Source organism: Haemorhous mexicanus, chromosome 23 (genome assembly GCF_027477595.1).
Source record: "Haemorhous mexicanus isolate bHaeMex1 chromosome 23, bHaeMex1.pri, whole genome shotgun sequence".
NCBI lineage: Eukaryota > Metazoa > Chordata > Aves > Passeriformes > Fringillidae > Haemorhous > Haemorhous mexicanus.
Genome location: NC_082363.1, coordinates 6,098,190 through 6,223,721, shown reverse-complemented (window position 1 = coordinate 6,223,721; position 125,532 = coordinate 6,098,190). Strand labels below are relative to the sequence as shown.

Genomic DNA, 125,532 nt, shown 5'->3' with positions numbered 1-125,532 from the left:
AGGAGGGAAGGAGGGAGAGAGAAGAGCTCCTAAGGATCCTTTTTTAATTCCACCACCACGTTCCAGAGCTGCCACTGACAGACACCAGCCTGGCCAATGAACCTCATTCCTTCCTCTCCATGCTGTTCTTGGCTCTCTGGATTTCCTCAAGAGCTCACTCAGAGCTCATTCCCTGGGCAACTCTTCCACCTGGCCAAGATTTCAGCTTGCAGTGGGTTAACCACACGTCTGATGCAAGAGGCAGATGAAATATAGAATTGTTCAATGAAGTGATGCAGTCATGCTTGGCAAAGCTCCCAGATCTCTCATTAGTGCAAACTGGTGTCCATCACTCCCAGAGCTGTCACTCCCTGAACTCTCATTGCTCATTCAAGGCTCAGATGCCCAGCAGGCAAAGAGCAGCAGCTCTAGGAGCAGTCCAAGCTCCTGGGCTCTGCAAAAACCTGCAGGGGCCAGGGGGAGGTGGAACTGGTGCTCTGGAGAGCTCAGTGTCTCACTACTCCTCTCCTCACCTGCTTTTTGTTGCTTTCAGGGTGGAAGGAATTGTTAAATTCCTAAACATGTGAAAAACACAGATCAGGGTGAGGCTGAATTTTCAGTCATTCCAGGAGGGGGATGCCTTCAGCTCCAGCTAAAACCATCCACTGTCATTTTTATTTTCCTTTTGGCAGAAGGGGGAGATGAACTTTGGCTCCGCAAAGTCCCTCAGGTACTAACAGGGAATTCTGAGCACCTTGTGTGTGGAAGAGAACACAGAACAAAATAACTCAAGAGTTACAAACCTGGAGTAATTTTAAATGTCAGATGTTGTCTCCCATTCACTCCAAATCCTGTCTGCCTCTTCCCATTGGACTGAGCAGCAGCTCCAGGGAGCCAAGCACCACACATGATTATTCCCTTTGGACCTTCTTTCAGTTTTGCTTAGAATACCCCAGGAAGTAAATCAATAAAGCAAAGATAAGGAACTCTGGTGAAAAATCAATGGAAGTTGAGATAAATATATGCAGTTACGTGTTTTCCAGGATGACTCACCCTGCCAAGCACACCCAGGGTAGGAAAGGAGCTGCTGCTGCTGCTGCCTACTGCTCCTCACTCAACAGCAACCCTGGCTGTGCAAAAGAGAGAAAAACCCCTGAATATTAGAATTCTACACATCTTAAAATAGGTGTGGTTTTATACACAAGGGTTTGGGATGTATGTGATGGTTCTCTCAGGTGCAACAGGAGTGTGTGTGACAGCAAAATCCAAATTTCCACTGCAGAGGGACTTCCCTGCCACAGCCCAGGGCACCAGATCAGCAACAGCTCCCTGCCCATCAAAATATCTTCATTAGCACCTCCAGCTCCTCATTCCTTCCTAAGGCAGAGGAGGGAGGCTGAAAAGAGCAGGGATTCTCATCAGGGGCAAAAAATGTCAGAGGGAGCTCAGGAATAGTGGGGAGAGGGGCTGGAGAGAAATGCAGGGAATCCTTTCTAAGTAAGACTTGGTTTAGAGCTGTCCAAGAGCCCCTGCTCCAGTTAACTCTGGCTCGTTTTTAACCTCTCCATCTTCACCAGCTGAGGTTCTTTACATAAAACACTGGGAAAGAAAATCCCTCCAAAAGTAAACATTGGGAGAATGTTTGGTTTGTAAGGCCTCATGGAAAAATCTGCACACGTTCAGTGGACCCTGGAGACAGAGGAAGGAGGGGTTCCATGAGCAGGAACACGAACTGCAGCCAAATCCAGCACGGGCTGCTCTGTCACACGTTTCTCCCTGCACTGACCATTCCACGGGCTCTGCACCAGCAGATGGAGCTGCTCTGTTTGTGCTTCCAGACAACCTTCCTGGGAACTCAACATTTTCCCATCTTCACTGCCTTTTTTCCCCCTCCCCCCCCCCCCCTTTAAACAGACTTTCCCCTCCCTTATCTCTTTGCCATTTAAAATCTGTTACATCAAATAAACTTTTCATTTTGCACTTCCAGCTCCCCAGACAATTCCCTCTCAGGGTCAATCACATCTCACTGCACTCAGCCAGAGCAAATGGCTTATGAATAATTAAAGCAGGAAGATTCTCTTTGTTCTATTTTATGACAAAATTGTCTTGGGTTAAGGCAGGAATTACTTGAATGAGTATTGAGCAGGGCGAGTTTGGAGCAGCCAGCTCTCTAAACAATGAGAAGTTCATTCAGTTTTTATTCACATTTCTAGGGTTTGATTTTCCCAGCTAAGTGAAATACTGGATAATTTTACCAATGCAGTTACTGTTCCTCATTTAAAAATACTCCTTGTACATTGTATTGTAATACTTTTTAGTATTGATATGAGAAGCAAAAGCTCGGCAGTATCAGAATTATTCAGTTTGGTTTTCCTTTAATGATCTTCGAATAGGCTCAGGTTACCAAAAATAAACAGCAACTCCCGATCTGGGACCTGAAACCTGATCAATATTTGAAGCTTTCCTGCTTCCACTGAATTGATTTAACCCACAGAGTGAGGGCTACAGGAAGAAATTCTTCCTTTGCACCACCAGGTCACAGAATGAGCAGGCAGAGCCCAGCTCCAACTGTGGCCCTGTGGCCAGGCCAGGAATGTGTCACCACGTCCCATCTCCTGCCAGGAAATGGCACCTGGAGGTTGTCCCAGCAGCATTTCCTGCAGAGAGGGTTTAACCTGGGCAGTTTGGGCTGGAGCAGCAGCCAGGCAGGCTGGGCTCAAAGCCCTCCCTGTCCCAGCTCCAGGGGGGATGAGGAATTCCCAGCTCAGGCTCAGGAGAGCACTGAGGACAGCACAGGAGTGCTCAGGCAAAGAGAGGAGACAGAGCAGGAATTCTTGAAGCCATCAGGTAAAATGGAGCAGAGCAATGATGTTGAAATCACTGAGCACATGTGAGCACAGCAGATGGCTGCTGCCACCTCTGGGAGCTGCCATGTGCCAGGGCCATTCCCAGCAGGAGGGACAGGGAATGCACCAGGCATCAACTGAAATCTGGGGCTTCATTTTTGCTCACAGAGCCCTGAAACAGAACAAACTCAACTTTCCACTTTTCCATTGCATTCCAGCTTTCATTGGAATGCAATGGGAAAAGACCAACTCATCACTGATGGTTAAAGCAGAGGCAGATTCAGAAATTACATGAAGAGAAGAAAAAAAGAACAGCAGCATGCAAAAATAGCCAGCTGCTGTTAGCACTCGTTCATCAGCCACTTCTTTTCTTCTTTCCCCTCCAATGTGAATTCATGCTTACACCTACACTAAAAAGTGTTAATCATAAAGCACCCAGGATCTGCCTTGCTGCAGAGCCAGGCACAGAGCTCAGCACGGGTGACAGGTTTCATTATTCTTTATTTACTCTGCCACTTCCCAGAAACCAGATTATCCTATTTTTAGCTCCTATAGGGCATGATTCAATCAGTCATTTTAAGTGTGTTTCACAGCTGATTTAAAACACTCCAGGGGACTTCATGGTCAAAAGGTAGAATGCCCAACTCAAATTTTTTTTTTCCTGCTGGTAGTAGAACCTCAGATCTTTTGTTTAATTCATGAAGAAATTAAAGACCTTGAGGGGCACAGAATATACTAAAGGTCTTAACTGAAGTTCCTGGGACTGAGAAATCTCTTCTGTCTTCCTTCAACCCTTCCCTGAAACTCCATGAGAGGATTCCAACCCCATTCTCACAGATTTTGTGGTCTCAGGTCATGGAATCTGAAGCAGAAATAGGAAATTAGCACCAGAAATCCAGCAGCAGCTGGGGGAAGCTGCTCTTTGGAGCCACATCCCACAACTATCTCCAACTCAAGACTCTTCAAAGCCCACAGGAGCAGCTTGTAGGTAAGATGACATAAATAATTTTGATTTGGGTATATCCTAAAATTAAAGGCATTCAAAAGTCAGTTTTGGCCCAGGAGTTCAGAGCTGCTCCCTTTGCCCACCCATTTTTCTGCAGTAGCAGCTCCCTGAATAACCAAAACACACAAGGACAGGTGTTTAAATCAAATCAAATTTCATATTTAACATGAAAATAAGAATAGTGAGAGGCAACTGCAGCTGTCTGCATTTCAAATAAATCCCAAAGGGCTGTACATCAGCCTCCTGACACAGGTCACTGTCCTGGCAGTGTTTTACTGCCAGCACAGGCAGGGCACAGATTGAACACATGGATTGAGATTAAGGAAGGTAAGACAGATCATTGATTTTATTACAGACCAGACAGAGTCACATATGACACATCCTTTGGAATAAAAATATTCCACATGAGTGGAAACCCCACAGCTCCAGCACTTGGAATTGGAAACCACTAAATCTGAGTTGCCAAAATTCAGCATTTCTAGCCATGAGCTACTTACCAGTCTCAGGCAGCCCCAAAGCCCAGTGCTCACAGCTGGGTAATGCCACCATCACATTTTCCACACTCCCAGCTTTTAAAAACCTCCACTGAGGCTGAGACTTTCCATGTTTGGTGTGAGACCAAGCCACGGCTTTGGAATTTCTCTTGGTTGATGTGAAATGAGGGAAAATCAATTTTTGTTAAGGTCAGAACAAGAGATGCTTTTACCCACCAAAACCACAAAACCCTCAAGTCAACCAATACCAAACTGTTGAACCAACTGCTTTTTAACACCTCATTCCACAAATCTGCTTCTCTGGGTATAAAATATTAAAAAAAAAAATGTTTAAAGATAAAATTCTGCCTCTTGGAGACTTTGTTCTTACTGAGCATGAAAAGGACTTCTTACCCTGTCAATCTAAGAGTGCCAAGAGAGCTGCTGTGGCCAGATCCTCACGTGGCAGGAACCACTCAATCCTCTCCCTATTAAAGGACACAAAAGTTTTAAAAGAAGTTACTCAGCATTTTGCTTTGATTTCCTACTTCAGGTGCTCCACTCCTACAGCACAAAGCATTTCTGTGCTCTGCACCTCCTGAACCATTCTGGCTCCCTGAATTTGGAGTCAAGTGCCATTAACCATTTAAAAACCACCAAACCATTTCTCTGGGGGCAGCATTCCCTCCTGCTGTGTGTTTATTCCACAATTCAGATGATGTTCTGCATGTTGAACAAGAAGCTGCAAAAGAGATCAGTCCAAACTCATGTCAAACTGCTTTATTACATCTTAAATAACATTACATTTTAATATAGTATCTATCTTGCATCCAGCTTTCTTGAAGTACACTGACTTTAAAATTAAATACAAAAGGTGAAGAGGGATACAGGGCGTGGAGAAAGCTCTACAGAGTAGTTTCATGAAAGAGAGTAAGAGGGAACTCATCTTTTATGCCAAATCCAGGCCTAACGCACAATTACAGCACATTTTTGTACAGAATGTTGCAGAAAAAACAAAATGGAGAAAAGCTACTACTGCTGCTAGGAAGGAGCATTTCTGGATACAGTGAGAAGATAGGAAAGAACAATCTGCTGTCCAAACACTGCTGCTTTTAACATTTTATTTGAAAAGAAAGCCAGGAAAACCTGCTCATTACAAAAATGACTCTGATCAGATGCAAAGGACTCATCCTGCAAGAGGAACTGGCTGTGAGGAACTGATTTATAAAGAAGATGGTCTAGGTTCCCTCCTCCCACACCCCAGAATCTTTGACAGCGATTGTTTGAACAGGCTGTTTCTTTTTTTTTTTTTTCTTTAAAAAAAAAGTGACTTATCACGCTACTCCAAAACGTGCATAGCTTTGTACTGGAGTTCTTCATAGATTTATGCACAGAGTAGCAACAATAAATGAATACAGCGACAATGGTTACAGTTTTTAAACAGGTTATTTCTTCAAAGAAAAAACATCTAAGGACTTAGTCCAATATGCACTTTTTAGCATTTCTACAGCATGCGATTCTAAGAGTAAACCCACCCAATATGGCAAACAATCAAAAAAGGTTTTTTTTTTTCTGTTTAACTTAGAAAGTTCAAGATCATTATTTTCAAAACATTGATTTGTACATCATTTCATACACAAAGAATTGACTCGATACCCAAGTGTAGGATAGGTCTCTTTTGAAAACAGAGATTCCTGGTTGTTGAGACTTATAGGATAGTGTTAGGATATATAAACTGCCCTTCCAAGTGGACAAACCAAAACAGATTAAAAAAATCAGTGTGGTGAAAAAGGGGGGGCAGGAGGGACCAAGGATTGCATTTGTAATCCATAAAAGGTGAAAGGATTCTTTAAACAAGCATTCATTACCTTTTACAGCATGTGCTTGGTTACCTTACTGCTTAACATTATCCTATATATGCCAAGTTTTGTGCAACAATTATCTGTGATACTAGAAAATAAAAATAAAAAAAATTAGGGACTAAATTTACAGCGTTAACAACCCCCAGTGCTCTGGGCTAGGACTCCCTTGTTTTGCTCAATTAAATACATAAGGAAATGTATTTAAAAAGGAAACTTGAAAAAAATCCTGCTACAAACATGACTTTAAAATTTGCAAGTGTGTGAGATAAAGTCCTTAACTTCAACTTGGAAACTACAGTGAAAGCTAACTGTTTCACAATTATGCTCAAGTTTATTTTCTGGTCATGCTTTTTATGATAGTGTTTCATTTGTTTTTAAATTCTCAAGACAAAAAAAATGGTCCCAAAAGGAATGCACAATTTCATTTTGCTTACAACACAGAAATTCTTCTTGGAAAGGTAATTGTGCTCTTCATTTCAGCAACAGGAGACGGAAAAGATCTTGCCCTTTGAAGTTGGGAGGATGGGGGTCCAAGTTAGTATGGTTGGATTGGATATGCTATCGTTTTTAATTTTCAACCGTTGGAAACTTCTTCCAGTCCTGGAGTCCGCTGCTCTTCTGGCACACAGAAACATCTGGTGAGAGTGGCACTTTGAGAAACTGCAAACAAGTGGCAAGCTCTGCTGTCCCCACCGCTGGCACATGCAGGCATTATCATCCCCCCCTTCCCCAAGGATATTTATTTATTCAAAAACCCACAGAGGAAAGTTCAGTAATTAAAAACAGGCCTCCAGAAAAATGTCAGTGCATCCATTAAAGTAATGGTCATCTAAACCTCCAACTGCTCAGGTTTGCTCCTCACTGAATTCACAGAATCACAGAATGACCAGGTTGGAAGAGACCTTGAAGATCATTGAGTCCAACCCAGCCCCAACCCCTCAACTCAACCCTGGCACCCAGTGCCACACCCAGGGATGGAGACTGCACCACCTCCCTGGGCAGCCAGTCCAGAACTTTCTCACCTTTCTCTAAAAACCTTTATCCCCTTTCTGTAAAAACCTTCGTCCCAATATCCAACCTGAATTTCCCTGGGTGCAGCTGAGGCTGTGTGCTCTGGTTCTGTCAGCTCCTGGAGGAAGAGCCCAGCCCCAGCTGAGCACAGGCACCTTTCAGGGAGTGTAGAGAGTCACCCCTGAGTCTCCTTTTCTCCTTTTTCTGGAGGGGACTGGCACTCTGCAGGGCTGGAAGGGTGGTTCTAAGAGCCTGATTTCCCCTGGAATTCTTGTGGATCTCAAAGATCTTTTTCACAGAATTCACAGAATCCCCAGCTTGGAAGAGACCTTCAAGACCATCGAGTCCAACCCAGCCCCAACACCCCAACTCAACCCTGGCCCCCAGTGTCACACCCAGGCTTTGTTAAACACACCCAGGGATGGTGACTGCACCACCTCCCTGGGCAGCCAGTCCAGAACTTTCTCACCTTTCTGTAAAAACTTCTTCCCAATATCCAACCAGAATTTCCCTTGGTGCAGCTTGAGACTGCCCTGAATGACCAGCACCAAGTAACAGCACTGCTGGCAAAAAGCATTCTGGACCCAAAGCTGCCTTAATGAGTTGGGTACTCACCTTCTTCAGTTCCAGATCTTGAGGAAGCTGTCCCATGACCCTGTTGCCACTGCCATGCCATCATCAGTCACACCTAAGCAACTGACACGGTTATCGTGACCAGCAAGGACACCTGGACATGAGAAATCAACAAATAAATTGTTTGTTTGGGTGATCTCCTGTCTGTTCAAGTTCCACCACAGCACGTTTGGATTAGCCAAGATCTAGAGTCAAAAATACAGAACCAACAGGGCTGGAATTTTAAAATTTTTTTGGTTTTACAAGCACAGACTCAGGACAGAGCTGGTGGGTTCTCAAGGGGATAATTCAGTAAATGCACTATTCCAAAATTTTCCTTCTATTTTCCCCACATTATGACCTTTGCTGGTCTCCCATGAGTTGTGAAGTGACAGCCCTGAAGATTGTGACAATGTCACTACAGCCATGCCCTGCACAGCTTTTGCTCCTCACCACAGTGCTAAAGATCAGGTAAATTTTACAAAATTTTCCTATTTGTAAAACATTTTCTTTTAAAACCAGACGTAAAACTGAATTATGTTATGAACTCTAAAGCATTTTTCATCCAATTTTCTCTTACTACATTCACAAGACAGACTCCTCCACACAATCTATTTGTCAATATGGAGATCTACTACAATCCAATTATAGCACCATTAAAAGAGAGAATTGAGACACTAAACAGAAAAATTAAGGGAGACAACATTTTCCTCTATCTCTTTAATTTAACAGTTTCAAGGAGGTAAAAAGAAAACCTAATTATGTTCAAGCTTTCCAGTCCACAGCACTGAGCCAAGATATTCCTGATAAACTTGAAATTAATCTTTCTACAGGAATTAGGAGTGCTCACAGGACTCTCCTCATTCTCCCACCAGCAACAGGAAGTGCTGCAATTTGGTAAAACAAAACCAGCACCAAAAAGTCTTAAATACTTGTACTGAACACACAACCACAAAGGTGTTTAATACAGAAGTGCCAATATCAGAAGATACAGAAGTGTTTAATACCAGAACTGCCAAATCTACCTGGCAATCTGAAGCCTTGGAACATTTCAATATGCTGAGTATTGTTCTCATCTCCTATTCTGATCAGAGTAATGAAACATTTATAGCCTAATTTATACATTTTTTCCTGACAAAAGTTCTCATTTTGAAGACCTGAAGTCAAATTCTCTTCACCTCTGGACCATGAATTTCATGTTTGTTTCCTCAAAAGATAAACTCCACAGTCTCTGTTGTTTTGCTGGTTGTCTCTACAACCACTGCTACAAATACCAGGAAAAAAATTCTTGTGTATAAATAGCAACATTAATGTTGAATTGCTTTGAATAGTTAATGCATAAACAAAGCCATAAAGTCTAAAAAAGAACATCCCTCCATCCCAAGCCCTTGTTTTTAATGGCAATCATCCTGTTCTCAAGCACCCATCCTTGAGCAGGATTCCAGTGGATCTGCACCATCACTGGGCAGCCTAAAGAAGTTTTCAGAGTTCTGAAGGTGAGACAGTGAGTGCTGAGATCTGTGCAGGAGACTCAAGTCACACATTCAGAGGTTGGCAAAGGCCACCAATGTCATAGAGATATTTTATGAAAAATCTTTTTGCTAGGTTTTTTCTCCTGAGAAGCTGAGAGGCCTCAGAAATGAAATGTAAACAATGCTTATCTGCTGCTGTGGGATGCACCAGGTGCATCTGTGATTGGTCCATGTGGTTGTTTTTAATTAATGGCCAATCCCAGTCCAGCTGTCTCAGACTCCCTGGTCAGTCACAAGATTTTATTCTCATTCCTTTCTATTCCTTTCAAGCCTTCTGATGAAATCCTCTTCTATTCTTTTAGTATAGTTTTAGTAGCTCATTTTCTTTTAATATAATATGTATCATCAAATAATAAATCAGCCTTCTGAAACATGGAGTCAGGATTCTCACCTCTTCCCTCCTCCTGGGACCCCTGAGAACACCACCAAGGCCACTGAGTCCAACGTGTGGCACTGAGTGCCACATCCAGGCATCCCTTGGACACCCCCAGGGGAGGGGACTCCACTAAAATCCCAGCACCCAAAGCCATTTACCTGCTCTGTCAGCTTTCAGCGTGTCCCACACGTTGCAGTTGAAGTCATCATACCCAGCTAGGAGCAGGCGGCCACTCTTGGAAAATGCTACAGAGGTGATGCCACAGATGATGTTGTCATGGGAATAAACCATCAGCTCCTGGTCAGCCCGCAGGTCGAAGAGCCGGCACGTGGCGTCGTCCGAGCCCGTGGCAAAGGCGTTGCCGTTGGGGAAGAACTTCATGGGGGAGGAAAAAACCATAAATGGTTTCAGATTTAACCCCAAGAGGCTGCACTGTCACAGTCATGTTTTCTGAAAAATCCCCTTGCCCAGGATTGTTCTCCTGGGAAGCTGAGAAGCCTCAGAGAAAAATGAAAACAATAATTATCCCATTGCTTCTCCTGTGTTTTGCTGCTTTGGAATGTGTCTGGATATTGTTTCATTGGCTTCATGTGAATTGTTTTTGACTTAATGACCAATCACAGCCAGGCTGTGTCAGGACTCTGGAAGGAGTCACAAGTTTTCATTATTATCTTTTTAGCCTTCTGTCTGTACCCTGTATTCTTTAGTATAGTTTATTTTAGTATTCTTTAATATAATATAGTATCATAAAATAATAAATTAGCCTTTTAAGAACATGGAGTCAGATTCATCATTCCTGCCTTTGTCTGGGAACTCTGCAAATACAGTACTGCACCTCCCCACACTGGGAAACTCATAAACCAACACCCAGTTTCCATGTTTTCCCAGTCTCTTGGTGTCTCCTGAAACACCAAGTTTCAGGTGATTCTCTCAGCTCATTTTACAAATGTCTTTTAAAAACCCCTGAAAATACTTCATCAAGCTGTGTGGGATTCACATTGTGTGAACCTGAGAGACACAGAGAAAAGAATGACCAAAACAATTCTTATCTCACTGTGCTGAAGAAGAATGCAATATGGAGATTGTTTACCCACGGTAATGGAGTTTTGTTTCCTTGGCCTATCAGGGCCAGGTGTGTGTGTGTCTGTGTGTGTGTATATGTGTGTGTGTGTTGGGACTGTTGGCTGACAGTCACAAGATTCTGGGCAGTTGAGTGCCTGGCAGGTTCAGTTTAGATGTAGTGTAATATAACAGACAATAATATAGAATAATGAAGTAATTAATTAGCCTTCTGATAGCCATGGAGTCCTCCTCATCATTCCTCCCAGAAGGGCCAAGTGTGTGTGTGTGTGTGTGTGTGTGTGTGTGTGTGTGTGTGTGTTGGGACTGTTGGCTGACAGTCACCAGATTTTGTGCAGTGGAGTGCTTGGCAGGTTCAGTTTACATGTAGTGTAATATAAAATAATATAGAATAATGCAGTAATTAATTAGTCTTCTGATAGCCATGGAGTCCTCCTCATCATTCCTCCCAGAAGGGCCAAGTGTGTGTGTGTGTGTGTGTGTGTGTGTGTGTTGGGACTGTTGGCTGACAGAAACCAGATTTCGTGCAGTGGAGTGCTTGGCAGATTCAGTTTACATGTAGTGTAATATAAAATAATATAGAATAATGCAGTAATTAATTAGCCTTCTGATAACCCATGAAGTCCCTCTCCTCCTCATTCCTCCCAGAAGGGCCAAGTGTGTGTGTGTGTTGGGACTGCTGGCTGACAGTCACCAGATTTTGTGCAGTGGAGTGCTTGGCAGGTTCAGTTTACATTCAGTTTACATGTAGTGTAATATAAAATAATATAGAATAATGAAGTAATTAATTAGCCTTCTGATAGCCATGGAGTCCTCCTCATCATTCCTCCCAGAAGGGCCAAGTGTGTGTGTGTGTGTGTGTGTGTGTGTGTTGGGACTGTTGGCTGACAGTCACCAGATTTGGTGCAGTGGAGTGCTTGGCAGGTTCAGTTTCGATGTAGTGTAATATAAAATAATATAGAATAATGAAGTAATTAATTAGCCTTCTGATAGCCATGGAGTCCTCCTCATCATTCCACCCAGAAGAGCCAAGTGTGTGTGTGTGTGTGTGTGTGTGTGTTGGGACTGTTGGCTGACAGTCACAAGATTCTGGGCAGTTGAGTGCCTGGCAGGTTCAGTTTAGATGTAGTGTAATATAAAATAATATAGAATAATAAAGTAATTAATTAGCCTTCTGATAACCCATGGAGTCCCTCTCCTCATCATTCCTCCCAGAAGGGCCAAGTGTGTGTGTGTGTTGGGACTGCTGGCTGACAGTCACCAGATTTGGTGCAGTGGAGTGCCTGGCAGATTCAGTTTCGATGTAGTGTAATATAAAATAATATAGAATAATGCAGTAATTAATTAGCCTTCTGATAACCCATGAAGTCCCTCTCCTCCTCATTCCTCCCAGAAGGGCCAAGTGTGTGTGTGTGTTGGGACTGCTGGCTGACAGTCACCAGATTTTGTGCAGTGGAGTGCTTGGCAGGTTCAGTTTACATGTAGTGTAATATAAAATAATACAGAATAATGCAGTAATTAATTAGCCTTCTGATAGCCATGGAGTCCTCCTCATCCTCCCCCCCAGACACTGGTCCCAGATCTCCCAGACAGTGCAGAAGAGCTGAGCAGCAGGGAGGCTCAGGGCAGCAGGCACATACACAGATGGCGTTGATGTCGGACTCGTGGCCGGTGAAGGTTTGCCGGCACATTCCTTCTCTGACATCCCACAGCTTGGCAGAGGCATCGCAGGCACCAGAGACAAAACACCGGGCATCGGGGGCAAGGGACAAACTCATCACGTCTCCAGTGTGCCCAGTAAATGTGGTTGTCTGCTGACCAGTTTCTATGTCCCAGAGAGCACTGCAAAGAATCATTAAAGAGGAAAAAATTAACACACCTGTGCTCCTTCGAGAGGTTTTTTATCATTGCTGAGGTACAACTCCCAAGTATTAACAACACTGGATCCTGATAATGGAAAGAAACATTTCTGGTTGAATTATTTGGCTGTTGCAGATTAATTGTGCAAAACCTAACTGTGCAAAAATCATCATGTCTGTGCTACTTTGTCAGGTCTTTTTATCACTGCTGAAGTAAAACTCCCAAGTATTAACAACACTGATCCTGATAATGGAAAGAAACATTTCTGGTTGAATTATTTGGCTGTTTTAGATTATTTGTGCAAAAATCAACATGTCTGCTCCTTTGTGAGGTCTTTCATCCCTGCTGAGGTCAAACTCCAAGTATTAACAACATTGATCCTGACAATAGAAATAAATATTTTTGGTTTGGCTGTTGCAGATTAATTGTGTATAGAAGACCTTAAATTTTAAAACACTGGGGGATTTTAAATTGAAAAGCAGTGGAAAAAACTGATGACTGACACTGAGGGCAGTTCATCCCAAAGTTCTCTGCCATGGCTTTTATCCAGTACTACCACAGCTCCAATTAAAGCAGCAGTGGTGAGGCCACAGCAAAAGCTGAGCCAGCATTTCTCCTTTTATAAACTCACAGAGGATGAGTAACTTTGTGAATTATGTCTGATCTTAAAGCTGCAAGTCAGCCAAATCACTACAACAGTGATAATTAAGAGTTTAAAAAGAAGAAAGAACACTATCACTCCTTAAGAAGCCTAAACACTTTAGGAAGTTGGGATTTTTAATTTCTGTAATTTCTCAGCAAACCAGAGCCATCAGCAGCAGGTTCAAACCAGGTAAACAAGAGATGCCTGTACTTTGATAAAGCCTTTTGATGAACTGAGGTGATGTCAAGGACAGCTGCAGAATTACTACACAACTCCTAAAGCAGCTGTGTTCTCTTACAAAGAGCATAATTTCTACAAACCCTCTCATTTTGTTAGGGTTTTTTGGGTTCTCCAAACACCAACACACATTCAGAAACATTTTTTGGTTTTAATCCCATATATATATTCCACAGCTACTGAGAATCAGGCATTCAGAGGGACTGGCATTGTGTAGGACAGGTATTTATTAGACAGCCTCTGCTCTTAATGCTGCTGCTTGAGAGAACTGCAAGGCTTTTAAGGAATAGATATAACAGAAAAATCTATGAAAAAAAGATGGAGGCCTTTTTTAGTTCAGAAGCCAGGATTTATGAAGATCTACACCTACATTCTCCTCAAAAAACCCAGCTATTATCACTGGAGAATATTTTCTAGGAGCTCTTCTGAATAACAACATTAGCTACATTCTGTATTAGAAATATCCAAACATGACTGTTTAAGTAATAAATACTGAATACAAAAAGAGTTTTGAGGAAAATCATTAGTCTAATACAGTTATTTCTGAAAGCCAAATAGTTATAGGAAGAAAAAAATGCCCAGAACATCTTAGCACAAAATTAGGTCAGGCTCTTCAGAACATGGGCACAAGGAAAGAGCCAAAGCTCACAGGGTTGGAATTACCACACAAAGTGACACAGGAGCAGTATCACCAGAGTCTTGTGGTGATGATGAAGTTTGTGAAGGACAAAGTTTCCTTCAGGCACAGAAAATGGATGAGAAAAGCCCTTCCTGGCAGTGCTGTCCCCATGTCCCAGCTTACCAAGTGGTGTCGCCAGAGCTGGTGACGATCTGATTATCATCCAGGAAACGACAGCAGGACAAGTAGCCTGGAAACAGAGCAAAAGGAGCACAAATAAGGCCAGAGATCACCCTTCAAAGGCAAACTGGTTTGCTAATAAGCTGCTTCCTCCTCTCCTGAAGCTGCAGCAAAATACACTGAAAGCCTAAAATGCAACAGCTGATTTTGGTATAGGAATCAGCAATGTTTTGGATAAAATGTGGATTTTTAGAGACCACCCTGACCCAACCACAGGGAGGGGGACAGAAGTGTGGAATCCACTGGCCAAGGTGGGCAGGATCCCAGTGAGCCTGCACTGCACACACCCAACTTTTTAAGTGCATCTCAGTCTCACAGCAACAAATGCTGATGACCCCAACTGTATCAAACCACTGAGAAAAATAGACTGCATTCCTGGTCAGCACAAAGACCTGAGCATGGACATTGGATGCTTCCCAACAGCAGCATCAAAGAAGTTCATCTGAATGCTCTGAAGCATCTTTTTTCCTGAAATCCCATCTGCCAAACCATCAGTGGAACCACTCTGATTACAGAATCAGCCTGCCTGCCAACCACCTCCATTTCACAAAGCACAGAATTCAAACTACAGCAAAAAATATGAAAACCTGCAAACATCAACTTCCAGCTACAAGATTTGTTCAATTTTACAGCTGAAAAACTGTTTAAAAGCATTTAAAACCAAGCAGTCTGCAGCTAAGCTCCTGCCTGAGAAAAGAAGTAGATTGTTATTAGGAAATGATATTGAAAGGTTTTTTTTTTTTTTTATTTTCACTGTGCTGAGGTAACTCTGAGCAGCACCCACCTGTGTGCCCAGCGAGCTCACGGCTGACACGGACATTCCCTTCACGAGTTTTCAAGTTATAAATGGAGCAGATGTTGTCAAGCCCACCACAAGCCACGTAATTCCCAGAGGGAGCATATGCACAAGTCATGACCCAGGAGGAGCGCAGGGGAATCGCATGCACCTGGAACACACACAGGTATGGCCTTCAGCTGCAGAAACTGCATTCAAAAGGAAGTTTTTCACCTGTCTCTCAAGACAGGCACCATGTTTTTGGCAGAGAAGCAAGAATAAAACAGCTGTTTGAGTACTGAACTATTCTGAGGGTAACTTGCATATGGGGCTCGTCAGAACAAGCAGTGACGTAATAAAACCTCAGATTCGCTTTTCCTGAAGCCAGTTTCATCAGCAATTTTGGTCCAAAGTGAATTATTTCATTGCAGTGCTCTGATTACTATTGGTTTATTATAGGTTCAGGAAAATATTGACTTCCAAGCACAGTCAGCAAAACTGCCAATTCCAGGCTTAGATGCTGTGAATGAACAAGTAAGGAAATCGTTGCTTCCACTGCCACTTAAATCCTTCTTTGGAAACCCACTGCAAGCAATCAAGCTTCACATTTAAATAACTACCCCATGCTTCCTTGTCATTCTCTGCTCAAAGAACTTTTTTTAGATAATTATAGAAGCTAAACCTGTTCTGTCTTGTTAACTCGTTGTGTTCATCCCTTCAGTTTGTTCACAGTCTTTAGGAAGGGCTGGTGCCCTTGGACATATGGTGAATTTCATGTAACATTAACAACATGTCTGAATTTCTTAAAGAAAAATTTCATTAGAAGCAAAGGAACAGCCAGGAATCAGTGGTCCTGCAGCAAAGAGCAGTTAAAAAAACTCCAACCCTGTCCTAAACCCACAACCAGTTCATTTTTGGAAGTCTTCTACCAAGAAGTCTAGAATATTCCAATAGTCTCTACTATTTGGAATATTCACTTTGAGCTGTTTTATTTTATCATTAGGCAAAGATCAAATTGATGACAACACTGTTACTTCCAGTGTGCTCTGGAACTGCCAAAGGAATATTGCACGGATTAATTAGCACTGATGTAAGAACTGAAGGTATCAATACAGAAATCATGGATGCAGTGATGATTTTACCATCCTGCAGTAGTCACAGTAATTCAGATGACATTTACCTGCAGGCTGGGGTCAAAGGATGAGGATGAAGGTAAAAATGAGAGGGTTTAATTTTAATTTGCAAACCACATTAGATTAACTTTTTAGTAAAGTGATGCCATTTGCTCCAATGCACTGTAACATTGATTTTAGTGCTACAAAGAGCTAAATTAGGAAAATTTATTCAGAATAAAATCAGTTCCATGCACTAGACCAGATTCAAGCAGCTCTGGTCAACTTAACCACAAGGAGCTACGTGGGAATTGCTGCCAGCCCTGGAATAGTGGCCATGATCAGTAAATACCAATCACTGTCAAATGAAAGTAAAAGTAGTCCTGAACTGCCTCATGTGACTGCAGGCACGAAGTGATGACTCATTAGAACATGTCAGGTCTTTCAGGATTCACTGCAGACAACAAATTAACCTGGCTATGCCAAAATCTCTGCCCCTTCTGGTGCAAGATGCTCATCACTGCCTGCTCTCTACTAATCACTTTTCTGCAGTATCAGAACAAATCAGAACATTCTTTAGAAGGAAGCCTTTCCTTGTTCTCCATTTGTGGTGCACATTTTCCCACATTGAAGACACTGCTGTGTTCTTTACATACAACTTGGTTATTTTAGAGAATTCCAAATTTGGATTTAGGACTAGAAAAGCAATAAAGCCAAACTGATGATGGGCAAGTTCCTCCTGATGCTTTCACAACTGAATTACACAGCAATGGATCAGCTGGCCTTACCTTGTTTGTAGTATAGCTGTCCCAAATTATAAGTTTGCCATCCTGGGAGGCACTAACTAGAAGCCTAGGGAGGAAACAGCAGGGAAACACAATCATTGTGGGCAGCCAAGGAACACCTTGGTGATGAACATTGTAAAGAGAAGAGAATGAAAGCAGCTGTTACCAGTGGCATTTAGTTTCTCTTTAAATTAATCAGTAATTAACAGGAAAGGGAAAAAAGACAACTGATAATGGCATCTACTTTATTTCCACAGTTCCTCAGAATTCATGTGGTACCACTACTTTATTTTTCAGTAGACAAGGACTGGGATTTTGGCATCAAATGTAAACTTGAATTACAACAGCACGGAGGAAAATTGTGGCGTTCAGTGTTTCTGACTCCTCCCAGGTGTCCAAGTTCTCTCAGAATTATTAATTCCATGTGGTCCCAAGGCCTGTGCACCCAGCTTTCTAGAGAGCAGTGGAGCCACTGAGCCAGCTCTGTACCCACCTGGAATCAGTCCCCCAGTGCATTGCATAAATTTTGGCCAGGTGTCCCCGGAGTGTTCTCCTGGTGCGCATCTGGATTCTCCCCACGGGGTCGATATTGGCTGTGATCTGAAACAGGAAAGGGTCACACACTGAGTTCTTCCCTTCACTCTTCTCAAGTAACACCTCACACACAGCTCCCACAGTCCCACATTCACAATTCTGATTTGTTTTCAACTGCCCATTCACAAGTTATGTCACTTTAGGTACCAAGTCTTTATCACACCACACAAGCAGCCTATTGCATTTATAAACACTCCCAGAAATTGTTTTCTTTAGGTCATATCTTCTTAGACTTCTAGGATTTCAGACCTTTGATCTGGGTTTTCTCCTCCTGCACAGATAAATGTGGCAGACACTGAAGAAGTCTAACCTCAGCAGGCCTTATGGTTCTGATTAGCAGGGTACCAACAGTATTGCTCCCAGCTCCAGGGCAGAGCATTATTTTCCATTAAGCAGCAGAAATGTGCCCTGAGTCACTCCAAGAAATCTCTGCTCAAGGCCACTGCTCTCAGGAACTGGACAAACATGTACTTATTTCTGGAAGAAAACACCCAAAGGCAAAAAAAAAAAAAAAAAAAAAAAATTCCTGCAGGAGGCAAAACCAGATTCACTTGGAGTCACCTTTTTACACTGCATTTTCTTTTTGTAAAGGAGGCACTTTCTTAATTCCTGTTACACTCTGAAATTCTTACCTGAGCCAGGGTGGCATCTGCACATGCTTTCCTAGCATCCTGCAAGAGAAGGAAATTAGAGAAATTGGATGGAGCTCTGTACATTTCTTTCTCTGTTTTTAAGTTGATTAAGCCCCCAAGGTTCAGAGAACATTTCTGCTTGTCACCTAGAGAGGACCCATCCTAACAGCAGCATTACCATAAGACACTGCCTGCTGTCAACACACATTGTGCATTTAACTTTGAAATTTCTTCTTCTTCTGGAAGAAAGGCAACACGAATTTCACCACAAAGACACTCAAGCAGTGGAACTGCTTGTTCAGAGAGGCTGTGCAGCCTCCAACCTCAGAGGTTTTGAAGAACTTACTGACAAACTTTATCACTGACCTTATTTCCAGCAGTTTTTTTAACTTTAGTTATGCCCTAGCTCAGACAAACATCAGTAAACATTCATTTTCATCAGCAATTTTCTGCATTGCTTCTATAACTATTATTTCCTAGGCAATAGAAAAGACCAAAAAAGTAATTTTCTAAAGCATATGTGCTTGCCCTTTCTTCATTAACTCTGACATTGGGGGAACACTTAAGGCATCATTTCTGTCCTGCTCAGGACCCATTCATTTGTGCTGAGGCACAATACATACTCTGATTTGGTTTTTCAGCTGCTCGGCCTCCTGGCGTAACTGGTCAAGCTCGCTCATTTTCCTCTGCTAAAGGTGTGCTCCACTGCCACCTCTGAAACAACCAGAAATCTGAAAAACAGGTCACAAGCAGGACAATTAGAAGGCAGAATTTGAAATTACAAATCCTTTCAACCACTTCAAACTTGAAAAAAATGGCATTGATTTATAAACACAGGAGCACAGGTGGAAACGTGGGTCAGAAATCTCCTCAGGTGAGGTGTTGGCACAGATGGATGTGCTTTGCTTCCAGCCACAGGAACTAAAACACAATTTGGACTTATTTCTCTCCCCCTTTTTTCATTCCTTTTTTCATGTTCTGATTCATTTTTGTATAAATTCAAGTTGTCCAAGACTGAGTAAGCAGGTAACACCAATTTTAGCCATGGAAGTCACAACTTCCCTGCAGCTCTTCAGGCCAGAGCAAGGAATCCTCCCAGAAAAGAAAAAGGATTTACACTGACACAAGCACCTGCAAAATGCTCTAAGAACTGTCTGCAACATCACAGTTATGAGAAATTTTGTTCTGCTATTGGAGGAAAGGAGATCACTCCCAAATGTTCCAGGTTTTATTTGGTAACTGCTAGAATGTCTGAGATCCCAGAGCAGACTGCAACAGGAACGTGCTGTCAGAGTAAAACCAGGGATTTTCTGCTGGGTTGAGGGCAGAGTTTGAGAAACCACATCCATCAGACACCTCTCCCCTCTAAGCCTCTGTTTCCCCAGTACCCATAGGCACCAAATTACAGATATTTTATAGAGCCAGCTAGCCAGAGGCTCTAGGAAACACCACAGCCACTGAAACCACCTCAGCTTTCCCCAATATCAACCATATGGATATTTCCTGTTCAATGTACAACTTATCTTTGAAATCTCTGCTCCAGAAAGAGGCTGTTGGCATTTTCTCCAGCATTCCACATCCCCAACTCAGCTGTTCTTTAACTTTTTGTTTTAAAATCTCTGCAGCTTGATAGCAATGGAAGATGCTGAAGAAACATGCTGATGAATTTTATCTTTTATTGCAGAACAAGATTAATTGGTTCCAATTTCAAATACTACACAGAACACCTGGAGTTTATACACTGACACTGCTAATGTGTGATTTTAGAACATTTTCTTAGCCAGAATTGACCCTTTACCATTAAATAAAGGAAATGCTTTGCTAGCAGCTTTACATATTATTCTGTTAAGATTTAATCAGCTTATTCATCTTTGCAAGCATGTGGGGTTTGTTTTCCTCTTAAAGCCCTTCCCAAGGAGAAAGATGAGGTTAACTTCCAAATTTTTATGCAGCCACAATAACATAGAACAAACTGTCAAGGTAAGTTAGAGTGGTAGAACAAACATCACTGTTCAAAGAAGCTTCAAAATAGTTTAGACTTCAACATTCCCTAAATATTTCTATCCCCCATAACCAGACTTAGGCTGCAGCTCTCTCCATAGTAGTTATTCCAAACTGGAAACCTCTAGGAACAGATGCCAGATCTTGTCACAGCATCATTTACCATTTTTTTCCTCTTTTCTGAAACCCACAGTATCTTAGAAAAGGAATTTTAGTTGGCTTCTCTCCCAAAACCTCCACTCACACAGTGAAAGGCCCGTTCACTTCACTGTGAAACTGGGTCCCTTCCTTCTCTCTTCTGGCTCCAGGGTCATCTCTAAGCCCTTTAAGATTGCTTGGTCAGCTCAGCCCAAAATCCAGCTCAGACAAAACCCATCCTGAGTGTTTCATTATCCTGCTTTTCTTTGGAGTGCTCTTTTGTTTTCTCAGGATGTTTTGTTCATTCCACATCTCAGACAAACACTCTGGGCTGGACCTCTGTCAGCATTTTCAGCATGTCTGCAGCTCCTGGGCAGCTCACACACCTGGTGAAACACTACTGCACTGCTTTTGTCACAGAGGAGTTAATTTAAGAATCAACTGTGATTTTTCAGATCTTTCAGCCTCTTCATTTCTAGTTCTGCCATCCTCTGAGTTAATATATAAGACCATTTCCTACTAAGCAAACACTGACCACTCCAGACAAAGAATTCAGAGATGCTATCATTCCTATTTCAGAGCAAGAAATTCCAAAACTTTGGTGTTCTGCCCAAGGTCACAGCAACTCTCTGATGAGACTGCAATAAAGACTCAGGACACCAAGAATTCCAGCTGCAGGTACAAGGAACTACACTGAAGATTTCACATGCAGTTTTATTTAAAACTACAATAGGAGGAATAATCTCACGTCAGTCAGAGCAGATATGCTCTCCTTAAAATAGCTCCCATTTATTGCAGCAGAATTTGTGCACTATGAGAGAGAATTCTCCTGCATTTAAATGAAACAAAGCTTGGCATGGAACAGGGAGAGGCCTAAGGAGATGAACCCTTATCCTAGGAAGAAAGTCACATTAAGAAAGTTCATTTTCCCATCTTGTATCCATCTAAATTCCCACCTTGAAGACAGATCCACTTGGAGAATTCCAACTTAGCCCCTATGCATTCCAAGCAACTCCAAACTCTGAACTGCCTTTCTGTCAGCATCCATAGGAATTGTTTAAAGCACATTTCCACATTCTCTTTGTAGTCTTTGTTGATTCAACATCAACAGGAAGTGCTAATTCCTGCCAACAGGACTGAACTCACTCAGGAAATGACAACCCTACAGCAGCCAAGGGCTTTAAAATATAGGAGATCTCTGAAGCAAACTGTAAAATTTATGGGACAAACAGCAAACCAGCTTGGCTGTTCCACTATTTCTTTTATACTGAGTTTTAGACAGTTGAATTTATGGTAGAAATATGAGATCTGTGGGAGGAAAGAAGGGTTCCAGCCTCCCATGTCCTTTTTAGCTATACTGTAAATCAGAGTTTACTGGTATTGTATTTATAAAAGTATCTTTTAAAGACTAAGGAGATCAGGTAAGGTCAGAAGGATGTATGGGGAAAAATGCTTTTATCCATTCTCACTCTTGATAGATGGGAAATTTTATACAGATTTATTTATATTACAGAGATGGGCCATACATTGAACAGTCTCTGCTCATCACAAACAAGCACAACTGAGCATCATGAAATAGATTTTTATTTCTTGGCATGTTCTAAAGGCATTTAACCCTGTTTTACAAGAGGGTTTCTAGCAGAATCTGTAAGCTTGATGTGGATGGTGATGCTATTTCTGGAATGTTCAAAGAAGTCACTCCATTTCCAAATCAAGAAAAAAAGTCACTCCTCAAGTTCCACACTCCTTTTTCCCAAATTCCCCCAAGAGCTGTGCAGAATTAGGTAGGAGCCAAACTCCTGCTTACCTCACTTTCTCTGGACTGTGTCAGAGTGTTCCTGCAGGCAGCTTCTCAGGAATAAACACATTCACTTTCTTCAACCCCCTCAAGACCTTCCCAGGGGCTGAAGTGCTTAAGTGTCTCTGGTCTAAGCTTATTTCCCCTAATCCTGTTGACCAGTCCACCTTGTGGGTAATTCTCCCCTTGCTGGATAACAAACTGGGCACCTCAGGGCACTCCCTGTTCCCCCTGCTCTCCAGATGACCCCAGCCCCTCATTTCTCACAAGGTACCCATGCAGGAGTCACTTTGCTCCTCTGCTTCCATGAAGGAAAATAATCTGACTTTACCTGGTTTGTTACTTTCCATACACAACAAACCTTCACAATTCAGCTGTGTCAAAGGACTGATCACATCACTTATGTCACAGGAACAGCTCAGGGGTTGCTTCTCTCTAACTCTACCATGAGCTGTATTCCTGTGTAAGAGGAGAGTTAGGTGGGTCCAGTCAGCTTTGCACTGAATTTTTCAACTGCAGGAAGCCTCACAGAACTTCCATGTGCCTCCTGGCAAATGGAGATATACTCAGGATCCCAGTGGACTAATCCTTATTTAAAGAACAAGAATTATTCACTCAGTGCTCAGAAAATAGTGACAGAAGAATTTAAAGGCTGAGGAAGAACTCAGATTCACTCATTTCATTGCAACAGCTCCAGTGTCCTTTCCACAGCTCAAAGTGCAACTCCAATTAAATGCAGTTCCTGAAACCAAGGTATCATTAACACCCTCACATTTATTTGTAGCCTGATGCTTAAGAGCTGGATACAACTCATCCAAACACTGTTAAATATTATTCCTCTCTGAAATTCCTCTGCTGGTAACAGCAATGAAGCAATACTTACTAAGAATTTCTTTATTTAATTTTCTTACACCATTCCTATTAAAAAAGAAAGGATGGAGTTTTCCACCCTGTGTCCTGACAATAATCTCTACAGATTAAAAGAAAAATACCCCACATTTGAAATCACAGCTATCATTAAGTCAAATATTTTGGATTTCTATGCCTTGCTGGTCAAACTTTGCTTGCCACAAGGTATTTTTAGCACAGCCTAACACAATCCCACCAAGCCACTGTGGATGCAAAGTCTGGTAACACAGAGTTTAAACTAAACTGTTCATATTTTACTCAAGCACAGTAACTTTCCTAAGGAGGTTCAGCAAATCCCTTTCCTGCCATGAACAGCCTGGCTGACATTTGTTCCCCCAACCTCTTTCTTGCCAATACCCATCACTCCAACACGGATGAAAAGCAAAATATTTTCAAAAGCAGAGCCCAAACCTTGCAGCCTTAACAAGGAGCTGCCAGCATGGCCAGCAGACAGTCCCAGAGCAGGACAGCTGATTAAATGAAGCTGTGCTAATCTAGCAGATACCACAAATCCTATTAGCAACATGCACAGCAGCTTGGACATTTTCACAATGACAAAGGAATTATCCACAACTCCCTGTTAGTTACAGGGAGCTGACGTCACGCTGCCTTTGAGAAGCTGAGGGTTCTTTTTGTTTTCAGGAGCAGAGATGGATTCCTTGTTTCTCTTTTATTCTGTGGGAAATGCAGTGAGATCAGAATTGCTGGTGCAACAAATTTGAGGTGTTCTCTCTCTTGTTTACATGAACTACAACAGGAGATAAAATTCAGGGTCCCCTTGGATCCAGAGGGAGATATGGGCAGAGGAATAAAGCCTGCTGCCTGCCTTTGGAAAACCAGTAAATATCCAGTAAACCAGTAAATATGTAGTAATTGAGAATATCAGATTTAACTCAGCAAATACTTGGCCAATTAGCAATGTTCCTCACAGACATTCAAGCTAAAGCCTGGAAGGTAATGAAGATTTTACTGCTCCAAGAACAATAGTAATAATTACAATTACACAGAATATAAACTCTGGAACTGTTAGGTTCTGTTTAAATAACAGTGACACATTGAAAAGAACATTCTGACAAGAGCCACTTTGCTCCAAAGAAATTTGGCCTTCTTTTGTCAAACATGGTGGAGAAGTAATTTTTCATTCATGAGAGAATGACTATTCTCATCATTTTATTTATTACAGTTCCCTGCCCCACTGAGATGAAACAGTTTCATCTGTGGTCTCCCTCTGCTCTGCCAGCTCTCTCTCTGACAGAGGCAGGCACTAACATCTATTATTTAGCAGGTTTCCTGGCCATTTTAAAATCCTTCCTGGTGACACAAGAATACACATGCTAAAGGAGAAAACACGGATTTTAGTTTGCACAGATGAGCAGCCAAAAATCTGAATTAACCACTTCTTTTTAGAAAGAGGATGTTTCTCAAGGACTAGAAAAAAAAAAAAATCTTTTTTCTCTACTTACATTTTCTCTCACTACAGTAGAAAGCCAACTTCTGCTGTCAAACATGTAAATTCTGGAAAAAAAAAAGACACCAAAACCACAATTAATGTAATTACCACAAAAGAGCACCGATTTCCCTACAAATCTAACAGAAATTAAACAACTAGAGTGCAGAGTATTTCTGTTAGCTAACTTGAGCAGCTGGCCTGCCTTCACGAAGGAAATGGGCACAGTTTTATTTACTGTAACACAACCAAAAGATGAGTTTGTGTCAAGAAGCTCATCTTGACCTTTTCAAAAAAACTTCTTGCAATCCTGAGATCCTTCTCCTGCCCTAGTGATAGAGAAGTCCACGTTAGAGAATTTAGGATTAGAAGAAGATACAGTCTCACTCATACCATTTTCACTGTACTCCAAAGTGCCCCCTCCCCAAACCAGCATTTTCAACACCCTGGAATTATTTCTGCTCAATCCTGTCCCTGAGCTCCATTTGCCTTCTAAGCACAGTTAAATATCATGATATCTATTTTATCAGAAGAAGTTACATAAACCTCCTACTAATGAGCTCAAGGGAGAGCACACTGCTCTTCTGGAAGAGTTACAACTTGAAATCACTAATGGTATCAGAAAGTACAGAAAGAATTGACACATTCAGCAACTCTCACACAGCCTGGGCTGCACTGCTTTAACAAACTGGCTTTGCAGCAAGGGCAGAAATGTAAGAGATTTTGGAACAGTTTTTTCCCCAGGCAGCACAAAGCAATAATTCAGTTTACCCCAAGATGTGAAACACTGACAACCACTTCTACATCCCAAACACCTGGATCTGGATCTGTCACACACCAAGCAAGGGCTGGGGGTGATGCCAGGGGACCCCTCAGCGCTCAAAGCTGCTGCATGAGGACAACTGAGATTGTTCTGAGCACAAAGCAAGAAGATACTGAAGCAAAATGACCTTAAATCAGAAAACCAGCCTAAAACTGCACACACTTCCAACTGAAATCTCACATAAAATCCATGTTTCTGATTTTACAACTCACTACTAGCTGGAGAATTTACAAACCACTTCAGTGTCTGGTAGGGAGGGTAAGCTACTTAGGATATGGATCATCCTCACCCAAGCTCATTTGTAGATAAACATTTTAATACTGTGATTATGAAACCATCACAGAGTAAGCAGTTTTGTTTGTTACTGCCAGAACAACACACTTTGGGACATGAACAGTAACTCACACTTAGAGGCCAAACTCCACTCCCCAGACACAAAACCATGACATGACCATTTGAAGTTCTGAAAACAGAGCAACTCCAGTCAACTTTCAGAAGTCTTGACAGGAAAAAAAACTGGCCCCCACTAGAGAGATAATGAAATCTAATGAAATTCTGAAAGAATTCCCTGAAATGTAAACAAGTAAATTTATGCTGGTGCACTAAGAGCACAGAGGATACACAACAGCAAAGGCTAAAGCACACACCATTACTGTCCTGTGCTGCACCCTCATTAATGCAGGAGAGGTGTTGCAGATTTCATATGCCTTCTGCAAAAAAGAAAAACAAAAACAAAACAACAAAAAAAAGCCACTTAAGAGGAAGGAAGCGTAACAGCAAACTTTTCCACAAAAGTTGAGTTTATTTTTCAAAGGGTTAAAGCTTCTACTTGAGGATGCTGAATGCACCCTGAGATGCTCGCAGAACGCAGTCCTGGCAACGGAGATATTTTCAATTCTACCTTAAAGATGGAGCTCATTTAAGGACAAAAGCAGACAAGCTACTCATGAAAAAAAGATCTGCATTGCCACAAGCTTCCATTTTTAGCTAAAATGTAGCCTGGTAAAAGCAACATGAAAATTAGAGGCCAGTTCATTCCCTGCACTGCAGCAGCAGCTCAGTGAAGAGTTCTTGAGAGGAGCTCCACACGCTGCCCTGCCAGCCCTGCTGAGCCCAGAGCTGCAGGTCCTTGACACCAAAAACTGGGGTTTCAAAAACAGCAGAGAACAAAAAGTTCCACAGAACACTGGGAGCATGGTTCAAGTGGTTAAACCATCACACCAAAGCACCTGGAGGAGAGCCAGCCCCACACAGGGCTGGTGTTCCCAGTGTCCCCACATGCCCACAGCCTCCTGCTGCAAGTGAACAACCAGCACAGCCATTTGGGCTAAAAGAGAGTAAAATAACTCCACAAGCCAAAACTGCTGCTAGCCCAATATCCTTTTTTCTTTACAGACACTGAAGCAGTTACTCTGAACTGACAACCCCACCTAAAATTTCAGAGAATTCACAGAATCCCCAGCTTGGAAGAGACCTTCAAGACCACTGAGTCCAACCCAGCCCCAACATCCCAACTCAACCCTGGCACCCAGTGCCACACCCAGGCTTTGTTAAACACACCAGGGATGGGGACTGCACCACTTCCCTGGGCAGCCATTCCAGAACTTTCTCATCTTTCTGTAAAAACCTTTTTCCCAATATCCAACCTGTATTTCCCTTGGTGCAGCTCGAGGCTGTGTGCTCTGGTTCTGTCAGCTCCTGGAGGAAGAGCCCAACCTCAGCTGAGCACAGACACCTTTCAGGAGCTGTAAGATTAATAAAGTCACCTCTAAGTCTCCTTTTCTCCAGGATAAACAACCCCAGCTGCCTCAGTTGTTCCTCACAGGGCTTGTGTTCCAAGCCCCTCATCAACCCAGGTTCATCTCAACTCCAGCACAGTCCAGGTACAAATCTACATATGAAGAAGATTTCTGCAGAATACACCAACTTTTTTCATGAGGCTGGGGAAAGCAGGGAAGGAAAAAAAAGGACTTGGAAGAGTATGGAAAGCATTCTGAAATATTTTAAAATCACAGGCAATCTGAATAACCCTCCAAAATGGAGCAACTTCCCAAGCAGATTAAACACACTCACTGTAGTCTCTCCAAAGCCATTAACCAGATAAACACATTTTTCTCTTGACCTATGGATCCAATGAGAGACTTAAAACCCAAATATTCTGGATGTGATTCCAACCTTCTCAAGACTGCTTTACACACACATTGACTAAATGCCAAGGCTAAATATCTGAGGGGCTGCAAAGGCATCCTTGTGTTTAAAACACAGCAGCAAGCCACACACCATGATGTGGGGCCAGGCATCAGAGAGGATGCTGAGGATCTGGCTCAAACCCTGGGATGAGCTTTGCTCAGGACTCCCAGCAGTTGTCCCTGCTGTAAATGTGGGAATCTGGCAGATGTGTTCAGTGGGGGATCCAATCAATGAGTACACAGGTATTTGAGTGGCTTTATCAACACAGTTTAACATGGATCTCAACCAACACCAGTAAAAACTGATTTTCATGACCATTACACCACGTGAATCTTAAAAATGTCTTGCAGAACACATCCTCCTGCAAGAGTGGCACAAAGGGTTGCTTTAATCAAGGCACTCAAACAAAAATAACTGTATTGGAGGGGAAGAAAAAAACAAAAATCCCTTTAAACCATCCAAAAACCAACTAGCAAACCTCACCAGCCATTTCAAGTGAAGTTGCTCTGCTGCTCTGCACCCCAGAGCCAGCAGGGATGGCTGGATGGAGCCAGGCAGTTCCTAATTTAGCCTGCTCTTGCACAGGTACCCAGCATCATCACCACTGCAATATATCACCTACGAGGCAGAGATAATGGCTGTGAAACAGCAACTGCAAGTTGGTTTATTAAAATCATTTCTTACAGTCTACATAGCTGATTATTATCACAGAACAGTAGCTGGATGCCCAAGAGATTACAGCACCTTGCCAAAGCACTGCCAGCATCATGAAATTCCAATGTGCCACCAGGCAACAGTAATTAAGTCTCAAATTTAAACTTTCAAGATTGTTCTGGATACAAAAAAATCCCCCAAAAATTCCCATCTTCAGTTTAATGACTGACTAAAACCATTAAGTGCTCTAGCAGACAGCTGGAAGCCCAAAGGATGTTTCAGGATCTGCATGTGCCCCTCCAAGAGTTACTTAATTCCAGCTCAGAATTTCCTTGGGGAGTGCAGAGCTGGAGTCCAGAAATCCAAGCCTTTGCTGTCCCCTCCTTTGAAGTACAACCTAGAGAAGTATAAATTAATAATTCCAAATTCATAAATCTAAATACGCTGCAGCAGAAGGATACAACACCTCCTTTATTTGAAGTCTCCTTTCTGGGAACCATCTGCCACGTCTGTAATTTCCCAGCACACAACCTTTGAAAAGCAAGCAGCACCTTCCTAACAGGTTTGCCAAAGAGCTCACCCTGCTAGGGACAACAGGAGATTGTACAAGTCCTTCGAAAACTTCCTGAAAGCACTTGTGTCGTGCAAGGCCAGCACAGCTGAATGTTTCTGTGGGAGGTATTGGCTGCTTCTTGTGCTGAAGAATTGCCAAGTTCCCAGCTGAAGCAGTTGCTGTGCTCAGTAGACATTTTTCCATATATTAGTGGGAAGTACACACAAAACAAGCATCAGGTCGATCAGTGTTAATGCTCATCTTGCAGCAGCCACGTTGGCTGGCTGGAGTGCTCACAAATTTCCATTTTCTATGTAGTGTGTGACTAAAATGATAATTACACAAGCTAAAAATAGCTGCAACTCAACAACCTGATTTCATCAGTGCTTCACTATTACCTATAGCTCAATAGGGAGTGACAGGTTCCATTTCTAGAGTCACTGATGCTGAGTTTCAGAGTTTTTGTGTTTTGTTTCAAGTAGAAGAACTCCAGAAATGCTTTCCTCCTGAAGAAACTTGTGCACTTTTTCTACTCAGCTCGATGGATCTAAGATCACATTAGGAATAAAATAAATTCTCCTCGCTGCAACAGAACACAGGAAAATTGTTGGCTAAAGAAAAAAGGTCAGTTCTGGGGTCCTGGCAAAGTTCTGGCCACATTCCTTCATCCTGTAACCTCATTCACACAAACCAGCACATGTAACAGGAAAAACCAGGCAGAACAGACTGACATGGAACAGCCTCCAACCCACCAAACTGCCTCCAGTGAGGCACTGAGGCAATCCACAAGTGCCTCACTGCTTCAGTTTGGCACTTCACAATCCAAACTCCCACAAAAATAACAAAAAACCCAGAACAAACCCATCCATCATAAATAGTGCTGCTAATCAGAAAAAAAAAAAAGCTTTTATTTCAGAAAATTAAGGGAAGAAGCAAAATATGAACAAATCTGGGAACCTTCAAAGACCTTGCAAAACCCAAATTCAGCAAGGCACTTTCACATTCCAAGTCCCAAACTGGAAGCACTGTCTCAGAGGAACAGGGCATTTCTGTCTCCTCCAAAACTGCTACAGAATATGAATAATTCACCATAAAAGTTCAACTTCAGTGTTCAAATTCCCCAATATGCCAGAGGTTGTTACCACACAGTGACACAACCCAACACCTACTGAAAGCACCAAAATGCTAATCATGCATAATCCATCAGCTCCTGCTTGCATGCCTCCATTTTCCAAGGACTCATCCCTCCCTCTGTTTAAGAAGTACTTGAAAATCAACCTTTTGGAGAGTTTACCACTTTCTCAAAATAGCAGCCTGCCAAGCAGACAACAATGCAAAGATCATGGCAGGACACATGACTGCAATAAACAGCTCTGATGGGAAGTGCTCAGTGTCTCCTCCTCCACCACCACTGCACAAACTCCAGCTGTCTTCATGGCAGACACAATCCCATGCTGCCAAAATACTCACAACATTTCCTGATGCTAATCCCATGACCTACATTTAAAAAAAGAATCATACTGATGTAATATTTAAGCATAAAAATCTGGACTCTAACAGGTCACTTCATTAATCCTTTCTAAATGCATCTGGAAGCCATGTGCATTATAAAAAAAATCATTTTAATATTCTAGGTACAGCAGAGAATTTCTGTAAAAACTAAAAGAACTGATATTACAAGTTTAACAGATGCCTAAAGCCAAATGCTTAAAATAACATTTTTTAAAAAGAAGGGTCTTCAGAGAGCTTTGAAGTAGCTCACTAATATTAATAACTCTTGGTACTTTGGTGACCCAAGCCCAAACATTTCCTAACTACATCTCTTCTGTCTTCCTCTCAAAGAAATTCCCATTTAAGAGCATTTTTACACTTCCTGAGAAGAAGCAGGCATGGAAAGTTAACTTACTTTAAGAACAAAAATTATTGGTATTTAGTGCAAGCTTTCAACAAAGTTGTATTTATTAAATCCCAATAAGCCAATATTCTGGATTTATTCCAATTTATCTCTATGCAGTTAGGCCTTCTGAGGAGCAACACATGTATAGATAACCTCACCACTTTTATCCAACTAGCCAGTGATCTTCTTTCCTGACCTTACCATTTAAAAAGAATGTAAAAACCCCAAACCAGAATAAAAATTTAGAATCTGCTTATGCATCAATTTCTAGCTACATTTATCAAAAAAGTCACTGAAAATTGTCACTTCCTAAAGTATCCCCTTACCCAAACCCAAGCAATTTTGCTGTCACACACTCCCAGACATCTCCCTTCAGACTGACAAACAAAACACATGCAGCACTGAAGGAGAATAAATTACTATTAATTAACCAGCAGAGAAATGACTAAGCATTTATTACTAGATGCTTCTATCTGCAGAGCCTTACAGTAACTGAGCAGTTGTTTCTTACTTCAACTGTCATTTTGCATTGCTTCCTTCAACTCTTTTAGCATGAACCTCCACTTTTTACTGCTATTTTCCTTCATTTGCAAACACAGAATCTGTGTTTACCTAAGCAGGGCAGAGCACATGCACCACAGGAATATTGCAGTCCTGCTTTAATAATTAATAACTAAAGTAAGACTGCAATATTCCTGTGATATTACAAAGTCATGCCATGGGATCAGGATATTATCTTTTGATATAATGTGTGATCTCTCATGTCTATCAGCTGAATCTATAGGTTTGGGGTGGGTCACAAAGCAAGCTTTACAGAGAACATTTTCTCCTAGGAGCCAGAAATGGAAGCACACAGCTGGAGGGAAGTTCACAGTGTCCCAGGGTGACAGAATCATTACACACCAAATGAAAACACTTTACATGCCTAAATTCATATACTTGTTTCTTTTTAATGGAAGTCAACATTGAAACCATGTTTATTCAGGTATCAAACCAAGTTTTTAATCCACACTTTAAGAACATGCTTACAGTAAACTGCAATCCTATTAAGAAATGTAATTCTTGAGAATTCCCATTAAGTATCCAAATATTGTCTTTTAAAAGTCACTTCTGGGTAAGCCAATTTTCAAGCAGTCTTCAGGTCATTTTCTGTGATTTAAAAATGCTCACAAGTCCTCACAAAGATTGATGGATTTCTCTAGCAGGATGATGTTCTGCTCAAACTCTCCCCAAATATTTCCCAGGAGGTGCTGAGGAGAGCCCAGTGTGTGTCTGGATCACTCTGCACTGAATTCCCAGGCAGATAAACGAATGGGGAGATGCAAAACCTGGCAGAGGCACCTCCTGTCACCAAAATCCTGAAGATTACAATGAAATCCATCAAGTGGATCAGCTGCCCTGTCAGGGATTAAAGTGTAAGGGAACAAGTGGGTTCCAAAAGCCTGGATGGGATTTCTCTCAGCTCTGCTTGCCAACACATCTGTCTTGGAATGATCTTCACCTTGTTAAAAATCATGGGCTGGTTCAGATATTACCATCACAGTGACATCAGCAGGTACATTAAGATCTTCACTGCAATATTTATTACATTAGAGGAGGAAATGGGTTATGTGATCACTTATTTACAACACCAAAAAAACCCCAGAAACAAATATTGTGGAACAGACATGAAAAATACTAACACAAAAAATAAATCAGTAAGACTCTATGTCTGCATAAGCACAGGAAATCAGCAGAAATCCCCATTATTGTATTTTGTATTTCCATACATTTTAGCTCTGCTATTTTATCAACAGGAGCTGAATCATCCATTTTGTTCTACATATGCCAGCTAATAAAGAGTCAACTGAGTCAAAGGAGAATCAACTGCTTCCTGTCTACACCCTTTTAAAAAATACAACCAACTTCCAGAAAGCTACACTTAGCTACCCTACTTTTTACATCCTTGCAAGTAAATCCATTTAAAAACAAGGATGAAGAGCCAAGCAAATTGACATATCTCTGCTCTTGATCTGAGGGAGACATTTACAGATCTGAAGTGATCTCTTATGGCCAACTCTGCTTCTGAGAAGCATTTCCCTGATCGGAGCAGCAGGCAAGGCTGAGCAGCTCCCATGCTGCCATGTCTCAGTGCCCCAAGGCCCTCAGAACACCAATGAGAAACACTAATGAGAACCACGTTGTGTTTCCAGGAGCAGCAAGACAGTCCATGTTCCACCAAACCTCAATTGTGCTTCTCCATAAGGATCAAGACTTGCACCCAAAATGCCTTTTGCTGTCAGCATCAAATCCTGAGAGAGCACTTCAGAAACCAGGGCTGCTTCTTCCTGCTCTGCTTTAGAACCACTCAGAGAAAGCAAGCAAGCTTTCACTGTATTAAGCTTTTATGAAGTCAAAATAATGAGAAAAATCCAACAGAAGCAACAAAAGTAAACCCATCTTGGAGGCAGGCTGGACGTGAGTTGATAACTACCTTCTCACCACAGCTGCTGTCACATCTGCCCCAACAAAAATAGGGGAGTTAAGACATTGGAACAAACCATCTGCTCCTTTGTGCCTCTGCTACACAGACTGTACAAAGCCTCAGAGATCAGCTAAAAGCAAAATGTTCATTCTTTACAACCATGTAAAAGATCTTTATCCAAGCCCCAGCTAAAAAACAGAATACAGTCAATTCACTGAAATAAGAATTTCGTGTTCAAACAGCACAGTGATCTTCAGTAAGAGATTAACAGAGCACTGTTAGAATAGGTTTAGCTATACCATGAAAAACAGCTGCTTTCCAGTACCAGTCTGAAGATAAGAAGCATTTCAGTGGACCTTAAAAATCAACAAAATATATTATATGCATATAGCAGATAAAAGATATTCAGCAGAGATTAAAACATGGCATTTCTCAAATCTTTTCACCCAAAACAGACTGAGCAATACTTCATTCTCCAGGTCCAAAATCAACATGCCCCATCTTTAATCAATGTGCAAGCAGCTCCATTAGTTTTGAGAGCAATGATTTATGCCCTGAGTAGCTCATTGATTTCTCTCAATTGCTGTATTTTGATACGAACTGTTTGTACAAAATAAGGTACAGGAGAACAAGAAAAGCAAGGCTGAGCCTGAAAAGTCGAGTAACACAGGAGACCTTGAATCCATGAGACTGAGAAGTGGAGTTTGGGAACACACAAGGCAACAATGCTCAGTGCTGATAGGAGAGCACAGCCCGAGGCCAGTGTCACAGCAGAGAGCACAAAGGTACAGCAGGAAATACTGCCTTTCACCCTTGGACATTCCTCTTCCCAAGGGATCTGCATTAACTCTCTGCAAACTTCTGGTGTTAATCTTTAAGTAGCAGTTGCATTCCTGGAGATGGTATCTATCTTGTTAGGTGGTCAAAATATAGAGGAAAAGATGATAAATAGGAAAAAAGTATTAAGTAACATTAGGGAATTAACTGAGAAAAACAAAACTGAAAACATCAGAAGAAAATCCCATCTATTTAATGGGAAAAAAACACCTACAAAGTGGTGCCAAAGCAGCAGCCAGGTAGGCTGGTTGAGCCCTGGAGCTGCTGAGGTTCTGCCTGACCCTGGAGCCTCAGCTCAGCCCCTCTGGATGAGCACTGGGTGCTTGTCTGGAGCTGCTGAGTGCTCCCACCCATAACTGCTGTGCCCTGAGCAAGTTCTGCACAAGCTCCCCACCCTAGAGCAGCAGAGAGGGACTCAGGAGGATAAAGCACAGCACTTCCTGAAATGCTGAACTTCAGTACTTCCTGAAACTTCATCTGCTGCCCATGGTCAGAAGAAAAAAAGAAGAATTTAAGTCAAACCAACCCATTTGACCTCACTGTCCAAAGTGTCTCTGATAGAAACCCACTTCCCCAACACCTCAGGCACCTTCTGAAGACCTCACTACTTTGTCAAGATTTAAATTCATTAATAAATGGTTCCTGTTCAGCCCTGTTTTCTGTGAGTACTACCCAGCATTTTCAGCAAGGAACTTGCACAGTGAGTCTTCAGGCAGTGGCCAGATAATATCTGACAGCTGCAGTGAAATGCAGGACTTGGTAACCTGCAGCACAATTAAACTGCCATGAGCATCAAGCAGCCTGCTCCTGATCTTTGTACAGCCACCACCTTTGTTACACAGACAGCAGCCTATCTCCAGAGCCCTGCCACTTCCCAGGGAATGTGCAACAGGAATATCAAACATATGTTCCAAAGACAGCTCCTCAATTAGTACAGCATCAGCTTCTTTCAAGCACCAAAGATTTCAGCAGACTATCACATCTACTTTGTTCTTCTAGACAAAGAGAGAAAATTACCACACCAACCTCCCAACACACTTCTTAAAAAACAGAACCCCTCAGAGTTTTGGGTAGCAGAATGCTAAAATGCAAGAGGACCATGAACAGATTTCTTCTCAGCCTTTGAGGCAGGTGTAGGCCTGCTCTGTTGTGTCATTTACTGGAAACAAAATGTAGTAAGTTTTGTATTATGCAGTTATAACTATTTTTTTTTTAGATTTTAGATATTGAAACCTAAGTTTACTTTTTTATTTTGAGGTTCAAGCATTGCTACATTTAACACATACCTTCAGCCACTTGGTGTTAACCAACATGTATCAGCTCAACTATAATTTAAATAAAGTTAAACACGACAGAACTTCACACATATGACTAAACCAGACATTCTGCACTGGGTTTCACCACGAAGATCTTACTAGAAAATATCAGTTTTGCACATATTTCAAACTAAGAAGTAAGTTCAAGGACCTGTGATCATTGCTGTTGACAGAGTGAACATTTCTGCCTGGCCTTACAAATTTTACTACTGAAGATAACCAAGCACTGACTTTTAAGATCTCTGCATCAACAAAAAAAGGGGCATTTCTACCATCTTCTGTATGGTTTTAACCTTGGAGCTTTGACCCACCTCCTACCCCTCATTTGTTTTGGTGAATCTCTCAAATACCTACAAAACTCCAAACAGCTGCACTGAATACAAAGTGTTTTGTGTGACTGAAGAGATTTCATTTCTCCAGTTCCAGAAGAAAGCCACCACCCCCCCAGAGCACAGAAGGGCAGCAACACCCCAAGCTTGGCAAGGCACATCTGGACAGGACATGGGATCTCCAACAACATCTGTAAGCTCAACATCCTGCCCAGCCACCCTCAGGAAAAGAAATCTGGGAAGATGTCCCATGTGCCAGTGAGAAAGTCCTTACAGTAAAGAACAACCCAGTAATACTGGGCATGTGTATTTCTGTATCCATGCAAGTTAAACTCCAATTCTGAGGCTCACAATTAAAGAGTCTCCTGTCAGATCAGTGCTGGAAATTTTAACGTTTCACAAAAATAAAACAAAACCCACTCAGCTTGTCAAATAATTCATGGTTTTGCAAGTAATTTTAGATAACCTCTATTTATTGACAGATTTTAGTAAATCCTGAAATGGCAGGATAAACACAGAGCACATGTGCCTGAGAAAGAAAGATTTTTAAGATGGTTCCCTATACCTAACCCAAGCCAGGCAAAAAAAGCCAGAAAGGCAGTAAGAAAATGGAGAGGTACAGAAGGAACAGCTCACCTGTAACAGCTCAGCAGAAACTCTTTTTCTTTAAGAAAGAAAATAACTGCCATCAGCTGCTGTAATTAAGGTTACTGTAACAGAAGACAAGGCATCCCTTCCTGTCAGTGAAGGCCAACACCCACAGCTGCCTGTCTCAAAGTCACACAGAAAGCCTTGAAATTCCTCCTTTATTCCCTCATCCCCAAAACAGTTTGATTTTCTAATGAGGATGAGCCAAATCAGCACTGATATCTGAACGGATAAAATATTCCCTAAACCTACTTTCATACACAGCATGCAGGAGTTTGGATGGAACTCTGAGTTTCCAGAGAGAAGTATTTTGGTTTTTACTTCTTTTTTTTTCCCCTTTGCTGGGGGAAAAAAAGGAACAAGCTTAAAATAGTGACAAAAATCTATACATAGCTTTGAATATAGGACCACGTTACATAAAGCTACAAAAAATTATCTAATCTATCTAATTACAGATAATTAATATTTTCTTTTTTTGGGGAGTGCTGGCAGGCATTACTGCAGTTTTCAAGAAGACATCAAAAATATTCTCATCTGAAAAAAACACGATAAACATAACTGGCATGAAATTGGAGGCAAACCTTTTTCAGATCAAGGTAGGAACACAGAGAAAAAATATTTAAGTATAGACAATTCAATTAATCCTTATAACATCTACAATGTATTTCTCTTCTAAACAGACCTTTAGAAATTGCAGTGATTTGACAAGCTGATATTCTACCTCCTCAAATTAATATACTTATTTTTAATGAAGCAGTTTCAGGCAAACTGCTTGCAGAAATGAATTACATTTCCCATTAAAATGGCAACTAGGTTTTTAATCAGCCTCTTTGCCTTCACTGTATTCATATGCTACTAATTTTTCCCTCATCAAGTTCTAAATATGATCTATGAAAATAACTCCAAGATTTAGCTTGCCTTTAGCACCCTCAATGACAGAGCTACCTTCCAGCTTGTCTCCTTTAAGCTCCCTCAGATCACCTTCCTCAGGTCTTCAGCCTCCTTTTCATTTATCCATCATTAGGATTCCAAAACAGACACAGCACAGGAAGATCAAATTTTAACCCTTCAGTCCCATCAAATGCAGAAATAACTGTAGGTCTTTCCTCCAAGACAAAACCACCTTGTTTTCAACAATTCTTAATTACCATGGAATATTTGACAAAGGAAACATATTCATAAATCCAGGTCTTCAAAATGTCTGCAACACCTTCCCAAAGGAATCTAATTTTAAACCTGCTGGAGTTACTTTCTTGGATTTTAACAAGACTTAAATCCAGCCATATCTCAACATTTGCTTTTTAACTGCTTTATCCAGCCCTTCTTGCTGTGTCCACCCCCAAATACCAATTCCCAGGTCAACGTGGAACACCTGGATGTATCCCTATTTTCTGCTACTTTAGGCCAGCCTTAAAAATCCCACAGAGAATTTACAAGTTATTATTTCCATGGCTCCTTACAAATTACACTTCCATAACGTCCCCAAAAAAAGTATTTTTTTGGCTAACACATCAAAAAAAATTCCCATGTAGGCATATAATTCCAGCACCCCCACTAAAAGTGAGAGTAAGATATTCATAGCAAGAGACACCACATCTTGGCTGCTTCCAGATGGCACCCATGAATATTGTCAGTACTCCCTAGCTGGGTTCAAGACAGAAAATTCCTGCTTTTCTAAGAATACACCGGGCAAGGGAAACATCACCCCCTGACACCAGTACACTCAAACCCTCCAGACAGCCAGAAATATTCCATTTTATTTCAAGAGACTAACAAATCATAACATATTCTACATCACTCCAATAAATGCAGTGGACAAGTGTTAACACATTCATACATTAATTCATTTGTAGTTAATACAAATGAATACTCTTCCAAGATATTAATTGCAAAGAACTCATTTTAGAAGGTCAGCTGTTAAAAAAAGAGGCCAAGAAGATCTGATTTTTATGTTCACAACATTATTTTTAAGTGTGTATTTCTATTCCAAGGCTAACCATCTCCTTTCTCTCTACTCAGAAATCATCTACTATTTTAATAAAAATGCAGTATTCTGCCTAAAAACCTATCTTGGAGTGTCCATATTTGGTACTAGGAAGCCTTGCACAGTAATTTACGTTGATTATTTTGGCATCTCAAGTAAAGGTACTGCTCATAGCCAGCTCAAAGCTTTTAAAAACCTCTTAATGTTCTGCTCAACTACCAGTTGGCTCAAGTATCTATGGATTCTGCATATATTTCTGTTTGGTGAAAAACAAATCCACACTCACAAAATCCCCAGCACACTGGACACCCTGTGAAGAAATAATAAATTGAGACACTATGTTAAATAGAAACATAGGGGCTTGGGGGTATTTTTGTTTTTTATCATGACCTTGGCTAATGCTAGTTCCAACTTTATCAGTGGGGAGAAAAAAACCATTTTGAATGGAATATGTATTCTTTTCATTTTCAGTCTGCACATGAAGCAACCAAGAGACTCCCTTCAAAAAATGTCCACTTTATCTTCAGTCACATGCTTAAGAAACATTTCATTTATGCAAGCAAGCTGCTTTCAAGGTTATCTTTTTTTTTTCCTCACCACATAACCAGTAAAATTCTGTATAAAAAAAGACCCCATCAAAAATTCTGCCATGACCACAGGCATTAGAGACTCCAGGGACAACTCACCTAAGGGTAATTCAACAACTGGAATGCCCAATTTCCCATTTCAACCTGCTCGTAACAAAGCAGCGCTAAATGCAATTGCTGAGACAATACGGTGTGCCATATGGCTAAAACTGGATATGAAAATTGAGAATATCAATTACCAATCCACTAATGCTGAGAGCCAAAATCCATGGACAGTAAGAATTTAATCCAATTCAGTGCCTAGAACAAGAGCTGAGCCCGGCGTGGAGGAGACAAATCTACTGCTGGTTTCACAGAGCGCTAACAACTCCAATTTTTTATTGCTGCAACTACAAAACCAGCTGAACCCAACACTTGCTTAACATCCCCAACCACAGCTCCAGGCCTGGTAGGAATCTACAAAAACAACAAAAGTTTCAGATGAATTGGCATCTGGTTTCACAGGGATTGAGAAATCATAACTAAGTTACTATTTAAGAAGAAGCAGTTGAGTTGTTTTCCACATGACCAAATCGAAGCCTCCAAAGCACCAGGAAGTTACACAGTGCAGCCAACATCTTGCTTCATTCCAGGAAAAGGATCCTACAAGCACAATATATATTTCCACTATAATTAAAGGGCCTTGCAATTGCATTAGTTGAAGGGTTTTCTTATTCTAAGTAAACTAGTTTAATGGTTTGAGTTTTAAAATTTTTAATAGCTGTGGAGGGTTTCTTGTGGGATGATATTAAGAATAATGCTACACAAAATTCTATGCACTCCCTGACTATACAGAACTTTATTCATTACTTACACAAGAATTCTCATGAAGTCCAAACACAGCATCTCCACATTTCCATGAGGCACGGAGGTGATTTAAAAAACTGTTCTGCTAAGATTTCCTGTGGAATTTTAATTTACCACGTTGTCAAAGATTTCATGCTAGGATGCCTGCTACGTACTGACTTAGCAGCTGCAAGGACTCAACAAGGATAAATGTAATTTATCTTACCCAAAACAGAATCTCACTTCACTCTGCTCCTTTCTGATCCTGTACTAAAGGGCCAAAGTAGTAGTAACAAAAAAATTGCACAATTTAAGGTTTAACAGGACATTAACTAGCAGTTTATTGGACAGGATTCTTAATTTTAAAAAAATGTTCTTGAAACACCAGAGGAATAAAATGTACTCAGCTAATTTCACCTTTTTTTTTTTTTTTTAATTAAGAAAAACACCAGCACAAAATCAGCTCTGCTGTTCCCAGCTTCCTTCTGCATGAACTACAGCTGGGTTACTACAATAAACTAACAAACAACTGATTATACATTAAGGAATAGATAAACAGTAGTAAAATGTTTGATAATATCAAAGGTTTGGAGGTCACTTGAATACAGGAGACATAACAAGCATTTCTTATTTTTCTTGCTGGGAAGTGTATTGTTTTAAGCCTGAGTCCAGTATATCAAATATTAACCAAGCTATTTTATTTAGGCTACCAAAGTTAAGGTGTTTGGCACTATAGTGAAATATCACAGGAGCTACAAATCAAAAGTCCATTTTTCTCAAAAGATACTAAAAACCACAGGTAAAAGGCTTTAGAAATTTGCAGTGTTATTTTGAAACCGACTACTCAGACACAGAGCTGTTTGATCACCCCCCCAGCCTTTCTTATTCTTGCCCATTAAAAGAACAGTTATCCAGAGGATGGCAGTAATTCTGGGTCAGCAGCAGCCTCAAACCCTCCACAAATTGAGAGTGTTCTGAAGCAGACAGGAGACTCTTGTGTCACAGAAAGACACCTGTCTGCACAGGCTCTGAGCTGAGATTAGCTGGCCAGCAGAGACCCACGGCCCAGCAGCCTTTGTGTACCTGTGCTCTACGATTAAAAACTGGTTTTTAGCAACAGGCTTCACAAAAGCCAGGGACATTTTGGTGGTGTTAAGCAGGCACTGCAAGGTAAAAACGAAAATTGTGTCACCCCTTTATTCAGTTAAGAGCCTATGTGAACATTTCAATAAAACTATTTACTCCTCCCACCTAGTTCCTATCTGGAGGAGCTCACAAAAATTAAGAAAAAAAAAAACCAAAAACCCCACAGATTTCTCACAGCAATCTTCCAAACGCTCCTCCTACCCCCACCCCAGAACAGAAGAAAGCAAAGAGAATGAGAAAGTAAATCTAAAACACAATTACGAAATAAGATCTAGTTTGGCAAAGCTGGGGTGAGGAGGAGTTGAAAAATGAGAGCTGCCTTGCTGCAAACGCCATCTTGTTGCAGCTACTGGGCCCAGGCACAGAGAGATCCATTCATTCACAGCAAAAAGAAAATCAAACAGACACCCTGGCTAATCTGCAGCCACCAAAACAACTACACTATTATCACCCTTTCTCCTTCTCCTCTCCTCAAGCACAAGGCAGAGAAATAAACTCTGATCTATCACATTTAGGGACGGATTTAGGTATTAACATTATCTTCATTTCCTCACACGTATTTCACATACACATCGACAGCATTTCGTCTTGATTCACATCCTCGTGTCCAGATCAGCTTAAAATATGGGATAAATGTCTCACGATTAGGTGCAGATATCCTACAGCAGCAAAACGTTTAATTTTTCAGTCTTAAATCGCCTCCCCAAGTTGAGCCAACTATTCTCAAAAGCTGTTTCAATAATCACTTAAGCCTTACATTTACAGTGCTTTCCTCCTATTTCCTCCTGTGGAGACAATACATAATAACGTGGCAGTCGGCACATCCTAGAGAGGATGCCTGGTTTAAAACGAGTCCCAGCCATGACTTTGTTAGAGAATAATGAAATATCACATTCGTTAAAATTTCAGCTCATCTTCAGGAATGATAAATTGACATCTTACAACAACCTCTACATCATTCTGATTTTCTTCTGGACAAGATTTTTTGGTTAATAAAATGCCTCACCTCTTTCATATTTACATGCAAGGCTTTACACATCTTCGTTCCCTACAAAGCTGTAGGATTAAAAACCCTACACGTTCAATACTTCTTGCATGGATTAAAAAAAAAAAAAGCTGAAATCCTTTCGATAAAAAGCTCAGAATTGAAGCAACATTTTAAACAACATTTCCAAGGAGAAAACTCCATCTTTCTATTGTAGCAAACACCCTCCATGATCTTCGTTATCGCTGCTACGGGCACAAAAAAATATGCAGCACCGTAATACATGGGGGAACAAATATGCGGTTTGAATCCATCCTCGGTTCCGGTTCTAACGAGAACAAAACCTTCCCTACCCCTCCCTCGCCCAGCACACCCAGCGTGAGCCCCATCTGCGAGCCCTCGGCTGGCTGGGGGTGCTGGAAGCAGCCTTACCCTGTTTGTCTCACCCCCGGCTCCTCTTAATCAGTTTTCCACCATTACAGCAGCCACTCCATTGCCTTTTTTTTTTTTTTTCCCCTTTCCCCTTGAATCTCTCTCCAAATATTCCCTCTGCCGGCTGGATGGCTCAGGAACTCGCCTTTTGTGGCTTAACACAAGACCCCAAAACCGTCTAGCAGGGACCACTACAGCGTAATTATAATTAAAAATGGAACCCCGCAAGATCCGAGGTCTCCTCCCTTTTCGCCTGGAAGCCTTCGAGAGGCAATCAGTCCCACCCCCACCTTTTTCCCCTCCTCCTCCAGCTACAAACACACTTCTTTTTTAGGGGAAGCTGGAGCCCCGAGGAGGTGGGAAGCGCGGGGGAGGGGGGCTATTTCCAACCCCGCCATACCGGGGGTCGCCGAGAACGGGGGCGATGAGGAGGCGGCGGCCCGGGGGGCCCCCGGTGCGGCGGCGGAAGGGGAGGACAAGGGAGGAAAGGAGAGGGAAAGGAGAAGTGCGGCAGGAGGAGGAAGCGCGGGGGAGGGGAAGGAGCGGGGCTGAGGGGGAGCCGAGGGAAGATGGCCCCGGGGTGGGGCCGGCCGGGGCTCGGCGGGCGGGAAACGCGTTCTGAGGGACCCCCCCTCCCTCCCTTCACCCCTCACACGGTTACCTGCCCTCCCGGCCGCTGCTCATGAACCGGGCCGGTCCGTCCGCCGCCCGCGGTCCTGCCCGCGTCCCGCCGGCCTGGGGAGGGAAGGGGGGCGGAGGAGGAGGAGGAGGCGGCGGAGGAGGAGCGGGGGAGCCGCCCGCGATGCGCCCGGCGGGTCCCGGGGAAGGCGGCAGAGCCGAGCGGGAAGGAGGGATCCGCGGGGGAGGGGGTGTCGCTGGGTCTCGACTCCTCCTCAGCCCGCTCAGCTCCCCGCAGCCATCGGGCAGCGGCAGCCTGGGCGCGGCGAACCTCCCTCCTTCTCCTCCTCCCTCCGCCCCGCCCGTGCTGCCCGCCCGGGAAACCCCGGCTCGGCTCCCACCCCGCCCCGGCCCGCCGCCCCCCGCAGCCCCGCCGCTCCCCTCCGACCCTCACCGGAGGCTCCGCCGCCCCGGCCGCCGCGAGCCTCACCGGAGGCTCCGCCGCCTCCACCGGGCACCCGCCCAGCGCGGCCGGGAGGGAGGGCGGGCGGTGCGCGCTCCCGGAGCCTCGCGGTGCGCGCTCCCGCGCGGGCAACGCCCTTCGGCCCCTTACGCTGGCGGCGGCCGCGCGCTTCCCGCCTCCCGCCCGCGCTCCCGCGCGCTCCCTCCCCTCAGCGAACAAAGGGCGAGGGCGGGTGGCGTGCGGGGAGATCGCGGCCGCCCCGCCGGCCATGCAGGCCGAAAACAAGTCTGAAAGAGCCGCATGGGAACAAAAAGACACGCAGCTGAACGCGCAAATGGTGTTTGAGCTCAGGGCTGGGAGAGGCAGAGCCTCCACACCACGTTAAATGGGAGTGCTCCGGGCTGCCGAGCGGGAAAGGGTGGGAGAGGCCACAGGCCTTAAAATGCTGCTCACAAGAGGCTGGCAACCATAAATATCTTCATATCATCGTGTGAGGAGAGACTGCGGGAGCTGGGCCTGGTTCGTCTGGGAAGACTGAGGAGGGATCTCATTAATGAATAAAAATATCTCTGAGGGGTGTCAGGGGATGGTGCCAGGCTCCTCAGCGGAGCCCAGCAACAGGATGGGGAGCAATGACTGTAAACTAAACCAGAAGTTCCTCCTCAGCATGAGGAAGAGCTTTCCTTGAAGGTGCCAGGGAGCAGCTGTGTGTGGAGTCTCCCTTTCTGGGGCCATCCCAAACCCACCTTGGCATTATTTCTGTTTCATCTGCTCCAGGTGACCCTGCCTCATCCAGGGTGATCTCCAGAGAGCCCTTCCAACCCTCACAAATCTGGGATTCAGTGATCTTTCCCTCAGGAACTTGACAAATAGCAATTCTGTAGCTTAGAAGTTCTTTTCTCCAGCTTTGCTTATAAAGGTTCTCACACAGCCAAAGTTTCCAGAGCATTCTTTTCATGTTCTCCTCACAGCATCCATCACTGCTCTGGAAGGGTTTGCATGAAAGAGAAAGTAGGAAAAAAATAATAAGGAAGCACAAAATTTGCAATTTCTGTCTTGCAGATGGGACCTCACATAAACCAGGCAGGAGACATGTCACCAACATGGAATCATTTCCCACCAGAACTCATACTGAAACCCTAATTCATATTGAAAAGTAAGTAGAGATACACTACTGTGTCACTTTTCCTCCTATCACATGTGTGAATCTGGGGTTTTTTTCCAAATATTTGTTAATACCTTGCTAAAAGGTGAGGCTACTTGGCAAACAAAATAGGTTTATAGTAAAACAACCCACAGCATTATAGCCAATTTTCAATTAAAACCTACCCAGCATGAATACACAGTCATGAAATAAACAAAAGACCCCACAACACACAAAACCCCACAAACACAACAGAAAACAACCAAAAAAGGGTAATGAGGCCATACTTCTTCTGCAAACTCTTCCCTCAGTAGATTCTTGCTTCCCTAGAATTTAAACCAGTGTTCCTTCTGTCATGCCTTCTGAAGGGAGGTGTGGTTACCTTTAATTAGTAAAAGAAAGAGCAGTTTGCCATTTTGACTGTAGGAAAGTGGAGTGGCTATTATTCAGGTTGTCTGTTATGAGAAATTATTAGGTCCTGGTGTGGTTAAGCCTTTGATTTATAATGAGCAAATGTTTGTTTTTAAATAACTTGTATGATGCACTAAAGCTTTAATTCATCACCTTGAGATTTACAAATAACAAAATAAGAAATTTACTGAAATTAAAATAAATGACTCTTGAATTACTGTCCCAAATTGCTGATATTCTTGCCAGTAACCATTTCTGAAACATGCACAGGAGTTATCCTGTTAAAATCTGTGGAACCACATTGGAGGCAGATGGGGATGTCAGTGTTCTTGAGGCTAGAGATTCATCCAGCATCCCCATCTGGAAAATACTGATTAAATCTAAGTGCTTAAGAAACACCACAAGTTTATTAGATATTTGCAAAGTTGCCTACAGATTTCAAAAGCAGTAAAACACAATATTTTAGTCATTAAATCTAAGTGAGATTTATAGTAGGCAAGTTGCATGTTTTTTTTAGTTAGAGATTGCATTTAGGTTTAGCAGAGATTAAAATATGGGAATACTCCATTTATGTGGAAAAGAATGACCTCTTAATACATTAAGCAAAAAAAGGTACCAAACATAAAAGGTTAAAAAAAAAAATCCTTGTTTTACAGAGGAAAAATTCTCAGTCTTATGAGATTTGGTGGAAATTTTTCAGCTAGCACTGGATCATGCAGAGAAAAATCTGTGGAATGAACAGAAATAACGTTCTGAGATTGATAGCAAATAGTAAATCACATTTTGCTTCTTTGAGAAAATAGCTGCATTGAGATTTTGTTCTTGGACTAGAACAGTTGCACTGTGAATTAATTATATCATAAATTACATAATTATGACTGATATCATTTTAAACGAATGCGTGCTTTTATCCCATTGCACATTCTTATCATACAGACACTGCTTTTCCTCCTCAGAGTTCTCTTACATGCTTTTACCAGTAGTGCAATTCTACTAATTAAACATGGTTTAGATTTTTTTTTAAATAAAATACACATTCAGATCTTATCCTCTCCTAAGAATCTCTATTTTTTTTCCCAGCATTCTAATTTTTATGCATTCTCTGTTTCATGAGAGCTAAAAGGAATTTCTGTCCACAGGTCTGTGCTCTGCCATGACTTCAAATCCATGGGATTTGGGTAAGGAAGAAGAGTTTATAGCACATTTACACACAGCCAATGCTTTCACCACACCTCTTCTGTAAAAATACAAATGGTGCAATAGTTCCTGTTTCTGATCCAGTGGCTTTAATTACATCTCTACACTCTGCAGTGAGAAGTTTGATTGATGGACAGTCACACTGCTGTTAGGGGAGGGATCCTGAGGGTTGGAAATTGTTTACAGAGGGGAGGCTGTTCCAGCCTTGGGTGGGCTTTGGCTAATTTGTAAATCTCACTGCACCAATCAGTTTTACTGCATTTAACACCTGGCAGAGGAATCCCACATTGCTGTGTGCAACAAGGTGGTTTATTCTGCTCTCCTCATATGATCCTGTGCTGGAGGCTGCTGCACAGGCTTTATTTTTATTTTTTAAATTTCTTTTTCATTTTTAATCCTATTTTTTTCACACAGATCCATGAACTGCCATAGTTTGCACTGTTCAGAGGACAAATCACCAGAATTAAGTAGAATTAGCAGATATAAGTTTATCTCTTTCTATACACTGCAAAAATATTGTTTAAAACTCAAAGTTTAGCTGAAAACACCTGTGAATACTTGAAGAACTGGTATGGATAATTAATAAAACAAATTTTAATGGGTTTTGATTAGTCCACTTTGAAGTTACAGTTTTGGTCCTGGGTTAGAGCTACAGAAAACCTCTCTGTAGAAAGGTTGCTCCACAGTTCTCCATTGCAAAATTTCTTGCACCTTTTTCTCAATCAGCTGACATTAACCCCTTTGTAGGGAGCATCCTGACTTAGGTGAAGCTTTGCCCAGTTTCACTTCTTAAAGTAATTAATTTTTGCATGCAAATACCATTGTTATAATCCAAATTTACAGGTTGTTATTGTGTGTTTCTTATGGTAAATCAAGATGCCCCTGGGCTCTGAAAGAATAACTGTCACCAAAGAGGTGTAAATTATGCTTTCTACAAAAGGCTGAAAATCAACACTTACCAAAATTGCAAAGCTCCTCAGATGGGATAAGGATACTGCTGACATAATAAATAATTGTGTTTTGCCTCCTTTCTTTGCTACCTCAGATGAGTGTTTTTAATAGACTGGCTCAAAACTCCACCTCGTGTTCCAGAGGCACACCATTCCCCATTCCATACCATTTTGTATCCTCTGGTGGCTGCAGAGTGCATTCTGTGAACCCTGGAGAGAGCCAAGGAGACACTCACGTGATTTTCAATTAGTTTGATGTTCTCCATTTGGTTCCTAAAGAAAAACAGAACTCTCATTTCTCCTGACATTGCACCAAAATTAAAGGAAGCTTATACAATGTCTAAACTTCAGCTGTGCTTCAATCCTGAGTTTATTCAGAACTCTTTTTTTTTTACTATTGTTTTATTTTTTAAAACCTAATTCAGAGCTGTTCCTACCTGCTGTTATTTGCCACTTCTTTAACAATTGGATGACAATCATCACTGCTGCCTTCTGAGGAAGGACCCAGGTAGCAGAATATCAAGATCATTCATTAGAGAAAATAAATAAGTAAAAGCAAACTGAATAGAAATCCTCAGTGGGGCCAGGCAGAGCAAAAAGTAGGAGTAGCTCAGTCTCCTTAGTTACATTCTGCATTCTCACAGTTTCTTTCAGTTTCCCTATTATTATGGAACAAAAGAGTTATTTTAAACACTTCTGAGAACATGGCATAAAATTAGCAAAAGTGTGTTAGTCTGCAGAGACTATAACTGACAAGGTTTTAAGGTAAGGAGAGCTGGTTCTGAGAGTCTCTGTCAAATAGCAAAGTCCATACCCCTGAGTTTATAAATGACACAGCCATGGAATTCCTGAATTCCAGTCTTTGGTGAGGGTCAGGATGGGTTATGTGTGAGATGGGTTCAAGGAGAGTTAATTCAGAATTGTTGAGAGACTTTGGAAGTCACTTCAAAATGCTTTGGAAAAATCCATTGCTGTGTGAGGGAAGTAGCAGAGTTGTGAAGGCCCAGAGCTTTCCTGGATGTGTTCCTGGGAATGTTATAATCATGTCTCTTATATGATTATCTGGGAATATTTTGTCCTCAACAGAGGCAGAATTGGAGCAGGACACACAGGGCTCCATGTCCTTAAAAAGGCATTATCTCTAGTCCTGTTTTCTCACAAATTCTAATCTGGTTTTCTCACAAATTATGGCTGGAGGTGCTTTCATTTCCAGGGAAAAACCTTGCTCCTCTTCCTTTGTGACCCATTTAAAAAAGTCACTGCCACAGGTATCTCTCACTTCAACAATAACACCAATTTATTCCTAGTTCCTGTGTTTGGCAGAACTTGTAGCATTTTCCAAAGCCAAAAAAATACAAATACTGTTGTCTTAGACATAGGAAGCTGATGCAGAGTGATGTGAGATTCTTCAGCCACCAGCACCCAGCACTTTATGGAAAGAAGGGAGATGAAGTGTTGGTGTTGCTTGGACCTGGATCTACTGATCCTCACAGTCAACACCTGATTTTATACTCTGATACAATCCTACAGTGGCACAAAACCAGAATTTTGTAATCCAAGTGGATACTTGTTCAAGAGAACACAAAACTTCTCTGCTGGGAGAGCTCTCTTCTGACCTTTTTTTAATATTCCAACTTAAAAGCATAAACAGGTGTCTCAGGGTTGGTCTGAGCATGCTTATGCATTTACCAAACACCAATTCTCCTTTTTTTTCATTCTATTTAAACAAATCCATCTTGAGAAAGACAAAAGAATAGCTTTGATTGTTTTGTTCCTAGAATCAGAAATCAGAGCTCTTTTCCATGTGCTGGGGATTATTCTGGTTTTCCTTTGTACTCAGGTATTTATTATGAGTTTCCATTTTTGCTGTACCTTTAAACTTGCAAGCTGTAGCTTGGCTTTTAAAAGTCCTTCATTGCTCTTGGAAAATAATATAATAGCAACAAAGGGAATTGTTATAATCATCTTAGAGATCAGATTCTGCATTGTGTGTTTACACACACCTATAAACACACCCAACTAATTGCACACATGCAGCTCTTCCTTTGAGTAGGTAACATTGGGGTTGCATGAGGGCTGATCAAGCAGTTTGAGTAAAAGCTTAAAGCCTCAGATTTCCACATTTAAAGCCTCAGATTTCCCCATTTAAAGCCTCACATTTCCCCATTTAAAGGGACTTTCCTCAAGGGGTTCATTGAGCAATGAACAGAAAAACAACTGGGACCCAGGAGATGCTGAGAGTTTAGAATCCACATTGAGAATTCAGCCTAGCTGCTGAACTTTCCATGATGTCAGACACACCAGATTTGTGGTGAAGTTTGAAATACCTTCAAAGACAAGAAGGAATTTGCTCACCTTGCTGTGTGTCAGATTTCCATGCAGCTTCCATCCCATTCTTCCATCCTTGAAGGAGCTCTGTGGGAAAGTGGGCACAGCTGTGTGTCCTAAGGAAGTGTGTCCTGCTGCCAACCATTTCTGTTCTCTCAAAGAGTCTGACCTGCAGCTGAAGGAGAACTGCAACATTCCAGAATCCAGAAAACAAAACTGGAGCTGTAGAACAAAAATATTCACAGTCAGGGGACTTTACTGTCCTTGGAGAATCCCTGTGAAGTCAAACAAAGCCTAATTGCCACAGAGAAGGTTGGAGAGTTCATTAGGCATTCATGGAATTGCAGGAGGTAATAAAATGAATAGATTCAGTGATGGTTGCATCCCATACTCCAAAAAAAGGAATTTATTTGGGAAAAAAGCACAACACAGTTCAGTTGCTGCTCAGAATGAAAGAACTTCCAGCCAAGTTCTTCTCATGTTCTTCAAGCAAGGGGCTGGGCTGGATTCTCAATGTACAAAAAAGAGAATTTTCCTGTGGCCTCTGGGATGTGTCACAGTAAATATCCCAAATCTCAAACCATTTGCCAGCAATTCTTGAAACCCTTCCTTGTGAAGCCCTGTTACAGAGAACATGTTCATAAAATCCATTTTTCCAAACAGCAAAACAAAACTTTCTGTATAAAGTGTGACATCTCTCTCGCCACTGCTCAAGAGAACTGACAAAGTACAAACAGCCAACACAGTTGGATTTTCAGAGGCTGAATGAATGGATGTTTTAGTAAATAAACAGCACGTGAAATGTAGTTTTTATACAATTACATATAGAGGGAAAAAATAAGCCCCTCTACATGTATAGTTTTGCTTAGTCAAGCCAAAATATTTATTGAAGAAATAGTTTTGATGGGAAATATTTTTATAAACCTTAAAACACAAACAAGTCTGGACTAAGAAGTTGCAAAGAGTCAAGAAATACATTAAAAAATAGATACTCAAAGTAAAATAAACCACCCCCTTTCCCCAATGACAGCATTATCATGAACAGGGAAGAAAACCCATAAAAACCCAGTGTTCTCTAAAAATCTTTAACTTTTTACTCACTGAACAATCCAGTTTCAGACCTGAGAATAAAACCTACTTGTAGGTGATTATTGTGTGTTGAGAGGTGATGCTTGATTAAAGACATTTTTACTCAAGAACTGTCACAGCTGGAAATCAGCTCTTCCATTTCTGGTGGTGTTGTGCCAATCCCATAAAACAGAAAGGCCATTGGGCTTTTGTCTGTCACTGTGCTGCCAGTAGGGATTTGCATCAGAATTTTTTTTTTTTTCATTTTGTAAATTTTGCATTTGCAGCAGAAAAATCTGGATTTCAGTTGCAAGGAACTTAAATTCCCCACTTAGCCCAGCTTGGGAACATCCTAGAAAAGATCCAGCATTATCCAAGTACCATTCAGCATTAACTAACATAGACGAAAAGACAACTTTGAGTAAATGGACTTACAGCAGGATTTCCAATCTCTTAGATTACTGGGTAGTACTTAAAAAAATAGTTTGGATTCCTTTGAATTTAATATTTTAAAGTAGTAATTGAATGGTTTTAATTCTTCACATTTCCACCTTTTATTTATTTTTCCCCTATGGATTATGGGCTACCATCATATCATATCTACAAATAATTTAGTTTATAAGGGGTTCAGAAAGAACCCCTTGGAGAAAAAACAAACCATGAAAAACAGTTCATATCAGTACCACCTTCCAGTATTAGAAATATAATACCCAAATGCACTTCTTACTATTTAAAACATGTTTAGAGTTCCATTTATTTTTATGATCAGATGAGTCAATCTCAATTTTTTCTTCTCCCTATAGTTCCATATTGGGGTTTAAATCCTTGTAACAAATGTAATACGAATAAAGATGAATGACATTTTCAGTACTTTTAATAAAACCTCTTTCCACTGCCAAAATTAATGTTGGAGTCACAGCTAAAAGCACTCTGTGGTTTCCCAATATGCACCAGTCAGCAGAAATGCATCCAGAGACATCATCCCCCTTTGGCATTTGTAACTGATGCTACTCCTATTTATTATTTATTAATCTCTCCCTTGGAGCATCTGGATGGGACTGAAACTCAAGGACCCTTTTCTGTTCTCTTGTATGAAGTAGCAGCTGAGTCGTGGGTTTGAACCCCTTCCTGCTGCCCAGCCAGCCCACTGCCATGGCACTGAGGTGCCTGTCCTGTCTGTGGTGGCACTGAGGTGACTGTCCTGTCTGTGTGATGGCACTGAGGTGACTGTGCTGTCTGTGTGATGGCACTGAGGTGACTGTCCTGTCCGTGATGGCACTGAGGTGACTCCCCTGTCCGTGGTGACACTGAGGTGCCTGTGCTGTCCGTGGTGGCACTGAGGTGACTGTCCTGTCCGTGATGGCACTGAGGTGACTCCCCTGTCCGTGGTGGCACTGAGGTGACTGTGCTGTCTGTGGTGGCACTTAGGTGACTGTGCTGTCTGTGACGGCACTGAGGTGCCTGTCCTGTCTGTGTGACGGCACTGAGGTGCCTGTCCTGTCTGTGTGATGGCACTGAGGTGACTCCCCTGTCTGTGTGACGGCACTGAGGTGCCTGTCCTGTCTGTGTGACGGCACTGAGGTGCCTGTCCTGTCTGTGTGATGGCACTGAGGTGCCTGTCCTGTCTGTGTGATGGCACTGAGGTGCCTGTCCTGTCTGTGTGACGGCACTGGGGTGCCTGTCCTGTCTGTGTGATGGCACTGAGGTGCCTGTCCTGTCTGTGTGATGGCACTCAGGTGCCTGTCCTGTCCGTGGTGACACTGAGGTGACTCCCCTGTCCGTGGTGACACTGAGGTGCCTGTCCTGTCTGTGATGGCACTGAGGTGCCTGTCCTGTCCGTGGTGACACTGAGGTGCCTGTCCTGTCCATGGTGACACTGAGGTGACTGTCCTGTCTGTGATGGCACTGAGGTGACTCCCCTGTCCGTGGTGGCACTGAGGTGCCTGTCCTGTCTGTGTGACGGCACTGAGGTGCCTGTCCTGTCTGTGTGATGGCACTGAGGTGACTCCCCTGTCCGTGGTGGCACTGAGGTGCCTGTCCTGTCCATGGTGACACTGAGGTGACTGTCCTGTCCGTGATGGCACTGAGGTGACTCCCCTGTCCGTGGTGGCACTGAGGTGCCTGTCCTGTCCATGGTGGCACTGAGGTGCCTGTCCTGTCTGTGTGATGGCACTGAGGTGACTCTCCTGTCTGTGGTGACACTGAGGTGCCTGTCCTGTCTGTGATGGCACTGAGGTGCCTGTCCTGTCCATGGTGGCACTGAGGTGACCTGTCTGTGTGATGGCACTGAGGTGACTCCCCTGTCCGTGGTGGCACTGAGGTGCCTGTCCTGTCTGTGCTTTCAGATGGTGGCATTTTTGCAGCCCAGCTGGACGTTGGCAGCACGTGTCTCCTGGGAGAGCTGGCAGACAGGAGCCAAGGGCAGCGTTCTGCTCTGTCTGCACGGGCTGCCCGAGGTTATTTCTGCACTTGCTAAAGCCAGGTCTGTATTTCTGTCTGGCAGTCAGAGCTGAGGGGGGTCTTGGGAGCAGAGACTCCATGCAGGGGTGGCAGAACTCCCTGTCCTGTTCCTGTCCCCCTGCCCAGAACAGTCCTGGGCTGTCCTGGAGGGGCAGGGCCCTGCAGGTGCTCTCCCCTGTCGCTGCCCTCTCTGGGTGGCTGCCCCAGCTGTGCTGTGAAGGCTCTGGGGCAGGTGCTGCCTCTGTTCCTGCCCCAGTCTGGCAGGTTCTGCTCAGGAGAGGGGCTGGGGATGGAGTAACCTCTGCCTGGTGGAGCTTGGTCACACTCTGCAGGCACAGAGTGTGCTGCTGGGTTTGGTGCACCTGGAGAGAATTCCTGTAGGGAATATGTGCACTTGCACTGCCAGCAGAGCCACACATCCCAGAGAGAGCCCCACAGGCAGATTCCAGAACTGGAAGCATCATGAGCTGCATCAGTGCCTTGCCATGCTTCAGCTCAGCCCTGGTGAGTGCCCCACGCCATGGCATTTTGCCTCTGGGATGCTGCTGAGCTCTCTGCACACAGATCACAGCTGCTGCTCCTGCAGACGTAGCTCAGAGCTCTCTAATGTTGTGCCATGCTCAGGCTTTGCCATTCTTCCAGCAAACTTCACATCAGCTTCCAGCTGTAATGCTGTTCACATTTTTCCTGTTTTAGTTTGAGGCTGAAACTGGGCAGTTGAACTGCCTGACCCTTGGCCTGAAGTCTAGCAGGCTGTTTTTAAAGGACACCAAAGCCTAGCTAAAAATCTAGAAAGTGAAATTAGCCTGTTATAATTTGTGATAATTTAGGCATTGGCTGGATCCAAACCTGCTTTTCCACAGATTTTCTTTGTAATTGTAGCAAAGCTACATGATGGCTGAATTTCTGCCTTTGATTGATGCTCAGTGTCATCAGTTAGAGTCTGACTGTGGAAATGCTTTGGATGTCACTGAGAGTGTCACCCTTGATCGTGTTTGCTGAGGGGCTGGCTGCAGCTTCACGTGCAGGTACCAAACTCAGCTCAGCAGCTGAGATATTTTGGGATTAAATGTTGTCACCTAGAGTCCCTGGGCTGTGCTGCCTCCCTTGGACCCTTGAGCTGGAGGTGTTGGCCATAAACTCAAAGTGCTCTGCTGTCCTGAGAGTTTGCACTTGCACTGGCCAGGCCAAAGTGAGTTCCCTGCTGTTCTGCATATAAGGAGGTGGAGGAAGGAAATCTGGAGAGGAAGCTGAACTTCCTGTGCCAGAGATTTTATACTGGAGCCTTCCCTGAATTCAGAAGTATGCAGCCACAGCTTTAGACGTGAATCACTAGAACTCAGACGTGCAGATTTGAAGAAAGATCTTTCTACATCCACACCTGTGGTTTGGGGCTCATGTCATAAAGAACAATCTGACTGAACAATCTGATTTTTGGACCTAGCAGTTGCCTCTTCCATCCCCCACCCCATCTCCAGATGGATGAGAAACTCCTTTGATTTTAGTTTCATTTCTCTGAACGCTGTTTCAGGCTCAGAGGAGGCAGTTTGGGTATCAGGATTAACCACAGGTCCATGGGTAAATGACTGCACAGAGGTACAGAGGGAAGAGGCACCAAGGAGCCTGAAAGGAGCAGGCCTGATCACAAAAATGGGAGGGGACAGGAAGAAGGGCTCTGTGTGACAGCCATCAGTTGATTAGACACGTGTACACACTTGCACTTTCATGATTTACAATTATAAATGGATGAAGAAGTCACCAAACTAATTCCATAGATGCTCTAATTATCCTGATTTTGTTATGCTGTCTAATTAACATGTGTTACCTGGTATCTCAAACATTGATTAAATCTTGGAGATTTTGGGGTGTAGGTTTTGTACCTAAAATAGTGGGATATGTTGGGAAATCAAGAGCTAGGAAGCAATGAGAAACTTTGAATTTTCATTACAATTATTCTGGCATAGCACTGAGCAGTGAGTTTGCAGCATCTCTAGCTACAATTCCCTTAAGATTTTTCATCAATAACCATTTTGATTAAAACCTGGGGGAGCAAGGCCAAGCTCTGCTGAAACATGGTTTGAAACAATGTGATAAACTAGAGAAAGGAAGGGAAATCTCTCTTCCTTCTCTAGCCTGGAAAAGCATTATTCCTTGTGTTCCTTTTTTAAATCCAGGCAATTTCCTGTGCTTCTAAAGCGTGGTCTCCCAAAGGAGGGGCATTTCTGTAGCACCTTCCACCCCACAGCCCTGTGCAAAGCAGGAGCAAGGTTGCATTTATTTTTCCTGTTCCAGCAGCTCATCCACTTCTGATTAAACAGTCGGTGCAGAGCAGAGGAGAGAGGGGAGATTCATCTTCCTCTGATTTCACCTTGGCTCTCCCCTCCCCGTGGGGCCACGCCGAGGTGGCCCTGTCCCAGCTGTGGTGTCACACACTCCTGGCTGTGGGAGGTGATGCAATGGCAGTGCCAGCCCTGCAGTCACCCTGTGCCAGGTGGCACCGCCGCCAGCCGGGGCAGAGGCACAGGGACAGCATCCACGGGGGACTTCACGCTCTGCTTTCTGCAGCTCCTTATTGCACAGGCAGGAGAAACCCATTAAACAGCACGCTGGGATTCAGGGGAAATTCCTGGGTGATTTGGACAGGTTGGAGAAAAGATGGAGTTAAATATTTGGATGATTAAGGCATCCAAGCGTCTGACGTGTGAGGGAAGGATGAGCAAGCTGGGAGTCTGGCCTCAGGGTGAGGTGGTGCAGGAGGGATCTATAAATGTCTATAAACACCTGGGGGAAAGGATAAAGGAGACAGAGGCAGACTTTTCTCACTGGGCAGCAGCTTGCACGGCAAGAAGCAGTAGGAACAACCCCAAATCCAGGAAATTCCACCCCAACAGTCCAAAATGTCCAATTTTCTCTGTGAGGGGGGTCAGACAGTAGAACAGGCTGCCCAGAGGGGCAGTGAGTTCTGCATCCTTGCAGAATTCAGAGCCACAGTGGGCAGGGCCAGCTGCTCTGGCTGGCCCCAGGGAGCAGCTGGACTTGGGGATGTCCAAAGGTCCTTTCCAACCTCTGGATCCGAGAATTGTTTACCCCTGGAAAATAGAGGCAGAGACATTGAAACCTATCTAGATGCCCAGGATATCTGTGTCCCACTCCAGGATGTTTCTTGATTGAGACATAACCCTACTCATTATCACCGATTTTTTCCTCATTATTACAGTGGAAAATAACCCAACATTCTCTTTTTTATTTCCCAGATAGCCATTTGAATTTCCGTGTTTTACGGCAGGTTCTGTGGGCCTTTTATCAAGAGGGGAAAGTCTACATGCGAAATAGGAAAGGAATAAAAGCATACCACGGCTTTTTCCTCCAAATAATCGCACTGAGTGTCATTGCCGCTGTGTGGCTGGCCTTGCAGTCTGCCCAGCCGACCTTCACCGGGGCCACTCCGGCTCACTTCCCCCATCTGCTGGGAGCAGGCAGCTCAGCCAAGGGCGGAGGAAACCTGCACACACACACGGAGGGTTTGTTTTTATGGCCGTCTGCTTTGCCGGCTAATCACAGCTCGATTGCCTTCAAACGCAGCAGGAGTGACCTTATGTGCGGGGCAGAGCAGCTTCTCCCACCTTGGGCACAGCGGCCGGGCTGTGACAGCTGCCTGCCAGGGGTTTTGGGCAGAGAAACCCTTCCAGCCCCCTGGGGCTGAGCAAAGGTTGCCCCTCTCCCCCTAATTAGGAATGTCGTGATGAGGCACCTGAAGTCCAGGGGTATTGACTGCACTGTGCTGGAGGTGACTGCTGGGGATATTTCTCCTCAGAGACACCTTTAGCTCGCAGGCAGTTGCAGCCAGGCACTCTGAATGAGTCCATGCAAAATAGAAACTCAGTTTACCTCTGGTGGAGAAGGTTCAGGCGATGGTGAAGAGAAAGGGAGCGGGTTCTGCCGGAGAGTTAAATCCAGAGTTTATTCCAAGGTGACACAGATCTGAATCTCAGTACAGCTCCAACAGACCCGGACCACATGGCCTCAACGCCTTTAAAACTCACAGGGAGGTGGGAGGGAGAGGATAGGTGAGCCACCAGCCAGGTGGGAGGGGGAGGGTCTCAGGGGACAATGACACCTGGACAGGCCAATGACCCCAGGTCTGAAAAGCATCTGTTGAACTCCTGCCAATCACACGATGCCCTTGCTGGAATGTGGAACTTGACAGACAGCAGTTAGGAAGAGGGCAGGGGGAAAGCAAGGAGGAAGTAGAGCTTCACACCACAACACAGGGGCTCTTTCTAAATCTCACACTTTGCCCGAGTTTCTTCTCCAGATTCGCCCCTTAAGAGGGGGAGGGAGTGGGGAGGATTTTTCCTGCACTTCATGTCCCACACAAAGTTCATCATGCTCTGACTGTACCTGTATTTCACTGTGACAGCACAGCCCACGCTCACTGTGTTCATCCTCCAAATTCTGTGCAAGAAAAGGCAGAGCGAGGTCCCTGTTCTGCAGACCGGTGTCGTGTGGGAAGTCTGTGCCAAAAAGTCACCAAAGTGGGTTGCCAGGTCAGTGCTTGGACCTTGGGACTGCACTTGCTCACTTGTTGGAGGAAGTAGTTATGCCATAAACTCCTAGCATGGAAAGAAAAAACCAACGCACAAATAAGAGCCCGACATCAGGCTCTTCTCTTTTGTTTCATTTTTGAGCTACTTGAAAAAGCTCAAAAGGGAGGGGGGAAAGAGTAAAATTTAAGCACTTTAATACAGATTCAGGTTTGCAGATTCATTGCTAGGTTTGAAATAGAAATTGATTTTCTCCTTTCTCTGAGTGCCCAAGGTAAGCTTTGTTATTTTTAAAAAAATGGAAATATCTTTGAAAGTCTGCATTCTTTTCTACAGGCCCATTTTCCTTCCAGTAAGATAAAAAGAGAGCAACTCTGGCATTCTGTATTCTAAATTTTGACTGACCAGAACAAAATGTTTTCCCAGCAACGTGGGTTTGCACCTAAGCCTTTTTTGTGCATTGAGTTTGACCTTAGGATGTAGAATTTCATAAAACATTTATTGTCTTCTCCAGTTTTTAGAGCACAATTCCCCTGTGATGCTTTGTTTTCATCGTCTGCTCTGAGAAGGATTCCAAGGCTTCTCTCACAGTTGGAATTTTAATTGTGGGTGAAGGAAAGAACCTCTGCTACTTGCAGAAAATTAGTCAGTGTCTCCCTCAGCAAAAAGATTTCTAACAGGTAAAGAGGATTAGGATCAGAACCAGGAGACAGCCAAGAGTGTGAAGAGTGGTTGTGGCAGAGATGTTTTGTTCCATAAATGAGCAGGTTTTGCCTGTGTCCCAGTGTCCCACTGATCCGTGCTGGCAGCAGCAGTGATCCTTTTCCCTCAAAAAACTGCAGCTGATAAAGACAAAATGAGTTAGGAAACAAAGCAACCAAACCTGAGCTGTTTGAGGCAGACAAAGGCAACAGCAAGGCAAACAAAGAAATGGTTTTTTCTCTGACTTTTCCTCTATCCAGACCCCAGTGATGGCTCAGTCTGGATGCTGCAGGTTTACCACTAAATACTCTCCAAAGATTATAATGCATCAATTATCAAAGCCAGTCTAGAGGTACCACTTTACTTCTGTTGTTAACGAGCTTGGCTATAAAGGGATTTGCAGCCTGAGCTTCATGGCAGAGCCAAGGTATAATTTGCTCTGGGCTATAAAGCCCATGAATTATTGAGAAAATTTACTTCCATGGCTGCATTTTCTTTCTGAGCACAAGTGCTCGTGCTGAGTGCATGTGTGAGAGCAGAGACAGTGATGGAGGCTCCAGCCTCAGCAGTCCATCTCCCCAGCACAGGCTCTTTCACACAGCCAGCAAAGAACAGCAGAAAATAACTGATAAAATGATCATTTTGAACAAATGAGAGAAGAAAAATTGCATGCTGAACAGTGCCAAACTGAGGACCAAATAGAAATCACAATTAAAAATGCACTTTGGGTAATTACAGAGAGGGGCTTTTCCCTTAGAGATGTCACAAAGCCTGTGTGGATATAATCAGGCTTGAATAGATCTAGTGATGGTGAAAACCACCAGCCTGACAGATCAGAATTCTGAGATCCTGCATCAGGCCAAGCCTGTACCCTGCTGTGGGACCAGCCTCCCCCCTGTGTCCTTTTTAAAACTGCTTTCTTCTGGAAGTGAGGCTTTGCAATCACAAATTCCAAATCCATGTTCTCCTTCCCCTCCTTCCCCTCTGCACACCCAGCTGATTACTTCTGGATCCACTGACCAATTTCAAGCAAAGCAATAGAGAACTGTAGATTTCAAAAATGTGAAGTTCTGCCTGTTCCATGAACCAGAGGCTGTGCAGAGATGAGGGATCTCTTCAACCCTCCATTGCAAGAAGGACTCCAGCATGGCCCCACCCTGGAGAAGGCCAGTCACAAAAGAGACCTTAACAATTTCCTGACTTTGAAGGTGACACAGCAAACTGAGCAGCTTTGGTGTGCAGAGGGAGGTCTGTGTTCCCGAGGGCTGATGGGGCAGGAGCTGCTGTTAACAATTTCTGAATTAGTGACCTCTGTCACAGGGCAAGGGCCCGGGCAAAACACAAGATTTTTCCTTAGGTGCTAGAAAGGAAACACCAGCTCATGCCCTTAATCCTAGGAACTCACAGGCATTTGGGGTTTTCTTGGGGTTTTGCATCTCCTGTGACCAAGCAGAAGGGAGTGGGCATCGGGCAGGTGCCGGGGCAGGGCAGGGCATTGGAGCCGTGGCGATTCCCCGGCTGCAGCCAGCCCCGCTCCCTGCCCCGGGCACGGCACAGCCAGCAGGCCGGGACTGCCCTCTTGTGTCTGTCACGGCTCTCTCGCTCTCCCGGCTTTGAATTCCCGTCTCTGCTTGGGAGTGAGCGCTCAGCCATTTCCCTCCAGCACTAATTCCTTCTTCGGAAGGGCAGAGGCTTCGTTCTGAGCACGATGGAAAAGTGTTAATAAATAAAAATACATCTGCTGCCTTTGTGACTTGGAGACATCCAGAACTGGGCGTATATTGCCCTTCCAGGCAGAGACATCCAAACAGTTCCCCTGGCTTGTGCCCAGCCTCCATCTTGACACAGATAAGGAAAGCAAAGGAAAGAATAAAACAGCAGAAATATAATGAAGGATGACAGAGAGGAGACACAAGAGAAGCAGATTTGTTGCACCAGTCAACCCTCGTAGTAAGTTACATGCAAGTTAAATATAGAAGCAACTCTTCCCTGGGGAGCCAGACTCATGGACAGCTCACACATGACTCTGCAGCAGCATCTCAGGTCTGTGGCTGGCAGAGATCTTCATTTCTAAATCATTAGTGCTCATTTCCAGGGCAGTTCTTGCAGTAATGGTTGTCAGAAAATAGCAGTCCTCTAAAAGCTGTGCAGGCTTTTGTGCCCACCACTTCCACTGCCTGTTAATGACACACCTGAATTTATGCTGCACTCACTAACAGCACTGGGTGCCCAGGCTTTGCTTGCTGCTCTTACCCAGAGCAACGAGCCACCCTGGCAATTGCTCATGTTCTTAAAGCAGCCAGATTAGCACCTTGCTAAAGTGGATTCAGAGAAAATCACTGCTCAGGAGTGGACAAAATTTGGACCATTTGGAATATAGAAGAGCAAGGGGGAAAGCTGGCATTAAAACCCTGCCTCTGGAGCCCATATTTTCCTCTGGGCTGCTACTGCTGTGATCAGCTCCAAGCTCCCAGTTCTAAGATGATGCTCAGCAGTTATCCCTCTATCAGTACTTCACGAAGAACCATCCCTCAGAGTATTTTCTTTGAACTTTTGCCCAGCCTGTACTGTGGTATTTGTATCTCTGACTTATTCTGGATAGCTCAGCACAAGCATGTTTTGTGTCACCCTGCTCATTCCTGAGCTTGTGCTGAGCTGGTAAAAGCTGCCAGGAACTTGTGATTTCTCTTTCCTGTGCTGCCTGAGACCCAGACACCTGAACAGATGACAAAATATAAAGGTACCTTTGAAATATTTGATGCACATCAATAATACCGAACCATGTGTGCAGGTGTCTCTTTGGAATTAGTGTGTACTTTATCTGGAAAAATTAAATAGCAAAGGGAACCCACCCACAAGGCAACACATCTTGAAAATAGAAATGGAAAGATTTATAGAAGCTCAAAAACAATTCCTTGGGGTCTCATGACCACCAGCAGCACAGAAGTGTCGTGTCTCATCTGCCTCACTCCCTTTGTGCAGGTGTGAAACAACACAAAGCATTTCCCTCCAGCCTCTCCTGTCCTGGCATCTTCCTGCTCCTGGAGGAACAGGAGCCACTGTGCAGCACTTTGTCCTCAGCAGCTTCCCGGGCAGTTGGTGCTCTCAAAGGAAGAGAAACCACAGAGGCTGTTCAGTGTCACTTGCTGGGATTCCCCCTTCAACTCCAGCTTGGGAAACTTCTGTTCTAGTACAACAGCTTCCTGTTTGTGCTGTTCTCAGTGTATTCCCAAGGTGGCAGAATTCTCCCAACCTTTTTTATTGCTGGACACAAGGAACAATTTTTTTATCAGAAGATGAACACTCATTCACGTCCCACTTTTACAGGCATTTTTAAACTGCTGCCCTTTTACCTCATTTCATATCCTTGAAGAAGTTTTACCAGGGGATTACAGCAGTCACAGAAAACATTTCTTCTGACAGATCATTACAAGGGCATGAGAAGAAATATCTTTCCATCATAACCTACTTAGAAACCCAAACTCTTCATGTCTTCTTTAACTCTTACAGTCCTTCCCTTACTTTTATCCCCATCTGAACTGAGTCAGACCTGTGGCTGTTCTTTTGTGGCATCTTCTGAGTCTTCTGAATTTGCCTGTGTTGCTGGATCTCTGTTGATTGTGTCAGGTGGGGACTGGCTGGGATTCAGCCCACGTGGTGTCACCTGTTCAGGGATGTCATCAAGTTTCTGGTTTGTCCGTGCCACTTGCTTTCCCATTTGAACAGCTTCATCATAGGAAGGTGGCAGGTCCATGGCATAGAGGCTGTAAGCTGGAGGGGACACAGTGTTCTTATCCATATCCACAAATACCAAGGGAATCTGGACACTTGGGGGGTACTGCCATGAGCTGTATGCTGGGAAGAAAAAGAATTAAAAATAAAAATTAAACACCTGCACACATATATGAAGGGCTAATTCTGCTTTTTTCCAGGAAATTACAGACTTTGTGTTTTCAGAGTGAATGCACTGTACACTAAAGCTGTCCATATGGAGTCACTCCTGATCTTCAGGGTCACTCACTGTCACCCTGATCCCTCCCTTCACCTCCTGTGCCCACCCTGAGGGGCTGGAAGCTGTTCTGGGAGCTCACTGGGAATTGCTGTTCCTGAGGGGCTGCGGGCACAGGCTCAGGAGCAGGTGAGTCCCAGGATACTCACAGGTCACTGTGCTGTGGGCAGTGCTGTCACTGTCCATGCCAATCACTGTCAGGTCGCAGGGGTGCCGGGGGAAGGTCTCCACTGGAAGCCTTTTCTTCCGGCAGCAGAACTTGACACAGCTCGCTGAGACCCCGCAGAGCAGGAGCAGGAACACCATCAGCAAGATCAGCCTGAAAGAGGGGGAGCACCTCCATTCCACTGCTAGTGTTTTACTGCTTCTAAACCAGAATAGCATTCCACTCTGGTCAGAGGACAGGCCAAGCCTCCTTGCTTTAGTTCTGAGTGGGGGCTGGATCCTGGGTTAGAAAGTTGGATCACAAACACTCAGTCATGAGTTCAAGAATTACTGCCCAGCAGTACAACCTGTTCTGGCTCACAGGTGCTGAAATACTTCACTATTTTGGGTTATTTTCTGCTTCTGTGCAGGGAGAATGGCTCTGCTTTCCACAGCAAGAGAGGGTTAGTACTTGGAGGGAAATACAAGCACGAACTTCCACAAGTCTGGGGCCTCTCTTTATAAATGAGCATGGAAATGATATTCTATTAAATTATATTTATGCCTTGAAAACACAATTCTATCTCTAGCTATTGCTTAAGGAAGTTTATAATTTAACAATTTACAATGTACCTAGACTGATATACCTGTGTTTCAGGTTCTCCTTTCCACTGAAACTCCACCTTCCCACCTCAGATTCTCAATCCAACTCCCTCTTCTCGTGGAGGCTTTTAGAGCCTTCTCAATCTATTTTTGGTCACTGTGTCTTTTTAAACAGCTCTGTGTATCAACCAAAACTGCTCCACACTGAAGGAGGGGATGTAATCAACTCCCTCTGTGTGCTGCCACCAAAGCCAAGGTATGGACAGAATGCCAACTATGAAAACAAAGTCAGGGCACTGTACCAGGTGTGAGGTAGGAGATGAATCCTGTTGGGAATCCTCTCTCTCTGGTCCCAGTTTGCCCCTCCCAGCAGGTTGTGCTCAGCTCTGTGCTCAGCAGAGGGGACAGTCCCTGTCCCTGTCCCATAGAAGGGAGTGAGCCAGGGATGGGGCAGGGCCAGGCCCAGCAAATCCCTGCTGGAACTGCCCTGTGAGAAGAGCCAATGGCCAGCAAGGCTCTGGCTATTTAGGAAGAACAAACAAGCCCTGGAGTTCAACTCCAGAGCACTCAGAAGGGAAAGATGACACAGCCCTCAGTGAATGCTGGTCCCCACCTGACACCCAATCTCCCCTGGCCTCGTCCAGTCCATTCCTCTGAAAGCAGAGAACCCCTTCCCTGATCCTGCCTGAAAGAAACCTTTCCACTGCCTTGCTCCAAGTACTGCTCATAAAAACCTCCAAATGGTTCTGGGTTAGGAAGATTAAAAGCCAACTTACCAGACATACCAGAGACTTGTCCAATCAGACATGTTCTGAGGGCATCTGTGAAGGAAGGCAGATGATTCACTGATTTAAATTGTGCATGTATGACAGGGAGTGCACTTCCCTGGGCTGGAAAAGGGAAAGCACTCACTAAGAGTATGGAGCAAAACCAATTTAGATTGTTCATGGTTGTTCCATTACTCCAGATGAGAACATGCAAACAATCCCACTGTAAAGTTGCTTCTGAATCAGTAAATGTTTTTATTGAGTGGTGCTTTGCTCTTGCTTGGGAGAGAGAATGACTTGTGCAGGATTCCCAAAGAGCCAAATCAGTGTTATTTAAAGGTAGCTGAGATGAGGTGCCTCATACCAGAGGCCTGTCTGAAAATGCTGGTCTGGACAACTGTCTGTGTCCCCCAGATATTTTAAAGTTATTTTTTCCATAGCTCCAATGCAGCCAGAAATGGCTTTTTCCATCTCTAGTGCAGTACAAAGGAGGAGAACAGCTCCTGTGCCATTTCAGCAGGGTTGTGTGTGCTGAACCTCCTGTGCCAGGACAATGGTCTGACCACAGGACAGCCTCTGCAAACTGCTCAGAAGTGACACTGGGGAGAGAACCGTTCACCTCAGTCCACAGAGCAAGGGAAGGCAAGTGGAATTTAAAAGTTGCTGACTGTCTTAGAGACCAAAAAAGAAGTTGTAAGGGATGGCCATGAGCAAGTCACCGTTCTGGTGTGGGAATGTCACTTGGTCACGGTGGGAAAGGTTTGGGAACCCGCAGTGGTTACTCACCGGGCAGAGTTCTCCCAGTTGTTCCCAGAACAGAGCGGTGCCTAGGGAAGGGGGGAGCCCGGGACTGGATCAGCAGGTGGCCAGAGGAGAAGCGCCTCGTCTCCCTGCTGCATGTGCCCGGGAGGCTCCCGGCGGCGGGCGAGCGTCCGTGAGCGCCGCGGCTGCGGAGCCCCCGGGAGCCACCGCCGCCCTTCAAGGACACGCGGCCGGCGCTGAAAGGGGACACCGAGCCCTGGGGCCAGCCCGTGCTGGGCAGCGCAATAAATAACCGGCATCATCCCCGGGGGGGGCAGAGCACGGCAGGACCGGGCAGCACCGCCCCGCCCGGGCCCCGCCGCCCCGCTTCCTCCGCCCGCCCGCGGGAGGGGTCGGGGCCGGGCGGGGCAGAGCGGCCCGGCTACCCCGGGGTGCCCCTGCCTCTGTCCCTGGCCTGTCCCTATCCCTGCCCCTGCCCCATCCCTGCCTCTGCCCCATCCCTGTCCCTGGCTCTGCCCCATCCCCTGTCTCTGCTTCTGTCCATGTCTCTGTCCCTGTCCCTGTTCCTGTCCCATCCCCTGTCTCTGCCCCATCCCCTGTTTCTGCCCCTGTCCATGTCTCTGTCCCTGTCCCTGTTCCTGTCCCATCCCCTGTCTCTGCTCCTGTCGCTGTCCCTGTCCCTGCCCAGACCGGGAGGGGGTACAGGGGACAGAGCTCCGCTTGCAGAGATTTCCCCGGAGCACTTCGGGACTGCACGAGATGCTCCCACCAGACCAGAACCCATCAGGTGTGCAGCAGCTGGACACACCCCTGAGCCTCTGCTGTGTCCGAGGGACTGGAAGGAGAAATAAAAGAATGAGAAACCGGGTATGAAATATATGAGTCAGAAAGAAATGTTTAGAAGAGCAGATAATTTCCCCTTCTAAAACCAGCCTTGTTGAATCACATGAAACAGGACTGAAAAGGTACTGATGGCTCTTCAGGATCGGTGTGCTCCAGGCTATTTAGTTGTGTCGAACATTTCAAATGTAGAAATTCCTTATCTCCACCCACGAGCCTTTGTTGTGTTCTCCTCCCTGTGCAGCTGAGGAGGGCAGTGATGGAGTGGCTTTGGTGGCACCCGGTGTCCTGTCAGGGCCAGCCCAGCACAATCCCGGGGCAGCCACTCCATGGGGAGCCCAATGGACACAATCCCTGGGAAGCACCAGGTGAGATTCCCTACTTTTGATTCCTAGAACTGAAGGCCAGTGCTTCCAGGCTCAGCAATGGCATGTGACAAAGTGACTGCAGTGGTTTCCTCCAGCACTGCTCAGGGTCATGGGGCCATTGCTCATTTAGGGAAACCTGTGCTCATATGTGTGAAGAAATAGCTGAAGTCACTTCTGGAGAAGCAGAACATGAATTAATAAATGTGTATGACACCAGTGCTTGCTCTCTCACTCTCTGATTTACAAATGAGCTGGGTTTGCCCTTAAGGATTATTAAGATCATACATGGGGGTGTGAATTGCTCATTAAACCAGAACTGCATCAGTGCCAGGAAGTTCATGTTTGCTTTTAGATTCAAATCTGAAGGCACGAGTTTGTATCCAGGGACCCAAGAGTGGTCACAGTTGCAAAACTCAGTTTGATAGCAGAATGGTCACAAGTGCAGTTAGAGGAGCAGAAAACTTCAACTTCCAGGAAATGAAGAAATACTTCTGAGGTGACATTTTCCATATTGTCCTCACAACAGCAGCTCCATTGCTACTGGAGTCCTGTGATATGGAAACAGAAACACCAGGCTCCATGTCTAGAGTCCCCTGGCAGTTTTAATGCCCAGTGTGCTCCAGCTGTGCACAGCCCACTCTGGAAGCACAGAACTGAACAGGGTTGGTGCCTTCCCAAGAGATGAACTTGCTGGAGCTGTGCTGAGCTTCTGCTGGGCACTGGGACTTGGCACTGATCCATGCCAGGAGGACACACCAGCACTCTCAGCTCTCTGTGTGCTCAGGGAATTGCCTGCAGACCCACTCACTACTGCTGGATCAGCTCCCTGTGTCTGAGTTACCAGGGAATTGTTTCCATCTTCAGCTGGCCCAGTCAGTTTTCTGTTCATTGGAAAAATATCAAGAAGCTGTTGCACACAACACACATTGTACATGAGAATTGTGTGGGCAGGAGCATCCTGACAGAATTCCCACATTTTCAAGAAACTGAAGGTGTGCATCTCTGACCGCTGCAGGTTTGCACCGTGCTGATTCTAACTGTGGCAGTGAAACATCCAGGGTTACATTTAGCAGACACAGTAACTGTGCTTTTGCTTTTGAAGCTCTAGTGGTGTCCCAGGTGAAGCAGCACAGTCTGCACACGTTCCCCATGGGTCTGCTTTTCCACATCAGGCAATTTGTTTTCCCTTCCACATCAGCCTGTGTCTCTCATTGCCCGAGGGCTGCCCCGTGTGAGAGCTGGCACTTCACCCTCTGTGCCCCCAAAGAACAAAGCAATCCAAGAGAGGGAACCCCAATCCTGAGCAGCCATTGTGCCCCCAAGAAGTCAAATATGATCACTTTCGAGGACAAGCAAAAACACCAGGCTTTTCTCTTATGAAAGGGACTAAAACCTGCTCAGATTTCCTTAAGTGCTTCACAGAACGTCAGCTGGAGTTTACAGGGAGAGTTTACTTTATTTTCAGTCCTCCAGAAATAACCACCTGTTCCTGTTATCCTGGTCCAAGCCTCCCCCGAGAGAACAAACACACACTGAATTTTAAATGTGGAGACTTTGACCAGAGAAACCCAGAACCTTATGTTCACTTCAGTCCTGTGAAAATATTGATCCAAGTTCTCCAGTCCCAGGGATGCAAGTACAGTGGCTGACACCCCTGCTCACCATGGGGTACCAGTGGTGCCTTCAGCTGGTTGGTGGCAGCTGCTCCTTACCCAGCCTAACCCTGGGAGGGCACCAGTGTCACTGTCTTTACATCATTCTTTAATTTTTTAATTCTTTTTGTCCTCTGGATGCATTTTCTCAGGACCTGCCCTCTGTGAAGTGGAAGATTCCTAAGACAGGGGTGTTGCTTCCTGGTGGATAATGTTACACTTCTTTTCAGCATTCTGTATGGTTATCATAACCAGAGTCTGGGGACTGATTTGTTGTCAGCCATCACTTTTTGGTTTCCAGGAGTGAAATCTGAAGGATCCTCACACAATGGATGCTCACAAATGCAGTGCCTGAAGTAGCTCCTCCACTCCCACACGCTGTGCCCTTCCTTGCTTGCTGACAGCTGCCCTGCCAGGAGGTGACTGTGCAGTGAGCAGTGCTGTGTGCAGTGCTTTTAGTGCCTGTAGTGGGATTTACTCACCCTTTGGGGCTGCAGGGGAGCCAGCACACAAAGCCCATTGTGCCCAGCTCCAGGCCCAGCTGTGCCAGCAGCAACACCCAGGGCCTCCAAGGAAGGCAGAGCTGTCCCTGGCTGGCACTGCCACCCCCAGCTCCTCCCCACCCCAGGACACTGGGACTGCTTCAGCATCTGCAGTCTTTAGACTGAAGAGTTAAGTGACTCCACAGGCACTCGAGCCATTATTAAATGAGAACACATCTCAATGGATCAAACACTGGCTGGAAAAACAAGGAACCCCCTCTTCACTCCCACAAACCTCCTCTGTCAAAGGGGGAGCCTGGTTAAAATGTTCCTTGTGACAATTGCTTCCCTGCTTGTCCCTGCAGTTCCCAGCTCGTTATCACAGGATATTTACAAATAATGTTTCTATTTTCTGATTGCATCATCTGAGTCAGGGATTTAACAGCCAGGGGCCAAAGGGCAGCACGCCCTCGGAGTGGTGGGGAGGGAACTTTGCCACAGACTGCCTGTGACTCAGGAAAGAGTGTGATAAGAGATGCACAGGATTATCCTGTGTCTAATGGCTGCTGCCTTCCTGCTCCCTCCATTCTCCAGCTCTGCTTCCTGAACCAGCTGCTGCTTCCTGACAGAAGTTCCACCTGCAGGGCACTCTGGCTTCCCCAGAACAGCAGGATTCTGCTCTCACCCAGAATTCAGCAGAAGGCAAATACAGAAATTCAAAGTTCCTGGAGAGCCAGGATCTCTGGCAAGTGTCTGCCCATCTCCAGGGAACAGCACAGCAATATTCCCCTTGACCACCTGTTACCAGGCACATTTGACTGGACATTGTAAAAGGGACTCCCCAAATGATTTGGAGGAGGCTTGAATAAGAAACTTTATTCTGATCTTAGAAAAAGTCAAGGCTTTTCCAAATCCTACAAAAAGCATCTGAAACTGGATAAAGATAGAAACTCACTGATGTGGATGTAAACCAGATATTCCTCCTGGTGGAATGCCCACCTTTGGGACACTTGGGATTAACAGCAGGTGTAGCTGCTTGGGGCCCTCAGTAATTCTTTCCTCTAACACAAAATTATTGTCACAGAGTCAGCTGGAAAGTGAAGCCACTGGCACCAGAGTTTACAGAGAACTTTGGGTGAAACAGCAGAAATGTTACATGGCCGTTCCTTCCCACATCCCTGCTGCCCTCACTTATTTGCAGTAATCTCAAAATCCTCCCATGTTCCAGCAGAGATCCAGAGATGTCCCAGGAATGGAACCTCCATCTTCTTTCCATTTGGCTGGATCCCTCAGCCAGTGGGAGCAGCTGCAGACACCACTCTTGCCATGAGCAGGACCCTGTAGGATTCTGTGATGTCACCTTTCACAGTCAGGAGGGCTGACACCAGCGGGGGGTCACTGGTCTGCAGAGAGAACCACACAGAAACCAACCTGGTCTTTTGGACACAGGAGACACGAGCTGATCACCTTCTAAACTCTGTTTCACATCTCAGTGTTCAGGTACCAGTTATAGCTACAGGTGACAGGTGACAGCCACTGTGCTGGCTCCTCTGTGTCCCCAAGTGATGCTCATGCTGCAGCCAGTGAGGTATGACAGTGACTCAGCACTGTGTCCCCAGAGTGCCCCAGAGACTGTCCCCACGTCACTGCCATGGCAGCTGGGCACAGCAGCAACCTCAGAGCTCCCAGAGAGGGCTGGAAGGAAATCCTGTCAGCCCCCAGTGAGTGCTCAGTGTTGAGCAAGAGTAGGGGTTACCAGGGGGCACCGTGCAGGCTGGACACATCCTGCCAGGATCTCTGCTGCCTCTTTCTGCTGTGATGGCAGAAATCTTTTCATTTTGGAACCAGCCACTCATTGTGCCATCCCACACACGGGGAACCAGTGCCTCCAGCCTCCATGAACGCCCCAGGAGGTGAATCAGGAAGGGCAATCACAGCCTCATGGAGCTGCTGGGACATCAGATCCCACCTCTAGTAGGCAGAAGTAGCAGTAGCAGATACAAGGCAGTAGAAGGGAAATGGGGCACCCACCAGGAGCCCTGTGTGACACCCGCCAGGAGTCCTGTGTGACATCCCACAAGGAGCCCGGTGTCACTCCTCCAGGAGCCCGGTGTCACACCCCAACAGGAGCCCGGTGTGACACCCACCAGGAGTCCTGTGTGACACCCACCAGAAGCCCGGTGTGACACCCACCAGGAGTCCTGTGTGACACCCACCAGGAGCCCGGTGTGACACCTTCCAGGAGGCCTGTGTGACACCCACCAGAAGCCCGGTGTGACACCCTCCAGGAGCCCGGTGTGACATTCCATCAGGAGCCTTGTGTGACACCCGCCAGGAGCTCGGTGTCACACTCCACCAGGAGCCTTGTGTCACACCCCAACAGGAGCCCGGTGTCACACTCCTCCAGGAGCCTGTTGTGACACCCGCCAGAAGCCCGGTGTCACACTCCTCCAGGAGCCCGGTGTGACATCCCATCAGGAGCCCGGTGTGACACCCACCAGGAGCCCTGTGTGACACCCACCAGGAGCCCGGTGTGACATCCCATCAGGAGCCCTGTATGACACCCTCCAGGAGCTTTGTGTTACATCCCACCAGGAGCCCTGTGTGACATCCCACCAGGAGCCCTGTGTGACACCCGCCAGGAGCCCTGTGTGACACCTGCCAGGAGGCCTGTGTGACACCCACCAGAAGCCCGGTGTGACACCCTCCAGGAGCCCGGTGTGACACCCGCCAGGAGCTCGGTGTCACACTCCTCCAGGAGCCTTGTGTCACACCCCAACAGGAGCCCGGTGTCACACTCCTCCAGGAGCCTGTTGTGACACCCGCCAGAAGCCCGGTGTCACACTCCTCCAGGAGCCCTGTGTGACATCCCATCAGGAGCCCTGTGTGACACCCACTAGGAGCCCGGTGTGACACCGGTGTCGCAGGCTCACCTGCAGGTCGGCAGGTGGCACCCACGAGACGCCGATGCGCTTGAGCTGCCCGCGCTCCAGGGCTCCCTTGGCGCCGTCCAGCTCGAAGCCCGCCCGCCGCAGCTCCGGGCCGCTGTCCAGGCTGAACTCCACGGCCTGGCACGGACACACGGCACCGTCACCCCCGGGCCGCAGGGGCTGTACTGCCCCAAGTGCCCCTTGGAACTCCAGCTATCCCCTGTGACAGTCATTGTGTCACCCTGTCACCAAATACTCCAATAAAATAACAGGATCAGAATTGTAATTCAGTCCTGGGCTCAAAATTCCATATTCTGGAATTGAGGGGGCAAACTGCTAAATTAAGTTTGTGGCTGACTTAGTATGATAATGCTAATTCCTTATATTAGCCCCTGAAAAATAAGCTTTTCAAACACTGTGCTTCTATAATGTAAATTTTATCAGAAATGCTGAAAGCTGCTTTTTTAAATTTATGATTTTGTGAATTTTGGACAGAAGGAATGAGCAGCCCTTTGCACACTGTCAGGATCCCATACAGCCTGGCACAAACCTGCAGGTTTTATTTCCCTCACCTTCTTGGCTGCCAGCTGAGGACTCTGAATGGCCCCCACGGTGATCTCTGCCCTGGCTGGCTCTGCTGAGCCCTCCACAAACTCCAGGAGAAGGAGAAGGGACTTCACCACTTCTTGTGGCCCTAAACAAACAGCAACCAGGTCAACTCTGAGACAGCCAAACTGAGCCTTTGGCCTTTTGGAGGCAACACAAACTGCAGCAGGATGGCTCAAAACAAAGTGATGTGCTATCAGGAGCTGGCACAGACAAAGAGATCCTTTCACAGAGTTAGTGAGGAATTAAGGAAAAGGAGGGTTTGGATAATTTGCAATTGCGAAGTGCAATTATTACTTGTTTATCAAGTTCCAGGCTGGTTTTCTAGCCCATGGCACACTGCTCTGTGTACTTTTTTCCTACTTATGTGTGTGTGCTTGTATTTACTTACAGCTCAGGAGTCAGGAGCTGTTTGCATCCTGTCCCATGAAATTAAGGAAGAGCAACTTCAAACCCCCAGAAGTTTCATAACAGGACAAACAGGAGGACCCAGGATATGTGATTATATATGAAATAATTTCTTAAACATTTAATACACCTCAGAGAACTGTCAGAGAGCAAATGCATCTTAATTCCTCATAGTTGTGTTGCATTATAATCATTTTTTCAAAGAAGCTGCAGAGGTAGAAGATCATCATTAAGACAAAACTGCTTTCAAATGAAGAGAAAAATTTTCCTTAAGAGAAACTTTTCTGGTATTTTTGTGTATTATGAATATATGCTGGAACATAATGCTTATTTTTTCTGATTCTGGAAAAATTGCCTTAAATTTCCTTTCTTCTTAAAGGAAGAGGAACATTCCCATGTCTGATCCCTCCCTGTTCCATAATAAACAGTGGTGGCACTTTACCTTTTTCCAGTTTTTCGTGTGGTGCCACAGGTGAGGTGACAGCCAAGGACTCCACGGGCACATCCAGGGGCACTCCCCCCTCCACAAACATGGGGTGATCCCGGGCTGCACCCTTCAGCTGGATCTCGTGGGCTGTTTGCTGGGTGAGACAGGAAGTCCTGGATGCAGGTGACAGCTCAGGTCACCTGAATGACGCTGGCACCTGAGCCAGCAGCGCCAAGAATTCGTGGTGGCATCACCTCCCCTGAACGATCCCAGCGATCCTGGGCTCTGCAGGAGCTCTGCACCTGCCCTGGGCTTGCCCACTCTGGCACAACCAGGGAAAAGTGCCTCAGGGGGGCACTGGACAAACGATTTCTACACGAGCCACTGAAAGAGGCAAAACTTTTCTGGTGCCAGACTTGGGCCAAGGGTCCGTTCACCCTCCCTTTATCCCGCCGTGCATTTCTAACTGCAGTCCCACAGCTTGCAAGGGCAGCAGCAGCTCTCGCTCGGCCCAGCCCGTCTGCAGTGCTGCTGCTGGGCATTAGTGGTCACTCTGCACCAACTTTTGGTGTCCTGGCAGGGGCCCAGCGCTGCCCGCGGCGCGGCCACCTGCGCATCCGGCCCGAGCATCCCGGGGCAGCTCCGCAGATGGAACCTGGCACCGAGCGGCTGCGAGAGCAGCTCCCTGGTGCTCCTGCTCCTGCCGGGCCCTGCTGGGCAGGTGGAGCTCCCCTCTCCCCTCTGCTCTGCCATTAAAGGCTCCCTGCAGGAGCCCTTGGAGCTGTGCTCAGCTCCTGTCCCCTCCTGACCGTGCCGTGGGGTGACAGTGACAGGGAGGGACCCCACATCACTGTTTTTATCAACTAATAACTGAATATCTAAACCTGAAAAATGTCAGAGGGGCCCAAACGTGCCATTTCCTCCCTACATCAGTTCAGGCAATATTTAGACTGTTTTCATAATCCTGATTGTCTCACCTTGCCAAAGAGCAGAACCTTGAGGCGGTCGGAGTAGTAGAGACTTTCATGATCAGGACTGAAAGTAACCACAAAATCCTGGCTCATCCCAGCCTCAATTTTTCCTTCTATTGGAGAGACCCTGAACACACTGAAGCCATTATAGTTCTGTGTTCCTGGTAAACAAAAATGAGGATACAGATAAGAAAGGAGGACAGCTCCATTTTACTTCTTCATAAATTTTAAACCCATTTAATTTTTGTTGGAACAGCAAATAAATAAGAGCTGATACGTGGCTTTGCAGCAAAACAGGGTGTTAGGAACACGAGATAAATCCATCCATCCATCAGTTTGATGCATTAATCTCCAGAGGAACTGAAGCAGCATCACCAACCCTTTCTATATTCTGACGTGTTTTTACAGATCTGGACATCTTTAAATGGAATCTTTAATATGCAATTACTGTGTGGGTTTATTTCGATTTAAACACTAATAATTCCTCACTTGTGGGTATTTGCTCAGGCTGCATAAATTTGCAGCTCTCCATATTGAAAGAATTACTACAGCTCCTACTGGGGAGCAAAATGAAGTCTTTAATTTCAGGGCTGTGATGCCCCAGGTCCGACAGTTGTGTGCATCTAAGAGGACACAGCTGTGCTGCTTTACACCTCCTGAATCTTTAGCAGAGGAAAAAGAGGAAAGAATAAAAGAAAGTTTACCAACAATCTCTGTTCTCTGCAGAGAGGATGTAAGAAAGGAGGGAATTTTCTGCCGGTCTGTGTCCCGTGTTGGTGAGAGTGACTCCAGTTGTACAGAGAACAGCAGGGTCAGGCTGGAAGTGTTCTTTATCTGGGGACATTCATTCACACAACAGCATTTGCATGAAGGAAATTGATTCTCAGGCCTGTAAGAGCCATAGTTTGCAAAGTGGCTGAATTTATTTTGCTGCATTAGTGCAGCTCTGTGTCGCCAGATGCCACCAGAGGCACAATCTGTGCTGCCCATAACGCGTCACACCGACCCCCCCTCTGCATCAAATACTGGACTTTGGTTATTGACACACTTGGACAAATCTGGGAGGAGACAGTTTGTGCTGTCTTCCCCCTCACAAGAACTCCTGCTGTGCTCTGCAGTTCAGCACAGAGGCCTTACCTGGACTGTGGCAGTCACCGTGTCCCTGGCCATGACGTATCCCATGTCCAGCACCTCTCCCACGGAGCACTCAGTGCTTGGCACCACCCCACGCCCAGAGAGGGGGAGGCTGATGCTGGTCTTTGCCACCTGGATGTCCAGAGTTTCCAAGAACTGCCCAGAGGGTGCCTGGGTTAGTCCATCTGCTCAGAGAACCCTCACCCCTCCAGCTGACCCCTCCCAAGGGACCATCCCAGAACTGAGACAAGATCCAAAGGTTGGGACAGGGAACTTTGTCTCTCCTCTATCCACTGCTCTTGGATCTTTTACTCACCCATTTATCCTCACTTGGACAAAAGGAGATGATGAGGGGTTTATTTTCACCTGGCTCAAGCGTTCCAACTGCTCTGACCAACAGGAAGGGGCCATTGGGATTCAGAACTGAGAATCCCAGCTAAAACAGGGCAACTCAAGGAAAAACATTCATAAAGATTGAGAAAAAAGATATGAGAATAGATTCTGCATATTGTTTACATGCCTTTGGTCTGAACTAAGCATCTAAAAGTTTTTGAGAGATCAATAACTCAAGGGAGAAGATGAGCTGGTGCTTTAGTGTCCAGCAGTTCCTCCTGCAGAGGCAGAGTGTGATTGAGCAGAGGCTGAAGGCTGAGCTCACGTGCTCCAGACAAGGATACCTCCAGCTTCCCTGGGGAGATGTTTTCTATTGTAATTCTCTTCATCATTCTGTGGCCTGCAAGGAATGAAAACACTTCCCAAAGGGAGGATGCTCATCCCTCCCATTCCTCCTCCTTACTTGTGCTCCTGCCTGAGCCAGACTCATCCCAGGCCTATGGCTAAGGCACCGCTCAAAGCTCACCAAAATGCTTTCAGTCACTTCTGGAGCGTCCAGGTCCTTGTTTGTGGATCAGATCTGCTCTTCCATGGGCCTCAGCTGGCCACAGGCTCCTTATTTTCCACCTAAATACCCACTAAGGGCTAATTTCTATCCTGACTTTTGAAAATGCAAAACTGCTGGGAAGAACTCGCTGTCAGAGAGAAACCACTCCAAACCAGAATTCAAGCTCCATACCTACAGAAACGTCCCCAAAATTGGCCGTGTTGATCCCAGAGTCAGACATGATCAGAACAGGTGGGGCCACAGCAGGGCAGTGCAGCTCCAGGTACAAGGTGTTGTGAGGGCTGCAGAGAGAGCAGAGGCAGCTGGGGAATAAAAGGGCAGAGCTCTGGGGTCACAGACACAACAGCAACTGCCAGGGATCTGCTCCTGTCACAGGGTGTGACAGCTCTGGTGTGACAGCACAGCACAGGGCTCCGTGACCGACTGTGCCTGAGCAGAGATGAGCTACAGCTGCCTCAAAGTTTTCACACAATTATTCCTTCAGCTGCTTTGATATTCATGTGTTTGATTCTTATCCAACTGGTGGGCTGGGAGCATGAGTTTCTACCACTGAGCTATGAAGTAATTAAGAGCAGCAAACAAATTTCTCCCCCAAATGAATAAATCAGCAAGCCCACCATTTCCCCCTCACATCTCTGGGTTATCCAGCTGCACCCACCTGCAGGTTAAGTTCCCAGAGCTCTCCTCTCCACTGGCATGGCCACTTGCAACAGAGCATGGGATGATGTATTTGTTAAAACTCCCTCTGAAACTCCTCATCAGGGAAACCTGGGCTGCCCTATAAGCATCAGAACTAGAGAATCCAGGAATAGGAATTATCTCAGTGAGTGAGAGAGCAAAAAAACATCAAATAAATATCTGCTGAGCTATTTGTGATTATTGTTTCTTAGTCACACATTCAAAATGGAATGTAACAGTGAAATTAAATGACTGTCAGTAATGGACCCACAATACAAAGTGGTTGGCTTTTGTTGCCAAAAGAGAATAAAAATGAAGAACCCAGATAACAGATGTTACACCAAAGATTGCAAAAACCTCAATACAATTTCCTTTGGTTGAATACTTCAAGTATTTCAGTGTCTTCCAGTACTTCTACATCATCTCAATGACATGTAAACACACAGGATCACATTCCTCTAATGCAGTATGTAGGCAATGCTTCTAAAATAGGGATTTTTTTTACAATCTCTGCTGAAAGTGTTTAAAAATGATAATTAATGGATGGCAATGAACATGGGATTTTAGTAAAAGATGTCAAAACATCCAGCACAGCCAAATGCCTGTTGCTTCAATATGTATTTACTTCTAAATACTTCCAAATTCCTGAGCCAGGGCAGAAGTCTGGCTCTGAAAAGCTGAATTACCTGCTGTACAAGGGCCCTCAGGTATCAGATTTTGCATGTGAGTGTCCCAAGCTCCAGGCAGCAATGCTGTTGATGTTGACTCTCCCGAGGTGCTCCCACTGCACAGGGACTGCCTCAAATGCACATTTCCCTGCCAGCACTGATGCTGACCATGACTAACGTGCTGGACTGTGTAAGCTCTCAAATTAAAAACAGAAATTACTCTCTGCCATGGATTTGGGCCATCAGCTGGTTCTGGTAGATCTGTTCACCAGAGGTTTCTTTGAGGAGTTTCTGTTGGTCCCCAAGTTGAGCTTTGCTGTTGCCCTTTCCAGAAGCCCCGTGTTGGCTCAGCCCCATCCCCCACACAGCCCCAGCTCCTGCTCCCTGACAGATTCTTTGAAGTCTTCAATCCTTCTGATGCATAAAGGGATTCTTTGCCTCACATGAGAGGGTACAGCTGTGTGGCTCACAAGCAGCACTAATTTTGGAAACAGCCTCTGCAACACAGCTGAAGCTGTTCCCTCTCCAGTTTGCTTTCTTGTCTACCTACAGCTTTAGTAGATTTATTAAACTACTTCTAAAGAGAATGCTGTCTGTGTAGTACAAGATGCTTCTGTTGACTTACTCAGGCTTTAACTCTTCGGGTTTTGGCTCCTCAGGGCTATGTACAGAAGCCAGGCTTTTCCTGCTTCCAGTCCTTCCTCTGGAGATGGAAATGCTCAATCTATTTTGCTCTTTCTTTGAATCTTTCTTCTTTTTGCCCACTGGAGACTGAGGGGGACTACTGGAAATCTGACCAAGACAGGAGTGAGCAAAGACACAGAGTAAGGAGGTGTCACAGAGCAGGGGACAGGGGACAGCAGGATGATGGTGACAGCCCACAGACACGGTAGCTATAACAGACAAATTTCCAAAAGTGTAAAGTTTAAAAATTAGGTTGAAGTGGACGTATTTTACTCCCTCTTAGAATAAGAGGTCTCCTGTTGGAGCAGGTGAGTCTCTTTCTCATGGGAATTTTACCTGTTTATCTCATAATCAAAGACGACCTCAGGTGCTCACATAAATTAACTGACCTAGGAGTTGCATATAAATTCCATGGATGATGTAAATCTTCTGGAAGTTTAGAAGCTTTTTTTTTTTTAAGAGTATTTCAGTTGGCAATAAAACCCTCTAGGAATAATTGTGAGCACAAAATTAAATGATTGCTCAGTGAACAGGCCACACACTGAGTGCACAGTCACACTCTCATCCTTCATAGGCAGGTTCCCCATGGACCACAAGCTTGGGCTTCATTAATATGCAAATAATTTTATGATAAAAATACCATCCAGAGAAACAAATCTCTGGAAGTGCCAGACCAGCAGCATGTGCTGTTCTTAGCATTCCTTACTTGTGCTGCTGCCTCTGGCACAGCTGCTGTGCTGAGCCTCCGTGCTGCCTCCTCCCTGATTTGCTGCTCCCACAGCGCCGGCCTGAAGGACACTCGGATGGAGCTTTTCTGGGAATGTGAGAGCACACACAGGAGAGAGGGCACAGCTCAGCCCCAGGCACGTGGGACACCTACAGAGCTCAGCAGGAGCACACACAGTTCACACAAGTGCTCTTCTGCTCGGAGGGAATCACAGCATCCCCAGGGTAAGGCACTTGCAGCTCTGTTGGATGTCCAGGATGTCACAGTGGGCTGGGTTTACATGGGAAACACTTCTGATATTTAAACATTCTCCACATAAATCACAGTGACAACACTGGGGACAGAACACTCCCATAAGGCATTAGCCAGATTTGGTGCTCAACCCTCCTGTCTGATAGAAAACATTCTTTAAAACAATACAAAATATTCCAGCTATTCTAACAACACCTGATGTTTTGAGCTGTGTTTACAAGTGACAGCCTTTGTAAGGATGCAGGTGATCAAAGACTTGGCACAACACCCAACATTTAAAGTGAATTTACCTGCCCAGGCAGCACAGTTCCCACAGAGGGTGTGATGGTCACAGGACAGTCTGGGGGCACGTGGAACTCAAAGGAAGTGGGGCCAGCTGGGACAGGGCTCCCACTGCCAATCCGTGGGACAGGGTGGGTGAGGGGGTTCCCATCCACGTGGGAATTGAGCACATCCAGGGTGGCTGAAGACACCGAGTTCAGGGCTGTAGCAGCAAACTGAACCAAGGAATGAGACAATTCAAGAGGTGGGTGGACTCCAACTGCTTTGCATGACAGCTTGAATTGTCTAAAATAAACACATAAAACAAATTGTCTCAGCATAAAATAGTGTCTTAATCAGCCCGGAAAATAGGGAGCTAATCCTGTAGTCCCTATTTAAGCAGAATTTCAAGCTTGCAATGGGAATTTTGCCTAAAGATGAACAATAATACTATCTATTTTTAATGCACAATTGGCCAGAGTCCCTGCTTGAATTCTTCCTCTGTGAACTTCTGGAAATACATCCAGTCAAATCAAAGTTTATGCCATCATTATTGCAGTAGCCATGGCTTAAAGCATAAAGCATTTTTGTAAAAAAGAATTCCTTCAGTAATTGTGCTGAAAAAGCAGCAGAGCACTGCAGGTTGAGGGGCTGGAGCTTTGGTTGGGACAAGGATAAACTTGAGGAGGGCTGGGAAAAGTCATGTCAGTGAAGACAGATGTGAAAAGCAAGCATGAAACCAACAGGCACTGAGCAACTCTTGCAAGTGGAGAATTCCCACCTGCCTCAGGTGCTTATCCCAGCCTCACCTCCCCAGGGCAGGCAGGGATTCAGTCTCTGAGCTGGGCTAACAGTGGGAGCCCAGTGAAATTCAGATTTTAGCTTCCCTGCTGTCCATCCATTAACACACCTGTTGATCTCTGTCCTGCAGGTGAGCTCAAAGCTGTACTCTTTTGCCTTGGTGGCTTTAAAGATTATGTCCAGTGGCAGACTTTCCAGGGGAAGAATAATTCCAAATCCATCATTGGGTTGAACTTCAACAAACTTCAAAATGGCAGGATAAGAAATTATTAGTTAAATTATCAGTTTACTGATAAATTAAAATAAGACAATACTGGCAAGATTTAAAAAAACCTGTTATTAAATGTGGAACTGCCAGGAAAAGAGAAACCTTCCAGGGAGAAGTTTTTGTCTGAGTCAGTGCCCAGAGTCTAAGGAGCAGATTTCTCATCTCAAAGTAACTCAAAATGCATTAAATGCATTAACTCAGATTTCAGGAGAATCCCTTCCCCAGCTTCTTCCCATCTGTGGAAATCACCTTGCTCTAATGTTTATTTACTCTTCAGAGAAAACTGAATGAAATGTGGTAAAAATCCCAGCAGTTGCCCCGTGCCTTTGAGAGCTGATTCCTGTCTGAGGCAGGGCAGGAGCAGTTCCACTCCCACAGCTGTGCAGTGCTTTGTGCTTGAGCTGAGGATGATTCTAGAAAGTCTCCCCAGCACACTTCAAGCTCCTCAGGAAGTGCATCCTGGCTAGTAAAGCTTTCCTGAAGCTGAAGTTAACAACTTCTTTCAGCTACTCCTTGATTTTAATCCCCAAGCCAGCTGAGAAGAGGACAATGCCCAATTAACTGCCAGGCTCCTCCAGCTCTGATGCCAGCATGCCCAACCATTTCACACTGTGATCACCCTGCTACCATGGAGCTGGAAGAACAAACTTTCTCCAAAAAATTATTCAGGAGACACAGCCCACATGAACCCAGCAGCTCCTGTGATTAAATTTGTGCTTCCACATCAACTTCCAGTCACTCAGAAAGTGCCCAGGCATGGCTTGGGGTGGTTCCCAAGGAGCATTTAAAGGGAAGCCTTTGGGCATTTGGTGCAAAGTGGGCACATTCCTCAGCCTGAGGCCACAGCCCCAGCCCCAAGCCTGTTTTATTTAGGGGTTAAAGTGTTCCAGGTGCTCTCTTAGGAGACCTCTTGGTGTAAAAACCCAGGAATTCTGATAGGGAAAGGTGAGGAACAGGAAAATCTCCTCCCAGGGGATTTGCACTGGGTGGCAAATGCAGAGGGTGTCACCCAGGGAGATTCACACACTCCAGGACAGAGCTCCAGGAGCAGGATCCCCCTGGGGCTGCAAGAACCAGCCATGATTTATTTACACTCACACTCAGCACGTTCCCATGACACTGAAATCTATTTTGACAGCAGAGGGGGTGTGTGTGGGATAAGTCCATACCTCTGGCAGTCCCACAAATCCAAACTCCTGTGGCAAGATGGATTTGTTTGTTAGGGTGACATTTGCCTGCACAGCTTCGTAGATCGTGCAGTACCCAAAGCTGATCTGTGCTGGGCTGATTTCCAAATCAGAAGTAGTAACAATGGCATGGACAGTAAAAGTAACTTTTATAGCCTGAAACAAATGCAAGAGAACAGGATAAAAACTCCATCTGTGGGTTGTAAGGGCAGGATTTAAATGAAATGTCATCCAAAAGGAAAAGTGCAAGAAAAAGTTACTCTGTTCCTTGACAATAACATGAGCTCAGCACTGAGGAGAAAGGATTAAATTTCCTGTATTGCAAATATGAGACAAGAAAAAATGATCAAATCTGTATCAGCACTTTAAGCATCTTTAACTACTATCACAGAGCTTCAATTAGTAAAGAACTGATCTAAAATTAGGTATCATTAAGTGAAAATTCACTAAAATAATTTACATAAATTGTCTGATAATCAGCATCACAAAAATCCCTGACCTTGTCCATGATCAGGATTGTCACTGGGACCTCCAGGATTCCTGTCTCTGCATTGAAATAACTCCCTGCATCTTCAGGAAGGGACTGCCTGAAAACCCAAAAGCACAAATCCAGTCAGTGCCATTAAAACATTCTGACTATTTTCTCACTAAGAGGAATAATGAACTTTTGATGGATTATTTATGAACAAAAAGAAAAACTGAATCTTGTTACTTAAGGTCTGAAAGTTTTATTATTCACAGCTTTTAGTCTTCATTTAATTGTCCTTAAATTGGAGGATTCACCTGGTTAAGTATCAACTCCAGTTCTTCACTGAAGAGAATTCTTATTAAAATTCTGCTTGCAAGATAAATTCAAATATTAGAGACAATTGAAAAAGAATGGTGGAAGAAAATGCCAATGAAAAATCAGTGACCTGTGAAGTCCCACCTCATGACCAAGGGAAAGAAGATGCAGTCAGGTCAAGAATATTCTGGACTTGCCCCAGATTTCCTTCAGCCTGGCACCCCAGGCAATGCTCTGAGCAGGAGGCATGGGCTGCAAGGCACTGATGTCAGAATGATTGCCCTTGTGCAGTTATATTGGATATTTTTTTTTGTTTTTAAAGACAGGATTTTGGACACACACAGGATTTTAAGGGCGGTCACAGAGGTCAGCATCAATTTATCCTTTTTTTTAATGCCATCCAGTCATTTAAAATTCAGAACAATTAAAAGCTTACTCTCTAATCAGAATATAAACCCTGTGCATCTTTGCTGCAGCCCCTCCACACCACCAACCCAGCCAAGGCAGTGGCTCCCTCTGGCCACTGAGGTTAATGATCAGCACTTTGTATCCCAAAGCAGAGATATAAAATGAACAAACCTGGAGCCCAGCAGTGCCTGATCACCAACCAGCCTTAGAATTTAGAAGGAATATGCAGGTTTTCTGTAGGTGAAGCATCTTGCTGTCACGAGCTCCATTCCAGAGCTTCAAGCCAAGACAATACAAACCTGGAGCATTTTTAGCTCTGCTGCTCTATTTATATCTCAGAGCTCCAGAGTGAGTTGCTTCCTCTTCTTGGGTCTCCACAGTGCTCATGTTGTACTACTACTCATGGAATTGCCTGCAACTCTTTAATGTATTGTTAAAGAATAAAAATAACACCCACTCAGTCACCATGGTGATCCAAAATCTTGCTGTTATTTTGCAATAAGGGTGATGTTCAAAGATGTTGGGAAGTTCTTTACACATTGAACTGAGGTTAAGTGCAAGGGAGGAGTAAAGCATCAGCTTTCACTTTTTCACAGGACATCTCAATAGCAGAAGAAATTAATCTGTTTCATAATAATCCAGATGGGGAAGAAAATACTTGTAACTGTATGGATACAGGGATGGACTCTAAATTAGCTGCTGCACCTCGGGGGAAAGGTCCTGGAATCCTTCAGAAAGGATCTATGAAAATGGCACAATTAAAGAGAAGCACAAAAGACAACTCAAATTTAGATTGACAGGACCAGTTCCAAATGCAGGGAACTACAGGACATGGTGTTTGGGAATTCTGAAAGGCAGCAGAGTAGAGAACTTGCCTTCAACTAAACAGGAGATGTTGGCTTCAAGCTCCCAGGAGCTGGGTTTGGGAACACCTGCCTGAGAATGTCTGTGTGCACAGAACACTCAGGAGAACTTCCCAAGCCTTCAGGCAGCTCTCTGCTCCCTGAGCACTGCTGAGTGGGGGGTTCTTTTCCCTCTGGTGTCACTGGTAACACAGCTGCTCTATTAATAGAGCTCCGAATGCCAGCTCACTGCGAGCCCTCACGGAAATGTGTCACTGGCTCAGAGCTTCCCTCAGCTCCAGCACTCCCCCTGCATCAGGTCTTTAAAATGATCTGTACCCTCAAGCAGCCAGATACTTATTTCGTGTGTCAGAAATGCCTTAATCTCATCAAATCTCCTTTCTGAAGCTTCCCCATTTTTAAAGGAAGATTAAGGTTCTAAATCCAAGCTCTGCCTCCATCCCCTCAGAGAGGGAACGGTGCCTCGCAGCAGCTCAAGTTCAGGAGCTGGAATGTGTCACCATGTTGCTGTTGTTGTAATCTGATGGGATTTGAGATGCTGCAAGAACTGTAAATACTTTCAGTTCCTTGAATACAAGCCTGGTGAAAATGCAGTCAGGATAGAATCCAGAGGTGCTGAGCACATCTGTGAGAATCCAAACACATCCACGGGACTAAGAACCCACATCAAAGAAGCAGCAGCTTGGCAGCAGCAGTCAAAACCAAAGACACTGAATTCCATATGTTATTAATTATTTTTTGAAAAGAAATGTCCTGCTAAATTCTTTAGGATGGCAATGATGAGGTAAATAAAATGAACAGTGGCTGATGGGAGCTCTGGTGTTTAAATTTTAGAAACTGGAATTGTTTCCTATCCCTGAGCTATGTTTGTATCTGTAGATGTTTTGTAAAATGGAGAAGCAGAACTTGCTGGGATAAAGCTTTTAGCATCAGATGTTACATAAAACACCGTGTGAAATTCATTCAATACCTTCATCATTTGGAGAAAAATGTACCTGGGGAGGAGAGATATGGACAGGAAGCCCAACCACTCTCACCTTAATTAGCAAGCACAGGAGCTCTTGTCCAGAAATTATTCAATCAGTGATCCATGAAGCAGCCACCTGCCTCAAAAACCTCCCTCCTGGACAGGAATAGCTTCCCACAGAACGGGAGCAGCCTAGCAGGCAGGGAGAGCTCGGAGTGTCACAGCGCTGCTGTCACCACAGGGGGGACATTGCCTCACAGCCCTGGCAGCCAAGCTCATTTCCTCCTGGAGCATCTGGCAGCTTCCAGGGGGACAGGGGGGAGATCAGACCTGCACTGCAGCAGCACTGTGAGCTCCAGCCTGGACAGCAGGAGGGAACAACAACCCTGCTCAGCTTTTCCACTGACACTGGCTGAAATCCTGAAAGATTAGAGTTGGATTAATGTTGGTTACCTGGGCAGGAACTTGAGCTGAGCACTGAAGGATGACTGAGCCCGGATGAAGCCTGTTTTTGGAAGCAGCTCCATGTGCTTGCTCAATTCTCTGCACACCTCAAACTTCAAACGCAGCGTGGTTGTTGCTCTGCAAACACATCAGACGTGCTCAGGTGGCTTTGAGGCCACTTCAGCAACTCTGGAGTCTGAGCCCTCCTGCCCCCACCCCTGCATTGTAATCAGAACAATCCCAAGCTTCCTTTGAAAATGATGGGCATGGAAAACTGCCACAGCAAGCTCACACAGTTGTGTTCTCTTTTAAGTACAGAAAACAAGACTTGGAAGTTCTGTAACAAACCCAGCTGTAGCAAACAGTGCTCAAACGGATCCAAAGAAAACAGTCAGAGCTCAGCACAGCTCACTCAGGTCAGGGGCAGTCGAAGCCAAGCTCTTGTGAAACAGCAGCTGATTATTTGCTGCTAACATACACTGGCTCTCTCTGGATCAATAGGATGACTGAACCCTGGTGATTTCTTTAAACAAATGGAACCTGTCCTCCACCAGCAGAGCCTCTGCAGGGCTGGAAGGCACAGCATGGCTGAGCTGGTCCTGCCAGCTCTCCTGCTAAACCTTGGGATCAATTTGCCCTGGGAATGGCACACTGGAAGCCAGGAATCCTCTGCCTGTCTACTGAATTCTGGCCCTATCATAGCACAGCAACAGCCATGGACCATCCCCTGCTTTGGAATTTTATGCTTAAGTGCAAAATTGCCGAGCAATTTACAAATATTTCAGCTTGTCATTCTCCTTCCCCTGGACTGGTTTTCAAGCTGTCAGGCCAGATGGTCTCCTCTAAATCAACAGCTACAGCAAGTGGGGCTGGGAGCCTGCAATGATTTCTGACTGTTGACAATCTAAGAGAATTATATACCACTTCATTAAATCAGTGCAGATTATAACCTGCTGAAGAAATTACTTTTTAAAATTATTTATATTGAACACAATTCTGATAAGACACTTTCACCCTTTATGCTGCTTATTTTTGCTGCCTGATTACATCAGTCTTCTTGACCAGAAAAAAACCCCAAACAACTAAAACCCAGGACAAAACCAATATCAGCAACATTTTACAATTCACCAGAGCTTGCTGGGACATTCCAGTTCCAGAGGTATCTGGCTCTCTTGGAAACTTTATCTTTCCCTTGTGTTACAGCCTACAGGTCCCAGTCAATGGATAGAGGCAGGGTCCAGGAGGAATCCTCCTCCTGACACACCAAGGGAAGTGTCAGGAGCTCCTGGAGGGAGAAACTGCTCAGGCCACAACAGAAGGATGGAATCAATCCTTCAATCAATCCACTTTTGCAGGATAAAAAGTTGACACACGTTATTCCTGCACATGAAATACACTCAATTTCAGCCCACCTGACTGTATACCAGGCAATTTTTCCTAATTATGGAAATTGGGTGATAAATCAAAGCCTTGACTTGCCAAGGTGCTAAGGACAGGCTACTACATATTAAGTGCTCTTAATTTAGTGAAACTTGGCAAAGGATCAGCAGGATTTTTCCCTCAGTTAAGAAGTTTTGCCCTAAGCAATTTGACAGCTTCTATCTTTGAGATCCCCTTGAACTCTTAAGTTTCATTAGGAGAGTTATTCTGCTTCTATACTTATAAGTTTTATCCCTGGGTTATCTAGACCAAGTAAAATCACTTACATAACAACTTGTGCTTGTCATATCTGTAAGCTGAATTTCTGAGATAACAGCTTTACTCATTTCTTTCCAACTGTGAAGAATCTCTGCAGTCTGTAATTCTGGTAAGAGGTTTAGAATGGATGCCTTCCATAGAACCAATCTCTCCCCCACCCTCCCACAAACCCACCCCAATCCTATTGAAATAGACTCTAAGAAATGCAAATTGTTAAAATAAGAATTCCATAGTGACTGCATTAGGTGGAGGGAAGACACCCAGCACCTGAAGACAATTAAATGTTCCCATAACTACTTTTAATAGCAGGAAATCTCCAGAAGCCAAGGAGCTGGAATATTCCCTTTATATCACAGTGCAAACAGAACCAGTCCTCAGACGTGACTGACTTGGACTCTGGAACACCCAGATATCTTCCCCTGTCCATCAGTGTCTGCTCACTCTCTGTGTAATCAGAGGGCTCTCTCCTTCCAGTGGAGACCTTAATGCCTCCATGGGTCAGGAAATGCTGCCCCTTCCCCATTTTAGAGTGAATGCAAAAGGACTGACATGATTTATCCAGCATCTAATCCCAGGTCTGGAAAGACTCTCATGAAACTGGCTTCCAGATCCTAAGTCCCCCCAGGACTTTAACTGAATGAAAAATAGCTGAGAAACAACAAAATATTCCTACATAAAATTCCCTGGCTGAATCAACCCAATGTGCACTTAATTTTAGATACATTTATCTCCCTAAATGTTTAGTGAGTAAATTCCACATGAGGAAACTGTGGATTTGCTATTCCCTAGGGGCTTCACAGCTCTCCCCAGGAACAGGAACAACACTGGGAATCTGGCAGGGGTAGGGAGGTGTGTGGTGACCTCATAGCGAGGGCTGGTGTTGGGAGTCTGGCTTAGCAGGATGCCCAAATTTTCCAGAGCTCAGAGGGCTTTCAGGATGTGCCCCTGCAGTGCCAAGGCCAGGGCCACCCAGGGCAGCTCAGCTGCAGTGCCAGGGGAACCCAGGGCAGCTCAGCTGCAGTGCCAGGGGCACCCCAGGGCAGCTCAGCTGCAGTGCCAGGGGCACCCCAGGGCAGCTCAGCTGCAGTGCCAAGGCCAGGGCCACCCAGGGCAGCTCAGCTGCAGTGCCAGGGGCACCCAGGGCAGCTCAGCTGCAGTGCCAGGGGCACCCCAGGGCAGCTCAGCTGCAGTGCCAAGGCCAGGGCCACCCAGGGCAGCTCAGCTGCAGTGCCAGGGGAACCCAGAGCAGCTCAGCTGCAGTGCCAGGGGCACCCAGGGCAGCTCAGCTGCAGTGCCAGGGGAACCTAGGGCAGTTTAGCTGCAGTGCCAGGGCCTGGGGCACCCAGGGCAGCTCACCACAGGGCCAGGGCCACCCAGGGCAGCTCACCTGCTGCACACCTCCACGCTGTCCTGGTACAGCCGCCCGTACAGGCAGATCCTGAGGTCCACGCTGGGCCGGGGCACCCAGATGGGCACATCCACAGAAACTCCAATGGCACTGAAGCTCAGCTGGCAGGGCAGCAATGGCAGGGGATAAGTTCTGTCAGTCTCACATTCTTACTGACCTACAGCAAGGATTTCTGCTATAAATTCAGCTGAGTAAAATATTTTATTATTTGTAGTGCAACAGGTTCTTTAATGAGGCAGACCTAGGAAAATCATTTGCAAAGTAAACCCAAGATGTTACAGTGCCCCAGAAGAGAAACACAATTATACTTTGGGTTGGATTCCTTGACAGGGAACGTGAAAGAAGAGCATCTGCCCATGAGATTGAAAAGAAATATTTAAAGTGCCTTTAGCTGAAGTGGATGGGCCCCAGTCCAGGCTCCCCTGGGGCTGCAGCTCATCCAGGCAGCACAGAAATGCAGGGAAGGCAGCACAGAAATGCAGGGAGGGCAGAACAGAAATGCAGGGAAGGCAGCACAGAAATGCAGGGAAGGCAGCACAGGGCTGTGCTCCCTGCAGTGCCTGGGCCTGGCACCAGGGCCCACAGAGCTCAGCCTTGCAAAGCTGAGCCTGGAAGAGAAGGTGCCCACGGGAGCCTCAGCAGGATCTGCAGCTCCTTCTGCAGCCCAAGGGACAGCCAAGACTGGCTGCTGAGCTGCTGGGAAGTTTGTCTTTATTTTTTGGCAAGATTCTGTGAACTGTTCCAAGCAGAATTTGGCTTCCAATAAAATTTAGAATCACAATATGCTGAAGTGGTAACTAAAGTTGTCATCTCTTCCAGCCTTCACACATCAGCTTCATTACTGCCTGCTAAATAATTCCAATTCTGATAGATCAGAAAGAAAATAAACTAGGTGGGTTGGGAATAAGGGAGAATACTTCCCCATTTATTTCCAGGAAATGAGATGTTTTCCCACAGGATGTCTGATAAAATGGGAATATCAGGATTATTTGCATAGAAATTAAGAGAATTAGCAGGTTTAATAAACATTCTGCATCAGAAATAAGAGCTGTGACTTACAAAGCTACCTCCCATAAAACCACCTAATACATAATTTTTGAGAAGAGCACAAATGAGAAGATTTTAAACTATTTCACACATGGTTTGAAGCAGGTCACTCACTGGTTTGCAGTCTGGGTTGTCAAACACGATCACAAACTCTGCCCTCACGTCCCCAGGGACAGCTGGGACAAACAGGACTGGGATTTTCACTGAGCTGAAGGGTCCAATCTCACCCTCAGTCACCTGAGCAACAACAGTGAAACTCTAGAAATTGCATTGAAATAAAGAGGCTGTACACACTCACTGTACACACACCCTACTACACCTGGTTTGTAACTAAACTGAACTCCCTGTGCACAGGAAAAATCAGAATCAGAACAATATGGCTCAAATCTGACATTTCCCAGACATTCTTCCTGCCCCTTCTTGTGTGTTGTCACCAGACTTTGTTTAACCACAGAATCACATAGCAAAAAAAAAAAGAAAAAAAGAATTAATTGTGGCAAATGTGAATTGCCACAAAAAGTTCTATGTGAAAAGGTTTTAACCTTTTTTAGAACGACCTTTTGTCTCTATAGATCAAAATAAGGGGAAAAGTGTGCTGTGATTTCATTTTAAGAATGAACTGTGATACAGTGATCTCCAGTGGGCTTGGAATGACCATGTACTTGAGCATTTCTCACCAGAGCAATTTATTTGATGTAGGCTCAGCCTAGTGAGATCTTGTCTGGATCTCAGGACATTCATTACCTTTCCAAGCATAATTTCAATTGGTATTTCTTCAGGAGAAAGTTCCACTAAATTATCTGCATTGTCTGTGTCCAGATCTGATCTGGTATTTAATTCTCCTTGACCAAGATGTTCTGGGGAGAGAAACAAACACAAACCAAAATAAAATGCTGGATGTGTCCATCAGAAACAATAGCTAACAAAGCACAAGTACATTACTTTGAGTCAATATTGCAAATCCAGGCATGTATAGCCATAATGGGAAAACTGGAATGCCTGGAAGGAAATATTTGTTTGGCCATCCAGCTTTAGTCTAGTTTGGAATTCTACCTGAGCCTTCCAGTGAGTAACAACATGAATGGTTCAAAAATACAGACTCAGCTGGAAGGGGGGATGACCTTCAAGAGCAATTTCAGTGGGATAAAGGAATGCAGGCAGAAGGACCTGCAAAAACCACCCACAACCTTTCCATGGAACTTTCAGCTTCCTGCAATTGGAATGATCAGTATTGGGAAGAAATGTTAAAGAACATAGATACGAAAAAAATTAAGAAAGTCTTTCTTCCACAAGACTGGATTTTATTAAGCACATAGTAAACATTAGGAATGAGATGGAAAATGTCTGAGGAGGTTCATCTTTCTGCTTCCTTGTTCCTAGAATTACAGACTATAAAAATAAACCTGTCATGTGGATTGCTATTCTGAGAAGTGGGGATTCAGTTGCTGAGACAAGGATGATGTTAACAATTTTGCAATTTCTGAAGCTGGTTGGGTTCTGTGTTCTTCTGAGTCTGAACTGTTGATCACTAATGAGCAGTGAGGTTCTTTGCTGCTTTTGATATAATGGTGTCAAGACATTATTTTTAGTCATTTTCTGTGAGGCAGCACACAAAGAAATATAAAATTACTCCTGGAGTGATGAGCTACTTCATTTACTGAGTAACTTTGCAAACTGAACTGCTCAGTTCTTTCCAGGAGACTACAGCTGGATAAAGCCTGGCCTGGGGAGGTGCAGGGCTGTGCTCCAAAGCATCACCTCACCTGTGGCACTGCTTCTCTTGGGCTCCTGGGCTGCACAGGGGGTCATCCCCTCCCTGGGCTCAGCACAGCTCTTGTTTGGATCCCCAGCTGCCTCAGGGCCTGTGCTGCCTTCCTCTTCAGAGTCACAGGCACTGGGATGTTCAGTGACCTATTAGGAATCACAGAGAGGGATCTTCTCCCATGGCTGCTCCTCTGCCTTGCACCAGCTCCAGTTCTACCCAGCAAAAGTTTTATGCAAATCAGCCTTGTGTTTTCTTGCAACAGTTCCATGCTATAAATGGAGAAATGTGTTGCACTTTCCAAGACCTGCACTTTCTACAAGACCTTTATCAATGAGCAGATTGAATTTTTTGCTGGCTGCCCCAAACAGGTAAATAATGTAACAGGAGCAGTGCAGTGTAGTGCCAGTTACTTTACAATTAACAAAACCAACATTTTTCTAGTGGAAACCCAGGCAGTTTTATGTCAAAACTAAGTCTGGTGAAACCAGCCCTCTCTTTATCACACCCCTCACTTGATTGCTAGTTTTGCAGCAGTTCACATGTTTCTGCCTTCCACGAGTTGAGATTTTTAATGACTCTGTCAGAATCTCCTCTTTTAACTGAAGTATTTTCTCCTAATTGTCATGAATGTGGAGAAAATAGGAATCGTGACATAAATTACTAAAATACTTTAAAAAATCAGCATTGCTGGTTTCCCCATGCCTCACAAGATATTTGCTTTTACTTTCCAATATTTGGGTCTAACAGATTATATTTATACCAACCCAAATGTACCAAAGGTTGGACCAGATGATCTTCCCAAGTCCTTTCTGACCTGAGCTGCTTTGTGATTCTGCACAACTCCACCACATTTCCCAAAGCAGAACATTTCTATTCCTTTAGGGAAGTGCTTTTGAACCCACCACTATTGCAGGAGCAGCTTTTACTGTTGCTCTGAGGGTACTTGTGGCGCCTGCTGACGTCTGAACTTTGAATCTGGCTCCCAAAGCCCCGCTGTTTGTCAGGCTGATGGGCCGTGAAATTGTCTCTCCCACCACAAGGCTGCCAAAGTCAATGAGCTCCTTATCCAGAGCCAGCTGTGAGAAGAGAAACCATTAATTACCACTGGCCTACATAGCACTAATGTCAATTAAGTGAGCATCAGCTTTTTATAATAATAATTATATTATCCACATGCTTAAAAGTCCCTTACCATGCAGGTTTTGACTGTGCATTTCAGTGGGACAGAAAAAGAACCTGTCTGGGCCATAAACATGACTGCTCCTTCCAGCCCTTTATTTATCTAGAAAACAAAACAGAAAAAAACCCCAAGTCATTTCAGAAGATTTAGCCTGATGAAAAATATTTTCACTCATTCTTTGAGTACCATATTAAAATGTATCTTTACTGATTCTATGTTTCCACTTTAAGACAGTCTTTGTGACAGCTTGGTTAACTTTAGCTGGGCAAGATTATAAATATTTGGAAACTTGCTCTCATTTGGAGGCATTTTTCCAAACATGCCCTCAGAATTTGCCTTATGACAATTTATCAGAGCTTGAACATGCACACAGCTGTCCATGTGCAACAGTAGCTCTTCTAAAAATGTAGGTTTTTTCTTGTTAACAGTTAAGAAATTCAATTAATGATGGTTTTAATCAGACTAGTGGCCTATACTAGGATTCTCCTCATTGTGCACTTACCATTGGCTTAAATGTTACCAGGAATTCACAGGACATCCCAGAAGACATTTTGGCAGGTGGGTCAAAACTGTGGAGATAATTAACATAAAACTCCAAATTAAAGCTGTGGATGGAACACCCAGCTCCTGCTCTGGTAACAATGGCAGATTGCTTTTTCTTTTCCCCCTCACTTGGACTAATTATTAGAAAAGTCAGAATGAGTGACAGATTAATGAAAGGCTCCAGAACCCTGCTGCAACTGGGAAACAACAAAGGCTGATTCTTTATTAAGGTTTTATTCAGAAAGACTCAAAGTGCTTTTAAAAGGCAAGACAGGGACTGCAGCCAAGGAGGTGAAGCTGAGGCTCAAAATCAGCAAGAAGAGGTGGAACTGCCCAGTCAGACAATTAGGAAGCAATTTCTCCCCTTTTCCATTTTAATGTTGCTCTGTAACATCTCCCCTGTCCAAACACAAAATGAAGAGGAAAAACCCAAGGAGGGAGCTGCAGATGATTAGAGAATGTGCTGCTTGTTGCCAGCTGTATCAAAATTATCTTGAATAGAATCTGCCACTCATTTCATGGTCTGTGTGAGGCAGGGAAAATGCCCATCAGAAGACAAGACATTTCACAGCTGCACTGTAAATGAAATGATTGAGGCACTCCTGGAGCCCTGCTCTGCCTGGCAGAGGAGCCAGAGGAGATAAGGAAGTGTTGTCAGCCATGGGAGCCCCTAAGCCAAGTGAGACATGGAACACACTCGCCCTTCACAGCTTTATCAAAACAAAATTAAACTCAAACCAAAGCAAAATGAAACTTTCTCAGAAAGGGAAACAGTTCAGAATTCAGGAGCTTAAAATGTGGACAGGGAATAAGCACCTGCATGCTGACCTTCTGAACAGACCCCTGGCAGGTTCTCCTGAGGAGGACTCTAAGGAATGGTTCTTTATTTCAAATGTCACCTGGATTAAATAGTTCTGATTTAGAGCACAAAGGGCCAGACCCAGAAACCCACACAGAACCACTCTGCTAAGGAGAGGCTCCATGGGGTATAATACTGCTCATTTATCACTGGAATAAAGCTTTTATCAGCAAATCCAGTGCCTGTCACTGATAACAGCTCTCAAGTGTTATGGCTGTAAATACCTGTGCACTGATTTCGAGGACAGTGACACCATGACAGTGTACATGTGCTTGGCAAAACTATTTTGTAACAAACAATTTACATCTGGCTCTACCTGAGATAAGCATTATAGAGTGTAGGATCAGTGTCCACAGGTCTGTGCTCTGCTGATCAAATTATTAATAACATGAAAATGGAGAATAAAATCTTAGATTATTTTTGCTAGCTATCCTGTTGGCAAATGTATGGGTAACCAATTGAATTTTAAAAAGTTAATTAATTTATCAGATGCTGAAAAATATTCACAACTCCTGATATTTGGGGAGTACTTTGAAAGGCAGCTACAGCAAGGAAAGACTTAGGCCTTTCAAAAAGTATTGTTTAATTTTTGGTGAAAACCAGAGGTGCTGATTTACCACATGCAATTGTCCAACATACTAAATGAGAGAAAAAAATCAATCTCTGAGAGCAGGAAACCCTCATTTTGTCGGATTAGTAGCTTCAGGCTTTGTCACAGAAATTAGACACATTTAAGTGGGTCAAAATTAAATCCACACACGTGATTTGAACCAGCTATGAGCTATACATGGAGTCAGGCAGCAGAGCAGGTTTAGGAGCTGAAGGGCTCTGCTGTGTCCTGCTCAATTATCCACCTCCACCAGGCTGGGAATGAAGTGCTCCACACCTCTCCCAATCCACCAGAGCAGCTGGATCCAGACTTTGCAGCTCTCCAGGGATGATGTTCAGTCAAGAACTCTCTGTTCACATTCCTGGGGACTCTTGTGAGGACAAAGTGGGCAAGGAATGGCTTCACCTTGGAGCATCCTGTCCTTATCAGACAATCCAGAAATGCCAGGTGTGGTTTATACCCACAAGGACCGTGGGCAGTGAGCTGGGAAAGGAGCTCTGGAGTATGAAATCACTTACAGGGGTGAAACAACTTTTTATTCACTGGGGTGTCATTAAACTGTCCCACAGGTGGCTTCTCTAGGTCAGCAGAAGGGTTGACACCTGAACTTCTCCTCAAGCCAGAGGAATTCACCTCCATGTCTCCTATTTGTCCATAAGTTTCACTTACACACAGGAACATTTTTTCACTTTTAGGCTAGACTGCAATAATTTTTTGTTTGTTTGTTTCACAGAATTCCAGTTAAATAAATTCTTTTCACTACTTCATTTTTTAGAGAAATACAACTTTTCACAACTTGCCTTTTATATATTTAAAGGCTCAGTCCAGCTCCAGAGAGAGCTGGTGTCTGAATTCCTAAAAAGAAACACTTATGGATACCTCCTTTTGTTTATTTATAAACAGTGAGATAAAATTATCAATATAGTTAAACTGAGATTAATTTGCAATCTCCCAAGCAGACACAGTGCTTATTGCATAACCTGGCAGCAGGATTACAGGAGTAGATTGATGGGAAAAACCACAGGATTGCAATTTAAGTGTTCTTTGCTCTGAGATTGATTTCCTTTATTTCCTCAGGGTTTTTTTCCCTTCCTTTTCTGTTGAATTAAACTGTGTTTATCTCAAGCCACAAGTTTGACTTTTCCCCCCCCATCCCTCTGAGGAGGGGGTGAGGAGCTGCTCTGTGGAGTTTCTGTGCCTGCAGGGTTAACCCACGACAAGCAGACATTTCAGTTGCTGCAGAACTGGGTTCCAGCTCTCGTGGTACAAAGGTAAAACAAGTCTGAAGTGAATTTACTTACTGAACACTGATGAAGTCCTTGAGACATTCACTGATTCCCACCAGCTTGCAGGAATTAACACTGTAGGATGCATTTGTCAAAATGATCTTCTTTTTGTAGATTTGACCAACATCAAAATCCTTGGAATGCCAAACATACCAGGTGAGTGTCAGAGACATGATGTCATGTTCATGGTCTGAGTTATTAACACTTTTATTAACTAACTGAAATTTACCTGCATGGGAGTCAGCACTTCTTTAAGGACATTATTTTACAGTGATCATGTGTTTACAAACAATATACAAGTACCAGTCATGCTGCCCTTCAAAAAACACACAACACAATCCAACAGGAGGTTTGATCATCTGCTCACCTTTCTGACAGTATTTCAACTCCCCTGAGAAAAGGAAGTATTTTACAGTTTAGATAGTAAAAATAAGTAATTTATTTAATCTATCACTTAACAAAGAGATTGTTAGAGGAAAAAGGCAAGAGCTGTTTCAAATTTCACTACAGACCTATTAAAGGCTGCAACAGATTTCTGATCAAGACATTGGGATATGCCTCCAGCAGACACCTCTCTACAATTCCATGCAGAATGGCCACTGACCTTGAAATGAATGCAGCTGGGTTTGCTGTGGAAAGCACAGCCCTTGTGGTCCTGGGCAGGCACAGTTTGCTTGTGAAGAATTGCAGTTTGGAGTTTCTCCATTTTTTTCTTAGCCATTTGTTTCCTTATTGCCCTGATAGCCAACAGTGCTGGATCTTCTGCTTTGGGCACCTAAAAAGAACAGACAGAAAAGCCACCAGATCTGTGTGTGACCACAGAATCTGCAGCTCCAGTAGAAAACTCTGCAGAAGGAATCTTCCAGCACCTGGCCAGCCTTTGTCTGGCTCTCTCCAGTCAAACTCAGCATCCCAACCTCAGCATGAAGAATTTCACGGATTCTCAGCTGTCTGTTCTGCAGTTTATCATCACCCAACACTACAAAATCATGGTTTTCATGGCAGAATTAGCTTTTCTGCACTTTAAGGGGCTTTTTTCCTTCTCAGCTTATTAAACATTGAGAAAAAAATCAGCTGACTTCACTGGAATGTTTCAGTCATGGTCCAGTGCTCCTCCATGCAAGCCTAGGAATATGTACTGACATGATTTCTTTTTGATGGATTCTGAAGTTTTTTAAATTCAAAGAAGTAAACATAATGTGATTTATGTCTTCACAGATTTCTGAACTAAACCTAAAGCACTGTTTTCTCTTTGAGAGAACAAACTCCTCCAGAACAGTGTCAAACAGCACTGACTGATGATATTCTCACATCTGAATTTGTGCATCTATGTAATAACATAATGTCTGCATTTTAACTGCAAAATACACAATTATTGGTTTCAAGCAAGGTTCTTTTCTGTTTCTAACAGGAGATATCACAACATTTACCTTGTGCAAGTCATATTGTCGACTCCAAAGTCCAGGGAACTCTGGGACCAGGAGGGTCTTGTGCCTCTCTGTGTCCTCATCACCACTTTCCCAGAGCACATCCTGGGGTCTGTTCTCAGAACTCTCTCCTTGGGGAGCAGTTCCCTCCCCAGCCAAGGAACAAACTGATGGAGGGCACCACGACTTTGGTGAAAGAACACAAGTTTTGAAGATACAGTTAAAAATTACAGTTGCTTCAACAGTTATCAATTTCTGAGGAGATCTTTTAACACAAAAATTACAGGTCTTTGGCTTTTTGGCCTCTTGGCCGTTGGCTCACAGGCCAAAGATGCCAACTTAGGCCAATCCCCTCTTAAAACACTGAATACAGACAAAAATTTTATGTTAAAAGTCACTCTATTTCCTTCAAGAAAAAGGAAACAAAGAGATATTAAGAGATCTGATGGGGAAATTACTCTCCATTTGTTCTCTACTGTCTCATGTTTTGTTGTAGTCTGTTCTATTTTTAAACAGATTTCAATGACCTGCATGTTTAACAAAACAAAACAAGACAATCTAGAGAGAGTCGATTCCTAGGCTTTTGATTACCTGTGATATTTCTTCTTCTGCATGTTTGCAGGTGTCCTCACTTTGCCAGGCTTTCCCACTCTGCAGTAAAGGATTCTCAAGTTTACCACGAGCCTTTATTGCCTTAGTAGGGGACTGACTTTTTCTCTGCTTGTGAGTAGCAGCTCTTTCTTGCAAAATTCGAGACACAATCTCCATTTTTCTTGACTTCTGCAGTTCTCTAAAAGCTCTGTAATCCGAAGTTGTAAGAAATATTAACCCAACCATGATTGTTTAACAATAATATTAAATACAACCCAGTTCCCTTGGAGCCTTTTAGCTAAATAGCAAGTCTTTCAGTTGGGTTCAGTGGTAATTTGTGCCAAGACACCAAGTGATTCAGAGGCTGTTTATACATTTTTACAGACTAAATATACTCAGTTACAGTGTTTGAGAAGGCTGATACAGACTTTCACAGCGTTCACGGGAGGAAAAAGGACAGTTACTTCAGGTTTCCAGTTTGGGGTCACTGAACTCCCCTCCTGGAGGAGTCGATCACGGAACACCCACGGAGCTCTGGAGCTCTGAGCACCCCTAAGGCAGAGTTCAGGGCACCAAGAACAGACTGTGCAAGTGCCACACACAGAGTGGGAGAGGCAGTTCACTCCCTCCAGGCACCATCAGAGATGTTCTGCCTTCAGGACCTGAGTGAGCTCCAGGGAGCAGGCAGAGTTTGATATGGATATGATACTCACTCTTTCCTTTTCTCGTGCTCTTGCTGTCGTTTATGGAGAAAAATTTCCCTGACAACATTGCCTCCTTCTGCTAGGATGGCCTCCCTCATCTTCATCTCCTCTTTCTTTGCCTCCAAGGCCTTTGCTTTGTTCAAAATCTGGAGAGTTTGGAGCCTTTCCTATGAAAGGCACACAAACCAGTTACATATTTGAGTCACATATTAAAGAATATAAAACAGAGGATCTAATGCTGGTCCCCTTATCCAAGTATCCATTTGTGGTGGATGCCTCTGAAGCAGAAGGTATTGTCTCTAATATTCTCTGCAGCCATGGGGAGCTGAGATGCAGAAAGCTCTGACTAGGTCCAGGCTACTTCTTTTCCCTTCCAGCCTGCCCCTGGAATGCTGCTCAGTGAAGGAATGTGAAAAGATAACAGTTCTAAACAAATCAGGTTTAAATTAAGATCATTCCCTCATATCCTACAGAACATAAATAGAAAAGCAAAGCAGCATAGCTCAGAAATTCCTAATTTATACTATTTAAATTCTCAAATAACTGTTTTTCTACCATATGTTTTCTCCATGTGGAATATTTCTGCATTGGGATCCAAATAACTGGAAATCCTTCTGGCTGAACTTCCAGAGAACTTTTTTTAGTATGCATTATTTCCCAGAGAGTTTCCCTCCCAGAACAACTAGACTGTTGACAGAATAAACTGCATCAGCAGAATGTCAAAACCTGCCCACACAGATCTCACGCCATCCCTGCCATGGTTAAATTCTCCCCAGTTTCAAGGGGTTTGGTCAGTGATGTGATCAAAAATCACCACACAGCTCTGCAAGGAAAACTGAGCATGAGAAGCCAGCAGTACCCAAGTCAGTGAGTTCACTGCCATCCCAGCCCAGCAGCAGTACCCTGTTGGAAGTGATGCTGGTTTTCAGGGAAAGCACAGCTTGGATCCTTCTCTCCATATGCTCCTGCGCTTTTGCTTCTTCCTTTGCATTTTTTTCATGAATTCTGTAAGCAAAGTAAAATCTTTCAGGCTCTCATCCTGGAAAGCTCTTGCTAATAGAATGGCTGAGCTGACAAGGAGCAATTGCCACCAGGCACTGCTGCTGCACAGCCCTGTTTGGGGGGCACTGCCTGTGGGCACAGGGGAACAGCTGCAGACTCCTCCAAACACGGCACTGCTCGAGCTCCAAGTGCCAACAGGTTTTCAAATATTTTGCTCAACAACTTTAATTTTTTTAAATTTTGGATATGAAGAATGTGTTTCATGTTATGACATATGACTGGCTGCTAAAATAAAGAATTCAGGTGTTGCTCATATAAGCAGTATCTAAACCTTATGTAGCAAACTTTTACAAGCCAAGCACATGTACCCATACTAAAAATAAACCCTGAAAACTCTACAAGTTGGAAATATGTGGGCAGGAATCAAACCTGGGAATATTCCAGCTAATATAATAGGAAAGAAGAAAAACAATTAAGATTGATATGTTTGATATATTTGTCAAGGAAAAATCCATCTTATTTTGTTTTTTTTTAATTATGACCAGTTTGTACATGCCATCTAATAAAAATAAAACAGCACAGAAACAATACAATTATTTCAATCATTTTACAATTAAGTCCTATTATTTATATATTAGGATATATTTACATATATGTAAAAATAAGTAACAAATGTTCTGTTTCTTCAGCAGCAAAATAATTCAACACCAGAGTAATAACATAAACATCAGCCTATGAAAGAATATGTAATTTGAAATCAAACAGAGCAGCAGCACAAGGAAATGGCCCTTGAAGCCACTGATGCTTTTTTACCACATTTCTGAGGGGACATAGAATGGCACAGGGCAGGGTTCAAACCTGGATTTTAGTTGTACTACTTCAGGTAATGACACACACACCAATATAAAATGGTTCAAATCATTATCAATGCCTCCAAGTGGTCAGAGCCCTCATGACGAAGACTCCAGGGAATCTGGAGGCCATGCTAGGACACTGAGTGGATTTTCTCCTTTCCATGTCCTTTTTGCTCCGTAAGATCTCAATGCCTCACCACACTATACCTGGCACGAGATTTCCAGGTGAAACAGAAGACACAACTTACAGAAAAATCATTATTTTTCAAAGACTGGAGGATAAAGTCTTGCCCAGCAGAGAACACACAACAGGAAAGGAGTGAAGCCCCACCTTGCCATGCTTTGCCTCAGGAAGCAGACTGCTTTCTCATGGTTCCTTTTGGCATCCTCGAGGAGCTTTTTATTTCTTTCTTCCCGTTCTCTCCGGGCTTCTTCCTCTCTTCTGCAAGACACAGACAAACCAACAGTTGCAGCAGGACTAAGGAAAATTTGATTCCAACACAAGGAGACCTCAGGGTGGGCTTGGGGAGTTGATGAATATGGCTGAAATTAGGACATTTGTCCACTCTCCACATCCCTCACATTATAGACAAAGTGATAAACTTCACAGAAGCCACAGACTGACACACTTTTGCTCTGCTTTTGGAGAGCTCTTTTGTGCTTTTTGGTGTCTGCTTCTGCTCCAAGAAATCTCAATGGACTTCACCATAAGCCCAGAAGGTCCTGGAGGCCAGCAGCACTGCAGACACATGCACTTAGTCTGACCCAATAAACCTCATTTCCTATGATAAAACCCCCTGCATTTGTAGTTTTTTCATTTTCATTAAGTTTATTCCCACAGATCAGAAATCTTTACTTGCATAACTGCAAGGCCGTGGCCAATTCTTATTTTAATTCCATTTCCTCATCAAATATTCCTGAAGCACACCCAGCTAAGACACACAGAAGCACCAGTATCTGAACAAGCTAATCTCAGCACCTGCAGCAGAGAACTGGCTGAAAATAAAACAAGAAAGGCAGCAGGCTCTGACTTTGAGGCTCTTACTTCTTTCGAGTCCGACGTGTTCCTTCTGCTTGCAGGGCTGTTATTTTTTCCTTCCAAATCCTCACTTCTCTCTCCTCCTGGTATTGCATCTGTAGCTCCTCCTCATCTTTTTGAAGTTGTTCACGGAGGATGTCGTATTTTTTCTGTTCAGTTTCTATCTGCCACAGCTCAACCCTTTTAAAAAAGTGGGAATTGTTTTCACTGGAATATTGATATTCTTTCACTTTAAGGTGATACATTGAGTAGGGTAGGCTCTATGGGGGAAATAAACATGTAACCATGTTTTCTTTTATTATTTAAAACCATATTTTGAATCAAACCCTTTTACTGGTATTTCAGGTATTCCAGACTAAGGCTCATATCTAATAGCATATTCCTTTCAAAGGCATCAAAAATATTGGTCAAAAAAAGGTAAAAAAATTAAACCTCAAGTTTTTGTTTCTCCCATTTAACTAGAAGGAAATATGAAAATCAAGAAAAATTCTAAAAATAGCTTTTCCTTCAACAACAAAACTTCAGGGACAGGCCACAGCTTTTATTCTTCTTCAGCTTTGCTGAAGGAACCAGATATGATAGAGCTGAGTACATTAATCTGTTCTGTGTATTGCTAATCACACAATAAACAAGTCGAGCATTTTAAAGCTCTTACACAACACTGCAGCAGAACACACTGTATCCTGGTTAACCACTTGGCTAATCACAGCTAGAAGCTTGTGCCTGTGTTCCTCCTCTGATGTACCTGTGGTACCAAAATATAAACACACTCACCTGTTGCCTCCTGCAAAAGACAGTTTTACTCTGTCTGGTATAAAGAAGTAATTTATTATGTGTGAACAATCAATTACAAGCAGCAATATTAACTTGGCATAAAAATACACAGTACTGCTACAATGTCTCCATCATGCTCATTTTCTATCCTTTCCTTTATGCCCTATAAAAACACTAAGAGGTATAAATTACAAGCATTTATGCTTATGCACAGACAGATTTACTTTAGTCCATCTTATTTTACATTTCAAATGAGACCTGTTTAGCTCACAATTTATGCACCTCTCATAATAAAATCAAAACTTTATTTACATGTGCAAAGCTACCTTGGGTTTTGAGCCACATCACCCAGCTTTGTAAGGGATGAACCACGCAGGTTAAAAGTTGCTCTAGATTGATGTAGTTCAGTCTTTACAAGCAATTTCTCTATTGACTAAGTTTTGAATCCATCCAACAGCATTGGAAGAAGGTAATAAAGATTGATTCCCTTCTCACTTTCTTCATGCCCTCACTTACAAGTTTTGTTTTAGTGTCTGAGCAAGACTCAGCTCCAGCTCCTTCTCTCTCTCCAGCTCAGTGCACAGTCGGCTGCTCACGGCCTGCAGGCGGGACACGGCTGCCCTGGACACGTTGGAGAGAATCCATCAGCAAGAATAAAGCACAGCTCTAAAGCTCAGATTAATTAATCGGAATCCCAGCAATTTATGCAGCCTCTTGTTTCACCTTCTAAGCGTCCATTCTTGAGGAAGAGCTTTCTTTAAACTCTTACACATCGGTTGAAAGGAACAGATGCGAATTTCAAAAGCACTGACCAGCAGCTCAATGCAACTATTCACTTCTCCAGCTGATAAAAGTAGTATTATTCATGAAGATAAGCGTAGGTGAACCTAGAGAACCTAGACTGATTTTGCTTTTAAAATGGTACTACAATATTCCATACACTTAGCCTACAACTGCAGCATTCCCACACAGTTATTTTCCTTCTCTCCCCAGGAGAACTAGCAGACAGTGTGCTACAGGATCCACAGACAGTGGCTTGACTATACTCAACATAAACTCCCATCCTCTAAATGAAAATTGGATCTTCTACCTGCAGCTACTCCTCTAAATTCAACATTTCTCTATTGGCATTGGCAGCGCTAATGGCAGCCAGGATTTGCATTATTGCTAAAACACAAAGACTTTGAACTTCATAAGCCAGAAATCTATCAAGTCTTTTCACTCCACTAGTCACTTGCTAAATGCAAGAGATTGGGAGAATTGCTATTTTTTCCATATCTAGACCTCTCCATGTGACCCATCATAAGGATAAACACTACACTGCTTTTCTGTCTTTGCTGGGATTTGTTACTGTCTCTGAAATCCCACTTGCACTACCTCAGGAGGCTCATTTGCATCAGCTCATCAGTTTTGTTTAAGCAGCTCTCCCATTCTGGCAGTTAACCTGCCTGCCTCTCTCTCATTCATTGCTGCTCTAACCTGGAGATTAACACAGGTTAGAAATGCAGCTGCGAAGTTTGTTCACAAGCCTCTGGCTCCTGGTACACAAGCCACCCACTGCTTTCTATTTAAACCAAATGTGAAGAGTACAGTAAATTGCCTCCCACTTGATAGCACAAGTGTTTCAGAGCAGCTCCTGTATGCAGAGCTACTCCTGAAAGGCATTCCTGCATTCCAGAACAACACAAGAAAGGAATGGCACATGTATGTGTGCATTTATAAAACTATATACACACACATGTGTAGAAATCCTGACCGAATAATCACCAAAAGCAAAGCCATGACCTCCAGGAGTGCCACAGCACCTTGATTCATCAGACTGAAGAGAAGATTGACATAATTGACAGCAGTGGGCTAGGCTGATTTAGTACCTGTTGTTACATTTTAAAACATATGCCTCTTTCCTACCCATTCCCAAGTTTCCACCTCTTCCTGCTCTTATCTCATTAATTACACACAGATGAACATAGTGGATGCCTGCACTCCTTGGTATCCAGAAATACTCTCTACCTACACATTGCCAGCCTCCTCCTCTCTCTCTATTTCCATGTCTACATGATCCAGCTGCTTTGCCAGCATCTTGCTCCGCAGCCGACAGGCACTCAGCGTGTCACTGCAAGAAACAAACACATCATTTCTGTTTTGTAGGTTCTTTTCTCTTCCCAGTGAAACTCTTCTTTTTGGGGGCAACATTCACAGCCAGGATTCCTGTCAGATGCACAGTTCTCTGAAGTCTAGTATTTATGATGGACACAGTATCTCAGTATTGGCTGGGGATTTGTGCTGATGGATTATGGTTGTTTAAACACTAACCTGGTTTTTTGGACCGTCAGCTCCTTTTCCCTGACCATGTCATCGAGCAATTGGAGGCTTCTCTGTGAGGTTAATATGTGAATTCTGTCTGCAGACTTCAGAGGCTGAATGTCACCAACGTTGCCCAAAAAGTGTTCTGAGCTTCGCCTTTGACTTGGAGTACACAACCAAAAAAGAAACAATGTGAAACTGTAGTTATGTGAAGTTTGTCTGACATCCTTACAAATAAGACCATTATAAATGAGCAAGAACATGAACACAAACAGCACAGGAAGTTTGCATGCATGGATTTAAACCAGGATTTTCAGTATTGGATATCTAATGCTGAACATTTATCCCCTCATTTAAAGCACTAATGATGTGTCTTTGTTTTAAAATGCCTGGGGCTCCTCTTGATCCCACCTTGGCTTTGCAATTTAGTGTTCCTTAACAATAGTTTACAATTTTAACAGGGGCATTTTAAACTAGTTTAAGACATGTCATACACAGCTGGTCACTCAGCACCACTGAGGAAATTCTGTTTGAACTGGAACAAGGTATTTACGTGCTAGAATCAGACTGGTCTCCAGCATCTTCAAAAGTGTCCTTGTTTTCCATCTTGTCACCAACATCCAGCTCTTCTTCCAGCTCATATTCTAGCAGATATTGAAACAACAGCTTAATAAAAAGACTTTGAATTTTAAAATGCTGTCAAGTCACAGCATGGAGAATCAGACATGACATTTTATAGCATTACTGCAGTGTACATTAAAAAATTCATATGGCAAAACACACAGGACCGTGATACACCCGCAAATGAACAGGAGAATTTTCTCTGCCTTCATGTGGAAGTGTCACCAAGAATCCCATTTATGTGGGAAAATCCCAGACAAGAACAGGGTGGGGGACAAGGGAGGATAATGTATTGTCAGGTTCTGGCCAATGATCTAACATGTTTATCTTACATTAAGTTTACATTAACGTCAGTTTTTTGTGAGTTATCAAAACAATTCATTTTCACCTTCCCAGTATCCTTCCAAGTCAAGGAGCTGATCAGCTGCATCTTCTTTTTCTTCCTCTTCTTCTCTTTCTTCTTCTTCCTCTTCTTGTTCTTCTTCCTCTTCTTCTCTTTCTTTTTCCTCCTCTTCTTCTCCTTCTTCCTCTTCTTGTCTTTCCTCTTCTTCCTCTTCTTGCCTTTCTTTTTCTTCTTTTTCTCTTTCTTCTTCCTCTTCTTGTTCTTCTTCCTCTTCTTGTCTTTCTTCTGCCTCTTCTAGTCTTTCTTCCTCCTCCTCTAGAAACACTAGAGGAGACATTTGCTGTTCTCCCTCACTAAAACTGATCTCATGATCTTCCATGCTGACAGTTCTTTCCAAATGATCAGGCTGAATAAAAAGAAGAACATGTTTTCCACATCAAATATCCAACAACTTGCAATACTGGTGACTATCTCAGGAGATGAATTCACAGCATTCAGTACACATTTAATGCATGTGAAATAACAGGATACAAACACATACTGCATTAGTTGCACATTTTGAGTATCAACTATAATAAATCTCTTAGTGCTTTTTTTCTTTTCTTTTAACAATCAGCTCAGTAATAAAACAAACCTTCTGAATGTATTTTATCCACTTACACCATGATTTTACCCCAAATGATTTGGGCACAATTCCAACAAACACTATTTGTTCTTGAGTCTTGTGGAGTTCTCCAGTGCGAAGCAAACTGTTCCCAAATGTTGTTACAATTTATTAGAATTCAGTAAATTGTGTATGTCATCTAGAATGAGTTATTACCACATGGCTGAGCATTTCACATCTTACCCACAGAAAGACTTGGACATATGATTAATTTTAACGAAGGTGGCTCAGCTTTGAGTGCGTTTATGTAAATCCTTCTGCAGAACTCAAGAAGAATCAACAAGAAGAGAGCATCTATTTTCTCCAGTTAAGGAGCAAAGAAAACAAACCCCAGGATTTGAAGTATGGAGGAATGAGTAAATTATAGAAGCCACCTTAAAGCCAAGTAGGATTCCTACGCTGGGCTACTGATTTAGGGATGTTGGTGGCACTAAGAAGCGGCACAAACATCAAACGAGCAGCCAATGCAGCAGCGGCCCCAACGCCTCCAGCCAAACCCCTGCGCTGTGAGGCTGGGCGGCTCCAACCCCCAAATAACAAAGTTTGGGGTAAATTAGGCCGAGGTGCACAGCACGGCAGAAGACCCGAGCCCTCCCACAGGACACCCCGGGGCAGCCTGGGTGTTCCCGGCGCTGTCCCCTCACGGCTCACCGCGCTCAGCCCCCGGCCCGGCTCCTCACGGCCCCGGGCCCGCCGCGCTGCCCGCGCTGCCACGGCAACGGCGCCAACCACCGCGCGCGGGGGCGCCGCGCACGCACGGCCGCGATCCGCCCCCGGACCGCCCTGGGCACGGGCCGGCGCTGCCGGCGCGGCTCGCTGAGTCCCCCCCCCGTCCGCGGGGTGGTGCGGGCCGGGATGGGCCGGGGGCCGGGAGCCGGGGTCCGAGGGCCGGTGTCCGAAGGCCGGTGTCCCTGGGCCGGGGTCCGGTGTCCGAGGGCCGGTGTCCGTGGGCCGGGGTCCGGTGTCCGAGGGCCGGTGTCCCTGGGCCAGGGTCCGGTGTCCGAGGGCCGGTGTCCCTGGGCCGGGGTCCGGTGTCCGAGGGCCAGGGGCCCTGGGATGATGTGCGGTGTCCAGGGGCCCTTGGGTCCGGGTCCGGTGTCCCTGGGGTCCTCACAGTTCTTCTGATCATTTGAGCCATCTTGAGCAGCTCTCTGGGGTGTTTTCCTACTTGACTATTTTTTACATTATTTATTGTCAGAGGTAGATTAGAGTATGAAACACTGACGTGCTTTTTGCACGTTCTTTAGAAGAATGATTTACACTTTGGAAATACAGCAGCATTAACAAGTCCATCGTATTAGTGTCAGTAATTACCCTGGTGGGAGCGCCTCTACCTGTGCTGCCTGTCTGGGACATCTGGTTCAGGTGCTTTCAGGTAACCAAAGCCAGAGACATTCTTGGTAAGCTTGCAGCTTAATCTTTATTCACATACATTTATAACTTTTAAGCAAGTTGGTGGCATTATGATTAAAACCCTTTTTATGAATTCAGATGACTTGCAGCAATGTGAAGTCCTGTGGATTTGGGGTTGGAGCACTCCTGTTAGAATACTGAAGGTTTCCAAGTTTCAATCCAAAAGGAAACTGTCTTAAATGTCTTTTCAAAAGTAAGCTTGTACTATCCTGACAAAAGCATTTTCCCCACTAGTTACTAATTAAAGGTTATTACAGCAGAAATCATGTACTGCTCGTGCTGCTCATTTATTAGGTTACATTCTGAACAGGTCCTCTGGCTTCAGCAGCAACTGCAGCTCTAGATGTTCTGTATGAACTTCTGTAATTGTTACAAATAAGCACAAAAAAATCACTACATGAAAAGTCTTTAGATGATATTTCAGTGATTTACATACTCACAGTGAATGTCTGTGTTCATAGAGTGAACCAGTTTGAATATTCTGTCCTGCAGCAGAATCTCCTGAGCCTGTGTGTTTGATTTCAAGTGTTCAGTACCAGATTTAGGGTGCCCAGAGCAGCTGGGGCTGCTCCATCCCTGGAAGTGTCCAAGGCCAGACTGGACAGGGCTTGGAGCCCCCGGGGATAGTGGGAGGTGTCCCTGCCCATGGCAGGGGTGGCACCGGGTGAGCTTTGAGTTCCCTTCCAAGCCAGGCCATTCTATGATTCTATGGTTTAGCTCTAAACTGGTGATTTACTGGGTTTCCTTTCTGCTCTGTTCCTTGTGTTACCTTGACAAAGTCAAGGACCAGTGCAGCTGGATCCACAGCACAGCAGATCCCTCACTCTTGGCACTAGGCCTCGATGACGTGCCAGAGAAACCCAGCTATTCAAAGACTCCCAGGGATTCAGTTATTAAAATCCTGAGACATCATCTGCACCAAAATACACCCTGATCTGTACACAGAGACAGATGCATTCTCAGATTTATTTAGTTGAAAACGTTCCTTAATTGTAAGCAATATTTCTGTAATTGTTATCGTTGCTATGAGAGTAAGGTCTAGGTTTTGATCCCAGGCACACAAGCACATGCTGCTAATCTGAGCATTCATTTCCACTGGCACACACAGTATGGAGTGTAAATTACTCACAGTGACCAGTGCATTGTCCCATATTTATGCTATAGGTCCTCAGTCTTGAGAAATACACGGACATTCTTAGCTCTATAAATGGTGGAATCTTGATTTTATGGCATCTATTCATATTACATAAAACAAATTACATACAGACATTTGCAGGATTAAAGCTACAAGATGTAGGCTAAAAATATGCAGTGATTAACTGTATAGCTCTCTCTGCAGATCTGGAATAGTTATAACTGTGTTAACTCTGAACCTGCCAGTTCCCACATTCCTCGAGTTGGGATGAAAAACATCCAAGCACGGATTTTCCCCTCAAGAAAAAACTCAAAAGAACACCTGGAAATGTCACTGATTGTCAGTTTCTTGTGATATTTTTCTTTAGGGTATTTTTTCAGTCCCAATTTACAACTGTTTGAATTATTTCAATTTCATAACATCAACATCAACAAGGGTCGTGATTTTGTGTCAGGTGAATAATGTGTTTTTAGGGAAAGACAATGTAGATTTTTCTGTCTCATATAGATAGGAAAGGAAGAAGATATCTGCAGTTCCTCTGAAGGAAATTATGGCTCCCCAGCCAAGTTCCTATCTCTCAATCTACAACTTACGTCTATCAACTTAAAGCCAGTGAATCTTTAAGTTCCTGGAAATGTACAAAAAAGGCTTTGGTTGATGCAGCTCTTCCAGATTTTGTGGGCTCTGGACCCCAGTGATCCATCTTGGAGAAACTGGGAAACGGAGTGAGCAGATCCAAATGAAAGCCCTGCTGTTTTGCCCCCAGGAGGTGAAATTCAGAGGCATTTCTGTGGAGTTCCTGCAGTAGCACCTCAGGATCAGCTGGAAAGGCAGCAGAGCTGGCCAGTTCCCTCTGCTGTATGGCTGCACGCTGTGCTTCCACAGGCAGTTGGCATTTCCCTTCCGAACGTTTCCAAGGTGACAGGAGCTCATATATGGAGCTTTCTGGCGTTTAGGCAGGAAGACATGCCAATAATGGAATCTGCATTTTGGCAGGGTGGTTCATATCAATTACATAACACAACTTGTCTGCCCTGTTGTTTGGTAGGGATCGATGTTGGCCTGTAAACAATGGCAAACATTGATTTGTCGGACTGTAAATAATGGCAAACATTGATGAGCATCTTCCCAATGACTCATCCTTACAGATGTATGGACAGAAAATGAAAGGGGCATTTGCTATCAGAGCACTTCATGGAGGAATGGCCTGGGATGGCAGCAGCTGGGAGTGCACCCCTGAGAGCAGCACATCTGGGGTGAAACTGTCATCCTGGTCCTGGAATTAGCCCTGGCTTGGGGGCAAAGTGGGGAATTTCATCCCAAATCTGTTGCATAAAGAAAAGAAAAGGAGGGCAAAGTGTCTGGCTGCAGTGTGCTTCACGATTATAAAAAAAATTTTATGCAGATTGAGGGAGGAACTAGATGTTCTACAGAACATTTAGAAACAGATAAAAACTATATTCCTAGCACTTAAGGTGAAAGGGAAATTAATATTGTGGTTATCCAGATACTGATTAAATACAGACACGTTTGTGTTGGGGCTGGGGGATGTTCAGACAGTGCAAGTACAGTACAACCTCTGAAACGAGCTAAATATTTCCACCATGCAATTGCTACTGATATTCCCAAATCTCATTTACAAAAATAGGCATATGTGTGTAATTTATATATCTAGAGACATTTGGCGATGTTGCCACAACAGTCTTTCACGAGCTGCTTAGGTGGAATCATGGGAGGGTGAGACTAATTATCCCTGTGGTACATTTTTTGCCTCTTAAAATTATATGTGACAATATGATATCTTTATTTTTCTGGCAGTAAAACCACCTGTTCTATTTAGAAAATGATCTATTAAAAATACCAGGTAATGCAGTGCAGCCATAAAATAAATTGAAATAATGTCCTTTTGATACAGTCTCAAAATCCTGAGTAATAAATGACTGAAAACTGGTTTTTTGGCCCAAATCACTGAGCATGCTTCTCCTCAATCCCATCAAATTGCACCATCCAATACATGATTGTATGGAAGCAGTTCAGAAGTATGGATGATTGTGGTCAGGGAAATTCATACCTGTTACACGTTCCAGAAGAAAAGTTCTTGACAGATACTGAAATGTGGGTTTCTGGCTTCAGTATAGTAAAATATACTTCAAAGCTGTGACCTTTATTAGTGCTTGAGTAGGGTAGATACTTCAAGAATTAGTAATTGTTGATATAGTAGTAATTACAACTAATGATTTAATAAATTTTAACCATTAAATGTCATTGTAAAATTGTCCAGGTGTGGGTGGAGCCCATTAGCATTTGACCTGGCATGGACAAATACCACAGAAACACTGATTTAAGGGTCTGTGTTGCTTCCACAGATCTACTACAGCTTTACTACAGCACAGATCAAAGTTTGCCCCAAGCTGTGTAACTCTGACCTGACATCCTGGTCCTGCTGGAGCTGCAGTGAGCCCACACAGTCCCCGAGTGTCCTGCTGAGCCCCCCATGCAAGGTCAGAGCCTGGGATGGACATTTCCATGGAAGCTGGTGCATGCTTCCATGGAAATGGGATTGAGGAAAGTTTGTTAGAGTGAAAAAAAGGCTTAGGAAACGTTGAGTATCATGGGCCATCTTTTTAAGACTATTTGACAGTTCCCAGCCGGTAGCTAAAGCTAAAGGAAAGCTTTAATTATTTTCAAGAGGATTAGATGAGAAAGATTTGGAGAGCTTATTTATTTTGTTTTGTTTTGATGTTTTAATGGCAATTTTAATAGTTTCTTAATCTATGTCTTAGCAATTTTAATCTGTCATTGACTGTAATGAGTTTGGGATATATAACTAGAACTGTAGGAAATTAAATGTATTGTTGACCTTTATTATTTTATCTCCTCTCTTCCCTTTGGCAATAGGAGTTATTTATTTTGAGTGGGTTGTGCACGTATGTGTATATATATATATATATATATATATATATATATATATATATATATATATATATATATATGTATGTACCAGCTATTTTAAATATGTATTGTATGTAAAACCAACTAAATCCAAGGCTGAATGACCAAACATTTGTCCTTCTTCTTTATGAGGATATACTCAAGGCCCTTGGAGATAAAATGTAGTTTATTTATCTGAGAGAACTTTCACATGTCTTTTCGGATTGCCATTGTATTTTTACTCGTGCCAGTGGTCACTTTTGTAGCAAGGTCTGTCCTTTCAGAGCATGCTGTGCTGATATCAACACACAAATACACACAGCACACACTTACACGTGTCATCCACACATAAAATCCACTCAGACACAATCCAAATGTCCAAAGTGCCTCTCTGGATTTTTGGGCTATTTTTACAGATATATGCTGAAGATATAGAAAACTGTTCTTTTTTACTAGTAAATTAGGTGACAGCTCTCCAGCCAGGGGAGAGCAACACTGAGGAATTCTCAGCATAGGTACGTAGCCCACAGCACCATCAGCCTTATGAGTAGGAAAAATATGAAAAATCTAAACTGAAAATATCCCAAAAGGTGTGAATGTGTTGATGCAAAGTCATTCTGTTCTGTGTGTCACCAGGTAAATTCCATTCAAAATCTTTCAGCTTGCCTCCTAAAAAAGAAAATAAATCATGCAATAATCTGACTCCTTGAGTTAAATTTGTGTCTTTTCCTCCTTTTTGGATGTTAGCTGCAGGATTGCCATTGAGATGGGCAGAGGGAGGAAAAGATCAGAAAGAAAATAACCTCTTACGTTATTCTCACGGGTTTATGACATGCCTGTATTTGTTGCATGACATTTGTGTGTGTGTTGTGTACATCTGTTCCCCTGGATTTCATGGGGCTGTTATTCCCCTCACCCACCACCCCTCAGTAGCCATTTGAAATGTTGGTACTAAATAAAAATACACAACTAAGAAGACAAAAAGATGAATCCAACACTTTACCCCATGTGCCTCCATTCATTAGCTTAAGGTACCTGCACAATCATTTTTGTTTTATGATATAATTTCTTGAAAATGTCTCCTTCACACTGTTTCCTTTGTGGGTTGGTTTTAAAATTGTCATTCGAGATTGAACAGCACCAAAAAGCCGAGGAGGCGGAGGAGGAGAGAAGGAAAGAGCGAATATGGAGGAGAAAACCGAGTTTGACCTGCAAGTCAAGATGAGCCCGAGGTCCCGAGGAGCCCCGTGGCCGGGTCCCCGCTGGCCCCGCGCCGGGAGCCTCGGTGCCCGGGAGCCGGCGGAGGGACTGAGAGTTCGCGAGGCACAAGGGGTGGAAGCTGGACGATGGCAGCCCGAGCAGCCCGGGATGGAGCAGTGAACTGCTCCGAGCGTTTCACTGTAGAGAAGCCCCCCAGGAGCCCGAGAGCGGCGAGGCAGAAGTTTGTGTTGCGGGCTCTGCCCCTCTCGGTGGTACCGCCGGGCCGGGACAGCGCGCAGCCAGCGGAGAGGCGGCATTTCCCTGGGCACGGTCCCCGGCTCCATCGCCGGGGCGCTCGGAGCGATGCTGGGAGCCGGGCTGCAGCTGCGGTGCCCGGGTGCCGCCGGGATTTGCCGGGAGCTCGGGGGGGCGGCGGGGGGCGGCGGCGGCGGCGGTGCCTGCGGTTCACATGCCCCGTGCGGAGCGGGCACAGCGGCTCCGCGCCCCCGAGCGCCCCGGGACCGGCCGCCCCTGCCCTGGGCTCGGGCTGCAGCTCCTCCTGCTCCTCCCCGGCGCGATGCGCGCAGGACATTAGTGGCTCCGGAGCACTTTGAGTTGCTCCCACCCCGCTCCGTGGGATTAATCTATCCTTTTGGAGGTTATTTTCGGCAAGCAGCCTCGCAGGCGGGCAGAGCGGCCGGAGGAAGAGCCAGCGGCAGGGGAGGGATGCGGGAGCAGGGCAGCGGAGCCGGGCGGGACTGAGCCACCCGCAGAGGAGAGGAGGAGAGGGAAGGAGAAGAGAGGAGAGAAGAGGAGAGCTGCCCTGCTCCCTGCTCCGTGCCGGGCTGCCTGCATGGCTCCCGGGCACTGTGGAGATTGTGGGGGCTGCTGCTGCTGAGCAACCATCCATCGCTTTAAACTCAGCCTCAACTTAGCGCAGCAGGCAAGAATGGCAAAGCCACTGGAGCTTTGGAGCTGCCAGGAGAGCCGGGGAACCTGGGTTTTGGTCGCTGCTGTCTAATAAATGGGAGTAAAATGGAATTTCTTACCTGGGTTTTTCCTGCCTTGATTCTACTGTGCACCCAACAGCACAGGTGTATCAGGTAAGAAAACATCTTATCATTCTCTCGGGGTAGCTGGAGTGAGTGATGCCAGCTCTGGCTGGGGCTCCCACTTTTGCCCAGGGATGCTTTCTGCACTTATGGGCCACGACTGCTTTGAGTGAGTGTTCAGGAGAAAAAGGGCCCTTGACTGAAGAGTTTCCTTAATGTGCCTCATCTGTTTCAGTTTTTTCTTTCTTCGTTCCCTAGCCGAGAATGCACTTCTGCCAGTTGAGCAGCAGTTTCTTGGCTTAGTCAAGGGCTGTGTTTTTAACAGGATGCTCCTGGAACCTTTTTCCCGAGGGCACTTACTCTAAATTGGGGGCAATCACTTTTTCTAAGGCACTGCAATATCCCAGCTCAGCCTCAGCCCCTCCAGCAGCTCTGTAGGGGCCTGCTTGAACATGAAACTCTTCCATAAACCTCACCACAACCAGTGGGGTATGAGCTGAACAGCTTTGCTTAGGGCCTCCATAGGTGCCATTAAAACCCCAAAATCCAACCATCCCTTTCTAATGAGTTCATTAAGTCTCCTGAACTTGGGCTAGCAGAAAGAGACTGTCAGAGATCTTAGGGGAAAAAAAATTTGGAGAACACAAACCATTTTTTAAAAATAATAAATTTTAGAGAAAGATGGATATTTGCAGCTCTCAGTCACATTCCCTCCGAAGGTGTTAGCTAGGCAACCAGCGCTGGTCTCGGTATATTCTTATTCTCTCCAGATCTGGAGGCTGGATGTGGAGAAAGCTTGCCATGATTACGCAATGAAAATAGAGGGGGGAGTAAAAAAGAACTTGCTGCATGTAAAAACATGCCTACACCCCCCAGAGCAGGGGTGGTTGTGGCATTCAAGGGGTCTTACATCTTCTGCTTCATAGACATCCTTAATAGCTTCAGAGGAGTGCAAGAGGCAAAGTGGGAACTGTAGTAAAACCTAACATTGTTGTTACACGTTCTGGAATTAATCAGGGAGATCTGATTTTTTTTCACTGGGAAGGAAAAGAATCTTGCTCAGAGAAAGTGTCAAGTCAACTGCACTTAGGATTGACAGAATGATTTATCCTGTGACCTTGAATCTGTTCTCCAGGGTCAGATCCTGACATCCTCAGACTCTGAAGCATTCCAGTGAAGGCAGAGGAAATACTAAGGGCACCCAGATCTTGCCCATCATTTCAATGATCCTGTTTCTCCCTCTGCAACTGGGCTACCATTGAAGCTGGGGGTTGAAAAGTGATGTTTGAGTACATAAGACCAAAAGAGAATTTTGAGGAAGAGTCAGTCTTCTCAGCCTCTGTCGCCAAGGTCTGCTCCTAGGCACAGCAACTGCCAGGATATGTGTTTGTTGGATACATTATTTATTTTATTATTAATTCCCTAATTGACTTTCTTTCTCCAGTCACACAATAGTGCTGAATTGTTTGGTAGGAATACATCCACTCGTGGCAGACTCAGGCAAGGCAAATTCTAACTTTGGAAATTCCAACTGTTCAGGTTGTAGTCTTCCAAATATTTCAAAGTGTGAGACATTCCATGGTCAAGGAGAGCTTCTCAGTTTGGATTCAGGATTTATGCTGGCTATGGCAGGACACTGTTTAATCTTGTAAAAAGGGAGTAGCCCTGCTTGCATGTGTACTTTGGATCAGTTAAACAGAACTAAAGTGAAATTTTATCCTTGCATTAGTAAAAATATTTTTGGTACGAGCTGCTTTTATGAATAGCAGCATATTAATGGGCAAAACTGCCAATGGCTTCATTTAAAGCACTGATTTTGTTTTCTAAATGCAGTGTGATTCAGAATTTTGATGATAGAGGCCATCCAACACCCCTAAATTCTCTGCTCCTGAGTTCTGTGCACTGTATATTGAAAAAATCCCATATTCCAAAAAGGAAGAACATTTTGGTGAGTTTGAAATTCACCAAGAAGACAAAAGAGACAAAAGACTTCCCAAAAGCAAAACCACCAGTGAAAATAATGTTATGGTTTGGCAGAGGGGGGAAGTGGGGGATGTATGCAGGCTGCTTCCTCAGAGCATTTCTGAATACCCTTCTGGGGGGTTCAGCTGTGTGTACAGCAATTTCTCTGTCATGTGTGTTATTTGTCTGAAGTGAATGAGCCAAATTCAGCCTGTCAGCACATTTTTGTCAGGTAAACATTTTTTAAAAATAGTGGTGTTTGGTCTGCTCAAGACAGTGATTAGTGGCAAGGAATTTGGCATTTAAATGACTGACAGGTCTTCAGGACAAAGGCTGTGGCTTCCACTATTTTATCAGGGTTTGAGATGCTGTGGATGCTGCAATGATAAATGTGCCACAGTGAATGAAATCATCTGCAGAAAGACATTTGGGGAGATATTTCTTCATTTGTGTGAGGAAAGAGCACTTCTGAAAGGAGTTTTGGGGTGTGTGTCTGTACTGTGTAATTTCTATCTGAAAGAGATTTTAATTCTCTAATTAGAATAGGTGTATATTTAATCTTTAAGTTTCCACTCTGTTAAGTGACTTTTATACTCTTGCATTTAATTGTCATTCTGCTGTGTGTCTCCCTAAGCCTTTTACTTCTATTTGTGGAAACAGAGCAGCTTTAACACGTGAATGTATGCAAAGAGTGGTCCATTTTCTGTAGCTTAAAACTGCCAGAGAGGCTTTGATGTTCTAAAGGTTGCCATGAATTAAGCCTAATGCCTTTTCAATTACATTTCAAAATACAAAACATATTTACAGCGAGCTTCCCTTAGAGTCTGGAATGGCAGATGGGAAGGATATACATACTGCTCTGGATAACCCTGGAGTTTGGCAGAGGTCAGATTGTTCACTGACCTTGCAGGATATTCCTTGCCTTTTTCCCATGGAAAAGTTCTCCTCAGTAGTGATGACACCTTGGACATCTGTCCCAAATGCTTATCAAAATGAAATATACTGATCCCAGCCCTCCAGTCGAACTGTTTTTTCCATCTGCCAGGTTAAAAGATTCATATAACAACAACGTTACAATCCCCAAGAGAATCAGGTTAGCAGATCTAGAGAAGAAACAGAAGATGCAAAAAGCGATTTTCCACATCTTGCTGCTGTGTGAATTTTTCAGAAGATCAGTGCACCCTCCTGACCAGTGAGGCCTCAAATCCATGTCCCACTGGCCACGGACTTAAGGATTCTGAGCTTTTTTTGCAGTCATCCTGGAGATTTTGGCACTGCTGGGCAAAAATGAAATTGCTAATACTATCCCTTGCTCAGCTGCTGTTGTGCTCTCATTCACATGGAACTTACAGATTGCCTCTTGCTTTGGTGTGATTTAAATACCAGATATTTTCTAGTAATATTGATAAACTTCTAGCAAGTGTTTTCAAGCAGTGTTCTGGAAGAGAGCAAAGAAAGGCTAATGCCTCACTTGGCTGACAGGCCCTTTAAAGATGTGCTGTCCAAGTTGATTGATGTTTCTCCCCCAGATCACTCCACATTTGTAGGAAGTCCTGGTCCTGCAGCAGCTGGGAGGGAGGTGTCAGCTTGGATTGGAAGGATTTTGGGATATGTGTGGTTTTTATTCTGGAACTGCTCGTACTTAGCTCTGGGAGAGACATTTCTTTGTTCTGTCATGTGACAGTCATTGCTTGGAGTTGCTTTCTCTAACCTGTGTCAATATTAGGGACAGAGGAACTCCACAGCTTTGTGCAGTTTATCAGTGGGGACTTCCTTTCCCTTTGTCTATGCAGGAGAACTCACTATTGCTTTCATGGTTTAGACAGCAGTAATCTATTTTCAATGAGCTCAGCTGAAGTTCTCCCAATGCTCCAGATATGGACAGGTGCAAACATATCCTCAAAAATATCTGCTTGAAATGAGATGTGTACAGAGTCAGAGTGTGGATCATCTTCTTCAGCTTTTCCTTTGGAAATGACTTCCAAAGGGACAGAGGTCCCCAGGACTGTTGCCATTCAGCCAGTGAGGCCCTCCACACTGGCCTGGTGCAAACTGAAGAGAAGCTTTTCAGGAGCTCTTTTACCCCTTGGATTTGACAAATCAATATCTTGATTTTACAAAGTCCTTTTTCTTACTGAAACAAGCTTTACAGCAGCTTACATTAGGAAGTGAAGTTGCTGAATCAACTAATAATAGTTGCCTTTCTTTCATCCTTACTGCTTACACTATGAAAAGTTAATCCCTTCCAATGCATCTTTTCTATGCTGGTCTTCCTTTTTCAGGTACAATAATGAATATTATTTTAGGCCATTTATAATCCCAAGTGCTTATCAAGGATGAAGGAAATTCTCCCACCATTCTTCTTGTAACTTTAAAGCACTGGATGTGATGTGCAGAAGTCTAGAGGAATGACTCAAAGGACTTTTCACCACATGGTAAATTGAGCCATAAAATTATTTCAGCTGTAATATTTTAATAACCCCCCTGGTATTAAGTGCATATAGCTCCACTAACTCCAGCACATTTGTTACACTGATGATCTGACCCTAAGGCTTTATTAATAATAGAAACAAGATTTATTTTAATTGTGTCATGGATATTTAAGTAAAACTCCCTCTAGATTGTAATCTTCTTAAAACACATGGCAGGCTGTAGCCCTCAGTCTTTAACCTGACTCTCATCATTTTAACTTCCTCTGAGCTCCACAGCTTTCCTTAATGCCATTCCAATAGAATCGTGACACAGGAGAACAGCTGAACTCCAGGCTTTGTCAAAACACGATCAGCACTTGGGATCCATCACTACAGTGCTGTCACCTTCTGACTTGAATTCTGTTTTCAAAACACTTTACTGAACTTGGTTGCTGCTTTAGCAACAGAAGCTGAAAAGCATCACCTTCTATTGAGAAGTTAGAAGAGATTTGCAGCAGATATATTCATTCAAGTGTATTGTAGCTATTTAATTAGGAAAAGGCATAGAGTACAATTCTTTACATATAAAAGGATCTCTGACATTTTACTGATTAGAAACACCTTTCCATGTCTATGGCTGAGACTTGTGAATTACAAATAATTTTTTTTTTAATTACACTACAGTAAATAATGATGGTTGGATGATTGAAAGACCAGCAATCTGATGGAAAGAAGTGTTGATATAGTTGATGAGACCCAATAAAGAAGGAAAAAGCCTCTGTCAACATCTCTTATAAATCTTCAAAGCCCCTGTCTAAATCAATTATGTTATTCCAATTTATGTAGCTGGAAACACGTCCTGGAGTGTTCCAAGATCCTTCCTCAGAAGAGACAGAGGGACCTGAGAAGTAGCTGGGATAGGAATTTGAGAGGAACATACCACAGCGTGCTCATGGCAAGGAAATCTCAGAAATGCAGTTTAACATCACATTTTGCTGGGAACTAATGAAGTTGCACTTGGAGCAGTGTCCCTGTGCTGGGAGGTCACAGAAGCTCTGACAGCTCTGCTAATGCAAGACTTCAGTGTCTCTGCTGCTCAAAACTTGCATTTACACATTGTAATCCCAGAACTCCTTCCTTATATAATTGAGTCCAGCCAAGAATTTTAAGAGCTGGGCAATCAAAGGTTTTTCTTTCAGTCTCCTGTGAGAAGAGTTGGTTGTTGTAGGATTCTCTGTTCCTGGGCTGGCAATCACTGCTTGTGTGCTTGTGCTGAGCCTAATGCCTAGGCTGGCATATTTTGGAGAGAAAAACCATGTGCTTTATGTGGGTCAATGTCACATGAACACTCTAAGAAAGTTATGTAAGTACCAAGGCAGAATGTGTTTGTGGTGTATTACTCTGCAGCCTTTCATGGATATTTAACCATTTCTCTTCTGTTACAAGTCAGAGGTACCTCTCAAATGCCACATTTATAGCTGGGCTCAGTGGAAGATGCTAAACCAGTGCTCAGGCAGCTTTGATCCAGTACTTGCATTCAGTCACAGGCCCTCTCAAATCACTGGGAAATCTCTTTGCAAATGGTGCTCAGACATTGTCCCAGCCCCTCATTCATCTCTTCCTGCCTTGTCAGTCACAGTGCAGCGAGAGGAACAATGTGAGCAGGCACAGATCTTCAACTGCAGCCTGCCAGGTTGAACAGATAATGAAGACAACACAACCTTGCCTTTGTTTGTAAGAGATGGTGGAATGTCCACATCACTGCTTGTGCCAGGGCTCAGGGGCTGGCAGCTGCTAGGGGCTGGCAAATGGCAACCAGACCCTGGGCTAAAGTCTTCAAGGAGCATCACTGGCCTGGCAAGAAGAGGCACCTGAGAGAAGGAGCCTGATTGCTGGGAGAGGCTGTGCCATGAGCACAAATCCCACAGCAACACATCTTCTCCCAAGCAAAACCTGCTGCCTGCTATCCAGATTCCAGATGTGCAGTTTTTCCTGTTTTCCTGTCACATTTGACAATGCACCAGCCTTCTTGATCTCAGCTGTTGTATAGTAAGAAGCTATCACAGCTGCATTTCAGAGTTCACAGATGCATTTTAGGCAGCATACAAAGTATCTTCCTTTCCTTCATGCTTTTCTAAGTTTCTAAATCTATTTTTCCTACTTTTTTTTAGAAAGAAATAAACTTTTAAAAGTATGTACTTGTGCTTAAAGAAGCCACAGTCTTGCCTGAAATTTGTTTTGATTTTAACAGAAATATCTGAAATGGTTTCCTTACCTATAAAAATCTCCAGTATAGCTGATTCTACTGTAGGTGGTCTCTGGTGTAAAATAAGTCAATCACTTCCATTTTCTGTCATTCTTCTGTTTGTAAACATGGGAAATGTTAAGATACTTATTCTCTTTACCCAGAGCTATGAGTGACATCGGAGATTACATAGGTTCCAACATTGAAATCTCCTGGTTGCCCAACCTGGATGATTTGATGAAAGGGTACGCACGAAATTTCAGGCCTGGGATTGGAGGTGAGGCTTGGAGAATGAATAATGTCTCTTTGGTTCTTACAATCCTTCTGATGTCTATGTGAAATTCATACTTTAAATAATTAAAAAGTTGTGATTATCTTTTACTTGGATGCTGGAAAAAAAATAACAATCAACATTTTGCTTGATTTTGACAAGAGACAGACTGTTCAACAGCAAGACAGGCTTCTGATGCAGTTCTTAAATTGTTGACATCTAAGTTGAAGGAATTTTGTATTTCATTGAATGGTGATAATTTCTGCATCTGCTTGAAGTCATGCTGTCTTAAACTAGATAATGTGATTTCCAGAAAGGACTCTGTGATTTTCAGTAGTTGTGATTTTATCTTGTGTCTCTTATCACTGAAGTGAGGTGTGCTGTTGGAAATTGAGGGCACAACTGGTAAAAGATTTAAAACTTGCTTTAAGAATGTGCTTTATAATGGGAAACACTTCAGTGAACTGATGAAAGAATTAACGGTCAGGGATCACTGATATTTTTATGGGTACTATGATGATACAAATCACCCCATTCAAACATTTTTTCTCAGGTCCTCCTGTTAATGTTGCTCTGGCAATCGAAGTAGCCAGCATTGACCACATCTCAGAAGTGAACATGGTACAGTATCAGATTTTTTAGTTTTGCTTTAAAAAAAGCAAAGGTTCAAAACCAGAAGCTGTATTTGTTGAGCTATGAAAACTGATTTTCTCTGTCAAGACCTATGCAACTCTTGCAATGTGTTATGTATGACATTAATATTGAATCACTTTTTTATAGCTTGTGCTTATCCACAGTAGGAGCATATGACCAAAATACAAATGCTTGGGCAGCTCCCTGGCTGACTAAGTATAAAAATATGTATTTGCACTGAAAGCAAATAATATATTTCTAGGCTAAGACATTGATTTTTGGCTACGTTCCAAGACATTATCATTGTCAGCATCACTTCTTATTGAGGATTTCTCTTGTCACAGGAATACACCATGACAGTATTTTTGCACCAGAGCTGGCGAGACGATCGTCTGTCTTACAACCACACCAACGAAACTCTGGGCTTGGACAGCAGGTTTGTGGACAAGCTCTGGTTGCCAGATACTTTCATAGTCAATGCCAAGTCTGCCTGGTTCCATGATGTGACTGTGGAAAACAAACTTATCAGGCTCCAGCCAGATGGAGTCATTTTATACAGCATCAGGTGAGTGACAAACAGTACAAGTGTTCTCTGTTGTGTGTTAACTTTTTTCAATGTTCTATAATCACTCAGCATTCCTAGGAGGATTTCCTGAAATAATTACTGGTTAAAAATTGAAGAAAAGCTCCTATCTCCCTATCTTTTTCTTTATGAGAAGTCAGGAAGGTCTCTTTGGCAGCACTAACAGATTTTGCACTGCAGTCACTGGTCATGTCCAGAATGCCCTCAGTGGGAGGGAAGCCTCTCATGCCTTTGGTCACTGGGCAAAGAGGTGCTGAATACAGAGCAAAGATTCTGTTCTCCACTCCCTCACTTTATTTTCCAAGGGAGCTGTGAGCCTGATTTAGGCTCAGCTTCCCCATCTTTCACACAGACAAAGTAGCATTTCTCACTTTTGAAGAGGGCTGTGGCTGGAACTCAGTAACTATATTGACAGTCAATTGTGTAATGTTCTGAAAAATAATGAATGTCCACCTTTGAAACTGTAAGTCCAAAGTCCCCCTTAAGGTATTGGTAGTGATCTTGGGGACAGCTAAAGGGAGGAGATTGAATCAGAAAATTCCTTTTCATCATCATCAGTAGCTGCAGAATCCTCTGACGTTGGACGAGTCATTTGACCTTTTTTCAATTCCCTCTGCCTCTGGGTTTCCCACAGACTCAGGCAGCAGCCAGCAGGACTTTGAAAACAGTTTCCTTTGTTAGTGTTAAAGTTTCAAAGTTTTCCACTCAGTCTTTTGAGTTCTGAGGAAAAGGCTCTGTCTGAATGTCACTAACTGGTGTTCCTGTTGCTCCAAACAGGATTACCTCAACAGTGGCCTGTGACATGGACCTTTCCAAGTACCCAATGGATGAGCAGGAATGCATGTTGGATTTGGAGAGCTGTAAGGGCTGAGTACCTCTGTGTTTTGTGTAAAGCCTGCATACATGGTGCTGAGATAGCTGGACTTGGCTGGGATCATTCTGCTTTAGTCACTTGGGGTTTAAGTGAACAGAAATCTCTTCATTCCCTGTGTTGGGCATGAGACTGTGGAGTTTTCAATCCCAGTCCAAGCCTGGTCCAATCCAAATCTCTAGGATTTGATGTAGGGACGATGAACAATGTACAGTCCTGCTGAAAAATGTCTGGAACTTTGTGCTTCATGTGAAACCTTGCGCAGTGGTGACAGTCACTGGCATTACTGAGGTTTGTATCAAATCCAGTGAGAACAAGTAGAAAAGCCCACAGGCAAAATGTGATGTGCTATTTTTAATATATGAGAAAATAGGAAAAAGAAAGAATTCCCTGCTTTTAATGAGTGCCATTGTGACTAACCTTCACATAGCTCTTTAACTTGCCTTGGCATTCGTGTATCTGTTACACAGAAATCCATCACAATACTGCATGGAGGGGCTTAATTCATTTGTACTCACAAAGGAGGGTGAAGAATGGATTTATATTTTATCCAGCTTGTATTTAATCTATGATCAGCATGTAATTCCCATGAGCATTAAGACTTCTGAATGAAAATCACCACTGACACAAGCAGGACCACCCAGTCAGGGAAAAAGAATCTGGTTTTTAGATCAAGGGACCTACAGGTCCTGAGGGTTGCAGAGATCTGGGAATAGCAGATCCTGAGCAGATCCCTTGGCCTGTTGATGCAAGTTTCTCGTTTTCTTTTTTGTCACTGACTTTGTTTTTTAGGCTGTTAACCACAATACCATTTTATCCCGTCAAAAATAGCAATCTACAGTTTTACTTACATAATCACCAAATGCAGAGGCAGCAGACAGTGCCCCAGCAATTCATTCCTTCTCCCAGTGAGTTCTGCAGGGAGTTTTGGTGGGGGTTGAAGGTTTTAATTGAATTTTAGGGTTTTCATTTCAGTGAAGCAAACAGAAATAAAATCTCTTTAAACAAATGGGTGCTTTAGTAGCAAGTTGTCAATGAACAGCAAAACTAGGAAAGATTGATTTCCTGTGGATTTGCATATTACATAAATCCCCTCATTCATATCCCCCCTTTCTGTCACGGCCCTGGTGCCCTGCACCTCTCCAAAGCAGAGAGAATTATCCAGACTGAATCTCAGCATGTTTGCAACGTGTCTGGTGGAAATCAGCACAGCAGAGGAATTAGAGAACTTCTACTATGAATTCTCTAAGCTCTGAATTTCTCCCTTGAACTTTGTGTTTATTCAGCTTTCTTTTGGCAGATGGCTACTCTTCAGAGGACATTGTCTACCACTGGTCAGAAAACCAGGAGGAGATCCATGGGCTGGATAAGCTGCAGCTTGCTCAATTCACAATTACCAATTACCAGTTCACAACAGAAATTATGAACTTCAAATCTGGTAACAGAATCTTTCTTCAATTCAGGGACAGTATCTGACTTCTTCCCATAGAGAGAAACCTCCTCTATCTATAATAGAAAACCCTTCTTCTTAAGTTACTCATTTAAGAACCTGTCAGGTTTCTGATAAGAGTTTCCTTCATCTTCCACTTGTAAGAAGTGCCATTCTTTGCTGAGCCTCTAGGTAGCCACTGTAGCATGTTCTGTCCTTTAGCTCTCTCTGCTTGACAAAATACTGCATGGAGTAACCAGACAGCACTTGATGAAAAGCACTTGAGGTACAGCTCACATTTTCTTGACCTAATTTGCAACTTCAGATCAAGAAAAATTTCCATTAGCCCTGATGTTCTGGAGCTTATGACGTACAGTCAGATCAGTCTAATTCTACCCTGTAGAAGTCAGTGGTGTGTATGTCTATCACCGGGCTTATTGCAATGTTTGTACAAGATTGGAGTCATTTCTTTCCTGCTGATTTTTCATCCTCTTTCATGTATTCAGATTCTCATTTATGCTGCACATCTCCTCTAAGCTCTTTTTTGAGTTTGAAATTAACTTGGCCTTTTAAAAAATCTAAATTTAGTATCTGGAGGACTTTCTACAGCAGATGATAAGACAGTACACATTTTGAAGCAATACTGTTATTTGAGAAGACTCATGATTTTATTTTCAGATCTGGCATTGATATGACCTGAGACAAATCATTTGACCTATTCTTAGCTGATGAAAGCTGCAGTACCTCGTGCAGGGTCTATGAAGCATCAATCGAGCAGCATTCAAAAAAGATTTTTGTGACCCTTGTGCAGAAGATGCTAAAGAGTGCAGCTCTGTGTCATTATCTGAAATGTCATTTTAAATATCAATCTAACTGTAATTCACGCAGCCAGAATCTCTTCTGCCTGCTCTCTTTTCCAGCAGGTCAGTTTCCCAGGCTCAGTCTCCACTTCCACCTTCGGCGAAATCGAGGCGTTTACATCATCCAGTCCTATGTCCCTTCCATCCTGCTGGTGGCCATGTCGTGGGTGTCCTTCTGGATCAGCCAGTCAGCTGTGCCTGCCAGGGTGTCACTAGGTAAAACAGATGGCTTGGGGACTCACGGGGAAGGGGGTGCTCAAGGGGGAATTGTGCTCTCTGATAATCCTCATTAAGGTGCATTTATGACCACCGTGTTTACATTTGCAGGAGGGAGGGTTCTTTGAAAGATTTCTCTCCTAGTTTAATTTCTGTCGTGTTATCAGAGCAGTTCCTCAGTAAGGAACAGCAAATAACCACCTAGGGAGGGTTAAAAGCAGTAATGACTGTGAAAGAAATGAAAGAATTGATTTGAAGGAACTGGGACAGTGGCAAAAAAAATGTTCCTGAAGCCTGTGGGTCTTTTTGTCTGACTAAGGGTTGCCAGTCCAGATGCAAAAGGGTTGAGGGTTAATTATTTGGGTTTTGTTTTTCCTGATCTAGCACAAAACCAAGGATAACTTGTTCAAAGCTGCCATACAAATGCAGTTTCTTAAAAGTTCCTCTGTTTTGAAAATCATAAGCCACAGTCTTAAGGGGCTTTAACTGTGAAAATAATCCTCAGCCTGATATTAAGAAATATATTTATGTATATTAGTGCATATGTTTCTCTCTCATGCTACCCTGCAGGTATCACCACTGTTCTTACAATGACCACTCTGATGGTCAGTGCCCGATCCTCACTCCCACGAGCCTCTGCCATCAAGGCACTGGATGTTTACTTCTGGATCTGCTACGTGTTTGTCTTTGCTGCACTGGTGGAATATGCCTTTGCACATTTCAATGCTGACTACATGAAAAAGCAGAAGAACAAGATCAAGGCGAGAAGGCAGAGTGCAGAGGTCAGTAAGTGTGATACTGGGAATAACTTTGCCAAAGCAATCACCCTGCTTCATGACCTTTTACTACAAATTCTTCCTGAGAAGAAAGGCTTTGAGAATGTTCTTGATGGTGCCTCAGTAAATCAGAGCATGTAAAGCTCTGAAAACCAGAATTATTTGTGGTAGCACAGAGTCTTCCATCAGTTCTGCCAAAGCAGGGGTTAAATCCCATTCACCACATAGGGATCCCAGGGCTGTTCCACCATGCTGGTGCCACGGATAGCTTGGATAAATGACACTGTCCTTGCCCTATAAACTGCCATTATTCTCCTCTTTCCTTTGCAGATCAACGTGAAGAATGCCATTGTTCTGTTTTCCCTCTCCATAGCTGGTGTGAGCCAGGAACTGGCCATTTCCAACAGGCAGCACCGAATTCCCAGAAGCCTGCCTGGATCATATGGCACAATAGAAATAGAAACTGGAGAGACAAAACAGCAGCAGGGAATGAAACTGGACAAAAAGACTGGCCTGAAGTCCCTCTTTAAGCCCATTGATGCTGACACCATTGACATTTATGCCAGAGCCGTGTTCCCAGCAGCCTTTGCAGCAGTCAATGTTATATACTGGGTTGCATACACAATGTAAAGGCAACAAAAAAAGGAAAATTCTTCCCAAGACCTACAAACTGAACAATACCCACAGGCTAAAAAGCCCTCACTGAA

General features: G+C 44.0%; 4 protein-coding genes and 1 long non-coding RNA gene across 11 annotated transcripts in view; 2 read left to right on the top strand and 3 right to left on the bottom strand.

Annotated features, from left to right (window-relative positions):
• Nucleotides 1-5,069: 5,069 nt before the first annotated feature.
• Nucleotides 5,070-43,196, bottom strand: GNB1 (G protein subunit beta 1). Of its 4 annotated transcripts, none has more exons than XM_059866805.1 (12): nucleotides 42,899-43,196; nucleotides 24,584-24,635; nucleotides 18,898-19,005; nucleotides 18,275-18,313; nucleotides 17,542-17,648; nucleotides 17,052-17,115; nucleotides 15,161-15,323; nucleotides 14,320-14,386; nucleotides 12,418-12,619; nucleotides 9,856-10,072; nucleotides 7,793-7,904; nucleotides 5,070-6,826 (listed from the first exon to the last, which is right to left on the bottom strand). In XM_059866805.1, the coding sequence occupies exons 3-11, from the start codon at nucleotides 18,952-18,954 to the stop codon at nucleotides 7,798-7,800; spliced, it is 1,023 nt and encodes a 340-aa protein (XP_059722788.1). In that variant the 5' UTR covers nucleotides 18,955-19,005; nucleotides 24,584-24,635; nucleotides 42,899-43,196; the 3' UTR covers nucleotides 5,070-6,826; nucleotides 7,793-7,797. The 4 variants fall into 4 exon arrangements, with proteins under 4 accessions (XP_059722788.1, XP_059722789.1, XP_059722785.1 ...); XM_059866806.1 differs by having other exon boundaries at nucleotides 5,070-6,781; XM_059866802.1 differs by having other exon boundaries at nucleotides 5,070-6,801; nucleotides 42,899-43,195.
• On the top strand, nucleotides 42,526-64,435 carry LOC132337855 (uncharacterized). Of its 3 annotated transcripts, none has more exons than XR_009489284.1 (5): nucleotides 42,526-42,593; nucleotides 44,381-44,474; nucleotides 46,013-46,051; nucleotides 52,762-52,898; nucleotides 62,707-64,435. It is a non-coding gene; the product is annotated as an uncharacterized LOC132337855 (long non-coding RNA). The 3 variants fall into 3 exon arrangements; XR_009489285.1 differs by lacking the exon at nucleotides 62,707-64,435 and adding an exon at nucleotides 56,135-56,250; XR_009489283.1 differs by lacking the exon at nucleotides 62,707-64,435 and adding an exon at nucleotides 56,131-56,250.
• On the bottom strand, nucleotides 60,917-64,567 carry TMEM52 (transmembrane protein 52). The gene is made up of 4 exons (XM_059866807.1): nucleotides 64,432-64,567; nucleotides 63,655-63,699; nucleotides 62,281-62,450; nucleotides 60,917-61,977 (listed from the first exon to the last, which is right to left on the bottom strand). Exons 2-4 carry the CDS (start codon nucleotides 63,684-63,686, stop codon nucleotides 61,667-61,669), a joined length of 513 nt encoding a protein of 170 aa, XP_059722790.1. The 5' UTR covers nucleotides 63,687-63,699; nucleotides 64,432-64,567; the 3' UTR covers nucleotides 60,917-61,666.
• A 4,042-nt stretch (nucleotides 64,568-68,609) lies between these two features.
• CFAP74 (cilia and flagella associated protein 74) lies at nucleotides 68,610-104,655 on the bottom strand. The gene is made up of 39 exons (XM_059866666.1): nucleotides 104,463-104,655; nucleotides 104,219-104,339; nucleotides 103,763-103,853; nucleotides 103,219-103,365; nucleotides 102,920-103,018; nucleotides 101,422-101,526; nucleotides 100,138-100,311; nucleotides 99,424-99,534; nucleotides 98,139-98,241; nucleotides 97,246-97,403; nucleotides 96,533-96,740; nucleotides 95,945-96,127; nucleotides 95,119-95,289; nucleotides 94,530-94,648; nucleotides 91,719-91,785; nucleotides 91,229-91,318; nucleotides 90,939-91,112; nucleotides 90,035-90,182; nucleotides 89,016-89,128; nucleotides 88,386-88,508; nucleotides 87,204-87,325; nucleotides 84,128-84,256; nucleotides 81,152-81,239; nucleotides 80,635-80,808; nucleotides 79,307-79,440; nucleotides 78,426-78,702; nucleotides 77,863-77,970; nucleotides 77,098-77,243; nucleotides 75,785-75,919; nucleotides 75,298-75,407; nucleotides 74,903-74,958; nucleotides 74,542-74,661; nucleotides 74,229-74,381; nucleotides 73,796-73,925; nucleotides 73,098-73,252; nucleotides 72,136-72,274; nucleotides 71,252-71,373; nucleotides 70,683-70,817; nucleotides 68,610-69,152 (listed from the first exon to the last, which is right to left on the bottom strand). Exons 1-39 carry the CDS (start codon nucleotides 104,550-104,552, stop codon nucleotides 69,039-69,041), a joined length of 5,142 nt encoding a protein of 1,713 aa, XP_059722649.1. The 5' UTR covers nucleotides 104,553-104,655; the 3' UTR covers nucleotides 68,610-69,038.
• Nucleotides 104,656-112,107: 7,452 nt separating this feature from the next.
• Nucleotides 112,108-125,532, top strand: part of GABRD (gamma-aminobutyric acid type A receptor subunit delta) — a 13,965-nt gene continuing 540 nt past the window's right edge. The window contains exons 1-9 of one of the 2 annotated variants that reach the window (XM_059866776.1): nucleotides 112,108-112,619; nucleotides 119,351-119,463; nucleotides 120,011-120,078; nucleotides 120,435-120,655; nucleotides 121,451-121,533; nucleotides 122,845-122,982; nucleotides 123,897-124,049; nucleotides 124,620-124,831; nucleotides 125,156-125,532. The exon at nucleotides 125,156-125,532 is cut by the window's right edge and continues 540 nt beyond it. In XM_059866776.1, the coding sequence (XP_059722759.1) occupies nucleotides 112,552-112,619; nucleotides 119,351-119,463; nucleotides 120,011-120,078; nucleotides 120,435-120,655; nucleotides 121,451-121,533; nucleotides 122,845-122,982; nucleotides 123,897-124,049; nucleotides 124,620-124,831; nucleotides 125,156-125,455 (1,356 nt within the window). In that variant the 5' untranslated portion in view covers nucleotides 112,108-112,551 and the 3' untranslated portion in view covers nucleotides 125,456-125,532. Of the gene's footprint in view, nucleotides 112,620-119,350; nucleotides 119,464-120,010; nucleotides 120,079-120,434; nucleotides 120,656-121,450; nucleotides 121,534-122,844; nucleotides 122,983-123,893; nucleotides 124,050-124,619; nucleotides 124,832-125,155 lie in introns of both variants that reach the window. The other variant, XM_059866775.1, reaches the window with a different exon arrangement.

What these genes read in the sequence shown, in the direction of transcription:
- GNB1 (XM_059866805.1), bottom strand. Translation starts at nt 18,954, where the DNA reads ATGAGCGAGCTTGACCAGTTACGCCAGGAGGCCGAGCAGCTGAAAAAC. An exon ending in AGCTGAAAAACCAAATCAGA is followed by an intron (nt 18,314 to 18,897) that starts GTATGTATTGTG and finishes CTTCTCTTGCAG; the next exon opens with GATGCTAGGAAAGCATGTGC. An exon ending in GCTGAAAGCTGACAGAGCAG is followed by an intron (nt 7,905 to 9,855) that starts GTAAATGGCTTT and finishes TCTCATGTCCAG; the next exon opens with GTGTCCTTGCTGGTCACGAT.
- TMEM52 (XM_059866807.1), bottom strand. Translation starts at nt 63,686, where the DNA reads ATGTCTGATTGGACAAGTCTCTGGTATGTCTG. An exon ending in ACAAGTCTCTGGTATGTCTG is followed by an intron (nt 62,451 to 63,654) that starts GTAAGTTGGCTT and finishes CCCCTCTTTCAG; the next exon opens with GCTGATCTTGCTGATGGTGT. An exon ending in TGCCCACAGCACAGTGACCT is followed by an intron (nt 61,978 to 62,280) that starts GTGAGTATCCTG and finishes TTTTCTTCCCAG; the next exon opens with CATACAGCTCATGGCAGTAC.
- CFAP74 (XM_059866666.1), bottom strand. Translation starts at nt 104,552, where the DNA reads ATGGAAGATCATGAGATCAGTTTTAGTGAGGGAGAACAGCAAATGTCT. An exon ending in CTTGGAAGGATACTGGGAAG is followed by an intron (nt 103,854 to 104,218) that starts GTGAAAATGAAT and finishes AATATCTGCTAG; the next exon opens with AATATGAGCTGGAAGAAGAG. An exon ending in CAAGAGAAGCAGTGCCACAG is followed by an intron (nt 89,129 to 90,034) that starts GTGAGGTGATGC and finishes TTCTCTCCCCAG; the next exon opens with AACATCTTGGTCAAGGAGAA.